This window comes from Camelina sativa, chromosome 3 (assembly GCF_000633955.1).
Source record: "Camelina sativa cultivar DH55 chromosome 3, Cs, whole genome shotgun sequence".
NCBI classification, from domain to species: Eukaryota; Viridiplantae; Streptophyta; class Magnoliopsida; order Brassicales; family Brassicaceae; genus Camelina; species Camelina sativa.
The window spans coordinates 18,557,750-18,701,720 of record NC_025687.1 but is presented as its reverse complement, the minus strand read 5'-3'; the positions used below and the strand labels follow the sequence as shown (position 1 = coordinate 18,701,720).

At 36.2% G+C, this 143,971-nt stretch overlaps 8 protein-coding genes, 3 long non-coding RNA genes, 1 other non-coding gene and 1 pseudogene across 18 annotated transcripts; 5 read left to right on the top strand and 8 right to left on the bottom strand.

Annotated features, from left to right (window-relative positions):
- LOC104777502 (protein GrpE) lies at positions 71 to 1,917 on the top strand. The gene is made up of 3 exons (XM_010501775.1): positions 71 to 348; positions 448 to 930; positions 1,506 to 1,917. The coding sequence occupies exons 1-3, from the start codon at positions 118 to 120 to the stop codon at positions 1,692 to 1,694; spliced, it is 903 nt and encodes a 300-aa protein (XP_010500077.1). The 5' UTR covers positions 71 to 117; the 3' UTR covers positions 1,695 to 1,917.
- Positions 1,920 to 2,679, bottom strand: LOC104777501. The gene is made up of 3 exons (XR_766297.2): positions 2,520 to 2,679; positions 2,257 to 2,413; positions 1,920 to 2,163 (listed from the first exon to the last, which is right to left on the bottom strand). It is a non-coding gene; the product is annotated as an uncharacterized LOC104777501 (long non-coding RNA).
- Positions 13,997 to 16,719, top strand: LOC104777500 (serine hydroxymethyltransferase 7-like). Its single transcript, XM_010501773.2, has 4 exons — positions 13,997 to 15,147; positions 15,618 to 16,023; positions 16,104 to 16,205; positions 16,303 to 16,719. The coding sequence occupies exons 1-4, from the start codon at positions 14,098 to 14,100 to the stop codon at positions 16,533 to 16,535; spliced, it is 1,791 nt and encodes a 596-aa protein (XP_010500075.1). The 5' UTR covers positions 13,997 to 14,097; the 3' UTR covers positions 16,536 to 16,719.
- TRNAR-UCU lies at positions 19,352 to 19,424 on the bottom strand. The gene has a single exon. It is a non-coding gene; the product is annotated as a tRNA-Arg (tRNA).
- LOC104777499 lies at positions 30,432 to 32,442 on the bottom strand. Of its 2 annotated transcripts, none has more exons than XR_766296.2 (3): positions 32,218 to 32,442; positions 30,989 to 31,311; positions 30,432 to 30,893 (listed from the first exon to the last, which is right to left on the bottom strand). It is a non-coding gene; the product is annotated as an uncharacterized LOC104777499 (long non-coding RNA). The 2 variants fall into 2 exon arrangements; XR_766295.2 differs by having other exon boundaries at positions 30,989 to 31,233.
- On the bottom strand, positions 37,599 to 39,825 carry LOC104777498 (uncharacterized protein At4g37920, chloroplastic). Its single transcript, XM_010501772.2, has 6 exons — positions 39,587 to 39,825; positions 38,978 to 39,315; positions 38,710 to 38,881; positions 38,363 to 38,607; positions 38,011 to 38,198; positions 37,599 to 37,918 (listed from the first exon to the last, which is right to left on the bottom strand). The coding sequence occupies exons 1-6, from the start codon at positions 39,732 to 39,734 to the stop codon at positions 37,759 to 37,761; spliced, it is 1,251 nt and encodes a 416-aa protein (XP_010500074.1). The 5' UTR covers positions 39,735 to 39,825; the 3' UTR covers positions 37,599 to 37,758.
- On the bottom strand, positions 40,588 to 42,390 carry LOC104777497 (alkylated DNA repair protein alkB homolog 8). The gene is made up of 3 exons (XM_010501771.1): positions 42,260 to 42,390; positions 40,886 to 42,052; positions 40,588 to 40,802 (listed from the first exon to the last, which is right to left on the bottom strand). Exons 2-3 carry the CDS (start codon positions 42,028 to 42,030, stop codon positions 40,703 to 40,705), a joined length of 1,245 nt encoding a protein of 414 aa, XP_010500073.1. The 5' UTR covers positions 42,031 to 42,052; positions 42,260 to 42,390; the 3' UTR covers positions 40,588 to 40,702.
- LOC104777495 (acetyl-CoA carboxylase 1-like) lies at positions 50,549 to 63,388 on the bottom strand. Its single transcript, XM_010501767.2, has 32 exons — positions 63,099 to 63,388; positions 62,481 to 62,851; positions 62,189 to 62,395; positions 61,940 to 62,101; positions 61,756 to 61,848; positions 61,562 to 61,657; positions 60,976 to 61,149; positions 59,617 to 59,710; positions 59,339 to 59,526; positions 59,201 to 59,251; positions 59,073 to 59,112; positions 58,871 to 58,995; positions 58,671 to 58,787; positions 58,521 to 58,595; positions 58,387 to 58,443; positions 58,032 to 58,136; positions 57,832 to 57,918; positions 57,537 to 57,728; positions 57,257 to 57,445; positions 57,064 to 57,174; positions 56,873 to 56,962; positions 56,601 to 56,777; positions 56,434 to 56,511; positions 56,228 to 56,350; positions 55,883 to 56,152; positions 55,460 to 55,785; positions 55,129 to 55,366; positions 54,691 to 55,049; positions 54,394 to 54,607; positions 53,177 to 53,353; positions 50,939 to 53,089; positions 50,549 to 50,830 (listed from the first exon to the last, which is right to left on the bottom strand). Exons 1-32 carry the CDS (start codon positions 63,376 to 63,378, stop codon positions 50,774 to 50,776), a joined length of 7,074 nt encoding a protein of 2,357 aa, XP_010500069.1. The 5' UTR covers positions 63,379 to 63,388; the 3' UTR covers positions 50,549 to 50,773.
- LOC104777496 (acetyl-CoA carboxylase 1) lies at positions 63,640 to 74,773 on the bottom strand. Of its 2 annotated transcripts, none has more exons than XM_010501769.2 (33): positions 74,443 to 74,773; positions 73,613 to 73,984; positions 73,235 to 73,441; positions 72,988 to 73,149; positions 72,793 to 72,885; positions 72,565 to 72,660; positions 72,220 to 72,393; positions 72,032 to 72,125; positions 71,748 to 71,935; positions 71,611 to 71,661; positions 71,496 to 71,535; positions 71,289 to 71,413; positions 71,091 to 71,207; positions 70,941 to 71,015; positions 70,808 to 70,864; positions 70,586 to 70,690; positions 70,390 to 70,476; positions 70,100 to 70,291; positions 69,829 to 70,017; positions 69,636 to 69,746; positions 69,448 to 69,537; positions 69,190 to 69,366; positions 69,022 to 69,099; positions 68,812 to 68,934; positions 68,468 to 68,737; positions 68,040 to 68,371; positions 67,708 to 67,945; positions 67,261 to 67,613; positions 66,965 to 67,178; positions 66,685 to 66,861; positions 64,957 to 66,598; positions 63,982 to 64,490; positions 63,640 to 63,894 (listed from the first exon to the last, which is right to left on the bottom strand). In XM_010501769.2, the coding sequence occupies exons 2-33, from the start codon at positions 73,952 to 73,954 to the stop codon at positions 63,838 to 63,840; spliced, it is 6,765 nt and encodes a 2,254-aa protein (XP_010500071.1). In that variant the 5' UTR covers positions 73,955 to 73,984; positions 74,443 to 74,773; the 3' UTR covers positions 63,640 to 63,837. The 2 variants fall into 2 exon arrangements, with proteins under 2 accessions (XP_010500071.1, XP_010500072.1); XM_010501770.2 differs by having other exon boundaries at positions 63,982 to 64,531; positions 64,998 to 66,598.
- Positions 95,957 to 97,414, top strand: LOC104777494. Its single transcript, XR_766294.2, has 3 exons — positions 95,957 to 96,167; positions 96,294 to 96,413; positions 97,188 to 97,414. It is a non-coding gene; the product is annotated as an uncharacterized LOC104777494 (long non-coding RNA).
- LOC104777493 (non-specific lipid-transfer protein-like protein At2g13820) lies at positions 99,522 to 100,522 on the bottom strand. Its single transcript, XM_010501766.1, has 3 exons — positions 100,081 to 100,522; positions 99,926 to 99,955; positions 99,522 to 99,823 (listed from the first exon to the last, which is right to left on the bottom strand). Exons 1-3 carry the CDS (start codon positions 100,445 to 100,447, stop codon positions 99,549 to 99,551), a joined length of 672 nt encoding a protein of 223 aa, XP_010500068.1. The 5' UTR covers positions 100,448 to 100,522; the 3' UTR covers positions 99,522 to 99,548.
- Positions 105,503 to 106,738, top strand: LOC109130629 (annotated as a pseudogene).
- LOC104777492 (uncharacterized WD repeat-containing protein C2A9.03) lies at positions 114,588 to 118,582 on the top strand. 5 transcript variants are annotated; one of them, XM_019243833.1, is made up of 11 exons: positions 114,588 to 114,760; positions 114,879 to 114,981; positions 115,064 to 115,237; positions 115,342 to 115,428; positions 116,242 to 116,276; positions 116,698 to 116,832; positions 116,932 to 117,042; positions 117,133 to 117,223; positions 117,321 to 117,427; positions 117,513 to 117,599; positions 117,935 to 118,582. In XM_019243833.1, exons 6-11 carry the CDS (start codon positions 116,743 to 116,745, stop codon positions 118,346 to 118,348), a joined length of 900 nt encoding a protein of 299 aa, XP_019099378.1. In that variant the 5' UTR covers positions 114,588 to 114,760; positions 114,879 to 114,981; positions 115,064 to 115,237; positions 115,342 to 115,428; positions 116,242 to 116,276; positions 116,698 to 116,742; the 3' UTR covers positions 118,349 to 118,582. The 5 variants fall into 5 exon arrangements, with proteins under 5 accessions (XP_019099378.1, XP_010500064.1, XP_010500067.1 ...); XM_010501762.2 differs by lacking the exon at positions 116,242 to 116,276 and having other exon boundaries at positions 114,592 to 114,760; XM_010501765.2 differs by lacking the exon at positions 116,242 to 116,276 and having other exon boundaries at positions 114,592 to 114,760; positions 117,133 to 117,224; positions 117,334 to 117,427.

Here is a 143,971-nt window from a genome sequence, read left to right as displayed (position 1 = left end):
AAAAAAAAAAAAAAAAAAAAAAAAAAAAAAAAAAAAAAAAAAAAAAAAAAAAATTGTATGAAGTGAACCTTTTGTCTTGACCGGTGTGCATAGCTCACACATATCTACAATACGATAATGGCGATTTCTTTCGTAATTGATCCTTCAATTTCTCCTTGCTTCACCTTATCTGCTTCTTCTTCTTCTTCTTCATGGCGAACACTTCCCCTACGAAACCTTCATTTCCATGGCAAACCTTCACCATCTCCATTGAATTCGAAACCCAATCGAAGATTCCCAATCTTGTATCCAAACAATCGAAGCAGCTACGTAGCATCTCTCTCTGCTCACCAAGCTTCTTCTTCGTCTGTAAGTTCTTCTTCTTCTCCATTTTAGTTCTTCTTTGGTTTTTGAAAATTCATCAGCTTTCTTCTCATTTGGGAATCTGCTTATCTTTATGATTCGTAGACTAATAATAATAATAGTGAAGAAGCGAATTCAAAGTACCCAACAGATGTGAAAACCCTAATTAGGGTTTATAAAGAAGCTCTTTTTAATGGAGACGAAACCTCAGTCGCAGAAATCGAAACCATGTTTTGTAAAATCGACAAGGAGAAGAACAAAATGGATCAGAAGGTTTTGTCATTGTCAATGAAGGTAGCTTCAGAGAAAGAGATGAAAATCCGATTAACTGCTGATTTTGAGAATACAAGGAAGAAGCTCGACAAAGATAGGCTTAGTACAGAGTCTAATGCAAAAGTTCAGATTATGAAGAGTCTGTTACCTATTATTGATAGTTTCGAGAAAGCTAAGCTACAGGTTCAAGTTGATACTGATAAGGAGAAGAAGATCGATACGAGTTATCAGGGGATTTATAGGCAGTTCGTTGAGGTTTTGAGACATCTTCGTGTTGCTGCTATTGCAACTGTTGGGAAGCCCTTTGATCCTTTGGTAAGTTGAAAGCTTTTTTTGAATATCACTAATAGTGTGCTCTTATCATCATAGAAACCTACTTGGAATTGGTAACAGGAGTCAGTCATTCTTCTTCGGTGCTAGTGAGTGATGATAAGAGGATTATTTTTTTTGTTGTATTTGGGTGGTCTTTAGTGGTTAAAATACTCTTTATTGTTGTTGTTGCACAAGGCTATATTACTCACTAGCACAGATGAATCAGTTGTGTTTTTTGAAATCATAGCAGCTCTTTGTTGCATCACTAAGAAGGCTCTTATCTACTGTAGGAGGTAGCCATAGAACCTACTGGAAATTGATAACAGAGTTAGTGATTGTGTTTGCCAAATGAAGTACAAGGCTTTGTATTAACATCTTGGCTACATGATTCTTTTGTATTAGTGAGTGATGATAATGAAGAATTTTTTTTTTTTTTTTTTACAACTCAGTTTTGTGATCTTTGTTTGCCAGTTAGTGATAAAGCGGCTGGATACTTAAAAGGGTGTTTTCAGATGAGAGTATAATGTTTGTTGTTTTGGGATTTTGAGTGACTTATCAATAACTCTTTATTGTTGTAGTTGCACGAGGCTATATCACGAGAAGAATCTGAGACTGTTAAAGCAGGGGTAATAACCGAGGAGCTGAACCGGGGATTTCTTCTGGGAGATCGTGTTCTGAGACCAGCAAAGGTTAAAGTCTCTTTAGGACCCGCCAACAACAAGAAGACTCCTTCAGCTGCTCCTGAGGAGATAACACCTTCTGCTTGAGTCTTGATGTTGGGTAAAATTTTCAATGTCAGTCCATTTATTATTCACCTATCAAAAGGGATAAGAAAATCGCAGCTTATGTCTGAATGGGAAAGTTGTTTGGCTGCTGAGATTATGATTCATAGTTTATACAACTTGGTTAGCCATGGTTTGGATTCATAGCTTTGATTTCTTTGTTCTAGTATGTGATCTATGTTGGTGAAAACATCATTTTTTCAAAGTATATCTCGCGCAACAATTTAGAAATTATATGAAGACATGTATCCAAGACATTGTACTTGAAATACTCCACACTATACAAAATGCACATTACATTGCACATATCCCATCAAAAAGAGTCAACATCAATCATCTCTTAAAATGTCTAAGAAGCTTTTTTAACTTGAATCTTCCCTGGGATTGTTGTATTGTAGGTATAGAATCCCTTACTTGGTCATTTTGTTTTAGAAGTTCCGGAAATTCACAATCTCTAAGAAAAAAAATGAGTTAAAATAAGAGGAATTCACATTTCTTGAGGATTCAATAAAAACTGAAGAGTAAAGAAGGGCTAATTTTATTTTACCATATGGGAACAGGATTCTGAGAACTGATACTTTTGTAGAATTTGGAGATTCGACCGCGAGATTCAGGTTTGGGTTTAATAGTTTTTTTCCTCAAGCCAAAGATCTCTTGAACCAAAGGAACATGGCTCAGTACAAGCTTCCATGCCAGAAACCACCCTGCAAAAAGAAAAAGAAAAAAAGTCAAATTTCAAATACTTCATCTTCTCAAAGCCCTAAAGATCAAATACTTGAAAGTTTTAAAAGAGAGAGAGAGAGAGAGTACAAAGAGCGATGAAGCAGACGACGAATGAGATGGCCAGAAGCGGACGTACGAGGAAGAAGAAGAGATTGTCAAGGAAATCCATGGATGAAGCTATCGATCACAAGTCCTTAGAATTCTTTTTAGTTACGAGAGGAAGAAGATATACCCATACGCCGATTTTTTAAAAGGACGGAGATTTGCTCTTAGATCAGGTCTTTTGGTATTGTCTAAAACGAGTATGGGCCTTTATAGCCCACTGGGCTTTTGGATGTTTCGAAGTTTTTTTTTAAATTGTTTTTTTTTTTAATTTGTTTTTTTATTTATTTTATTTATTTTTTTAACAGCTTCATCTTTATTAATTGGCAAAGTGGTGGTCCTCATGGAGGATGAGTACAATACAAGTAGGAATATAAAAATGAGTTACAAAGATTACATGATTATCAATTGGTTCTTTTGTTAATCGATCTCTGCTTGTTGTTCTTTCTTGTCCATTGGAACTGCATTTCTTGAAACTTTTACTTCCAATGATAGATTTCTATGATATAGTTATGGACTTTGAAATTTTTTGAAGTACCACTTGCTTAATATGTTTAATATATTTATATAAAATAATATTTTTAAAAATATTATAAAAAAGAATATCATGTTTAACAAAATATAAAATTTAATAGTAATATTAAAATGACAAAAGCTTTTAAATCCAAATAAAAATATAAAAACACTAAATTCCTAACGTATATATATGATCATGATCGATTGCTAATATATATTTATTGATATATCATGGTTTTTGTTGTTTTTAACCATGATATAAGGAGTCTTTTTGAGTCTTTTGATTTGTTTTCTAGGATGTTTTTGAGTTTTTGCAGGTTTTCTAGGACTTTGACACAGAAGGAGCAAAGTAGAGCAATTTGGATGAATTTGGAGCATTTTACAGAAGGAAAAGAATTTGGAGTCGGATCAGAGTAGCAGCATCGACCGACACCGAAGGAGCATCGGTCGACACCCATGTTCAGCCGATGAAGAATCACAAATTTGGAAGTTTTACAAAGTTGTCCGAAGTTTTCCATATTTGCAACACAAGTCCCTGACGTGTTTTAGGACATACATATATAGTATTTTTGGGTGTTAGAAAACTCTGAAGTTTTATTCTAGCAAGTTTTATTTTTTGCAACCCTGTGAGATTTTGAGAGCTTTTGGGAGAGAGATCTGAACTACTTTGAGAGAAGAATTCTTGAACTCCCTCTTTACTCTTTTAATTTCAATTACTTATTATTTAGAATTATGTTTTGTTCTTCATTGAATATGTCTGAGTAGTTTGCTTGTTAGGTTCAGGGTTTTTCATAGGGATTTTATGAATTATTAGATCTGTTTATTTAGGATTCATTATCTTTCTAGATCTTCATCATAGGTTGTTCTTCATATTAATCCTTGATTGACTATCTAGAATTAATAACCTAGGAAAATAAATTGATATGAGAATATAATTGATTTTCCTGATAAAACCTTTTGATGAGCAAAATTACTTTCTGCAAAGAGATTTGATTTAGTAATTTTGTCAACTTATCTAAACTTGTTTTTAAAGCTGATTTTTAACCTAGAATTTTACAAAGAGATTTGGATTTTCTGGTTTTAAATTTAGAGAATATTTGTAGTGAGAACTGATTTATTTTGCAAAAGAGTTTAGAGTTCTAGATCTGATTTTTAATTGCTTGAATCCTAATTAATTTATTGATTTAATATTTTGTAATTTCCTGAGAAATTCTCTAGATCTAGCTTTTTGATCTTCTGAATTTACAACAGTTTTATTTTATATTTTGCATTGCTTTCCTTTATAATTTAAATCATCTTGTTTAGCGTAATAACAAAACTCTAAAATTTATTGTGTTTGATCTTGAGTCTCTGTGGAATTCGACCCTTAAGTATTACAGTGACCTTTTAATTTGAGAGAGTAGCTCTAGGGTAAATTTGAGCATATCAAATTTTGGCGCCGTTGCCGGAGACTCTTTGATCTACCATTAGATTTGAGTTTTTAATTTCGTTAAATTTTTGTTTTTATTTTCTACTTACACGTTTTTGTTTTTCTTCTCTTTGGTGTTTCAGGTACATGCCTAATAAGCCTAACACAAGGAGCAACAAGAGTGATCCTACTGTGAATCTTTCAAACCAAGAGTTGGGAAAACTTGAGTGTGAGAACAGAAGAGCAGCCAAATCCTTGAAGATGGTTAACACAATCATTCTGGTTCGTGATGAGGATGGTGCTTTAAGGGATCAAGAGGGCCACTTGCGCAATGAGCAGGGCCAAAAGCTTGATGCAGAGGGCAATGTGATTATTGAGCCAGTTGTCAACCCACAAGTTGTTGTCAACCAGCAAGCTATTGCCGAAGAGGAGGTTAACCTTGGTATCGATCGACGCCAACAGGGTATCGATCGACACCCCCTTTCAGCATACGGACGTGGAGCTGCCAACCACGCTAACAACCCGGTTCGAAGACAGGATCAAAACCGAGATCTGATCAGGACTATTGTAGACTTCAATAACTGATTTGATGTATGAAAACCGCTCTACAATTTTTCCACCTCCATTCCCAAGGAATGACTTTGAGCTGAAGCTTGCATACTTCCAGCTAGTTGGACAAAGACCATTCTCTAACCTGCCAAATGAGAAAGCTTTGGACCATATTGAGCACTTTGAAGACTTGGTGACTAGTATCAAGGCCAATGGAGAGACTGAAGACTACATCTACTGCAAGCGTTTCCCATATTCACTTGCAGGAGAAGCATCTCAATTGCTAAAACAGTTGCCAGCCCGTTCTTTGACCTCTTGGCAACAAGTGAAGGTGGCTTTTCTAAACTACTTTTATGATGATGCCATGTTAGATGAGCTAAGAGTCAAGCTGTCCTCCTTCAAACAAAGACCAGATGAGGCTTTCAAGGCAGCTTGGGTAAGATTCAAGGCATATCAAAGGGACTGTCCACACCATGGCTTTTCAAGAGTGCAGCTGTTGAGTATCTTTTTCAGAGGGATTGACTGGGAATATCAGCTAACTTTGGATGCTGCAAGCCATGGAAACTTCAAGACAAGATTTCCAGAAGATGCTGAAGCTTTGATTGAGAATTTGGCTTCCAACAATAGCACTAAGAGATCAGATACTGAAAGGAAGAGATTGCATGGAGGATTTGATTCAAACCAGCTTGCTTCTGTTAATGCCAAGCTGGATTCAGTTCACAATCTTTTGGTTGGTAAGAAATCAATTCACTTTGCTGCAGAAGTTGAATCATTTGAGCCACAACCTGAGACTGGGAATGAAGAAGCAGATGTCAACTTTGTATATGGGAATCAAGGTCAGAGATTCGGTAATCAACAAAGCAACAAGCCTTACAGTGAGAACTTTTCAGGCTACACTCCTAAACCATATTACCAGAAGCAGCAACATTGGTGTTTACCGATAAAGAGGATTTTATTTTGTTTTTCAATTACTCTGGAAAATAAAAAATAAGACTGACTAACTAATTAGTGAGCGAGTGACTGGGATGATTTGAGAAGAAAGATAAAAAAAAATTTTAAAAACTGGACAGCGAAGAGAATAAGAATAGAAGAAAGTAATTGAAAATAATAATAATAATATTGTGATCAGACTGTTGTATTATCAGGATCAGACTGTTGTATCTTTTGTGATGACATTTATTAAATTTTGTTATTTGTCTAATATCTTATAGATTTGCCATTTTTTAGGCTAGAAAAACACAATCACAACATTATGTTTAGGTTTAATCAGTTTTAGGGTTTAGTATTTGTTATAAAATATATATTAGCACTAAAAAATCATAAATATAAACTTTTTAAATGTTCAAAAATGGCAAATCCATAAAATTTAGCAAAAATGACATATTTGAAAATGCCATCACTAAAAATGGCATTTTGAGCAAGAATCCCGATATTTAATTATCACATACACAATCATAAATTAGTTGTACAGTTTTTAGGTTCAATTTCTGTTACCATATACATAAACAATACTCAAATTAAGAATACTTCGTTAAAAAATTCCAATGGTTTTTTTCTCAATCAAACATTTATTAAAATAAAACTTCAAGATTGTCAACCAAAAAAAAATCCAATGGTTTTTTCAATTTATTTCTTAATTATTTAGTTTTCTGACAATTTTCATTTAAGATTTCACTACCTTCAGCATCACTTATCAAAGGTTTACTACTTGACAAGTTGATATTGCTTAAGTGTAGATTTTAAACATACGTACACAAATAAAATTATATTTTGTGTTAAATCTCATTCGTTTATGTTCTATTAATAAACAAATTTTGAGTGTGTGAGAGATGAAGTGGATGATTCTTCGAATTTATCCTGATTTGGAGGTGTAGAAAATGTGATTATCGCTTTGATGAAATTCTAAATATAATTTGATAAAGATTTGAAGTTTTTTTGTATACAAATTCTTGTTCAAATATTTCAGAATTGTATACAATAATGAAACAAATGAATTGAATGAGTAGAGGTATAAGGTGTGATCCTGGGTGTTCTAGGTGTGGTAATCATCAGAAAACTATAAATCATGCCATTTTTCTATGCCTGCCCGCTCTTCAAACATTGGCACTATCTCAGGTTCCAACGGTTCCATGAGTTTTCCCTTCGGAATCGCTTTATGCGAATATGGACTATCTTTTCAGGTGAACGCCGAAGGATGTCAATATTTCAATGTTTTCTTTGTTTATGTGGTATATCTGGAAAGCTCGGAACGAAAAGAATTTTGAGGCCCTGGATTAAGATCCAAGAGATGTTATACAACTTGCAGAGAGTGAGGAAAAGACCTGGACTATAGCTCAATTGGCGCTCCTACATGAGTCTCACCAACCCCGTGTTGATCCCGTCCAATCCACAAATTATTTGGGATACATGTGTTTAATTGACGGTTATTGGAAGGAAACTGATACTTTTGCAGGAATAGGATGGTACTGTTCCCGTTGTGAAGACCCTCGCCAACCATGGGGGCTGCAAATCTCCGTCGTAGTTTATTGGCTTTACATGTAGAGGTTGAAACACTAGTGTGAGCGATGAAGTGTATGATGGAAGCAAACAAGAGAGATGTGGTGTTCATAATTGACTGCTCAGATTTGGTGAAGTTGGTGTCTTTTTCAGCCGAGTGGCCCGCTTTTTCAATATACTTAGAAGAGATTCAGAATGATAAGTGGAGCTTCTTTGATTTTTTATGAATTTTAATTTCTCGTCAAGATAATACTAAATCAGATAATTTGGCATGTAAAGTACGGATCGTACCGCTTTTGAGTTTATTTGTAAACAATGTATTTTTGCATTAGCTGTTTTAAGCTAATAAATTAAAGCTGTTGACAAGAAAAAAAAATTGAATGAGACTAATAGAAACTAAATACAATATATGGAGAAAATGTGAAAATATTATCGATATGTTAGTATGATACAAAAAAAGACGAAATAATAGTCTACATTTATTAAGCAAAACTTTTTTTTTTTTTTTTTTTTTTTTTTTTCAACCAAACAATTAAATAAATTAAAAGGTGATTCCAGAATTGGTTGCCCAATTTGGAGGGAAAGAGTTTACAAAACAAAGTTCAGAAACTAGAGATCTAGAAGAGCGCGCCAGACAATCAGCTCTCACGTTAGACGTCCTCGGTATTTTCGTCAGAGTGAAGGTGGAGAAGGATGATCTTAGCGCTTGGAAGTCTTCCAACAAATACGAGAAGGCTGGCCAATCGTCGGGAGCCTGCACCATCGCCACCAGCTCGGAACTATCAGACTCAAAGTTGGAGCAATCTATCCCCGCCGACCGAAGAGACTCCATAGCCCAAATCAAAGCTTCAAACTCCGTATGAAGGGGAGAGGGACTACGACGCAAACTGCGGGCTCCCATAAGTACCGTCCTATCATCGTTACCAAACCACCAACCCAAGCCTTCCAAAGAATCCGTACCTTTCCAGGAACCATCAACCTGGCAACGAATCGAAGAATCCCTACCCTCCAGGGAAGGCTGGGAAACCACATAAGTCTCCGGGCCAGACTTGGCCTCCTCCCAATAAAGTTTATCGTTTAACGCCTGATTTAAAATATCAATGGGCTCTGCTTCTATTCCTTGAAACACCCTATTATTCCTATCTTTCCAAATTGTCCACAATATCCAAGGCAACCTATAGCCAATGCTAGGTCCCCCAGAATTTGAAAAAGTCTTGGAATAAAGAAAATCTAGGTTCGAATACACGGATCCAAAAGGAAAACCAGTCGAAGACAACTGGATCGGAGATAGCTCCCACACCAAAAGCGAGCGAACACACTCAAAAAGAGCGTGGTTGATAGTCTCCACCGCTAAACCGCACCGCGGACACGTATCGACGCAACGGACACCCCGGTGAGCAAGCCGTTCTTTCACGGGAAGGGACCCAGACGCCACCTGCCAGAAAAAATGTTGGACCTTTGAGGGAACATCAAGCTTCCAAGCTTGTGCCCGTAAAACTGTGCATGTCGGCCCGTAAACGAGAGGCTTATGAAATTCCCGTGCTAACCTATAACCAGATTTCACTGAATACTTGCCGGATTTAGTATAATGCCAAATCAATTTATCCGGAGTCAATGACTTACTGACCGCCAAACTCCGTACAAACTGAATGTCCGCAGGATCCAAAAACTCTTCCAGAGTAGGCAAATGCCAATCCAAAGTAAGGGGATTAATTAGGTGATTGACCATCAGATTAGGATGGAGAACTCTACCCCTGCCATTCGCCGGTCTTGGCTGATGATCCGGGATCCACGGGTCTCTCCAAACGGAAATATTATGTCCCGTCCCGACGAGCCACCTCGCCCCTCTTTCTACTAAACCCTTTGTCGAAAAAATACTCCTCCATGCAAAGGATGGGGAATAGGGTTTAGTCGCCAGTAAAGGATGTTTTCTCCTGAAATATCGACCGCGCATCACCCGCGCCATTAGAGAATTTGGGTAGTGAATCAACCTCCAAAACTGCTTAGCCAGCATTGCATCATTAAATTCTTCCAGAGCACGGAATCCCAAACCCCCATCGCATTTATCCTCACAGAGCTTATCCCAAGCTACCCAATGTAGACCTCTGGCCTTATCATTAGACTTCCACCAAAATTTTAAAATAGCACTCGTAAGTTTGGACGTTAACTCCTGTGTTAATTTATAACATGACATGACATGAGTCGGAAGAGCTAACGCAACTGATTTGATCATAATCTCTTTACCCCCTTTTGATAAAATCTTCGCCGACCAGCCATTAACTCGCTCATCTAAACGATCATTAACATAACTAAAAACTTCAGTCTTCGAGCCCTGGAGATTTTCAGGAATGCCCAAATAGGAACCCATTCCACCCTCTCTAGAAATACCAATAACATTTTTAATCCGAGATCTTACATCAGGCGGGACTTTCTTGCCGAACATAATGGACGATTTCTCCAAATTGACCTCCTGGCCCGAGGCTTTCCCATAATTACCTATAATATCCATGACCACTCTACATTCAGATTCCTCTGCCTTACAAAAGAACAGACTATCATCCGCAAACAAAAGATGTGAAATCGAGGGACAAGCCAGAGCAATAGAAATTCCCGTAAGTTTCTTTTCTCGTTCTGCCTTTTTAATATTTGCTATTAAAACCTCTGTACAAAGAATAAACAGATAGGGAGAAAGAGGATCACCCTGACGTAAACCCCGCTTTGGTAAAATAGATCCCCGAGGTTGACCATTAAGAAGAACTTGATACGAAACCGAAGAAACACACCACATAATCCAAGTAATCCACCGCCTATCAAAACCTAATTTAACCATCACCGCTTCCAAAAAATCCCATTCAACCCGGTCATACGCTTTACTCATATCCGTTTTGAATGCCAGAAACTCCGACTTACAGCGTGGGTTAGTATTTAACCCGTGAAACATTTCCTGGGCAACTAGGATATTATCAGTAATCAACCTGCCCGACACAAATGCCGATTGTGTTTCAGAAACCAGAGACGGTAAAAAACGCTTAAGCCGAAGACATAAAACTTTTGAAATAATCTTATAACTCACGTTACACAGACTTATAGGCCGAAACTCTGTCATACGTTGTGGGTGATCCACCTTAGGGATGAGACAAATATTAGTCTCATTAAAGCGAGGATCAAAGCCACCCGTCCTAAAGAAATTTTTAACCAGAGCCACCAGATCTCCTTTTAATGAAGGCCAGAACCGTTGAAAGAATAAAGCTGTCATACCGTCAGGGCCTGGAGATTTCTCTGGATGCATAGCAAATAAAGCTTTCCGAACCTCCGCCTCCGTAATTTCCCTTATTAGACTTCGATTCATATGATCTGTAATAATAGGTGAAATCTCCTGTAGTATTTCTGATATACCAGTTACATCAGACCGTTTAAACAAATCCTCAAAATATTTGGAAGCTATATTCTCCATTCCCAAAGGTGACTCATCCCAAACGTTATCCGGGCCAAATAACCCAACAATCCTATTCCGGACCCTCCTTTGCTTAGTCGAAGCATGAAAATATTTTGTATTTTTATCTCCCACCCGTAACCAGAATTTCCGGCTCTTCTGTTGCCAATACAACTCCTCATCCCGATAAGCCTCTTTTAATTTTCTCTCAATGTCTCGAATCTCATCCTGAGAAATCAAGTCATCCATCTTGGCCTCCTGTAAGGCAGCCTTCAGTGAAGAGATAAGGGACGGGCCAGAAGTCACGTTATTTTTCCGCCACCACGAAATCGAATTTCGACAGTTCCTAATTTTATCCACAAAAGCCGGTACCCGAAAATTGTTTGTGCGCGCCCATCCGGACTCTACCGCACCTAAAAGTCCGTCCTTCCCCAACCAACGTTTATCAAAACGAAACTGCCTATACCGGCGAGAGGCTGTTTTCAGACAAGTAGCCAGAATGGGACAATGATCAGATCCGACCATCTCCAAATAATCCACCCTCGAATTTGGGAAAAAACTATGCCAATCTTCATTACCTAGAGCACGATCTAAGCGACACCGAACCACCTGGTTATTACAGCGATTACCTCGCCAGGATAATTGCTCTCCATAACACGGGAATTAAAGCATACCACAGTGCCGAATCATTGTTTGAAAGGGCACAAAAGAGGAAGCAGGCCGTAAGGCCCCACCCCTTTTCTCATGATTCCCAACAAGTTCATTGAAATCTCCAATCAAAAACCAAGGATCTATCCGGAAAGAACCAATATCCATTAACTTCTCCCATACCTTTGCACGATTCTGCAGAATTGGATCCCCATAAACAAAAGACAAATAAACCAATTGTTGACCAAATGAAGCTTTAACATCAATAATTCGATTACTATCATATAAAATAGAAAGTTTTATTTCATCCATGAAAAATAAAGCTAACCCTCCACTAGAACCATGGGGATCAACAGTGTACAAATTATTATAACCAAACTTTTTTTGAAATTTTTGTAAATAAGAAAAACACTTTTTAGTTTCTGATAAAAATAAGATGTCTGGCCGATGCTGCTTCCACAAATCTCCCAAATATCCTTCTGTCAGATCCACCCCTATGCCCTGACAGTTCCAACTCAGAATCTTCACGTTCTAGCCGGCGGTTTCGGGAGAGCCCCCATCCCTTTCTTTCCTTGACGCCCCCCATCCGAAGGTTTAGTGCCCACTGTATTATTACCCAGTTTCCCCATCAGCTTCTGTTTATTCCCTTCACCTGCAGGTTTAGACAAAGCCTTAGCAAGTAAACGTTTCCCTGGAGAAGCTAAAGCCAAAGAAGGCATCCTAGAACCGCTAGCACTCTTCCTAACATAAGAATTAAAATTCTTCTTTTTATGCCCACCTGTCGCATCTAAAGTAAATGCTGCCATAGCATTATTAACAATCCCCACATCTAACTCAACCGATACATGAGAAGAGGGTGTACCTTTCGGAATACAGTCATAATCACCCTGGGAATCAGTAACCTGATCCACTTGAACCTCAGACCCTTGATCCGTATGACCCCCCNAAAACCCAGAAAAAACTGAAGATGAAAAGAAAAGCAAGAAGGAGCGAATAACAAAACCAGAGAGAGATGATGCATAAACAAACCGCAAGCCTTCGTTTATATACCTCAACACTAACCCCTTCTCCCAAGAGCAGACCGTATCGAATCATATATTCTCCCATTACTATCCAGATTATCCCCAATCGTACCATCAAAACCATCGAAAAAGCCTGGAAATTATCATAAGGAAAAATCAAAGATATCCACCTTCCAAACCAGGATAAAGAGATCTCAAACAGAATCCCCAACCAAATCAGATATGAATCCCATAAAGTAAACCACAGAGACCAATACACAAACCCATAGGAGTCGACAATCCGGATTCCCTCCCACTCCAAATCCGTCGAAATCCCGAGATTAACACCACAGAAGACAATATTTCCCTTATTGAAATCCGATACTAGCAAAGAATAACAAAACCTGCCCAAATCCAGAGAAATGAATCCCCTCCAAATACAGATATTGAGACTTGAAAGCAGAACATCCAAACCCCTGATTGTAAGCGTTGGAACCATCCACGAATCTCCATCAGATACCATCATCAAGACCACCATCTCGACATTTCCAATCCCCCTTATAAGAATATACAAACTCCACCCGGCCGAATCATAAAGATCAGAGAACCCATTAAAGTCCCCCACAATCCCAAGATCTGCAACCAGCAGAATCAAACTTTGCCCAAAAAGAATCAGACTTCCGATCTGAATCCAATCATCATTAACCAGCAGAGATCGAAGGAGATCCTCTCCTCGCCCCCCAAACCCGTCGGGATCAATCATTCAAAACTTGATCAAAACTTAAGTAAGACAAACTTAAGATCAAAAAGTTCATCTTGCATAATAAAAACATTCATCTTGAATAATTTTTTTTCATATAAAAATCCTTGTTAAGATTATTAAAAATTGCATAAAAACAAAAACAAATTAACGAATTGAATGAATAAAATAAGACTTATAAGAACATTCATACGATATATGGTAAACATAAAAAGAAAATTACAGATATGTTAGTATTGTTAGTATGTTATGAAAAAAAAACCGAAATAGTACTCTACTTTTTTTATTAAGCTAGATTTATGTAGGATACACTTCATATCAGATCAAAAGTTTCAACTTGCATAATATTATGCTTGTAGTTTTTATAACCTAAAAAACCTTTAAATCGGTCAAAATGAACCTATCTAGCTTTTGTGGCCAGATTAGGGAAACAACCTTTTTTCCCCGTCAATCTCTATTAAAATTGACACGTTCCTAATTGTACCGGTTAGCAAAATCCACCGTATAAATTAATCATACCACAAAAAGCGTCCAGATACAGAGCTCTCTTTTACCAGTACCCGGTCATCTCCCCCCGAAAACTCATTCATCTCCGCGTTCATATGACTCATTTATTTGTTCTTTCTCTCCTCTCCTCTCCTCAAATCCACCGAACCAACAAAAAAAAGAAAAACACGATTAGGTCTTTAAAGAAACCCTAAATTGGGCAAAAAAAAAAGAAAAAAAAATCAATCATCATCCTCTTCAATTGTATGGATTTGAGTCGTTCTCAATCTAATTTTTCACTAGGTTTTGGTTGTTCCCACGCATCAATGACTCCAACTCCGTCTCCAAGAGCTCCGATTGCTGACGATTCGATTAACCTACAAGTGGATCCAAGTTTCCGATCATTACCAACAACTTTTTCTCCGATTCCGTTGCAGTTACTCGAGCAAAAGGTTGAGAAGATCACCGTGGAAGAGCCGAAGAAAGATGGAGGAGATCAGAAAGAGGACGAGCATTTCAGAATCTTAGGTCACCACATGTGTCTCAAAAGGCAACGAGATTGTCCACTTTTATTAACACAATCGAAGCATCCGAAGAGGAGTTCGACTGGTGGTGGTGATACAGATCTGGAATCGAGACGTGCTGCTGTACGAGCTTGGGGTGATCAGCCTCTTCATTTGGCTGATCCTGATATACACGAGCTTATAGAGAAAGAGAAGCAACGACAAGTCAAAGGGATTGAGTTGATTGCTTCTGAGAATTTTGTGTGTAGAGCTGTTATGGAGGCTTTGGGAAGTCATTTGACGAATAAATACTCTGAAGGCATGCCTGGTGCGAGGTACTACACTGGGAATCAATATATTGATCAGATTGAGAATCTGTGTATTGAACGAGCTCTTACTGCGTTTGGTCTTGAATCTGATAAATGGGGTGTTAATGTACAGCCGTATTCTTGTACCTCTGCTAATTTTGCCGTGTATACGGGACTTTTGTTGCCCGGTGAACGGATTATGGGGCTTGATTCTCCTTCTGGAGGTCATATGAGTCATGGTTATTGTACTCCAGCTGGGAAGAAGATTTCGGCTACGTCCATCTTCTTTGAGAGCTTTCCTTATAAAGTGAATCCTCAAACTGGGTATATTGACTATGATAAGCTTGAAGATAAGGCGCTTGATTACCGCCCCAAGATTCTTATTTGTGGAGGGAGTTCATATCCTAGGGACTGGGAGTTCGCTAGGGTTAGACAAATTGCAGACAAGTGTGGAGCTGTTTTGATGTGTGATATGGCTCATATAAGCGGTCTTGTGGCGACTAAGGTTTGGAATCCATCAACTACTACCACTTCGTATTCTTGTGTTGATTCTCTCTTTATTTCTCCATGGTTTAGATTGCATGTCTAGCACTTAGGTAAAACTGACATTTAGTATTATAAATTTTCGATTAGGCTATGTATTCATTCATATTCTGTGTTTGTGTTATGGATGTTCTATTCAACCATTAGCTGGTTTTACTACTTTCTAGGCAAAAGTCCTTTTCTGTGGTGACTTTTAAATGATTAGTAGTTAGATGCTTCTTATACTTTGTGGACAGTAAGGTTTACTTTTAAGAAAATGAGAACAAATAGGCACGTTGTCACGTATATGATTACTTGATATTGGTGTGTCGGTTAATATATGTAACGAATTGCTTCTAAACTATTCTGATATGTCGACTTTTGTTATGATTCTGCTCAAGGTGTTTTTGTTTCTGAATTTGGTTTGCTACTTTTTTCTTCTTATAATCTCAGGAATGCTCCAATCCATTTGATCACTGTGACATAGTTACCTCCACTACCCACAAAGGTCTACGTGGTCCTAGAGGAGGTATCATCTTCTACAGGAGAGGCCCAAAGATAAGAAAGCAGAGCCATCACTCTAGTCATTGTGACACTTCCACGCACTATGATTTAGAGGAAAAGATCAACTTTGCTGTTTTTCCATCGCTACAAGGAGGTCCTCACAACAACCATATCGCAGCTCTTGCCATTGCCTTGAAACAAGTGGCCACTCCAGAGTATAAAGCTTACATACAACAGATGAAGAAAAACGCCCAAGCTTTAGCAGCTGCTCTGCTTAGAAGAAAATGCAGACTGGTTACTGGTGGCACTGACAATCATTTGTTGCTGTGGGATCTCACTCCTTTGGGCTTAACAGGTACTAGAATCACTCAACCTTACCACGCATCGATCCGAAGTTATTCTTTTGTCTGATTATGTTTTGTGTCTGTTTTGCAGGGAAAGTCTACGAGAAAGTGTGCGAGATGTGCCATATAACCTTGAACAAGACTGCTATATTTGGGGATAATGGTACAATATCTCCTGGAGGTGTAAGAATAGGTAAGCACAGATCGATTGGTTGGCATTTTGAAAAAAAGTTAGCGAGCTGTCTGTCTCATTATTATTCATATCGAACCTCTTTTTTTTTTGTCAATAGGGACACCTGCGATGACAACGAGAGGCTGTATAGAGTCTGATTTCGAGACAATAGCTGATTTTCTGATAAAGGCAGCTCAAATAGCGAGTGCGTTGCAGAGAGAGCATGTGAAGTCACACAAGGAGTTTGTGAAAAGTTTATGCACCAACAAAGACATATCTGAGCTTAGAAACCGAGTTGAAGCATTTGCGTTGCAGTATGAGATGCCTGCTTCTCTTGTTCGAATTGAATGAAAGAAAAAAAAAACACACAATTTTTTTTTTTTTTTTTTAAAGAAAAAAACTCCAGCCAACAGCTTTCTTTATAGTTGAATTTTCCTTCTCTCCGGGGGAAGTTTTTTTCTTTGAGTTCTATCTTGTAAATTAGAGTAAATAACTATATTTATCTTGGTTGGGATTGATTTTGCATATTTTTCCATTGTAATTCTGTACACATTTTGATAGGTGGGGATGATCTACTACAAAGTTACTTAATCTTCTTTTAAAATTAAAAGCTTTCTTCAAAGTAAAAACTTTGAATTATATACTTGTATATTTAATAATTGATTATTGATTTAGATTGAACAAATAGCTTTGGGTTATGGATAAATTAAAAAACTTAGTCTAAAGAAGAGTTAGTTAATGATAAATTAAAGACTTAGTCTAAAGAAGAGTTAGCTTTGGGTTAATGATAATATCTATATTGACACTTTTTGTGAGAGAGACAGTAACTTATACAAAAGACAGAAAAATGGCTAAAAACAATTTCAACTATTTGCCAAACGTTTTTTCATACTTAAACTTTAACATGCTGCAACCTGAACAGTGCTAAAATTCAAATTTGTTACCTGAACTATATGAAATATTGTCACTTTCAACATATGTTCCAACGATATTAAGTCGAAGTTTAACGGTGATGAGTCAGACGACCTTTAGTGTCCACAAGGCAGTGGGACTAACGAATACGACATCGTTTTTGTCATTTCGTAGCAACTATAACACACCCAGAAATAACTAAAACGACATCGTTTTAATCAATCTCATTGCCACGTAGACGCCACGACTCGGATGACTCAACATTGTTAAACTCCAACTTAACACTGTTCGAACATATGTTGAAATTGACAACAATTTCTATAGTTTAGATAGCAAATTTGAATTTTAACACAATTCAGGTCGTTATTTGCTTGATATTGAAATCTAGATATGAAAAAGCGTTTAGCAAATAGTTAGGATTCATTTTAGCCATTTTCCCTACAAAAGACTTATAACAATTTAGATACTTCCAAAACCTATGTACACATCTTGTTTGAAAGCACGTCTTCTAATTTGTTAGAGCCAAATAACTCTGATGTATTTGGGGGAGGACATGCTTTCGGTTACTAGTCACATTAAAGTCTTTGTGGCTACGATGAGGGTTGTAACCAAAAATAGAAAAATGATCGAATACACTTGGCCACCAAATTGGGATTTTGAAAGAGTGAGACAGAAAATACAATATAACTTAGCCGCGTTTATCATGAATGGTCACACATATTTAGTGGTATACTGGTATGATGGTATCTCATCTTATTATCCCTTTTCTCTTTTCGACCACCATACATTTTCCATTAGCATATCTATGTGCGTGCAACTATGTGCAAAAAACATTGGAAAGATAAGAACGACACAACTTTCCGACCATAAAAGACGAGAATTTTGGAAAAGTTTGGTAGATACATAGATTCGACTTTAGAACTTTATCTATTATGAGATTCACAAAATTAAGGTACAATTTTGCGTTCATACAAAAATGAGAAATGGAGAGGAAAAAGGAATAATACATGCTTGGTGATATTAAAAACATATATTTATATTTTTAAAACTTTCAGATATATAGATAAATATTTGTATGTACGTATAGAGGTGAGCGTTCGGGTATCCTTTTGGGTTTGGCTTGGATATTTTGGATTCTCGAGTTTTTGGGTTTAAAAAGATAGGAACCCTTCATATATATTTATATTTGGGTCGGGTTTGGGTATTTTTGAGTATACCCGAAATCTTAAAATATATTTTGAATTCAAGGCGGGTTTGGTATTTTTTATCCGAACCAAAGTAAAAAACACGAAATCAATCCAAATTAAGTAAAAAATGGTTGTAACCAAAGTACCAAACTAAACAAACAAACTGTGATCATCAATAAGAAAAAAAAATCAAAGTTATCAAACCAAATTGAATTCGTAAAAGGAGACAATCCAAACACCAAAACACTAAGTTCATAAGCCGAAAGTTTCTGAGTTTATGAAATATCAAATGGTACCAAATTTGAAGTTAAAATCATATAATCTATCTACACTAACATATGAAAATTAACATATATGAAAAAAAACCCAAATTTTGGTTTGAGTATTGGGAAAAACGGGAAGTAAAGAATCTAGGGATACAAATGAAATGAAAGACTCGAATTCCTGAAGTGTTAGGGATATATGTTTTGATGGTTTCAGGTGGAGATCGGATGTTCAGATATATTTGATCGGGTTCGGATATCCAATACAAAAACATCCATTCAAATATTTTTAATTTTGGGTTCATATTCGAGTTAGATTTTTGGGGTAGGGTGTTTTGCCCAGCATTATTAATATGTATGTATTCTCCTAATTTTCCTTGATGAAACTTAATGGCATGTGTGACTAAAAAGACGCTATCTATGTTTAATTCTGATGTTATCTTGTCCGCCTATTTCATTGCATAAACAGATAGTTTGAACTTTTAACTGCTACTTTAGAATATATCAAAGATAACATAGAAATTAACAAGTGATAAATATTTGCATTTTTTTTTCCAAATATTAACTTCTAAATAACGAAGCTAACACAAATAGTTCTCCTTTCAGTTTCATATCACAACTTTGATGTAGACCAAGAGTTTTTTCCGTATTATTATCAGGTTATAATTGTTTATGATGTCCAAATCCAAATGGTCATTTAGTTTGTTTTAATGGTCTAAGAAATAATTCAACCACTAAAGTGGGATATTTAAAGGTCCAAAAAAAACGAAGAAGAAGCTGTAAACAAGTTGGACAAAACAAAAAACACGCCCGGTGGGACTCGAACCCACAATCGTTTGATTAGAAGTCAAACGCCTTATCCATTAGGCCACGGGCGCTTTTGCTCAATTTATTCATTTATACTGTAGATAACATCGATTAATAAGGCTGCAGAGAGATGACAAACTTTTTTTTTTTTGTTCAAAAGAGAAGACAAAAAACCTAGAGAAATGCCCTAAAATATTATTCCAATGGTTTTTTCTTGAGATATCTAACTAATATGACATGTACAATGGAAAAACTTGCCAAATGTGCCATACCCGCTTTCCCCTTTAGAAATCTGCCATACCCTTGAAGGGGATGAAGAACAAGATGAAGGGGATGATGAACAAGATGAAGAAGGGGAAGGGGATGATGGAGAAGATACTATTGTGATACTATATTAATATATATGCTAAGTTTAGCCGTACTTATTTATACTATTGTGATAATCATAACTTTAAGTTTGTGCATGTTTTTTCTCAAATAAATCCTTTATTAACATCACTAGGTGAATATCTGCACTACGTGCGATTTTTATCTATTAGATTATTTTTAAATTTTATTTTATATTAAGTACTAATATCGGATCCGCGCTACAGCGCGGGAGAATATTTACAGAGATACATATACATATGATTCGTAACATAATAAAATATGTTACATAACTATAATATAATAGTTGTGTAATGATTTTAGATAAAATAGTATATAAAAAATTGAGTATATATTCGTAATAAAATAAATGTTTTTAAAGTTGTAAAGATTGCATTCATAAAAATTACACACTCACAATGCAAAAATTGCATTTGTACAAAACTACACACTCACAATATATGTTACTACTAACCCAAAGTAACCCAAAGTAAGTAGATTATATTACAGGTCTATTCTTAAATAAGTAATAATACAAAGTATGATAATGTTGAGCTAAATTATTTTACATGTTCTGACCAGTTGAAAATTACATATATATATCTTCAAAAATGCATTTGATTAATTACTCCAACAATATATCAATGATGGAGAAATGATCTATGATTTGTCATAACATAAAGAGAGAAAATAGAAAATACTATATATCAAAAGAATTAATGTAAATAAATAAATTTATATAAAAAAAATTGTGAAAAGAAATACATCTATCGCTGATTATGGGATAGCTAGGTTGAATATAATTTTTTTGCATAAAATTACTCTACAATTAGAAATAGGATTTATTTGAAATTACTCTACATATATGTCTATTCGAAATATTATTTGTGATCATGGTCTGTCCTTTCTTTAACCCCTAATTTCCTGGGGCATATTTACAAAATTTAAATATAAGAAAATATCAAAGGATAACCTGAAAAAATCAATATAAATTATTCAGTTTGATAGTTATAATCTGAATGATAATTAGGTAAAATATTGGATAAAATCATATATACCCGTATCATATAAGACCATATGAGTTTTGATATAATTACAATTTTAGATGTTCCTGCAAAATACTAAAAATCGTTAATTGATATAATAGTGGACAAAAAAAACTTATTGCAAACACATAAATGGGATGATGAAAGCTACATGAATTAAGCAAATAGCTATCAAAAATGATTGAAAAAATTACATGAAAATCATATTTAATCGATTAAAAAGTTATATTACCTTAAGAGAAGTGATTTGCTCTACACACTGAAAAAGGTTATAAGATTAAAAATATTAGCTACACCATATTACTAAACAATGAGAATAATAAATTATTTGCTTGCAAATTCAAAATAAAATAATTGCAAATGATAGATTCTCTATGATATAGATGAACAACTATGATAATAAAAATGAGAAAGAGATATAAATGATTGATTATCGATTATCAATTATCAATTTATAGGTTAAGAAGATTCGGCTAATCATTATCACAAATTAGGTTTAATAAAATCAGATCTTTTTGAAGCAAATAGTATAATGCAATGAGAATATATGTCGAATATTGTGTATTACATATTAAACATATTTAATAATTAAATTTTAAATGCTTGATTTTTAATGAAACAAATTATGGTAAAATATGTTACCAAATTAAATAGCTTGGTTTTATGGTAACAACTTTAAATGATTTCCAAAAATTTTGGATCGATATTATTTTAAAACTCTAGTATCATTAATTTTTTAATAGTTATGTCAAGTGCTATTTTTTTGGGTGATTGATTTTATTATGATTTCCTTATTATCTCTAAACAATTTTTTAAATATGGTTAGTTCTTCATAATCAGAATAATTAACATTAAAGATTTCTAGGTTTTGAATATTGTAGTTGTTATATTAGATACTAAATCTTCACCATTTAGATTTTTTGGTTACAATCACTTATGGATATTATTTAAATTCTTTCTTCTTTCAATATTTTCAAAATTAATATGCCATATTTATGGAATATTTTGTTACGATTTATTGCGGCAATTAGTGGTTTATTTTATTTAGACTTTTTTAATCTGATTTTTTTAGTTAATATTAAATTACAAAATTACCCTTATCTTCTTCCTTGAGATCCGATTAGTACAAATGATTTCTCCAAAATCACGCTAGCAATTGATTTTCTTTTTCACGATTTTGATGTGTTTTGTACAGAAATATGTTAGATCCATCCATTAACCATTGATTTATGAGTCAAAAACAAAAACCATATTATTTATCACATTTTTTTCTCAACATGGCATAATTCCGGTGAATCACCACCGGTAAGCACTTTCTCCGACGTCGTTATCTGACCAACGAAGGATCATGAGGGAGAAGAGAACTTAAATTCTTAAATTCACATGAAATATTTTTTGAAACATCATTACACATGAAATTATAAAGTTATGTTTATTGGAAAAAAATGAAAAAAAAAAAACTCACCCATTAACCCGTTTTAAAGGACGCGGATCTTTTTCATCCGGATCCAGTTATGTTGATTTGCCCGATTTCAAATTTTCTTTTAAATTACCCGACCTAAGATACTTAAAAGTCTCATTTAATCTCACTTACATTGTATTCTTTTTTGGTCGTTGGGGGCATTTTTGTCTAAAGGAGAAGTTGTACTTCTCTTTTACTAATATAGGGATAGTAAAAATTTAGTTATATTGTTGCATTTTGAAAACCAAAGAATTTTCAATTCGTTTATTCAATTTTGTAAATGATATTTTTTGCATTTTTACATAAAATAGAAAATATAACACAACATTACTATATAAAATTAAATATCTCAGCATTTTCTCAAATAGATGTTCTTGGTTGGTTAATTTTACATTACATCCATATATTATAGCTTCCAAAACATCGTGGTATGTTTTTTTTTTAACATCTTTAAAAGTTGTTTGTCCCTCTACCTTAAATTTTTAGGAACTTCTATATAGTTTAAAGATGTATTTAACTTTTTATTTCTAGATAGTCACAAGAAAGAAGGCATCTTATTTCAGCTACATTTTGTGGTACATGTTTATTAAAATGTAATGCCTGTTATATTGCTACCTCTTTTGTGGTACGTTTTGTGGTATATATCCCTACCTCTTTTTCTTAATCAAAAAAACTTTCATATGAGTGGCGGCGATTTTAGGGTTTCGACGAGTCCTAATGAAGTGGTGATGATGGATACGGGTGAGAGGGTTAGATCTCCGGGGGATCCACCGGATATGTCCCAGTCCTGGTTGTAGAAGGTAGTAGGGAGTATGAGTGGTGGAATCCAGGCTCCGGAGGAGGTGTTGTCTGATGAGTTTGTGACGGAAAGGGTTTCGCTGGCCTTTCCAGATGGGGAGGATGGAGAGCCGGTGATAACTATTGCGGATGATGTCTTGAAAGCTATGCATGGGCTGTGGAAGCAGTGTATGATTGTGAAAGTTCTTGGGTGGAACGTTTCACTTCCTGCTATGATCCGCAAACTGAAGGAGATCTGGAAACCGAATGGTGTGATGAATGTAATGGACTTGCCGAGACAGTTCTTTATGATTCGCTTTGAGAAAGAGGAGGAGTACTTGGCTGCCTTGACTGGGGGACTGTGGAGAGTGTTTGGTAGTGTTTTGACGGCGCAGGCTTGGTCGTCGAATTTTGATCCTCTTGTTGATGATATTGTCACAACACCAGTGTGGATTCGGTTAAGCAATTTACCCTTTGATTTTTTATCATAAGTCAATCCTGATGTGTATTGCTAAGGGGCTGGGGAGGCTGTTAAAGGTTGATAGTACGACACTCAATCTGGCGAGAGGCAGGTTTGCTAGGGTTTGTGTTGAGGTGAATCTGCGGAGGCCTTTGAAAGGATCTGTGGTGGTGAAAGGGGAGAGACTATGTAGCATATGAGGGGTTGTCTACTATATGTTCTGCGTGTGGTATGTATGGTCATGTGGTACACCATTGTCCGCAAAGGGTGGAGAGTTTGAGTGGTGAGGTGATAAAAGAGACGACTGCAAAGGTGGGGGATTCAGAACCTGTGAATTCGGGAGCTCAGGTGGAGGCGGGTTTTATACCGGTTCAACTGTGATCGACGGGTTGATTCGGGGACATCTAATACGTCTCAAGTTGCAGTAGGGAGAAACATGAGCGGCACACGTCGAAGTACCGGGGTCGTGGCTGAGAATGCAGTTATTGCTGTCTCGAATAGTTTTGGTGAATTGGAGGTGGATATGGTGGAGAAGGAGTCAAGAACTGATACGGATATGTTAGAAGAGAATAAGGAGAACGAGAATAGGGAAAATGTAATGGTTCGAACGGAGACAGGGACAACCGGAAAAGAAATGGTGTTTAGGGTGTCGGGTAATACGGGTCGGAGTGGGACGCGGGAAGGTGTGGTGGAGAAGAAAACGGGTTCGAAGAAAAATTTGGGAGTTATTGGGCCACGACCCAACTTGAAAAAACCTTTGCATCCTACGATGGGTCTGATTTACGGTCCAGCGAATGGGGAGACTGACTTTTCATCGTCGGGAAAGCGATTGAGAGTGGAAGGTGAGGTGATTGGGAGACCCGGTGGTTTGTTCACGGCGGACACCGGTGATGGGGTAAAGGAAGGTCGTTTGGGCAAGCTTGTTGTGAATGGAGTGAGTGATAGTTCTTCACCATCGGGTGTGTTGCCTTTGACAGGGGATAAGGGGGATCATGGTGGTACTCTGCCTAAAGAGACGGAGGAGAATAAGGGGGATCCCGGTAATTTCTTTGTTTGTCGTGTATCAATGATAAACTGCATTATGTGGAATTGCCGGAGGGCAAATAAACCTAGTTTTAGAAGATCGATTCGATATCTTTTGAAGAAGTTTGTGACGGATATGATTGCTATTTTTGAAACTCATGTGGCGGGGGATAGAGACGGTAGGCTTTGTAGAGGTTTGGGTTTTGATGGGTCTCATCGTGTGGATGCATCTGGACAGAGTGGGGGAATCTGGCTGTTATGGCGAACTGGGATAGGAGAGGTTGAGATAGTTCAGGCTACTGATCAATTTATCCATGCTAAGGTTGTGAATGGCACAAATACGTTGCATTGTATAGTTGTCTATGCTGCTCCATCGGCTAGTAGAAGGAGTGGTTTGTGGAATAGTCTCAAAGATGTGGTACGAAGTGTGGATGGTCTGGTGATAGTTGGGGGAGACTTTAATACTATTGTCAGGATTGATGAACGGTCTGGTGGGAATGGTCGTTTGTCTTCGGATTCTTTGGAGTTTGGGGAATGGATAGATGATCTCCCGCTGATTGATATGGGTTTTCAGGGGAATCAATTTACTTGGAGGCGAGGAAGAACAGAGAGGTTCTTTGTGGCTAAGCGGTTGGACCGGGTTTTATGTTGTGCTCATGCGAGCTTGAAGTGGCAGGAGGCAACAGTGACTCACCTGCCTTTTTTGGCATCAGATCATGCACCGTTGTATGTGCAGCTGTCGCCGGAAAGGAGGAGTGATCCAAAGAGGAGACCATTTCGCTTTGAAGCAGCTTGGTTGACTCATCCCAGTTTTAAGGAGTTGTTGTTTAATTCTTGGGATGGTAGTAAAACAACACCGGAGGCACTTAAGGGTTTGCAGCGGACTTTAAAAAAGTGGAATAGGGAAGTTTTTGGAGATGTACAGAGGAAGAAATAGGGGTTAATGAGGGAGCTTACGGAGATACAGTCCGAACTTGATATCCGACAGACAGATGCTTCTTTAGTCCGTGAGGCAGAACTCTTACAGGAGTTTGATGTGGTGTTGGAACAAGAGGAGCTTATCTGGTATCAGAAGTCTCGCGAGAAGGGGTTTGCTCTTGGTGATCGCAATACTAAGTTTTTCCACACTTCAACAATCATCCGCAAGAGAAGGAATCAGATTGATATGTTGAAAAATAATGCAGGACAGTGGATCTCGAATGCAGTGGAGTTGGAGGATCTGGCTATTAACTATTATAAGCGTCTGTATTCATTTGAGGATGTAGATCCTGTGGTGGAGAGATTGTCTGACGTAGGCTTTCTAAGGGTGTCTCACGCGGATAAAGAGGCGTTAAATAAGCCTTTCTCGGAGATGGAGATAGAAACGGCTATCCGCAGTATGGGTCAGTATAAGGCCCCTGGACCTGATGGTTTTCAGCCAGTGTTTTATCAACATAATTGGGAGGTAGTCAAGCAGTCGGTGACACAGTTTGTTCTGGAGTTCTTTAGGACCGGTTGTCTACCACTAGGGACAAATGATGCACTTCTGGTACTTATAGCGAAGGTGTTAAAGCCAGAAACTATTGTACAGTTCCGTCCTATAAGTCTATGTAATGTGCTCTTTAAGACTATTACCAAGACTCTAGTGGGACGTCTAAAGGGAATGATGACGAGGGTGGTTGGGCCTACTCAAACAAGCTTCATCCCAGGGAGGTTGGGGACGGACAATATTATTACTGTTCAGGAGGCGGTCCACTCCATGAGGAGGAAGAAGGGGAGGAAAGGATGGATGCTTTTGAAACTTGATCTGGAGAAAGCTTATGATAGAGTCCGGTGGGAGTTCTTGGAAGAGATGTTACAGGCAGTCGGGTTGCCTGAGGAATGGGTTCATTGGATTATGCAGTGTGTTACAGGTCCCTCAATGAGTTTGTTATGGAATGGGGAAAGAATAGAACCGTTTAAGCCATCAAGAGGGTTGCGTCAGGGCGATCCGTTATCGCCATACCTTTTTGTTTTGTGTATTGAACGCTTGTGTCATATGATTGAAGCGTCAGTTGTGCAGAAGAAAAGGAAACATATCAAGTTATCAGGTTCGGGACCTCATTTATCGCATATATGCTTTGCGGATGATTTGATTCTGTTTGCTGAGGCATCAGTGGCACAGATAAGAGTGATACGGGGTGTGTTTGAGAGATTTTGCAATGCTTCAGGCCAAAAAGTTAGTATGCAGAAGTCGAAGATCTTTTTCTCTGAGAATGTGTCTAGGGAGTTGGGGGAGATGATTAGTGCAGAGAGTGGGATTCAATCAACAAAGGATTTGGGGAAGTATCTTGGTATGCCGATTCTACATAAGAGGATAAATAAAGAGACGTTTGGGGAGGTGCTGGCGAAGGTTACATCGAGGTTGGGAGGTTGGAAAGGGCGTATGTTGAGTTTTGCGGGTCGGGTAACGTTGACTAAATCAGTGCTCTCATCGATACCTGTGCATACTATGAGTACGATCAAACTTCCTCAATATACTTTGGAGAGGTTAGATAGAGCTTCTAGAGACTTTCTCTGGGGTAGTACTGCAGAAAAAAAAAACAACATTTGGTTGCTTGGAAACTTGTGTGTCGTCCGAAGGATGAGGGGGGTCTGGGGATTCGAGTAGCGAAGGAGATGAATAAGGCTTTACTAGCTAAGGTGGGGTGGAGAGTCTTGCATGATCACACTAGTTTATGGGCACAGGTGGTGAGGAGAAAGTATAAAGTCGGGAGTGTGCAGGACCCTAATTGGATGACCACTAAGAGTAATTGGTCGTCTACGTGGCGAAGTGTGGGGTTAGGACTGAGGGAGGTTGTTAGCAAAGGTTTGTGTTGGGTCGTGGGAGATGGGCGTACAGTCAGGTTCTGGAAGGATAAGTGGTTGTTAGGGGAGTCACTTATTACGGATGTAGTGGGTGTGATACCATCGGGTCTTGAAGATTTGAAAGCTCGGGATCTGTGGAATGATAGCAGGGGATGGGATGTTGCGTGTATAGCGCCTTTTGTGTCTGACAATACTAAGCTTGAGCTGGTGACTGTCGTCTTGGATAGCTTCTCGGGTGTTACTGATAGAATATCATGGGGTGAGACCGCTGATGGTTGTTTTACTGTAAGTTCTGTGTATGCTTTCTTAACAAAGGAGGAGAGATTGGGGCAGAACATGGGCTGTTTTTACAAACGGATTTGGCAAGTTGTGGTGCCGGAAAGAGTAAAGCTTTTTTTGTGGTTGGTAGCACATCAGGCTATAATGACTAATACGGAGAGACTGCGTCGTCACCTCAGTGAATCTGATGTTTGTACGGTGTGCAGGGGTGGGATAGAGACGAGTATGCATGTGTTGCGTGATTGTCCTGACATGTCTGGCTTATGGAGGAGAATCATACCACGAAGTAAGCGACGAGAGTTTTTTGCAATGACTCTACTGGAGTGGATGTACCATAACCTGGATAAGGGGACAAGTACTTGTGACGGGGATTGGGCAAAAATGTTTGCACTGGCTGTTTGGAGGGGATGGAAATGGCGTTGCTGTGATGTTTTTGGGGAGAAATTGGTCTGCAGGGATCGGGTCTCCTTTGTAAAGAAGCTTACAATGGATGTGACAAAGGCACAATCGATTACTGCGAATCACTCCGGGACAACAACACAGGTGGTCCGAGAAATTGGCTGGGTGGTTCCTGATCAAGGTTGGTTTAAGCTTAATACTGACGGAGCGTCAAGGGGTAATCCAGGTATGGCATCCGCAGGAGGGGTGTTGAGGAATAGTGTGGGTGAATGGTGTGGTGGCTTTGCAGTACGTATTGGACGTTGCTCGGCGCAGTTGGCTGAACTTTGGGGCGTCTACTACGGGTTGAGTTTTGCTTGGGAGGCAAAGGTTACGCGGTTGGAGGTGGAGGTGGACTCGAAACTGGTGGTTGGTTACCTTACGACAGGGATAGGAGACTCCCATCCTCTGTCCTTCCTGGTACGTCTGTGCCATGGCTTCATTACGAGGGACTGGATAGTCCGTTTTCGTCACGTGTATAGGGAAGCTAATCATCTTGCTGATGGGTTAGCTACTTATGCGTTTTCTCTTCCTTTAGGCTTTCATGTTTTTAACACGGTCCCAGAGTCTGTTGATGGGCTGCTACGTGCGGATGCTGCTGGTCATTTGTGCCCGAGACATATTCGTGTGTAATTGTTCTTTGTTCTTTTAATAAAATCTGGGGTAATACCCCGGTCGTTTACCAAAAAAAAATTTGTTTTAAAAGGTGTANATCCCTACCTCTTTTAAATCTGCTGCTATTTCCAAGATTTTTTACATTGTTTTTTTTTTTTTTTTCAGAACAAATTTTATTAATGGGTCTTCCCAAAAAATTGGCAAGGCCTTGGTAGTTTACATTTGGACATGTACAAAAAGAGATAACAAAAAATCGGTCCACTAACGAAAACAAGATCGGCTCCTGCTGAATTTAGCTTGACCTGAAGCAGCGGTCGGAACAGTTATTCCAGCTAAAGCGAGATCCACTCCTTTGCGGCATAGACGATGAAGTAAACCTTTACCAGAAGCTTTCGAAAACTGAAGCTGGTTCACACTCCATCGTCTCACCTGACCCGGAACAAATCTCCCAGCATGTTCTAACCGCCAACCGCAGGCTCTGCGGTGTCTGTCCCTTGCCTAGCAACTCAACACACTCAGAGCTAACCCTCGTTTCCAGAAGTGGTGACCTTCGTTATCTAAGAGCAAGGACCAAGCACTCGGTCCGGAGTGAAATAAAAACGCGGCAACCTCTAACCTACTGATTGTTCAAGCCAAAAACTAAAGATCAAAATCCGCAACCGCCTACTAAGATCCAATGAATCTAGAACTTACCTCCAAGACTAGCAGCGAGACCCACCAAACCTCCACCGACTTCCGCCACAAACTGTAGCGGTCAATTGAATGTTGAGCACGTCCCAGAAGCTACTCACCTCACGAGAACCGTAACCCAAAGAAACAAGCAATCGAACCGACTGGATATGGGGAGATCTGCAGATCCAAAGTCAAGACCACCGGATATCGATCCCTAAGATGCACCTAAAAGGAGATCCCAGCTCCCAACGCTCATCAAAGCCAAAACCAACCGGAGCTACCGACGCTAGACGAGACATTTAACCCAGATCCGCCGAAGTGAACACTTAGATCGGAGCTGTCCTCACACTCGTGAAACCCGATGAAACTCCGGCGAACAACCACAAACCTCTCCTCGTAGCATGCGCCAGATCTGCTCTGGAAACCACCTACCTTGAGCCCAGAAACGGACGGAGGACAGCCGCAAACTCAGGGGAAAGGAAACGTCGGCGAGAAGCTACTACTAACCAAAGGAAGAGAATCCCTCTCCGGCGTCGGAAGGGCAAGCCGGAGAGGCAAAGCGGCGATTAGATCTAGGTTTTTCTGTTTAGAGAGAAGGGAGAGAGAAAGGAAGAGAGACAGTTTTTACATTGCTATATCTTATAAAGTTGCTGCTACTTGCAATAATTTTCTTTTTCCACTTCACATGTACCTCATAATGTAGCATAATTAAATTTCGTGGATTTCTGAACCAAAAATCGTAAAACTACTCACCATGTTGTAGAAAGGCCCGGCGATGGAGTGGTGCAAGAGGTGCTTTTGCACCATGTCAAATTATTTTTGAATAAAAATTACAAGGTTTTTAGGCACTCAATATTTGATATTTTTGACAAAAAAAGCATCCCAAATTTCTGAAAACTACGAAAAAGACCTCCAGAATGAAAAGATAAAAAAAAATTGCACAAAGTCCAAGGAAAACCTGAGCTGGCCCTAGTTGTAGATAAAAAGACTACAAATAAAGTTTTTCTCAGTACTTTGTTGTCAGATCCAAGATTCACCCATACCCGATACTTAAACCAAGATGATTTAATCATCTAAGATTCTACGTTAAAATATTCGTTAATAAACAGACATATGAAAGAGAATAAGAAACCTTTGACATATTAATCCAAACAGATCCTCGGTATATACAGTTGCGTCTCTGTCCCATTTGACCAAAGTCACAACAAATACAGTCCAGTGAGACAAAGTAAACATCTTTGAGCGTATCATTTCAAAGCTATGAATCCCCGTCTTTGTTAAAAATTATTAATCGACTACAGCCTTTTCGGTTGTAGAAGACTATGAGACATCATCTTGATTTCGGATCGTGATACCTGAGGCTACAAAACTACAAGAGATAATTAGAAGAGCGAGTATCAACCTCCTGCAATTCACACCTCCTCCTTTATATCTGTTTGCACCCTGCGCTAATTATAATCACATCAGTAATTTAAAGAACACATTAATGGAAAACATGACACATATTATGTTTTGATTTAGCTCAATGTCTTAAAGAATTTGATTCCATACTCCTCAGCTAAAGCTTGGCCCTTCGCTGTTAGGACAGCATGAAGAAGAAGATCATGCATCAATATACTACAAACTAAACATCAAGAAAGTAAGCATTCAACATTTCAACTGCATACATACCCTTTTTGTTTCGTCCATGTCAGCCTTGTTTCCAACCAATATTTTGTTATTGTGTCTGAGCCTGAGGGGCGTTGCTCGCTATTCTTCATCTAGTTCCTCATGTCTATTTAAACGATCGTGTTCAGTTGCCACAAGTCGACACAATCCACTTTTCTTACGGTCATTGCAAAATTGACTTTATAAGAGGAAATGATAACAAAACACATAGAAGATCAGACAAAGACATACTGTTGATGATGATTCACCTGTTACAGACAAGGAGTATATCCATTGCTCAATGTAATACATTGGAAGAAGATAAATGGTTTTAAACGCTTTAAAAACTGCAAGAACAAATGAATTTTTGTTTTACTTATTGAATGTTTGGTGTCATAAGTTGTAGCATAAGTAAGATATAAGAATCTACATTCCTTTTAAATATCGTTCACTTGCAAGCAAAAACGTTAAATCCATATTATTACCCGTTATATATAATTTAAATACATAAAGCGAACAAATAATTAAACACAAAAGGAACTAATACTAGAACGAGTTCCAAAAATGCTCTTCTTTTTACTCATTTACACAAAAATTTATATCTGTTAGTAGGCATATATAGAGGGAAATAAAATGCAGAATGATGGCGAGGGAATTTCCTAACATTTGCAAGTAAAAAATGGAGTTTCAGTTTTGAGATCTGAAAGCCTAAAATAGTGGTGTTCCTTGAACTACTTGCTAATTGCTTGTTAATTTGTCATCAGGAATAAATGGAAGACAAAGAACAGCTTCCGCATGACAAACCATGAAAACTGAAATAAGGAACTGACACATACCTAATCTCTTAACTAAAAAAAATCTTTAAACTGACAAGACATAAAACCTTGAACATCAAAATCTTAGTTCACATGGTGCCAAGGAAGTACAGTAACAGATCAGAATCATAAACCTTAGAAAATTGTTAAAGCCCCTAAAAATCAAAACACCAAAAGTAATTGTCGACCTGAAAGCATCTTGGACCATTTGACTTCAGTCTAGGGTTCGTCTTAAACGAGGAAATCCACTATATATATCATCATGTAGAAGCGACTTTCTTAAGGAAAAATGGAGTTATGTCCTAAACAACCAAAGTGGGAATTTTTATATAAAAAAGCCCGATAGTGATCCACTCAAGAGGCACGACGGGAAAAGGATATGAGACTAAAAACCCTAGAAACCATATGTAACAATTGAAATTAGCACTTAATATCTACCTTTTTAAATGCAAGAGTCAAGGCCAATTTCCGTTGCTACTCCATCACGCATTCTCTCAGAAAAATTAAGAAAATGGATATGAAGTCTTCACTTCAGTGGACGAATAAAGATAATTTGGATGATATTTGTGCCAACGAATATTGAAGTTTGAGATAATCGGGTTGGAGAAAAGAGAGCGATGAAATCAGTTATATCATCTTCAAAGATTAGGTGATGGGTCTTAATCGAATGTTTAACTTCCCCAGCTAGTAAAACGTAGAAGAAGAGGCAAGAAGCGCAAGAGATTTTGTAAGGACACGTGGCACACTCTAGGATGCTGAGGTGGCAATGTTGAGGGAGATAGTTAGCCAACTATTATAGGATAGATTTGTAATAAAATTTTAGAACATTAGAGACTAAAATAATTAAGGACAATTGTCATGGATACTATCATTTTTAGTTTTTGGGTCAAAAATACCACAAGCCCAATAGTTTCATTTCTCAAACCCTTGTTTGCATCTCCTCTCTCTTCAGACGAAAAGATCTTATCATCGGACTCTCGTCGCTTCACTGGTCTAAATCGCTGGCCTATCTCGTCGGATTCTTGTCGCCAGGTTCTCATTGCCGGATTCTAATCGCTTTGTCTCGCCGTTTCGGGAATACGTCGACTCGCCGTTTCGGGAATACCTTGATCGAGATCAACTTAGCCACCAAAAATCCTCTATATTCAGATCGAGATCAAGCCTTGTTTTTCCTCGCCGTGTTTTTGTTGAATCTCGTATCCGCGGATATTCTTATTTGATCAATCTTCCCCACGCGACACTTTATCATTGGTTTATCGCCATTTAAGTAAGCTTCAGATCCATTTTAACGTACGGTTATCGTTCTGGTGTAAATATTGAAAGGATTATAAAATCCATGATTGTGTGATTTAGGGTTTGATTTTGTGAACTTTAAAATGATTGTGTGTGTGTGATATTTGAAACGATTGTGTGTGAAACATAAACCTAAACAATTTTGGGTGAAAATTTCAGTAGATTCTTATGATTTGGGTGTAATTTGAAATGATTGTGTGTGATATTTGAATTGATTGTGTGTAAAACTAAAACCAAAACAATTTGGGTGAAATGATTGTGGGTTGTTTTCATCATGTAACGATTAGGTCATAGACATGGCCAAGAGCGGATTGATGTAACAATGGGGATGATAGTTTTGTTGAGTACAATGGAGATGCTAGAGTCTGATTGATGTTAGTTTTTTTAAATTCATGAAAGCATCTATATAATTTAGGATGACACGATCTGTGTTTTTTGTCTTTATTTTATTTGTTGCAGGACATGGGTGATTCTTTCCCAGCATAAATCAAACTTCCTCAACTTTGTTTCAACATTGGAGAGGAGCCTAGATCAGACGTGAAAATAAACCAGTTTTCAAACTATGATTGCATCACGGAAGTGAAAAGCATCCTCTCGGTTACAGAGTATGAGATGATCAAGAATTCCTTTCTAGGACCTATTTTGAAGGTTATCAAAAGATGATTGATGATGTCAGGGAAGATGGTGCACTGTTTTCTGAGCAGAAGCTTAAAAGTATCAAAGGAAAATGAACTTTGGCTGCATTTTGGAGGACAACCTATCAGATTCTCAATAAGTAATTCCATATGGTCACTGGATTGAAATGCTCTGCATGGGAGGGTGATGAAGATGAACGAAAGAATCTTTTGACTGAGCTAACTCTGAAAATTCTCACACAATTGAAGATCTTTGTGATATTCTACGAGAAACTGATTCAGAGGAAGCAGATGAGAGGTTCTGTCTGGCGATGGTGATATTGATTGAATGCATCTTTTTCAGAGGTACAAAAGGAATAAGTTTCCAGCAAAAAACCTTAAGAGAGCTTAGCATCTGGGTATCTCAGCTAAATCCTTGGGGGAAAGATGCATATAATCTTTTGATTACATCGATTAAGAAGAATGTCCCATTAAATCTGACGAAGAATAAGTATGACTTGAATGGATATCCGTTGGCATTAAACTTGGGGATTCTTGAGTTTGTTCCAATGTTACAGTCATCTTTCAGTATATTGAGTGTAATTGAGCAACCAACAACATATCTGTGTGAAAAATACATGCACACAGTTAATCCATCAATTGCTCAAGTGGAGAATATTGAAGCATCAAATAATGTAAGTTGTGTTAATAAGAATTTTCTCTTAATTTTAAAGGACTAATAGTAACTTGGGAATGTCTTACTAAACAGAAAATGTTTTTGTGCAGATAAAGGTTATTCACATATTGCCTTCAATACCTAATGATGCGGAAGATGAAGTCTTCTTGGAAGACACTAATGACCAAGATTTGAATTTGTTGGTAGAAGTATTGAACATGGGCTACAAACTGACATTTGAAGATTGACAAAGAAAAGCATTAGATTTTGGGGCTGTGATGGAAGACATTGCTATCAGATCATACCAATTTCATAACAAGCAGACGCTAAAGCCACCCTCTTCAGCCACCCTCTTCTGGAGAGTCACTAATGGAGAAACTAAACAAACTGTACAACATTGTTACAAATGGATTCAAAGATGTCAAATCTCGGTTATCAAAAATAGAAGAGATTCTGGGAAGATATAAACCTACTAATACAGACGATCAAGTAAAACATATATATTTTTTTAATCAACTTCCAGCTTCCTCTTTAAGAAATTTTTTTCATGCATCTAACTGCTATCCTTTTTCATTTTGTGTTGTAGGAGCTATACCAAGATAGTGGAATGCCTCCATTTCCCAGTTCTCCAATTACAAACCCTCCATTCCCCAATTCTCCAATTACAAATTTGTACAAAGATGATGGGATCCGTCCATCTACCAGTTCTCCCGCTGAACAAAATATAGAGCATGTGACACAAGTTTCTAACTCTCAGATTCCTAAATCATGTACTTGTAAAATGAATTAGTTTCTTACTTATAAATTGACAGGTTCCTAAAGAATTAGTTTCTTACTTGTAAATTAAATTTTAGAAAAAGTAGTCTTAATCATGTACTAAAGCTTCCTAAAACCGGTTTCTACTTGCAGTGTGGTGGTGGGATCCGTCAATCTGACAGTTCTCCAATTGAACAAAATACAGTGCGTGAGGGTTTCTGAGACTCAGATTTCTAAGGAGGTAATAATTTGTTTCTTACTTGTATTTTGAATGTTAGGGAAAGCATTCTTAATCATGTACTAAAAGCTTCTAATATATTTTCAGCAATTATGTGGACATGACACAGTTTCTTACCAATCACCAACACCTTCATTGTCTCAGTGTGTACATCTGCTGCAAGAAGTTGAAGTTATGTATGAGAACAAATGGAGAAAAGGAAGAGTGCGAGCAATTCTTGAAGAGTTAACCGAAAAGTTCAATTTAACAAATAAGGTAAAAAAAGATTCATAAACCTTAAAACAATTTTAAACACATAGATGGAGATAAAAATGTGATTGTCATATTAGGAGAGTTACTGTTTTGGCTTGAGTCCAGCCTTCTTTTCTGCAAAATGACTGCACATAAAAAGAACCAAGCAGTTTGGCAGTGGTTTGCCTATGGTTCGCATTCCTGTACGTTGTATCACAATTGTGCTCGCCCATATACTTAATCACTACAAAGAAATCAGATGACTTCAGCTTCATTGCACGCATCTTCCAGTTGCAACTAGGATCAACACATCCCAATATCAATCGTTCTGTCTAACCACAAAGATCTGAACTCAAACTTGAACTCAAGTGCAAACGGCCGAATCTTCATCATCAACTCTGCTTTGTTTTGAGATATTTCCCCTCATGTATATAATCAGTCGCTTGAGTGTGATATGAAAAACCTATAGGAATACCATCATAAATCACTTTTTCAGCAGTTGAATAGGTATCAGTATGTGATTCAGAAACTATGGCGCCACTTCCACTTGGTTCATGAAACTCCTACAAACATAAGTACATATAAAATATAACAATTAGGGAATGCCTTCATATCTAATAAAGACTTTAGGATGACTTTTCTGACATACAAATATCAGAGTAGTTTACCTTGGTTAGATCACGAACTGATGCAACAGATATATCACTATCCGAAAACTGCAAATCTTGAATGCATCGGTTGTTCTCTAAAGTAGCTGACTGAATATTACTTTCAACATCACCAAAATCAGTAGGCAGCTACATAAAAAAAATGAAACATCAAATATGGGAAAGATATACTAATGCAGTAAGAAAAATACAATGTATTCACTCACTGTTACACATAAACGATTCAACTCAGGATCATCTTGAAACTTCCTGATAAACATTTGTACTTGACGATCATTCCGCAAATACATTGGTGGAGAATCTTCTACCATCAAATTCATCCTTGAAGAAAGCCTATAGCTAAGTTTGATATCAAATTCATCCTTGAAGAAAGCCTATTCCCATACTCCTCTATCGTTTTGTTTCCACTCCCACAAACTGAGTATAACTCAATCATAGTCACGACCTAATCCAAATCTCTAAGATTTGATAATTGAGCTTTCGATCGACCACTACCAAATTGAGCTTGCGAATCGAGAGTAACCACTACCAAATTGGACAGGATCGGTTCACTAAACTAACTTTAGAGCTAGACAAAGTTGACAAATATCGCCGAAAATGATGGAACACAACGACGGAGCCTCAACAAAGCAACATTTCTTCACAAAATTTAGCAGAATCAATTGACTGAAATGTGAGAAAAACAATTATAGAATTCAAAGAGAGTTTGGAATTGAAGAAGTCAGAGGACGAGAGAGACGGAGACGACGACAGCGGAGCTAATTGTAACCGGAAGATCTCGTCGGAAAATTTTGTACCGTCATATCTCGTCGGTAAACTAATTTGAGTATATAAAAGAGAAATACAATTTGAGTTTATAAAATGCAAGGGTAAAGGAGTAATTATGTTTATTAATGAATGGTATTAGTGGAAAATAAGAAATATCTCACATTAAAAGTTGGAATTTTACTTATTCACTCCGAAGTCCTGTGCTTTTTGATAGCCAGGAAGAGTATAAAATGCTCGAGAACCCATAATTTCAAATTTTCAACTGTAATTAAGTGGAGCCTACACAACTTTCGACTATTATTTCAAAAGGCCAAAAGTTTAAAAGAGTTTACTTGTAAAGACTCTTTGGCAAAGTTTAAAATTCGCCGGTTCGAGGAACGGCGCTTGGAAAGAGACCTTATAAAATGTTCTGGTATATGACATACGGGGATGTACAAGCCTAGGCCAAAATACCACAACTCTCCCTAAGGAATAGCTTTCATACACAAAATTAACATGTATATGAACAGTAAGCATGTGTTATATTCAAGAAGAATCAAACTACGTACTCCGGGAAGTATATATCTTGTGCACGATGTTTAAGTGTCTCACATATTCTATTCATAGAAATGCAAGATTCTACAGTTTAGTCTTATGGTGGTATCAAAACTGTGTGAAACCTGAAGAATGTCATACACCATATACAACAAATACATAGTAACAAAAAGAGAAATTATGATCAGTAAAATCATTGAATCATAAATACTTCTTTTCAACAAGCTTCTTGAGTACTTCCATTTTGACAATGAGCTCAGGATGCATAAGGTCTTTGGCTTCCTTCACTAGACTCCCTTCTCTGCTGAAATGATACGCCTCCAACACCGTCTTTATTAAACTCTGCAAATGCTCCGGCGTCCTACACAGTTTCCATTTTTTACTCAGCCTGAGGTTACATAACTACGTAAATATGTATATAAAGCTAAACCGATCTAGTTTTCTCGTCCTTACGTGTATAAGTAGTCTACATCAGTCCCTTCAAGCTCCTCCCCAGGGGTAAAAGCGTCTTGTAGAGCGCTCAATTGTTCCTGAGGATCCTCTATGGATAGTAGATACTTTAGTATTCTCACCTCTTTGGGCATAAGCCTCTGCAGATTCCCTCTTGCTGTTACGTACAAATGATACAGTATGTCTTTTACCTGTCAAGAACCAACACCAAATGGGTGACAGAAATAATGATGTGGGTTCTACGACTTGTATGATTTCAATGTGATGATGCAAAGAAAATATGCTCATCCAAGAAAAACGCCATATGGTTACTAATTCCAATTCTCTGCTACTATTGAATGTAGGAGTTTAGTACCTCCTCTTTCATCATGTTAGATTCCTTAGCAGCAGACCATGCTTTTGTGATCATAAGAACCAACGCAGAATCAAGCTGATTCTTCTCAGCCAAAGTATCAATCTTTCTGCAAGCAGCATCAAGAGAAGGGGAGTTGATTATGTCCTGGAGCTTCAATTCCGCAGCGTTTAGTGCGTCAATGCTTTCTGTTGAAGTGTCATAGGCTTGTACAGCCGCAATAGACAACTTCCCCAGCGAGGCAAGAGCTTACCAAAAAAAGTTACCATTGAACAAATATCAGTATATTGTTTTGTTCCATTGGGGTTAGGCAAACGGTTTCAATTAATTCACAAGAGGCACAAAATTACCATCTTGCTCATCCGGATTGTCATAGTAGGATTCAGCAACAGTATGCAAATGATCAAAAAACTCGTTTGTGAAATCCTTACGTCGTCTTGCAACAAGTTCACCAATTTCAGCTGGTGGTGTCCTCTTAATAACATTCAGAAGCTCATCATGCCTTTGAATATCTTCATCAACCTGATTAAGAGCACCAATGTCACAATTAAACACCGAATTTGAAAATAATTCCAAAGGGAAGGGAAACATAGTTCCAATAGCTTCAAAGTTTTTCACCTCCTTGAGCTTTCTTGCAAGCCGATGAACCTTATGCTTCATCTCAGGGTTATCCTCGGAATCCGCTCTTTCCTGACACCGTTTGTAGAAATGTGGCCGGATACTATCCCATTCTTTGCTAAACGCTAACAGTCTTCTCCAGTCAGATGGTGTAGGCTTATCAACCATGAAAACCTCAATGAGCTTATCACAAACTTTGGTCATTCTCTGGTTATCTACAACCTTTTCGGAACCACCACCTTCTTTCTTCTCCTCTTTAGCTACAACACTTTTATCATCCACAACCGCTGAGACAACAAATCTCTGAGGTCTTTCACCCTTCAAGTTCAGTAAACATCCTGAGATTTCACAACTTATAACTAACAATCACAGACCAGTCATATCTAAAGGTACCTTTTATACTGCAATAAGATATAGTTTGGTCTGTAAGCACGTTTAGAAACTGAGATCAATGTTTCGATTTGTAAGCAATTAAAGATTAATCCTTTATAATCAAGAACAGCATATGGGCCATGTAGAAGCAAGTAAGACAACAAAGTTTCGAAATTTCTAAGGCTTTAACACAAATAAATTACTAAGATTTGAATTTTTTTTGTGAAAAGCCTTTACCTTGTCCGATTCGAAGACCACCGCCGGAAGTGACTTGTACATGAGTTCCGGCGAAATAGAGAGGAGAAACGAGACGAGCTCCGAATTTTACAGAGGGAAAGCCAGAAAGTGAACAAGAACAAGAAGATTGGAATAAAACGGATACCATTTTCTCGGAAAGAAGACAGCGTTCACATAGATTGGTTGAAGAAAGGGGGTTTTAGCCGGAGAAAAGAGATGATTCTGAGGAAGACGATGATGAACTAATGGTACTCTTGTAATATTTTTCAAGTTTGAGGGGCTTTTCTAAAATACAAGTCATAACACTCGGCCCGTTAATACGGCCCAACTTTCTTAAGATGAACCTTTTTTTTTCCTTCTTCTCCAAACATACTCTTTTTACACACTAAAAACTGAACAATATACATTGGCTTTGAATCGATGTTATGGTTAGAGTGAATTATTGTCTGCGGTTCAATGCACTCTATTTTCGGACCGGACAAAAACCACTGCATTATGGACTATCATTATAATATGAAAGCGGTCCGGTTCATAGACGGATTTGTCAGCTCATTCAAACCCATAGTGTTTCTTCTCTTCTTCAACTTATAGACTTGGTCATTGAAGACCCTGAAACTTGAAGGATGGCTTTAGGCTTCTTCTTTGTGTTCCAAGTATCTCACTAGTCTCGGATATAAGTGTAGGTGTCTTCGAATCTTGGAATCACTCTCAAAACGGACATCTTCAATTCCTAGGTTGTCAAGACAAGACATGACACATACCATGGCAATGGCAAAAATGCTTCAGCACCATGACAGCCTCTAATAAGGAACTTTACTTTTCAATTGGGTATCAGTCATTTTAAGTAGTGTATGAAATCACTAATAACATTTGTATTGTACAAATCAAATTTCTTACATTTTGTTTATCATGTAGAGAATTTTTTTTCTTTCATTTGTGTTACACATAATACAAAACCCCATAAAGCCAACAAATTGCAGGGAAAATGAGCTGCCACAGAATCTCAACTACAACCATGAAAAATGCAATGATAATTTCGATTACATATGCAATGGAATTCCAGTTTCAGAAAGATTTGGAAAAGTGTATCTGAGTTTGAAACCAGACACTAGATGATCAATCTTGGTTTAAAACTGCTTTCTGAAGAACAATACACCAATTGGACTTATCGTAAAATCTATCAACTATCATTGCATTCCCTACTCCAGATGCCAACCTGTGTGAAAAGATTATTACCACATGTTAACAATATTAACAAACACGACTAACGATAACCGATAGAGAGCAAAAGTCACACACCTTTCAAGTTCGCCTTCACTGAAGACGTGGTAGTATCTGTTGTACACAACAGCTCCTTTTCTGTCGTCTTTCTTTGCAAGCCCACTTGCAAGTGCAGGTGCAGATGCACCACTGACTTCAGCACGGTGGTACGGTAGATGCCATGGAACAAAGTACTCTTGTTGACTCTTCTTCAGAGCCTCCAATGACTCTTCAACACAGTTCTCATCCTTTTGCTCTACTATACTGGCTTTGGTTTCTGGGATAATGCTCTCACCTTTTTGCTCTCTCGTGCCCTCCTCACTCTCTGGAATACTCTCAAGACCAATGAACGGGCTGTTCTCAGCCTTTTGCTCCTTCGTACTCACCTCAGTCTCTGGAATGCTCTCAAGACTAAAGAACGGGTTGTTCCTCACACGAGGGCTATTCATTGGACTACCTGGGCCGACCCATTCCTCAACATACTTTGCAGACAAGGGTGTCCATTTGGTGAGCAACGACGTGTCTTCCTGTTCTGCAGCCCAAACCGTAATGAGAACGAATCCACCTGGCTTAACCACCCGAACCAGCTCTTCAATAGCTTTCTTCCTCCTACTCTCTGTACTTAAGTGATGCAAAACCGCTATAGAGATGGCTGCATCACCAAACTCCTCTCTATAAGGAAGATTAACAGCATCAGCAACCAGAACCTCTTGCCCTTTATCCGAACAGATTTTAATCAACGGATGACTTATGTCACATCCTATGAAGAAACAGCTCGGGTTCAACCCCAAATACTTGCCGTTCCCGCAACCCGCATCAAGAATCACGGATCCACAAGGCAGCGATTCAAGAAAGGCAGCAACTTTAGGCCACTTAGCAAACCTCGTAGAGCTGAAATGTGGAGCAATCGCGTCGTAAACCCGATGAACGTACTTTTTCTCAATCTCAGGCGTGGATTTAACACTCAAGGACGACGAAGATATCTCCTTTTCTCTAATCTGAGCTGCTGCTTCTTCTTCTTCATCAGATGATGTTAGCAGCTCCCTTGAGTCAGATTTGACTTTGATATCTCGCATTTTACTTGTACTAACCGAATAAAAACCACAACTTGGAAGAACAATACGAGCTCTAGTAGAAGAAGAAGAAGAAGAAGTTCTAAGAGTTCTTAAAACATCCAAAATCATGAGCTAAACCACCACCATGAATCTGCAGAAACAAAGTACAGCCCAGGTAACCAAACTTCATTATTAACTCAATTCATCATCAAAATTTAAGATTCAAAACAGCAACTTTTACTAAGTCCACAGATTCAAGATCCCAGTAAGTAAACATGTACAATCGTAAGCTGGAAAACGAATAAAAATTGAAACTTTATATAAGAAAGTGAGATTAGAATTGAGGAAATAAGCTTACAAAATCAAGAAGAAGAAACGTTGGAGAGCAGAGACAATGGATTTGGAAGTGTTGGTTCGTGTGATCTGAAACGGAAGGTGGAGTTTAGGGTTTTGGGAAGAGGAATTGACTGATATTATAGATTCCGTACTCCATATTTAAATTTGTTTATGATATTGAACCCATTATTTACTCTTTTATCAATAAAACCCCCTTCTTTACTCGATGTTTTTAGGGAGATTGGCACTCTAGGACACTTTTGTAAAAAAATTGTGCAAATGGCACACTTCTTGGGGCACTTTTGGTCTGTGATAAAACAGACATAGACTCTCAAATCGTAACTAGAACGTAAAGCGACATCGTTTTGTTGTGAAGGAGATAATTTTTTTCATCGTTTTTTTAACTGAAAAATTATTGGGTTCAATAAAACTTTTTGACCACGAAGTAAAAATTCTTTTATCATCTTTCGTCACTTTGGAAACCTAGATCCGCCGCCGTCGATCTCTGGGGAAATCCATTCGACGTAGTCTGCAATAATATCTACCGTTTTTTCCCGTTTACCGTTTCGTCAGTGGTCGTGCATCTATTCCGATGATAAGTAATCGCCGTATAACTAGTGTTCAAACCTCCATCAATTGAAAAACCTTCGTCACCAACCAAAATTATTGTAGAAACGACGGAGAAGAGTAATTCAGAGTGGGATATTCGGCTTCCCCCACGTTTATTTGCCACTGACCGCTACCCAGATGTGAGGCTAAACATCTACTCAAAGCCCGACATTCTCAATGTAATACGCGATCTGCTGAAAGGGACACCTGAAATGGATCGGATTTTGGATTCACCATTGGGATCCTTGTTTAGTTTACCGGTTGTCGAGTGTCCAATATCTTGCAAGTTACTTCACGCTCTACTATACAGACAGGTAATATCCAAACAGAAGTATGAATTGTGGACAGTGTTTGGTGGACAGCCACTTAGGTTTTCATTGGTTGAGTTTGGTGATATGACTGGTTTGGATTGCCGTGAGTTCCCTGAAGAATACGACCTAGATTACGACCATGTTCCTGAACCTGAGGAGAAAAGTTTATGGGATGAGTTGATTGGAAAAGATCGGAAGAAGACATTGGTGGATGTTAGTAAAGTCTTCGAAGACCCATTAGTGAAAGATGGGAACAAGAAACTTCGGCTTGCTCTGCTTCTAATTGTTGATGGTGTCCTAATAGCCAAAACCCAGACACATCGTCCGACTTTCAAGTATGTGAAGATGCTTGAAGACGTAGATACATTCCTCGCTTTTCCTTGGGGGCAAGAATTTTTCTTGAAGACAATAGTGTCGATGAGGCCAGAGAGTAGGTTGCTAATGAGAGGCCAGGATAAATCTAAGGATGTGGTTGCTACATTCACCGAGAAATTGCAGCAGAAGACTATCCGTTTGTCCGGTTTTGCCTTGGCACTACAGTTACTTGCGTATAGCAACATATCTGGGCTGCTGGAGAAGATTCCAGGGGCTAATGACAGGAGGACCATATTGGAATGGGATTCACTAGTGTTTGCCAAAAACAACCTTAATTTGAGAGACATTCATGTCACGGAAAGAGCTGACAAAGTAAGTGTTTTGATTTGTCTAGTATTTTTGGAACCGTCATTTGTTAAATTTCTTTAGTTGACCACGTGGATAGTATAATTACTAACATATCGGTGTCCACAGTTGGTTGTTAATCCGTATCGTGTTGTTGATCCACCGGAAGAGGACTGGGGAGAGTGGGATGATGAAGTTAAAGACAGAAAGATAATGTATATGGTGGCGCATATAGTTAGAGGACACGTTTTCTCGAAGAATGAGTGGCCAGGAGGGGATATGTCATTGCCTTTAATTACTATTAAAGACAATAAAGAGAAGATTGTACACAGAAAGCACATTGTCTGCCGCCAAGGAGCTAAGTCGCAAACACTTTCCGTTAGACAAGGGAGTTTTAAAAAAAGAAACTTCCTACAATGGGGGACGTTGTTGAAGGTAATGAGTTGTCTGAACTCAAGTGTTGGTTCGGGAAGCAGTTAGTTGATCTTAGGTCCGAATATGAAGTGCAAGTTCAAAAGGTTAGAGGGGCATTACAAGAAAATGCAAGGGAGGTTAAAAGGGCTTAAAAAGAGAAGAGTGTTGGGCAGAAAATTTCGTTAAGTTTCCCGGAACAATAAGAAAAGTGTTAGTCACTCCAATCAAAAGCAAAGTGAAAGTATTTCTGCTAGCGAAGATATCTCGTTGAAGGGGGACCCACATGATGACATTGGTGTTGATAATGTGGCTGATTCAATGTTGAACGCCAAAGATGAGACAGAGGATGTTATCACGTCTGAGGTCGACCCAATTGGTGAGGAAATTCTGGACGGTGGTCACAATTGGCATCAATATGTTGTTGATTATCCGGCAGGGGTTAGTAACAATTTCCCAGAGTATGTATTATCTGATTTGATTTGCTCCTATACTTATTGTTTATTTATTTTTGTTAGAATGGATTTGAGGAAAAGTTGGCGTAGAAGTTTGTCCTAAATTAACGGTCAAGGGCATTGAGGTGTGTCAATAGTTATCCCATTTGTTTTAGGTTTGGTTTAGACGAACTGGAGTGTGCCTTACACAATGTAGTGTCAAAGCAGACGGGAAGTCATTTGCAAAAATGTTCGGGATCGAAGGTGGATGTGAATGATGAGAGTGATTTGCGAGCTATTGAAAATGGGGTTAGAGACATACTTTTATTTTTTAAATTCTTATTTGTTTTGTTATGTAGAAATAAACTATGGTGTTAGTTGACATAGATATGTAATAGCAGGTTGTTAGCGATTATAACTTTACAAAGGCTAGCAACTGTGGTGGAGACAGTGGTGTAAAATACAGAGACGGTGAGACGAAAGAAGAGTTTCAGGTGGGTGACATGTGATTTTGTTACAGGGAGACAATGTTACAAGATTTTAAATTGTTACATTGCTTAAATTACTCATTGACCGAACATGGAGACAATGTTCCTGTTGAATAAGGACTCCTTCGCCAGAAAGGGTAAGTGGGTTGTGGAAATTTCAAACTTTATTAAATTTCAATGTATGTATATTGATCCATCTTATTGAAAAACTTACATACAGGTAGTGTCAAGTAGCATGGAGAGGTTAAGTTCGATTGACATTCCAATATATGACACAGAAAGCAAACCTATAATCATTGTAAGCAGAGAAAACCTTAGAGATAAATTTGTGTTCCTTTTGAAACGCAAAAATGTGGTACTCATTATATTATATGTCGCAGGACTCTCATGGAGTCTCCTATTTATCTGATGTAAAGTCTATCTATGATACAGAGATGAAAGACATCGGTGATGAAGATGAGGTAAAACAAGTATCACAATGATTCAATTTCCTAATTAAGAGATGTTTGTTAGGAAGCGAAATGTTAATAATTTGGAGGTTGTTTATTGTAGAAGAAAGCAAAGGAGGATGGATCTGCTGCACAATCTACATTGGAAGATGGGCGTAGAAAAATGAATACCATCCTGAGCTCATTATTTGATCCTAACAATGACACACAACAACCTGAGAACATTCAACGTGACATGGTCAGTGAGTCGTCACCGAGTGTGTATAGTGAGGTAAATTTGTTGAACCAGCAAGACTTGTAGTAAGAATTATAATTGTAGTTTTGTTTCAATGTCACTGAACACATGGATACGATTGGGTGGTTAGGGAAAAAGTAGAACAATTGCTGATCGAGAAACATCCGAAGAGAAGGTGATAAAGAGTTTTTCCTTAACGTTTCTCTTATTTGATAAAGAATGATATGGTCATACAAGTATTTTTGTTTCTACATGGAGAAGAGAATAATATCGCAAGTGCTATTAATATTTGTAGATTAGATCTCATGAAATTGAACACATAGATACTGATTTGTTGACGGTCAGGGGTTACCAGTCGGTGATAAAGATTTTGGTGAAGATAAAGAGGCAAGTAGTTTGTAAACAAGTGTTGTTTTTTTTTTGAGTAATCATTATGTGGTCATATAATTATGTTTGGAAACATGGATCTGAGAAAAAGATGACATGTTGTATCATTGATTTCATTTTACTGAACCTATGGATATAAATTTTTGGATAGGTACAAGGGTCACTTCAGGTTGAAACTGGGCACGAGAAGGTGAATAGTAGGCTTTGAACCACATATTTAATTGTTTAGTTATCGTTATTGATGTCCACATGGATATGAGAAAAAGATGACAAGTTATAGCATCGCTTAATGTTACTGAACATATGGGTACCAATTTGTTGGCAGATAAATGGTGTAGCAGCCGTTGAAGCAGTGGTCCAGAAAAGGTGATTTGTAGTCATATTGTCTTTTTAATTTCTTGTGTTAGTTTTATGGGTTCACTTAAATATGTTTGTATTCATGGACAAGGGACTAAGATGGAAATTTAAAGCATGAAACAAACCTAAACCCCTAAAAGTTTTTTCTCCTTCACCTTGCAAAATTTGCAATCGTCGTTGTCCTGTTCAGCTCTTCTCAGATTCTCTTCAGACTGCCAGATTCATCTCTCTCTCTCTCTTCTTTAGTTCCTTTCGCTTTGCTCTGCTTGTATTTTGGCGGAGTGGCCTTGAGTTTTAAATCAATTCAGGTTTGTTTTGTCAATACTCAATTGAAAATTAATAAATTGCTAGTTACGTTAGACACTTAGACAAAACAACTTTTTCTATCTCTTTCTTGTGGTAAAAGTCATATACTTATATGAACCAATAAGTTATTGATTCGTTCAATTCTTTGTAATGATGTTATTTATTCAATTAGTGGTTTGGTTGCAGGAGGATGACTTCCAATCGAATTATAAAAGAGCCAGGAGGGGCATCAAAAATAAGGAAAAAGAAGAGACAAGACGCATTAACAAAATCAATGGCTAATTCGATGTTGAGGTATGTAAAAAGATTTGAAACTTCTAAAACTGATGATCCCTTAGAAAAAGAAGTCAATATGAGTGGTGAAGAAACTGTTTTTCCAGAAAATAAGAATGGGAATGGGAATGAGAATGAGAATGAGAATGAGAATGGGATTGATATGGAGGTTGAAACTGAGATTGAGAAGGAGAATGGAAATGAGAAAGAGAATGAAGAGGAGAAAACATATGATTTTAGAGAATATCATATAGATGGGGATATCAATGATCCTCGAAATTGGAGAACAATTGATAATAGAATGAGAGATTTTCTTGTTGATAAGGGTCCAATGGCAAGACCTCAGGTTGATTTTCATTTTCCAAGAGATGCTATTGGCAGATGTTTTTTTCATTCGTCTTATACAAGAGAAATAGTGAATGGAGAGAAGCAAGACAGACAATGGCTAGTTTACTTAAAAGGAAAAGACAAAATCTTTTGTTTTTGCTGTAAATTATTCACACAAGGCAAAAATACTAGTCAGTTGGCAACTAGTGGGTACAATGACTGGAGAAATGTTTCAAGAATGCTAAGAGAACATGAAAAAGGTCATCATCATATTAGATGTGTGACTCATTGGATGGAGCTAGAAGTGAGGCTAAAAAGAAGCAAACAATTGATAAGCATATGCAGGCAAAGATTAACAAAGAAAAAAAATACTGGAGAGATGTGTTGTTGAGGATAATTGCTTTGGTAAAGGGTCTTGCTTAAAAGAATACAGCATTTCGTGGAAGCAGTGATAAGATTCATGAGGATGATAATGGGAATTTTTTGGCATGATTGAGGTGTTTGGAGATTTTGATCCTGTGATGCAAGAACACATAAGACGAATTGAAAAACATGAAACGAATCATCATTATTTGAGTCATATTATTCAAAATGAGTTGATAATGATGATTGGTAATGAGATCCAACAGATGATCTTGAAGAAGATTCGGTGTGCGAAGTATTTTTCAGTTATTCTTGATACTACTCCTGATATTAGTCATCGAGAACAAATGTCATTAGTTATCCGTTGTGTGGATATTTCTGAGATGTCACCAAAGATTGAAGAATTTTTTTTGACATTTTTGGAAGTCAAAGACAAAACTGGAGAAGGGCTTTTTGACACTTTGCAAGCTGTATTGCTTGATCTTAGCTTGAGTATTGATGACATTAGAGGGCAAGGTTATGACAATGGATCAAACATGAAAGGAAAAAATAAAGGAGTGCAATCAAGATTGCTTGAAGTTAATCCAAGGGCAGTTTATACACCATGTGTTTGTCATAGTTTAAATCTTGCACTATCAGATATTGCTTCTTCGTCGCCGCTAGCAGTATCATTTTTTGGAATTGTTCAGATTGTTTGTTTGCATCCTCTACAAATAATTGTGAAGTTTTCAGAGAGATTGTGAATAGTATTACAGTCAAGCCATTGTCACAAACTCATTTGGAGAGCCACGTTAAAAGTGTTAAAGCAATACGATTTCAAGCTCCTCATATACGAGAAGTTTTGTTTTACTTGGCAGAAAATAGTGATAATCCGAAAACAAAAAGTGAAGTCGAGTCTCTTGCAATGAGTGAAGTCCATGCAATTGGGAGTTTTGAATTTTTGTTCGGAATGGTAATTTGGTATGAACTTTTGTTTGTTGTCAACAAAGTAAGTAAGATCTTGCAGGCAAAAGATATGGACATTGATATTGATATTGCTCAACTAAAAGGACTTGTTTCTTTTTTTAGAAACTATAGAGAAACAGGCTTTCAAGCAGCAAAAGAAGAAGCTGAGTGGATTGCTATTAGTATGGATATTGATCATGTATTCTCTATGAAAGCAAAACGCATATGTAAAAGAAAACGATATCACGATGAAGAAGCTGAAAAAGCTGGCGAAGACGTGATACTATCAGCGGAAGAAAACTTTAGGGTCAACTACTTCATCAAAATTGTGGATCAAGGTTTCTCTAGAGACAAGATTTGATCAATTTCAAAGCTATGAAAAGACTTTTGGATTTTTATTTGACTTGACGAAACTACAATTAGCAAACGATGAAGACTTGATGGCTTCATGTACCAACCTTGAAGTTTGTTTGAAGCACGATATGCATTCTGATCTGGATGCTAATGATTTGTTTTTAGAGCTAAAGCTTTTCAAAGAGGTTTTACCAAAAGAGATGAAGAAGCCTCTCGAGGTGCTGGATTTTCTGAAAAAGATGGAAAGTTTTTATCCGAATACATGGACTGCATACCGCATAATGATGACGATTCCAGTTTCAGTTGCCTCTGCAGAAATAAACTTTTCAAAGTTGAGACTCATAAAATCTTATCTACGGTCGACTATGGCGCAAAAGAGACTGAATGGATTGTCGATAAAATCGATCGAAAGGTGTATGGCTGAAAAACTTGATTATAAAAGCTTGATGAATGAGTTTGCAGGAAGAAATGCAAGGAGAATTGTTAGATTTGAAGACTAATTTGCTTCTCTTTTGTTTTTTTCAATATTTACAACAATTTTTTTTTATGGTCAAAACAAAACAGCCTTTTTTTTGCTTCGATTGTAGCCTTTAAAATCATAGAGCCGGCTCTGCACATGGATATGGAAACATGTACAGGTGAAACATGTATCAGACGTTGAAGGGGAGTTTGGTGAAGATAAGGTGAATAATAGTTTTTCAAAAACTTTTCTTCTGTAGATTAATTTTAATGTTTCAATATTATATTTTTTAGTAAGTAACTATGATGGGTGTTAATGGCAAAAACATCAAAACAATTAGGTTAGGGTAGCCTCGAAGACTATATTGAGCCTAGCGTCAGAAAAGCTAGACGATCAAGTACATTATGTATGTTTATCGCTGTACATGTGGATGTGTATGTGGATTAACTAATGTTGTTTGATATTGTTTTTTTAGGGAGGCAATATAGAGGAAGTTCCATTGACAAATCTTGAGGCAGTTGAAGGCTCGTCCAGCGATGAAGCGGAGGTAGAATTAGTGGGCATATATCTCTGAATGCTTAGTGTGAGGGGATTATGTATACTAATATATGATATAAAATCTGACAAGAGAGTGAAGCACCTAACACGTAATTCATGGTTTTCATATAAATTTGTCAGATTTTACAAATAAACAGTGTAAAAGCAAGGTAAAAAGTGCCTTGCGAACAACAAGTGTGTTAGGATGCAATAAAATGTACGAAAAATGTGCTAGAATGCAATAATTCCACGATTATATTATCTACGTACAGTATTTGGGTGGTTCATTGGACTTCACAATTTATTGACAAGTAACGCTTTTTGCATAGTATTGTGACACTTATCTTATCTTTGAGAAGGACTGAGGTAGTAGAGCTCGACAGTGGGAGGATGAAGCCTCTGTTGTTCTGCAAGTTATCGAGTTTATAAAATACTTATTTTCTCCCTTGAGGTAAAAACTTTGAATACATCGTATTAATCATGTGCCAATTTCGCAACAGTGAAGTGTTGAATGAATTATTGCGCAGATAAATTATGTAGGCTAACAAATGTGAGGAAGATCGTTCAATCACCCTAGGACACGAGCAAACTCCAAAACACCATCTTTAGCTAAACCTTTTCTTGATATCATCAACCCAACACCTTTCGTATCGCATCCACCAGTTTTTCCCTTCTTGAATGCTCCACCTGCATCACACATATTCACTCTCACTCAGGGGGCCTTAAAAACAATAAGTCATACAAAAACCAAAAGCCTTAGGTTTCTCAGTTGTTCTCTAGTGTTCCATTTGATACCTTGTTTAGAAGATTAGCAAGTCCTTGAGGTAGAGCCTGCAAATCCAACGAATTCCCAATCTCTGCAAGTTGATTCAGCAGTTTCTGTGCTCTCAACTCACACAGCTTATGCTCGTAGTTACTAACATTGTCCTTCCATGTAAAGAACAGTTGGTCGTCCGTCCAAGCTTTGTCTTTCCCCTTTGCAATCTCGGATTTGCAGAACCATTCCTGAATCAAACCCATTGCAGATTTATATGATAAGTTGTCTCCAGACGCTTTTCTTATGTTCTTCACAAGAGAGCTCTCTGCGATTCTCCGATATAGCTTTTTATAGAAGAAGCTTCGCGAGCCGCTCCATTCCACAACACTTTTGATCACTCCCTTTGCAGCCATTCTCATGGAAGTGTCATGAAGTTCTGCAAATTTGGTGGCGATTTGGATATAAACAGGTAAAAGCTGCTTCTCTCGGGTTTTAATCTGTTGCTGGAGAAGCTTGATGTTCGCATAAGCCTCGTTTTGCTTGGCATCTTGGATATTTGCTTTCAGATTGATTAGCTTCTGGTCCAACCTTCCCATGCACTCTAACAGCTCTTTCGTTCTTAATTTGATCTCTATCATTCCTTCAGGCTCAAGCACATTTCCACGAGCGGTTTCATCAGCATACATTTCAACATAATCTGAATTTATCTGGCTATCAACAACCACCCACGCTCCACCTCGCAGTTCTCCCATCATTGGGATGTACACAAACACTGGCTGTCCATATGTTCTCAGATTTTCTACTACAGTTGAACCCGCTTGAAGTATTCCTTCAAAAAGATCTCTCTGCCCACCTGAAAAACCTCTCCAGTTTGCTAGGATAAACAATGGAAGCTGTTCCCGGTTGAAATCCATGAGCGCTTGAGATGTCTTGGCTGCTGAATCAGGAAACCAGACTTGCCCTGCTTGTGGAACCACTCTCTCATGAGACTCTAGCTGCCCTGGATCTGCCGGGATGATCTGCATTACAGTTTGTGTCTCGACAGCAACCACTCCCACGGGTATACCCCCCAGCTTTGCTCTCCCAGTCACTACTGTCCTTGCCCAGCCTTCAAGAGTCTCAAAAAAGCTATTTTTATCAAAGATACCACCAAGCCATTTACCAGTACTGTCGTTGATCCCAGCTATAGCAGCTCGTGGATCACAAGAATTTTCTGGGATATACTCAACAGTTCTTTCCGGTGGATCTAAAGGAGCAAGAACAGGAAGAGGGCCACCAATGTAAGCAGGAATGTAGCTAAGCCAGTTGAGAATAGCTTCTACACCTTCAAGATCATCTGAGACTGTACGATGAACAACACCATTTGTCCCCATGATTTTAGGGCCACCAAGTTGCATGTGAGAGCTATAGACCTCACGCCCAAGCAACTTGTTGAGCGTAGAAAAGCCGGTCAAGATGATCGGCTGGTCTACTCTCTGTATGCACCTCATACCCAGGCGGGCAAGGTAAGCACCGATTCCGACCGATCTTCCACTAACAAAGGTTAGCGTAAAAGTTTCGTTGTACGCCCTTGAGTACGCACCTGCTATTGCCCCACTGCCTGTTAAATTTTCAACTCCGATACCATCTTCTTTACCAACAATCGTATCAATCACCCACCTTGTTTCGCCACTAGGGAGCTTCATTTCATGCGCAATGACAGATGATCCAATCCTTGAATGGTCTTCAGAGCTCAGGTATATATACTGAAAACCATTCTCGGGGCAAACTTCATCCGACCACCCAACTTTGAAGCAGGCTTTAACTTCTTCAGCTACACCGAGTCGGGCGCCAGAATTTGCTGCCAAGTAAATCAATGGAAGCTTCTGGGAACAAGCCAGTTCAGTCACAGCAAGGAAAAATGCGTCCTCTCTAGGGCCAAAAGAACCAGCTTTGAATGTGACATCATTGGCTACTACGAGAAGTTTCCGTCCCATAGGAAATTCAGGAGTAGAAATCTCTAAGCTCCAGGCCACCATTCCAAAGTCGTTAAGACCCGCTGGTCTTTCAACCGGAATAAGAGATGTATCCGAAGAACCTTCTGGATTGGAGAATACAAGCTCTTTGACGTTGATGAGAGTATTCTTGCATGGTTTCCTGACTCCCGGGTGTTGTGATGCCCACAACATCTCCAATGCTGTCTCAAATGACTAAAGATACAAAAAAAGTTACGTAAGGTGGGTAGAAAACAGCAAAGAGTAAACCTATGTGAGAATCTTCTGAGTTCGGTTACTAACCAAGGGGAAGTCATAGCAATACGTAGTGTTACTCCTCCTTGCGGATAGACGTTTCCTGTCCAGATGATTCAGTGGTTTATATTGACCGTTGATTGGGGTTCCATGCAAAGGTCCCTTCTTACTTATTGAGTGGTAGATTAAACTGTTACTCCCAGTAGCTTGCACTTCTCGGTATATCTGAAACGTTAAATCACATATTGTCAAGTTCTGGAGATGTGTACTCTCTGTATGGTTTGCACAGCAGAAAAAATTATAATCTGAAATTACATTGATAGTGCATGTACGGCATGTCACATTTGCAACCACGACCCTCCAAGCGCCATTTGCTAGTCCCGAGGACCCCAGCCACAGTCGCACTTCCCACTCGCAAACACCCAACCTGTGCATTTTTACTCCAACAGACCTATGTATCTCTCGTGTTGCTTCTTCTAAGATCATCTCAACTGTTGTTTCTTCATCTTCCGCATTTACTTCAATTCTCCTGTGACAAAAAATTGATAATTGTTACTATAAAAGTTCTGACATATCATAATTTTAACTTCTAAGAGACACAGCCATGTCAACCTGGGGTAAGGCACAAGATCATCTATCTGCTGCTCACTTAGTATGCATAAGAACATATGTGCGTGGTCTGGTTTCATGGCACTGACAGCATTATGTGCATTCAGTTCCAGTTCCTCCATGGCATTCATTAAAGACCTCAGAATGCATTTCGACGTAAACGCCATGGAGAGCAGTGTGTGGCTAAGTTGGTAGTCCTGCCCTTGCTGTGACATAAACCCATCGTTCATTGTAGCTTCTCGAACCAGAGACCTAAGGAACATCCTTTTGATTGGCACTGGCTTGTCTGTAACAGTATACATATGCCACTGACGGTCTCTTGAAGGTGTATACTGTAAATTTGAGTACCCTTTTAGCTTATCCTGCATTAGAAAAACAATAAACAATCATTTAAATAAATGCAAGATGCTATAAATGTACATTTCATCATCATGGACATACCAACTCAAGGTATATGGATAGAGGAGGTTCAAGATGTCGCAGCAACGGTTCTTCTACATAATACTGTTTATCCATTGACCAATGGAAAGAATATCTCATGGGTGGTCGTCCTTCATCTCGCTGAATTATACAGCTGATTGCANTATTGTCAAGTTCTGGAGATGTGTACTCTCTGTATGGTTTGCACAGCAGAAAAAATTATAATCTGAAATTACATTGATAGTGCATGTACGGCATGTCACATTTGCAACCACGACCCTCCAAGCGCCATTTGCTAGTCCCGAGGACCCCAGCCACAGTCGCACTTCCCACTCGCAAACACCCAACCTGTGCATTTTTACTCCAACAGACCTATGTATCTCTCGTGTTGCTTCTTCTAAGATCATCTCAACTGTTGTTTCTTCATCTTCCGCATTTACTTCAATTCTCCTGTGACAAAAAATTGATAATTGTTACTATAAAAGTTCTGACATATCATAATTTTAACTTCTAAGAGACACAGCCATGTCAACCTGGGGTAAGGCACAAGATCATCTATCTGCTGCTCACTTAGTATGCATAAGAACATATGTGCGTGGTCTGGTTTCATGGCACTGACAGCATTATGTGCATTCAGTTCCAGTTCCTCCATGGCATTCATTAAAGACCTCAGAATGCATTTCGACGTAAACGCCATGGAGAGCAGTGTGTGGCTAAGTTGGTAGTCCTGCCCTTGCTGTGACATAAACCCATCGTTCATTGTAGCTTCTCGAACCAGAGACCTAAGGAACATCCTTTTGATTGGCACTGGCTTGTCTGTAACAGTATACATATGCCACTGACGGTCTCTTGAAGGTGTATACTGTAAATTTGAGTACCCTTTTAGCTTATCCTGCATTAGAAAAACAATAAACAATCATTTAAATAAATGCAAGATGCTATAAATGTACATTTCATCATCATGGACATACCAACTCAAGGTATATGGATAGAGGAGGTTCAAGATGTCGCAGCAACGGTTCTTCTACATAATACTGTTTATCCATTGACCAATGGAAAGAATGTCTCATGGGTGGTCGTCCTTCATCTCGCTGAATTATACAGCTGATTGCATCAACACCAGCAGAACAGAGGCTCAAACTCACTTCCTCGTCATTAAGAATTTTGGCCAACTTGTTTACTCTTTCCTGAGCTTGGTCCTCGTCCCTACTGAGACAAACAAACCAAAAATGAAACCATATTAGGTAGACATTACGGCACCTAAGCTGGTTTAAGCAATCATGCTGAGGCGACTTTCAATACCTGTCCTGAAGCAGACTCATCTGATTGTTAATGCCCACAATAGCAATGTGCATCATATTGCCAGAGAAAGGAGCTCCGGCAGTTTCATAGTCGTTGTGGTTTATTTCTCTCAATGCTGCACTTATTATACTTGGCAGAAACTGCAGCGATTTGATTATAACCATAGCCCCCCATTTTTTCTTACGACGTTTCTCAAGAAACACTTCTTCAGATGTCTCGTCTAAGCCAATGTTTTTTATATCCATATGCTCCTCTAGGAACTCCCAGGAAGCAATAAGACCAGAACGGTGCCACTGCATCCTCACGCTTTCTTTAACGACATAGGGCTGATGGAAAAAGTCGAGTTAAAATGACGTCAAGATTGTCTATCTGTTATAAGTTGCAGTCTTTGGATAATAATGGTGCGAAAGAATGAACTATAACCTGGTATAATCTGCGAATATAAGTCTCAACAACCCGTCTTTGGAGTGTGTGATTGCTGTGGTCAAATAGTCCCACGAGAGCATCTTCAACCGCTAAAGATGCGCTCGCAAGATCCTCCATCCTTTCACTAATGGTACTTTTTCTCTTGGGGGTATCCATATTTTCTCCATCCTCAGTAAACATTTCTAACTCTGACAGGCTTCTAGCAATGTTTGAACGAAGTTCACTTAGTTTTGTCTGTTCAAGCAATTGACTCGCCTTGAGTGCCAACTACACACGCAAATTGATCATCAGCTGGAAAATGTCAACAGCAATAGCATAAAACATAAAGGAAACCACATGTACCTCAGAGTAATTAGTATGGTTAAGTGTTGAGAATCGGAGAAGTTTATCTCTGTATGCTGTAGGATTAGGGAAAACAAGCTGCTCCATGAGTTGAAGAACAAGTTTGTTTTTGCTTTTTATTCCCTGACAAAAGAAAATGAGTATGCCAGTTCAATAATATAGTAATGCGACAAGAGAAACCTGGTGTGTGAAAGATAAGTACCAACCTGGTGTGAAAGTACGATATCGACAATCTTTGATAGATCTTTCTTGTTTAGTTGACGCATGCTTTCTATAACATCAGCCTTTTTAAGAAAAGAAAATGCTTATCAAGACTCCTCATACATAAATGGTAACCACGAAGCCGTTTGACAACAATTGAACCATATATTACCAGCATGTGTTCCTTGAATAATTCTTCAACTGATAGATATTCTTCAAAGAGGGAATGAACAATCACACGGGCATGACTTTCTCTACCACCTTCATAAGACTTCACCAGGCTCATCAATGGTTCAATGAGCCGTTCAAGGGAACCTCTCTCTTTCTCATCACAAGATAATAAATGAGCCTGTTGCAAAAAGTGGACCGAAAATAAAACATTTCAGAGAATAAATTACAAAACAGTAGGTCACAAATGTAAGAAACAGAACAGTAGGTACCCACCTCAAGAATGTCTTTTAAGATTTTCGCAGGGAAATCTCTGGTCAGGGGGTTTTTGGAGACAATCTCAAATTCCTTGTACTTTGATTCCAGCTGATAAAGAATTATATAAGAAAAGCAGTAAGAGACTTGAAACTCAAAACAAGATCACAGGAAACTAAAACGAATTATGAATAGTTTACACAATTGTATACCATGTTCCTGAGATCTTTAGGTAGTCGTGTTTCTAGAACAGCAAAGCACTCTTGCCACTGAAGAAACGACAGTTCAGGGCTGTCAAGGCAATTAAGTAAGTCTTGAACAACCTGAAAAAGATATGAGCAATCTCAGAGTCAAATGATCTAATAGGAAAGTTGGATTCAAATAGGAAAAACAAATAGCATTTACCTCATCTACTTTATGGCCATATCCAGCAAGAATCATGCGAGCAGCATGTAAAGTTGCAGCACATCTCTGATGAACTTTGCCAGAAACTGCAGTTGGAAACCCTAATTTTGGGAAACTTCCATGGAAGGGTTCAGCCTTTCTTACAGAAGAAGGATCATCAAGATCAAGTGTGGCTATAAGTTCACCAGGCTGTGAAGAAAATAATGGATGGGTTAATCAATGTCGACAAAACTGTAGGAAAACAATACAGTATTTGTATAGCAATGGATAGTTTTTTCACCTGCATGGCTTGTCCTTCAGACATTTTGAAATGGATAACTCCTGAAGCAGGTGAAAGAAGTGGCATGCACATCTTCATGACCTCAACTTCGGCATAAGGCGTATCAGCGTCAATATTGCTGTCGTCTGAAACCAAATACCTCAGCAACTTACACGGTGTTTCAGCCATCAACTTCGAAGGATCGTGATCATTCTGAATAAGCCAAAATTGACAGACAACTTTAAGCTAAAAATGACTTCAGGCAAACGTTAAGTATACATAGTAAAACAAAAAAAAAAACAAATTCAGTGCAAACCTGTAGTAAACAAGTTCTTCCGTCAATGAGAAGACGAGTTCCTGCAGCTTCTTCCTCTGCATATATCACATGGCTTTTACCATCCAACTGTGATGACAGTGAAAACCAGAAAAGGAAGTGAGATTCTCAAAAGGCAGGTTACTATGTGTGAAATATGTATGTCACTGTCTTGTAGTATCGAACAAAGGCAGAAAACTTGCCTGCATCAACAGACCTCCATCACGTAGAGTGTGTATTTCTGATACAACTTCTGAGTTATTCATTCTTAGCCTGTAGGATCCTGATCCACCCCTAACCACATCAATCTACAAACAGTTACCTTCAGGTTGGTTAGATTCGGTAACAACATCTTTAGCGCAAAAGTAATATGGAAACTCTGTAACAATTTGAATGTTTTGCTCTGTTTTTATTCTCTTAGATTTTCAGAACGAATTAGACCGGTTGTAAAGAGAACGTTATTTTTCTTGAATTAATTTAACATTATATTCAAAAAAAAAATATGGCAGATGAAAAGAAGAAAAGAAGAAAAGTAAAATTTTAATAACAGGCACATACCGTATATTTAGTCCCTTCAATATTCAGTGACACTTGAGAGTGCACAAGAGATATGTGCTGCAAGTTAAGAGAGATAAAAGTAAACAACTAGATCATTACGGGAAAGACAGAAGAGAGCACTGATATTGGAATACCTTTGGGGGAATTTGCCCCTTTTCTAGATAACCAACGTAATCTGAAACCACAGCAGCACTGGTCGTTGATGCTTTCTGGAAAAATAGTGAAATGCTTCACTGGATAGAAAATTTTCAAGACATATAGATCTCTGAGAAAGAGGGTCTTACGTGGAGAGCTCCGCCGACAACAGAGAGATACCACGGAGGCCTCTCTGATCTAACCCGCATAGCAATCCTACTGTCCAACCAACCAGTGTGTATTTTGTTCTCCCGGTAATCAGAAGCCTGATTAAGGATCGAAATGGTCTTATCATGGTACATTACAAACACAGAGTGTAACTCTTGTGTGTAGGAAGAAGGAAGCATACATGTAGAAGGTCGATCGTGTAGTCAACGTTAGTCCTAATTTCTCCACGAATTTGAATTTCTTTCAGCCCAAGAACCATATTTGCTATTGCCATGGCTCTGGATTCCCCAAATGCAAAAACATGTCCTGAATAGAAGGTTAAAGGTTCGTAAAAATCAAGAAAAGAACTGTCCCAGCAGCCCAAATATTGCAGTTTAACTTACCAAACTGGGAATCTGAGAACTCGTGGATGCCTCCACCAGACTGTTAAAAACAAAACAAAAAAAGTCGTAAAATTTAAGGCATAGCGAAACATGTATTATTAGCAGAGCAGCTATAGGGTTACAACTACCTTGACAGAAAAGTACGCCCACACATTTGGCTTGCTCTTAAAACTCAATTCCTGTTGCAAGTTCAAGTATTATCCCTAGACAGTTGTCAGAGAATAGACTTCAAAATTTGCACTCACAGTCACAGCTATGAATACTACCTGTATTTTACCGCTGGTGGGCTTGAACCCGTCATCAGGATCCTCGCTTGTCACGCGTACAGCAACACAATGACCTTTTGGCCTTATAGAGTCAGCTTCATCAAAATCAAAAGGGAAGGCTGAAACAGATGTTTGACTCCAAGAATCATAGCCTCCACCATGTTTTATACCATAGAACCGTCTTATCTCTAACAAAAATCAAAAGACAGTACAGTACCATAATTACAATAGACAGACTAGAATTAAGAAACCGTTGCCTGGGGATAAACAGGTCATACCAGGGATTTGCCAAAGAGGAATTCCCATCCCGACAGCAACTTGTGCAGCAGGAAGATTTATCTCAGCAATCCACTCAGTTACTGGATGCTCAACCTGACATGGAACATCAAAAGCCTTTCACTTTTCAAGACCAAACCCTTCCAATAGAATGATTAGAAACAAAGTGTAGCTTCTGTAGTAGTAAGTATGAAAGCAACCTGTAAACGAGGGTTAAGCTCTAAGAAGTAGTACTCCCCAGTGTCCATACTATAGAGATACTCAACAGTAGCAGCTCCAACATAGTTAACACTCTTAGCCAACCTTCTAGCTGCTTGCTCAAGTTTCTTGACTGTTTCTTGGGGAGCCACGGTGATTGGACCTTCCTCTATGATCTAATGATACAACAAAAACCATATACTGTAAGGTTAATTAATATTATTAAGATAAACTCATTGGATTATTAAGAAACAAAATATATAACAAGTTATACTTGTTTTCGCAAGAATTAGTGATTTAAGTTCAGACATGGTCAATTAGCAGATTCTACCTACACAAAAGAGTATGTGGACAAGGGTCAAGAAGGAAAGCAACATTTTGTACATGAGCTTCAGGACAGGCTTTAATATCATAAGAAGGAGATGAGATTAGATCAAGGGTCTTTGAGCATTTGTTACTGTTGGGAAGCCTTTGGCTTTTAGGGAGAGAGTTTAGAGACTACTCTACATATATAGCAAACTTTAAATTTTACTTGTTCTTGTTCTTGATTGTTGAGTAATAAAAGATAGATAATGATCAATAACAAACCTTTTGGTGTCTTCTCTGGACGCTGCAATCACGACTATGCAAAGCTGAAACGTTTTCATATTGGTCACACAGCAGCTGGACCTCTAAATGCCGACTCTATACACAAAATATGAACAGACATGCTTATTTTGCTGTGTGTAATTAGTTAGTCGTCTGCTATATTTAGATCAAGGGATATTGTTAAGTAGCCGTACCTCTGAAGCAACCTTCATTATAAATATCGGCGAGCCAGGGACCTCACCTTGAACTTGTTTGAATAGTGCCCTAACCTCATCATCATTATGAACCTAAGAAATAAAATAAAAAAACATACTTATATAGTATGATCGGCTTAATTAGTCAACAATCAAAACGCATATATCTACTACACAAGCTGACCTTCCTAATGCCTTTACCGCCACCACCCCACGACGCTTTGATCATTGCCGGGTAACCAACAACTTGACAACTAGCAATTGCTTCTTCAGNAACCTGACATGGAACATCAAAAGCCTTTCACTTTTCAAGACCAAACCCTTCCAATAGAATGATTAGAAACAAAGTGTAGCTTCTGTAGTAGTAAGTATGAAAGCAACCTGTAAACGAGGGTTAAGCTCTAAGAAGTAGTACTCCCCAGTGTCCATACTATAGAGATACTCAACAGTAGCAGCTCCAACATAGTTAACACTCTTAGCCAACCTTCTAGCTGCTTGCTCAAGTTTCTTGACTGTTTCTTGGGGAGCCACGGTGATTGGACCTTCCTCTATGATCTAATGATACAACAAAAACCATATACTGTAAGGTTAATTAATATTATTAAGATAAACTCATTGGATTATTAAGAAACAAAATATATAACAAGTTATACTTGTTTTCGCAAGAATTAGTGATTTAAGTTCAGACATGGTCAATTAGCAGATTCTACCTACACAAAAGAGTATGTGGACAAGGGTCAAGAAGGAAAGCAACATTTTGTACATGAGCTTCAGGACAGGCTTTAATATCATAAGAAGGAGATGAGATTAGATCAAGGGTCTTTGAGCATTTGTTACTGTTGGGAAGCCTTTGGCTTTTAGGGAGAGAGTTTAGAGACTACTCTACATATATAGCAAACTTTAAATTTTACTTGTTCTTGTTCTTGATTGTTGAGTAATAAAAGATAGATAATGATCAATAACAAACCTTTTGGTGTCTTCTCTGGACGCTGCAATCACGACTATGCAAAGCTGAAACGTTTTCATATTGGTCACACAGCAGCTGGACCTCTAAATGCCGACTCTATACACAAAATATGAACAGACATGCTTATTTTGCTGTGTGTAATTAGTTAGTCGTCTGCTATATTTAGATCAAGGGATATTGTTAAGTAGCCGTACCTCTGAAGCAACCTTCATTATAAATATCGGCGAGCCAGGGACCTCACCTTGAACTTGTTTGAATAGTGCCCTAACCTCATCATCATTATGAACCTAAGAAATAAAATAAAAAAACATACTTATATAGTATGATCGGCTTAATTAGTCAACAATCAAAACGCATATATCTACTACACAAGCTGACCTTCCTAATGCCTTTACCGCCACCACCCCACGACGCTTTGATCATTGCCGGGTAACCAACAACTTGACAACTAGCAATTGCTTCTTCAGTTGTGTAGACACAAGCTTTCTTGTAGATTTCCTCTGGGATCGTTACCAAGCTGCTCCCTGGAGGTATTTTAACCTGAACACATATAAGAATTCATTCATTTTGTCAACAACTCTCTGGTAAATATGTTAAGCTTCAAAGGAATATTTGATTTTTACTTACATGGGAACCACTCCATGGCAGAGTGGGTACATCAGCAGCTTGTGCAATCAACGACGAACCAATCTTATCTCCTAATGCCACCATTGATGTAGCAGGAGGGCCAAGAAATATGATTCCTTTTGCCTTCAAGGCATCAGGTAATTCAGGGTTTTCAGATGCATGACCCCAACCAGGCCAAACTGCATCCACACGCGTTGCCTCGGCCATCTGCACTTGGTATTTTAGACAAAGATGAATCACCAAAGACACACAGCTGAGCATTAATTAGTAGTTTGCAAAAGTTGCATTTCACCTCTACAATAAGCTGAACATTAGCATAATTGTTATTGTTAGTTCCTCCTGGAACCTCAACAAACTGATCAGCGATTCTGATATGCTCAGCATTGATCCGCATGTCCTCAGGAGTTGCCATGGCCACCAACGATATGGCTTTTTCCGAGCCAAATGTTTGGTAAGCCCATGTTCTGATACTGCGTATGAACTTCACAGATGCCATTCCATTGGTAGCAACCAAAATACTATGGATTGGCCTTTTCCCTCCAAGAGCTTTACAGAACTCATCCACTTCAGACACCGTCACATCATTTCTACCTGGTTCTACAGCACTTTTATCCCCGTTAATAGATTCAGCCGGTAAAACTGTCCTTTGAACTTCAGATATATCTGGAAAACATCCATAAGCACAGACATACATGAATCAACTTTACAAAGAATTGTAATGAGAACCAGAAACAGGATCATGAACAACAAAATAAAACCCATTGGTGCTATCATCTGAGCTGATGATCAACTAACAAGATTACTTAGAAAGAGCATTTTCGTAGAGATGACCGCCAAACTCATAGGGAATATATAGGGAAAAAGAGCAAAAACGCAATCGTAACTTCTTAAGAAAAGAAAGAAAGCAAACCATTCTCCCAGAACGAGGTCGGATCAGTGCTGTTCGCATTGTTTCTTGCTAAGCATACCAGAGGAAACTGTTGTTTGGTCCGAGACAAAACTGTTGTTGTGCTTACTCCTTTGAAGGCTCTCATACTACTTCCCAGCTTCACAGTCAATGGAAACTCTCTGTCCATGGTACTTGCACCACCACCAACTGTTGTGATCCATGGAGAACCATTCGTGAGGCTGATCGGATCAGAACCTCCATTACCGGTAGAATACGAAGAAACCAAAGCTCTCATCTCCATTTTCACAAAACTTGGTGACCAAGCCAAACAGTGCCAAGATCAGTAAAAAGTACTAAGAAACTGTCCCCGTTATTACTGGACTTTATTATTAAATTTGGGCTTTAAATTGGTCAACACTTATAAATTATCGTCATAAAAGGAAGATCTTAAAAAAAAGAATCTATATTTTAAGAATGAAATTTTGATTGCTGTCATAGTTCAGTTTTATTTGGACTATATCTTAGGGTTCAGTGTATGAAGCAGGTGTTAAACTGGCTTTGGTTCAGTGACAGATTTCTGATTCTTAACAATATAAATATTTATGGAACAATAGTGACATGTTGAATGAATTATTGCGTAATTCGCTTATACGGGAATGACAAAAGCTACAACAACATTTACAGCAAATATAATAACTTCAACGGCAACTCTAAATGTCCATCTTTCTTGGAACAGAAGCTAAACCTCTTTGATTAATCATTAACCCAACACTTTTCGTAGCGCATCCACCAGCTCTTCTCTTTTTGAAGGATCCACCTGCATCACACACATTCACTTAGGCCACCAAAAACAGAGCCATACAGAAAAGAAACCAAATTTTTTCTCTAAGTTTTCATTTCATACCTTGTTTAGAAGATTAGCAAGACCCTGAGGTAGAGCTTGCAGATCCGACGAATTCCCAATCTCTGCAAGTTGATTCAGCAGTTTCTGCGCTCTCAACTCGCTCAGTTTCAATTCGTAGTTACTAACATTGGCCTTCCATGTAAAGAACGCTTGGTCGTCTGTCCAAGCATCTTCTTTCCCTTTGGCAATATCTGAATTGCAGAACCAATCCTGAATTAAACCCATTGCAGATTTATATGGTAAGTTGTCTCCAGACGCTTCCCGTACGTTTTTCACAAGAGAGCTCTCAGCAATTCTCCTATTGAGCTTTTTATAGAAGAAGGACCGCGAGCCGCTCCATTCAACAACACTTTTGATCACTCCTTTCGCAGCCATTCTCATGGAAGTGTCATGAAGTTCCGCAAATTTGGTGGCAATTTGGATATAAACTGGTAAAAGCTGTTTCTCTCGGCCTTTAATCTGTTGCTGGAGAAGCTCGATGTTCGCATAAACCTCGCTTTGCTTGGCATCTTGCAGTTTTTCTTTGAGACTGATTAGCTTCTGGTCCAACCTTCCCATGCACTCTAACAGNTTTCAATTCGTAGTTACTAACATTGGCCTTCCATGTAAAGAACGCTTGGTCGTCTGTCCAAGCATCTTCTTTCCCTTTGGCAATATCTGAATTGCAGAACCAATCCTGAATTAAACCCATTGCAGATTTATATGGTAAGTTGTCTCCAGACGCTTCCCGTACGTTTTTCACAAGAGAGCTCTCAGCAATTCTCCTATTGAGCTTTTTATAGAAGAAGGACCGCGAGCCGCTCCATTCAACAACACTTTTGATCACTCCTTTCGCAGCCATTCTCATGGAAGTGTCATGAAGTTCCGCAAATTTGGTGGCAATTTGGATATAAACTGGTAAAAGCTGTTTCTCTCGGCCTTTAATCTGTTGCTGGAGAAGCTCGATGTTCGCATAAACCTCGCTTTGCTTGGCATCTTGCAGTTTTTCTTTGAGACTGATTAGCTTCTGGTCCAACCTTCCCATGCACTCTAACAGCTCTTTCGTTCTAAATTTTATCTCTATCGTCCCTTCTGGCTCAAGCACATTTCCACGAGCAGTTTCATCAGCATACATTTCAACATAATCCGAATTTATTTGGCTGTCAACAACAACCCACGCTCCACCACGCAGCTCTCCCATCATTGGGATGTACACAAACACTGGCTGCCGATATGTTCTCAGATTTTCTACTATAGTTGAACCAGCCTGAAGTATTCCTTCGAAAAGATCTCTCTGCCCACCTGAAAATCCTCTCCAGTTCGCAAGGATAAACAAGGGAAGCTCTTCCCGGTTGAAATCCATGAGCGCTTGAGCTGTCTTGGCTGCAGAATCAGGAAACCAGACCTGCCCTGCTTGCGGAACCACTCTTTCATGAGAGTCAAGCTGTCCAGGATCTGCTGGGATGATCTGCATTACAGTCTGTGTCTCAACTGCAACAACTCCAACGGGTATTCCCCCGAGCTTAGCTCTACCAGTCACTACCGTCCTTGCCCAGCCTTCAAGAGTCTCAATAAAGCTATTTTTATCAAAGATACCGCCAAGCCATTTACCGGTATTGTCGTTAATCCCAGCTATAGCGGCTCGTGGGTCACAAGAATTCTCTGGGACGTACTCCACAGTTCTCTCTGGTGAATCTACAGGGGCAAGAACAGGAAGAGGACCACCCACGTAAGCAGGAATGTAGCTCAGCCAGTTGAGAATTGCTGATACGCCTTCAAGATCATCTGAGACTGTAAGATGAACAACACCATTAGTGCCCATAATTTTAGGGCCACCAAGTTGCATGTGAGAGCTATAGACCTCACGCCCAAGCAACTTGTTGAGCGTAGAAAAGCCGGTCAAGATGATCGGCTGGTCAAGTCTCTGTATGCATCGCATACCCAGGCGGGCAAGATAAGCACCAATTCCAACCGTTCTTCCACTAACAAAGGTCAAAGTAAAAGTTTCATTGTACGCCCTTGAGTAAGCACCCGCTATTGCCCCACTTCCTGTTAAGTTCTCTACACCAATACCATCTTCTTTACCAACGATCGTATCAATTACCCACCTTGTTTCCCCACTGGTGAGCTTCATTTCGTGGGCAATGACAGATGATCCAATCCGTTCGTAGTCTTCAGGGCTTAGGTATATATACTGAAAACCATTCTCAGGGGAAATTTCATCTGACCATCCAACTTTGAAGCAGGCTTTGACTTCTTCAGCAACCCCAAGTCGCGCACCAGAATTTGCTGCCAAGTAAATCAAGGGAAGCTTCTTGGCACAAGCGAGTTCAGTAACAGCAAGGAAAAATGCATCCTCTCTAGGACCAAACGAACCAGCTTTGAAGGTGACATCATTTGCGATTACCAGAAGTTTTCGTCCCATAGGAAACTCGGGAGTCGACATATCTAGGCACCACGCCACCATTCCAAAGTCATTGAGACCCGGTGGTCTTTCAACCTGATTAAGAGATGTACCCGAAGAACCTTCTGGGTTTGAGAATACAAGCTCTTTAACATTGATCAGAGTATCCTTATATGGTTTCTTAACTCCTGGGTATTGTGATGCCCACAATAGTTCCAAGGCTGTCCCAAATGCCTGAAAAGGAAAGATATAACGTAAGGGGATTGGAAGTAGCCAGAAGAGTAAACGTATGTGTGAATCTTCTGAGTTCAGTAACAAACCAACGGGAAGTCATAGCAATAAGTAGTGTTACTCCTCCTTGCCGCTAGACGTTGTCTGTCGAGATATCCCAGTGGCTTATATTGATCATTGATTGGGGTTCCATGCAGAGGTCCCTTCTTGGTTATTGAGTGGTACACTAAACTGTTTCTCCCAGTAGTTTCAACTTCTCGGTATATCTGAAAACTCGAATTACAGCAGGTTAAGTCATTGAGATGTGTACTCTTACAGTCTTACTCTTTGCGTTATTTGTCCAACCAAATACTTGTAAACTGAACTTACATGTACAGTGCATGTACGGCCTGACACGTTTGCAACCACAACCCTCCAAGCACCACTTACCAGTCCAGAGGACACCAACCACAACCGCACTTCCCATTCGCACACGCCCAACCTATACATTCTCACCCCAATAGATCTATGTATATCTCGTGCTGCTTCTTCTAAGATCATCTCGACTGTAGTTTCTTCATCTTCCGCATTCACTTCAACTCTCCTGTGAGAAACACATTGATTATAATTACCATAAGGTCTGACATATTACAAACGGTAACATGTCAAGGAATAGCCATAGCTACCTGGGGTAAGGCACAAGATCATCTATCTGCTGCTCACGTAGTATGCAAAGGAACATATGTGCGTGGTCTGGTTTCATGGAAGCATTATGGGCATTCAGTTCCAGTTCCTCCATGGCATCCATCAAAGACCTCAAAACACATTTAGAGGTATATGGCATGGAGAATAGTGTTTGGCTAAGTTGCTTATCCTGCCCTTGCTGCAACATAAAGCCGTCATTCATTGTAGCCTGTCGAACAAGAGATCTCAGGAACATCCTCTTAATTGGCACTGGCTTGTCTGTAACAGCATACAGATGCCACTGACGATCTCGTGAAGGCGTATATTGTATATCTGAGTATCCTTTCAGCTTATCCTGATACAGACAAAAAGTAAACAATCATTAAAAAAAATTGTAAGAAGCTCTAAAACTCGAATTTACATTTCATCGTCACGAATCATGATCATACCAACTCAAGATATATGGACAGAGGAGGTTCAAGATGACGCAGCAATGGCTCTTCTACATAATACTGTTTATCCATTGACCAATGGAAAGAATGTCTCATGGGTGTTCGGCCTTCATCTCGCTGAATTATACAGCTGATTACACCAACACCGGCAGAACAGAGGCTCGAACTCACTTCTTCCTCTTTAAGAATTTTGGCCAGCTTGTTTACTCTTTCCTGAGCTTGGTCCTCGTCCCCACTGAGACAAACAAACCAAAAATGAAACAATATTAGGTACACATTACGGCACCTAAGCTGCTTTAAACAATCATGCAGTGGCGACTTTCAATTACCTGTCCTGAAGAAGACTCATCTGATTGTTGATGCCCACAATAGCAATGTGCATCATATTGCCAGATAAAGGAGCTCCGGCAGTTTCATAGTCGTTGTGGTTTGTTTCTCTCAATGCTGCACTTATTATACTTGGCAGAAACTGTAGCGATTTGATTATAACCATAGCCCCCCATTTTCTCTTACTACGTTTCTCAAGAATTCCTTTTTCGGATGTCTCTTGATCGTCTAAGCCAAAGTTTTTTCTTTCCATATGCTCCTCTAGGAACTCCCAGGAAGCAATAAGACCAGAACGGTGCCACTGCATCCTCACGCTTTCTTTAACGACATAGGGCTGATGGAAAGAGTAGAGTTAAAATGACGTCAAAATTGTCTTACAAATGAAGCCGAAAAAGAAGAATAATAATGGTACGAAAGAATGGACTATAACCTGATATAATCTGCGAATATAAGTCTCAACAACTCGTCTTTGAAGTGTGTGATCGCTGTGGTCAAATAGTCCCACGAGAGCATCTTCAACAGCTAAAGATGCGCTCACAAGATCTTCCATCCTCTCATTAATGGCACTTTTCCTCTTGGGAGTATCCATATTTTCTCCATCCTCAGTAAACATTTCTAACTCTGACAGGCTTCTCGCAATGTTTGAACGAAGTTCACTTAGCTTGGTCTGTTCAAGCAATTGACTCGCCTTGAGTGCCAGCTACACACACAAACTGATCATCAGTTGACGAATGTAAACATAAATATTATAAAACATAAAGGAAGCAAACGGACCTCAGAGTAGTTAGTATGGTTAAGTGTTGAGAATCGGATAAGTTTATCTCTATACGCAGCAGGATTAGGGTAAACAAGTTGCTCCATGAGCCGAAGAACGAGTTTGTTTTTGTTTTTTATGCCCTGAAAAGAAGAATAGATGAGCATTCCAATTCAGTGACATAGTGATGAAGAAATGAGAACCCTGGTCTGAGAAGGATGATCACAGACCTGGTGTGAGAGCACTATATCAACAATCTTCAACAGATCTTTCTTATATTGCTGACGCATGCGTTCTATAACATCAGCCTATTCAAGAAAAATAAAATGATTATTAAGACACGTCAGAGGTAGCTAGTAACCAAAAATCCGTTTCTTAGTTATTGAACCATATATTACCAGCATGTTGTCATTGAATAATTCTTCAACTGATAGATATTCTTCAAAGAGGGAATGAACAATAACACGGGCATGACTTTCTCTTCCACCTTCATAAGATTTTGCAAGGCTCATCAATGGTTCAATGAGCCTCTCTAGGGCACCTCTCTCTTTATCATCACAAGAACATAAATGTGCCTGTTGCAAGAAGTAAACCAAAAATTTCAGAGATTAAAAAACAGGATAGTGTTGGGAATGATAGAAAGAATAGGCAATCACCTCAAGAATGCCTTTTAAAGGTTTGGCAGGGAAATCGGCAGTCAGGGAATTTCTGGAGATACTCTCAAATTCCCTATACTTTGATTCTAGCTGATAAAGAATTATAAAAGAAAGTATTAAAAGATTTGAAACTCAAAACAAGATCATAGAAAACGAACACAGATTATGAATAGTTTACAAGTGGTTACCATGTTCCTGAGATCTTTAGGTAGTCGTGTCGCCAGAACTGCAAAGCACTCTTGCCACTGAAGAAATGGCAGTTCAGGGCTATCAAGGCAATTAAGTAAATCTTGAACAACCTGCAACATATGATCAATCAGAGACTCAAATAATCTAATTAAAAAGTTAATCAAATAAGAAATTAAAAAAAATAGTGATTACCTCATCTACTTTATGCTCATAGCCAGCAAGAATCATGCGAGCAGCATTTAAAGTTGCAGCACATCTCTGATGAACTTTGCCAGAAATTGCGGTTGGAAGCCCTAATCTTGGAAAACTTCCATGGAAGGGTTCAGCCTTTCTTACAGCAGAAGGATCATCGAGATCAAGCTTTGCTATAAGTTCACCAGCCTGTGAAGATAATGGAAGTGTTAAACAATGTGAACAAAACTGTAGGAAACCAATATTTGTTTAGCAATGGAGTGGTTTTCACCTGCATGGCTTGTCCTTCAGACATTTTGAAATGGATAACTCCTGAAGCAGGTGAAAGAAGTGGCATGCACATCTTCATGACCTCAACTTCGGCATAAGGCGTATCAGCGTCAATATTGCTGTTGTCTGAAACCAAATACCTCAGCAACTTGCATGGTGTCTCAGCCATCAACTTCGAAGGATCGTGATCATTCTGATAAGCCAAAATTGACAGACAACTTAAAGATAAAAATGACTTCAGACAAACGTGAAGTAATATGGAAAACTAAAAATAAAAAATTCAGTAGAAACCTGTAGTAAACAAGTTCTTCCGTCAATAAGTAGACGAGTTCCTGCAGCTTCCTCCTCTGCATATATCACATGGCTTTTACCATCCAACTGCAATGACAATGAAAACCAGAATAAGATGTGAGATTCTCAACCAGTTTTGATGCGTGACACATGTATGTCCCTGTCTTGTAGTATACAACAAAGGCCAAATACTTGCCTGCATCAACAGACCTCCATCACGTAGAGTGTGTATTTCTGCTACAACTTCTGAGTTGTTCATTCTTAGCCTGTAGGTTCCAGATCCACCCCGGACTACATCAATCTGGAAACAGTTATGTTCAGGTTAGTAAGCCTCAGTTACAACATCTTCCGTGCAAAAGTAATATGCACGAGCAGAAAAAGAGAGCAGAGACGTAAAATTTTGACAGTAGAAGCATACCGTATATTTACTTCCTTCAATATTCAGAGACACTTGAGAATGCACAAGAGATATATGCTGCAGGTTAAAAGAGAAAAAGTAAGCTACAAGAACATAACGAGATAGATAAAAGAAAGCGCTGATATTGGAGTACCTTTGGAGGAATTTGCCCCTTCTCCAGATAGCCAACGTAATCAGAAACCACAGCAGCACTGGTCGCTGATGCTTTCTGGACAAATAAAACATCTCGTCACCAGATAGAAACTTTACAAGAGAAATAAATCTCTGAGAAAGAGGTTCTTACATAGAGAGCCCCGCCAACAACAGAGAGATACCATGGAGGCCTTTCAGCTCTGACCCGCATAGCAATCCTACTGTCCAACCAACCAGTGTGAATTTTGTTTTCCCGGTAATCAGCAGCCTGGTTAACAATTGAAATGATCTTGTCAGGATATTGCAAACACAGAGTGTAAGCTTGGTATGCAAGAAGAAGGAAAGGTACATGTAAAAGGTCGATGGTGTAGTCAACGTTAGTCCTAATTTCTCCACGGATTTGAATTTCTTTTAGCCCAAGAACCATATTCGCTATTGCCAGAGCTCTGGATTCCCCAAATGCGAAAACATGTCCTGAATAGAAGATTAAAGGAAGTTTCAATTTGTAAAACTCAAGAAAAGAACTGACCTAGCAGCCCAAATTCATTCAACTTACCAAACTGAGAATCTGAGAACTCGTGGATGCCTCCACCGGACTGTAAAAAGTAGTTGTTAAAATTTAAAGCATAGCTAAACATGTTATACAGCCAAGCATCTATAGATATACCTACCTTTACAGAGAAGTACGCCCATACATTTGGCTTGCTCTTAAAACTCAATTCCTGTTGCAAGTTCATACAAGTGTCAAGTGTTAACACAGTTCTCAATGAATGAAGATCAACTTTGAATTCCAGAGATATCCCATTACCTGTACTCTACCGCTGGTTGGTTTGAACCCGTCATCAGGATCCTCGCTTGTCACACGTACAGCCACACAATGACCTTTTGGCCTTATAGATTCAGCTTTATCAAAATCAAAAGGGGAGGCTACGACAGATGTTTTTCTCCAAGAATCATAACCTCCACCATGTTCTATACCGTAGAACCGTCTTATCTCTAAGAAATCAAAGCGAAATAGACAATACATTACACATGTGCATGGAGTAAAAGAGAAACATCTGCCTCTGGAAAATAAGGATGCAGACTATATACCAGGGATTTGCCAGAGAGGAATTCCCATCCCCACAGCAACTTGGGCAGCAGGAAGATTTATCTCAGCAATCCACTCAGTTACAGGGTGCTCAACCTGAGCTCAAACATCAAGTCAAAGAAGTTATTCAATTTTCAAGCCCGAACCTATCAATAGATTCCAACACAAAATACTGTAGTGCGTAAGCAACCTGTAAGCGAGGGTTAAGCTCTAAGAAGTAGTACTCCCCAGTGTCCATACTGTAGAGATACTCAACAGTAGCAGCTCCAACATAGTTAACACTCTTAGCCAACCTTCTAGCTGCCTGCTCAAGTTTTTTGACAGTTTCTGGAGGAGCCACAGTAATTGGACCCTCCTCGATGATCTATAATACAAACGGTAAAGTAAGAGCACATGCAATAATTTGCCATTGCCAAAAAGGGACTCTTACTCAATTGGAGAATAAAAATTGATGTATATAACTATGAATAAATTAGACAGAAGGATCTTCTATATAACCAGACAATCAAAAATCCAGAATCAACCACTAACAAACCTTTTGATGTCTTCTCTGGACACTACAATCGCGGCTATGCAGAGCTGAAACATTTCCATACTTGTCACAGAGCAGCTGGACCTCTAAATGCCGGCTCTATACAAAAAAAGATTAGAAAAATGACATGTAAAGAAATGCAACGCATTACAGAGTCAAATTCTCTAGTAAAGTAACAATATAAGAACTCAGCTATGCCTAGCTCAAGAGATATAGTTAAGTAGCAAATACCTGTGACGCAACCTTCATTATAAATATTGGTGACCCCGGGACCTCACCCTGAACTTGCTTGAACAGAGCCCTAACTTCATCAGCATTATGAACCTAAGAAAACAAACCAGAATAAGAAAACTAATATAGGAATCGGTTTAGTTTACAATGAAAAGAGGAGACTGACAGCCCAAATGCATATCTACACAAGCTGACCTTCCTAATGCCTTTTCCGCCACCACCCCATGAAGCTTTGATCATCGCTGGGTAACCGACAACTTGACAGCTAGCAATCGCTTCTTCAGTTGTGTAGACACATGCTTGCCGATAGATCTCCTCGGGGATGGTTACCAAGTTGCTATTAGGAGGTATTTTAACCTGAAAACATAAGAATTCAGTGTTTAGAAAATAACAACATAACTCCGATAAACAAGCTAAGCTTAACAGGAGTAAATTTACTAACATGGGAACCACTCCATGGCAGAGTGGGTACATCAGCAGCTTGTGCAATTAACGAAGAACCAATCTTATCTCCTAGCGCTCCCATTGAAGCTGCTGGGGGACCAAGAAATATAATTCCCTTGGCATCTAGGGCATCAGGTAATTCAGGGTTCTCAGATGCATGACCCCAACCAGGCCAAACTGCATCCACGCGTGTTACTTCAGCCATCTGCACACAGGTTTTAGAACAAAGATGAATGAAAAAAAAATAAAAAAAATACCACACAACTCTCTTGCTCGAGTTGAGCTTCTCATGAGAAATCGAAATCGATAATTCATGTGTTCTATACAGTGCAACAGGATAATTCAGATATTAGTAGTTCCCAAAAGTTGATATTACCTCTACAATAAGCTGAACGTTAGCATAATTGTTATTGTTGGTTCCTCCCGGAACCTCCACAAACTGATCAGCAATTCTGATATGCTCTGCGTTGATCCGCATGTCTTCAGGGGTTGCCATCCCCACCAATAATATGGCTTTTTCAGTGCCAAATGTTTCGTAAGCCCATGTTCTGACACTACGTATAAACTTCACAGCTGCCATCCCATTGTTAGCGATCAAAATACTATGGATCGGCCTTTTCCCTCCAAGTGCTTTACAGAACTCATCCACTTGAGACACCGACTCATAATTAATACCAGGTCCTACAGCACTCTGGTACCCGTTAACCGAGCCAGCCATTGTTACTGTCCTTCAAAGCTTCTGATATATCTACAAAAACAGCCATAAACACATACTAAATCACCTCAGAATTGTACTTCCAAAGTAACAAAAAGATGCTATCTACCAAAATTGACTTGAATAAACATATCAGGACTATGAAAAACAAGTATATTTCGGAGTACAAATGAAGATGCAAAGGTGGAATTAAGCTGGATAAAGAATATGACAGCAATGCGTATTCATATGAAGAAAAAGTAAAAGAAAAGCAAAAACACAATCATAAGCAAAAGATCATGCAAGTAAGAAAGCGAGATCATTATCCAATAATGAGTCCCTTTTAGAAATCTGAGAGATCTAAGAGGAGATTAAGTAATGATTAAAACCCCACAATTGAAGTCGAAGCTCAACAAACCCAACTCCAATAAGAAGTTGAAATCACAATAAAAAAAATCAAAACTTTAAAAGACCCAGATAACGAAATCAGCAAAAGAAGAAAACTTTCAAACCTTGTAGGGGTAGAGAGGAGTCAAAAGACCATCTCAGACAGAACGCCACAATTTTGGGGCCTTTACCTAAACAATAACAAAGAGAGAGAGAGAGAGAGAGAGAGAGAGAATGAGAGAGAGAGAGAGAGAGAATGAGAGAGAAGGGTTTAAAGAGAAGGAGGGAAGAGAATGGGAGAGAGGGTAGGTTGGAGTTAGAAGAGGAGAAGGAAGGTGGGGTCAAGAGAGTTAATAATGGCAGATGAAGAGAGGAAGATGAAAACGAAGAAGAAGAAGAAGAGAAGAGAGTGCACGTGGTCTCTGCCTCCGCCACACTCCACACCTTCTCCATTGTTTTTTTTGGTTTCGATCCCTTTTTGTTAGGAGGCGCCGTAGTTGTTGTTCCTCAGCTACCCTCTCTTCTCTTTTTTTTTTTCCCTCTTCCACTCTTGTTTTTTCCGCTCATGCTTCTCATTTTTATTTTTTTTATCCAACAAAAGTTTTATTTGAACTTTTCGAATAAAGAAAATAAGAAAATAAAGAAGTCAATTTTATAAAATTATATATAAAAAAAAAACTAAGAATCAAAATTTCTTGAGTTGAACTCATTTTAAAGAATGTAAAGACCATCCTTTGTTTAGACCATTTTCTTGAATCTAACTAGCTTTTGAATTGCCAAAACTAGTGCATAGATTTTTTGTGTGTTTTTTTTACAGCATCTATTGTATAGTTTTATTAGATTATAATTAAATTAATGTACCATTCTTATTTGTGTTTTATGTAAGATACATTTAATTCAGTTGGAAACTGTATGATATATTCGCGAGGCCAAATCATGAGATATTATTCTTTATTGTCTATAGTATTATATTCTCTTTAACTAACTTTAGTTTAAGATCATATTTTACTTTTGTGGATACATCTTTAAGACTATTGAAAAGTATATTTTTAAAATGTTAATTGAGCTTATTTCATATTTTGTTATGTAAAAGTTTACTACATAGTTAACAAAAAAAAAAGAAGGTTTACTACATTTGTATCCGAACAAAGCAACGGATGATACCACCTCTCTATGATTGCAGTACTTATTATTTGATGGAGACATCTATTTTAATAATAGCAAAACATGGATATAAATTTGTTGAGCAATGAAATATATCTATTTTAAAAATGGGGATTGTATTAGGTAAGCTACGAAGATGACAGTAAATTTCTACCGTCCGTGATAAATGAACTTCAAATACGTCACATGAGGCCATGGCAAATGGATTGCACATTGCATGACATTTATTATTTCATACATTTGGTCGGTCTATTCTCGTTTTTAAAGAAAAATAATTTATTGTTGTCTTAGGAATGTGCAATAGCTAGCTTAAAGCCAAGAGGAACTGTATTTGTGTTGAGTCGTTGACGCAGGGGTTGGGTGGTTTAGGCGACCAACCTTTCATGTTGCTCTTGATTTGGAGTTACTTGTTTCAAATGTTTTTTTTTTTCTTTCTATTTTCGGGTTTCCCATTAATTAGAACGTATTTTGGACCAATATCTAGACTACTGTTGTAACAAAAAAAGATCAAGTTACTAAGTTAGGATCATGTAAATATTTTTATAGCTTTTTTACCAATCCTCCTTCATCTACCTACCTCATACAGTCATACTCATGAGACCATCTCTTAATATTTTTCATGGCCATATTGTTAAGCCAAGAATAATAACATTTACCACATCGCATCGCATCCAGACTATATAGTCTAGTTCAATTAATGTCTCAAAATGATTCTACTTTGTTTTTTACGAACATAATTCAAGAAGCATTGTGTTACAAACATGCATCTTTAGAAAATCGTTTATTTCACCAAGACATCATCACTACTCCCTGTCTTGATGCTATAAATCTTTAAACTGTAGTTTACATTATGTTTTAATAATCTACTGATGAAAAGTGTTTGAAATATCAATAAAATCCAATAATTACACTGTTTGTTTATGTAAACAAAAACTGAAACCGCCAGATTAGAAAAAAAAAAAAACTGTTTCTTCGTTTTGTTTGATTTTTTTTTTTTTTAATGATTAGTAATGGCTCGTTGACAACTGAAGAATAGTAATGCATGGCTTAATATGAAAGAATGGGGGTTGAGATATAGTTGAGAGTTAGGTATGGGTTGTATTGTATGGCAACCTTATCATCACCTTTCGCAATCTTTCCTCATATTTGCTAACTTTGAATAAACCACTCATTTCAATTTTTTTTTTTTTTACTTTGTTTGAAACTTTTAAAACAAACTTTATTACTTCGTACCTACAAAATACTCTTATATATATCTATACTATTAATTGGGGAGTACAAAGGAGGGATTTTCGGAAAAAAAAATAAATTCCATATCATGCCCCTAAGGACAAAAGCAAGGAAGAAGAAAGAAAAAAAAATTAAGGACAAATAGGTAATCTGAAGTGTAAAAGGACGCGGATCCCAACTGTTTGCCTACTACTCTACTCGGATCTTGTACATATTGCAAATGTATCCAAACAGCTTCTACATCAACCTGTGAGTAAAAATACAATGAAAAATAAGGGATCATGTATTACATATATTAACTACCTACCTAATTCATACTACCTACCATATCAACTCTCTTCGACATTTAAACCCCAAGATAAACAGAAATTTGGAAAATACCGTTTACATGATGAACTAATCAATCTAATAATGATTACAATAAAATCCCAAATCAAGAATATAAATAACCTGAAACTTACTCCGTTCCAAAACTAACAAAATTGTTCTCTATCATCTCCATAATTTCTGATTCACCATTTAAAACGTTTTAAAAAGATTGCAATGATATCCCTAAACATCCTCTATAATAACATATCAAACCGAAATAAAATCATTTTCTTTTCAAAGCAAAGAAAATCTTACCAAAACGAGAAAACATCAACTGAAAATCGAAACAGATTACATATAATATTCTAGGATGTTTCAATTAACAACTAAGAAGATTGTGTTGTTTCTATCATCGCAACGAATCACCTCCACTACTACTATAAAAACCATCCAAAACGTCATACACGACCAAACACATCAAACCTAATAACAACTCTGAAAGTTTACCTTGATAGTATAGATGGCCGCCAATGATGGAATCACTCTTCTGTCCGATATTAAGCCCTTCAAAACAGCATGGAAGATCAAAGTTAAAATCGTCCACACGTCGAAGCAATATACAACTTACATTATAGAGACAATTGAGATGATATTACTGCGGTAAGTTTAACTATCTTCCTCTTATCGGTTTTGACTCTGACATTAATAGTGAAACTTTTTCCTGCTAGGGTTCTCTGATTCATGCCTATAGATATCAGCTCCATTCTTAAGGTAAGTTTGTAAGATATACCTGAGTTTACAAGAATTTTACAAGCATATCAGGGAAGATCTCCAAAAGTGAGGAAACTGCAAAACCAACAATCGACACATTCATTCAACGCTTCCCCGGTGGGGTAAAGTGGTAAGGATCTTTTTTTACTCTTTATGTAAGACATTTTAAATCATGTTTATATGTTTATAATAAATCTCTTTTTTAATTTTAGAACAGTAGATCTCATTGAAATTGTTGAAAACTTTGATTCACTTATCTTAAACGTGAAGATTTTCATAACCTGCTGATACATCCAAACCAAGCTTCTCCATTTCGAGAAGCCATATATTGCAAAATTTGGACAGAGCAGAAACGATTTGAAAACATAATTGTAAGTATCAAACTTTTAAAGTAATACTCAGATCTTAGTTTATACGTAGCAAAATTCTTATTCTAATTTGTGTGATTGGTTTGTAGGCTGAAAAACTATGATTCAGTGAAAATAACATGCACAGTTTTGAGAGATCGCATGGCGATTGGAAAGTTCTCGAGAAATTCATGCAAGTGAATATATGAAGGCAGCACCACAGGCCTACAAGATGAGCTTTCTGAACATGACTTCTATAACTTGATGTCCATCTATTGATCTATATTGAAAAAAGAATGCACTCAATAAATCTCTCATGAGAAGACTAAATATGAAAAGACTAACGAGTGGAGACCATACCATTTTAAAAACTCTCTTACGTGTGTATTTTATATTCTAACACAATCAAATATGATATCTTTATTGGTTTATCTTCCTGTTTTTATATTATCATTTTCATTAACAGAAAATAAGCAACTCTTATGTTTAATAAAACTGTTTTCTTTTCCAGTTCAACTAAAGGAACAAAGCTAAGCTATGATTATGGTTCTAAAGGAACAAAGCTAAGTTATGGTTCTCGGCATAATGAAGAATTCTTGGAGATGGTTTATGGTTATATACCTTATATATTTCATATAATCTATTATTGTTTAGGCATTTAAATAATTTACTACTTACCTATATTATTTCTCAAATTTTCGAGAAAGTCATTTTCTCCTTCAATCCCTTGGATGTATTTATAGCCAAGTGTTTACTTCTTGAATCTGCAAAATGCAAAAGTACAGTAGCAATAATTATTGTTGTGAAGACGAAGTTTAAGAGTGAGTTTTTTTAGGTAATTCTCATTAAAAAAAATTCAAACAACTATATGTCATACCAAGTTAATCAACACACAAAATATAAATTTCTTAATTTTAATAGCTTTAAAGAAATTATAGGATAGAAAGAGAAAATAATAGCCATTTGATTAGTCTGTTTCAGCTTTCACCATCTGTTTAACCTCCAATTGTTATTAATCAATATCCATAAGTGTTTACCATTCATTGCGAGATTGGCGATTGCACCAGCGGCGCCTCTGCAGACAGTTTCATCTTCGTAGCTTCTGAGAATCATTAACAACGTTGTAAGCCCACCTTAACTTGATTTGCCTCTGCTTATCGAATCAAAAGAAAAATAGGGGAACAATGAGAACTTATAGAAACAAAACATCTCAAGAGATGATCATATATGTATGTGAGTGAGCAAAAGTTACCTTTGGCTGCAAGATTCGCCAAACATTCAGGATAGAAAGTTTTAAGAACCACAAAGGCAGTTTTACACACACTGACTTAAACATTTTAGAAGAAATTGCTATTACCTTGCTCACATAGTGTAGCAAACAGTGCCTTCTGTCCGTTCACAGATTCTCTTTTGCTTGGAAATGCCTTGAGGGTAGCAAACGTTTGGTCCCTTTGTCCGAGCATTGTCTCATCTAGAAGAATAAGACTCAACTGTGAACTACCAAATTTATGAAACTCAAGGTCGGACCAAAATCACTACGAAGATACATTTGTTATCAAGTGCAAAAAGCAGGTTATTAGGTGGTTGTAAAAATGTGACCTCTTCTTCAAGTTTCTTTTTCTGAATAGCCTCATCCAGTATAAATTTCAAAAAATTCAGCCATCGGCCTAAATATTATATTTCGGTCAATATACTTCAACATTCATATACTAGATGGAATCTAATAAATCAATAAACAGAAATCGAAATCTATAATATTAAAATCGTCTCAGATCAATTAACTAGAATTTGAAGCATCGAAATAAAATCTGAAAACGAAACTAAAAATCGATTCTAAAACTTGATCCAAACATGAAAAAGTAACACATGTTAATAGAGATAACTTGAAGAATCTTACCCAAGATCTATTGATCCATGAAAGTTTAATAAGAATAATAATCAAATCATACAACTGGGAATAAAAAAGTATAAGACACATACAAATTCTTACTCACCTCTTCAAACTATACGTTATTTGATCCGGTCTTAGCTTAAAATCGTAGAAGGATTTGATGATGATCACATTTGATTGGAAGATTTTTGCTACAAATCGTCACTTTTGATCAATCGTCTCTGTAAAAGTAAAGTTTTTCATCTTCTGGAAAAGTCTTTGTGTTATTGTTTTCCTCCCTCTTTTTCACATGGTCGAAACAAAAAAAAAAAAAAAAAANAAAAAAAAAAAAAAAAAAAAAAAAAAAAAAAAAAAAAAAAAAAAAAAAAAAAAACTGAAAGGAGTCAATATGAGGCCCATCAAAATGTGATTAAGCAAAATACGGCCCCAAAATATGTTGTTAGTTGTAAATATTATATCCCTAAATTTTACTCTTACCTTTTACATATTTCATTATTTTCCCACTCTTATTATATTATATTTTTTCCACTCTTATTTTTCAATTAGGAATATGTGAGATCAAATATGTTTTGCCCTTTTTGTTATATTTTTTTACTTAACCGTGTATTTTTTTGGTCAATTATAATTGTAGTATTTGAAATTGTTTATTTTGTTTTAACAAACACATCTAATTTGATGGAACTATTATCGAGTTAACCATTGACTTTGGTGGTGCCAATTTCCTCCAGTGAACATACCAATTGTTTTTTGCTGTTTCATTTCTTTCTTTCTTTTGTTTTTTTTTTCTTTTAATGAGAACTTCAACCGATACAAAGATGAGGCTTATATAATTTTCAACACAAGATCCATCTAAAAATATAATGGATTTCTATAATTATGGCCCCTAAAGACTTTGGGTTGAATTAAATTAGACAATTTTATATTTTTGTCCAAATTTAATATTATAGGTCTCTCACTATTTTTAATAAAATACAAACAAGTATATAAAAAAAAAAACCTCCATAGGTTTAGTTTACAAAAATTAACACCAAATAATATAAATCTGCATGTGCGTAAAATAGTCTAAACCTAATTGCAAACTTAGTTTTTTAAAAAACTTAACTCCGCATGTATGTGCGAGTCCAATCCCTAGTTCTTAATCATTCTAGTAGTAGTAACAATTATTCTGGCGGCTTAGTTTACGGATCCTTTGTGATTTCCTGGTTCAGAATAATTATTTGACTTTCTTTATATGAAAATAAGAAGAAAAAAATTACTGAAAGGTTATCCAAAAGTTGGTTTATTCCTCATATCTAACAATTTCTTTAAAATTGCTCAAATGTTTATTGCATTGGGTGTAATTACAGTTTACCCTTTGGGATTAGTTTTTCGATTTTGGTCAAAAAAAAAATAAATACACATCAGCAAATTAAAATACACATCATTTTTGTTTTACCACGTCACTAAGCAGTTTTTCTCAGAATCAATCGACAATTCTTGTTTATATCAAAGAGAGGGAAAGTGAACAGTTTCACTGTTCACAAACCGCAAAAAAAAAACTCTTCTTCGCCGTCAATCTCTCGCCGTCATCTCTCGCCTTCATCTCTCGCCGTCTTTGCTCGCTCTCTCTCTCTCTCCTCGACGTCGCACTATCTTTCTTCATCGTCGCTCTCTCTCGCCGTCTTTGCTCGCTCTCTCTCTATCTTCGTCGTCGTGTTCGTCTTCGTTTAAACGTTCTGGTATGTGTCGAGTGTTTAGTTTCGAGTTTTCTGGCTGAATGTGGGTTTTTATCGATGATTTACGGCTGATTGTCGCCGTCGTTAATGACGGCTGATTTGTTAGATCTATTCGATTCGATGGCTGATTTACTTTTTGTTTTATGTTGCGGCTCAGTTATTTTAGGGTTTACGGCTGATTTGTTAGATCTATTCGATTCGATGGCTGATTTGTTTTATTTTGCGGCTAAGTTTTGTATTGGTGACTGAGTTTTCTTATGCTTTAGATTTGAGTTATGTATTTGTGACTGAGTTATGTTATGCTTTGTGTATGAGTTTGTTTTATATTATGGCTGATTTATTTTATGATTTACTTATGAATTATATTATTTATCAGATGTCGATGGCGATTATTTCTGAAGAACAAGCAAGGGATTACCCCCCAAGACTATACGCTGAAGGAAACTCTAATCTAGAGTTTAGAGATATTAATACCAATATCAGGATGGGAGAATTCCCTGCGATTAGGGAATCAATAGGACAAGATGCTTGGGATTAAACAAAAGATGTACCTATTGGAATAATCTCTAAGCTAGTTGATAGCCAATTCGTCTGGTCTGGTAAGATAGTACATTTCCTGCTATGTAACCAGTTATGGGTACATAAGAAGGAGCTTTGGTTTGTCGTCGGTGGTTAACCTATCAGGTTTGGGTTGAATGAGTTTGCTCATGTGATGGGGTTAAACATAGACCCAATGCCAACAGAGCGGTTTGAACTTGAAAAGAAACACAAAGAGTTCTTCAGACTTTTGAAAGTGCCTGGTGGGGAAGGTCCATCATTAAATGAACTCAGGGAAGGACTGAAAGTGTGCCGAGTTATTATTTAGTATAGTAATTGCTGAGTTATGGTTTAGTGATTGTTGAGTTATGGTTTAGTGATGGCTGAGTTATGGTTCTTTGATGGCTGATTTATGTTCTATGATGGCTGAGTTATGGTTCTTCTATGACTGAGTTATGGTTTAGTGATGGCTGAGTTAAAACTTACTGATGGGTTTCATAATCTCTTATGTTACAGCTGTGTGTCTGTAAAATGGTTATGAAGGAAAATGGTTGCGATCTATTTCATACGTGGCCAGATCAAGAAGACGACCTAGCTGTTGATTGCATGATCGAAGACATACATATGGATACGCTTGTTAAAGGTTTTTGGGAGGCTAAGGGGGGGGGGAGTGATAAGAAGAAGAAGAAAAAGAAAGCTAAAGCAGCTTTTGAGCCTGAATCTCCTCCTACAAAGAAGCGGAAAATCCAGAAGGATGAAACTTCCACCATTTAGGGTGGTGAATCTGGTGAAGGAGTAGGAGCTGCACATGAGAGGAAGAAGAAAGGAAAAAAGGTAAGTTATTTGGTGTATAGTGAGTTTATATTTTATGTAACATTTTGTTAGCTTGTTTACGACAGTTTGTGTATTTGTTTCAGTTGGCTAGTGAGGAGGAAGATGCGGGGGAAGTTGTGTCGGTTAGAACTCTTGTTAACTTGGTGTCTAGGTTAAACTCAAGGTTTGACACCCTTGATACAAACATTGCCAATATGCCTTCTGATTTGGAGAAGAAGATTAGAGGTAGTTTGGAAAAGAAGATGAATGAAAGGATGGAAACCAGGTTTGGATCTTTTGAGCGTGATCTCAAACAGATGAAAGATCACATGCTTTCCATGGGTGTTGGGCAAACTGGCCAAAACACGGGACCTGCGAAAAACACGGCATCTGCAATTTCAAATTTCAAAATAAAGGACCTGGTATCACCGGACATTCAGGCAAAACTAACGACACCAAAAGCGACACCAGTTATTCCAAGAAAAATGCAACAAAACTACTCTGTCAACAATCCTCCGGTAATGTCTGATTTATGTTAATTTTATGGCTGATTTTCCACAATGTTTAGGTTGAGTTATCATTATCGTTAATTGTCTTCGCTATGCTATACAGGAAAAGAAATCTGTTGATAGCAGTGGTCTGGATGGGATCTGTAAGAATCTGATGGATGATTTTGATAATCCTCTTGATTTCCTTCAGAAGTCTCCAGCTACTAAGCCGTCTCCAGCTGCTAAGAAGTCTCCAGCTATTAAGAAACCAGCTGATACGAAAACACGACATTCCACGAGGAGAAATGCCAAAGAGTTAGAGACGGCAGAGAAAGCCAAAGAGTTAGAGGCGGCAAAAAAGGCCAAAGAAGTAGCTGCGACAAAGAAGGTGAAAGAAGTAGCTGCGGCAAAGAAGGCAAAAGAAGTAGCTGCAGCTGCGGCAAAGAAGGCCAAAGAATTAGCGGCTGGAGACATTCAGCCAAAGAAAAGAGGGAGAAAGCCTAAAAATCCTACTGCTGTTAGGCTGTTGTCTCCTGTAAAACCTGGAGGCTTGAATAAGGGAGAAGCTGGGGCTGAAGCTGATGAAAGCAGTGTATGTGAAATTACAGACCAGTTTATTGCTGAAGCCAATGCACTTGAACCTGAATCTAAGGAAGATACAGAGGAACATATTAGGCTTGATAGAATTCAAGCTTTAAGGCTGGATAGTGTTAAGCTGTCCCTGGATGGGAGTGCATTGAATACACAACAAGCTCATCCAAACAGGATTTTCCCTTATATTGGAGACAACAGACTGGAGTGCATGAGGAAGAACTGTTCACCTGGACCTGGAATATATGATCCTCTGGCACCTGTTGATCCGGTCAAGTTGCAGAAACTTTTGGATTTTCTAAAGAAAGCCGAGTATGAACCCTTTAGACCCTTTTTTTAACAAGTTAATCACAACTTGTTAAAATTATATAAACTTGTGTTTATTTGTTTGTTAGGAATACTCCGTTAGGCAAGGGACCAGTCGAAGTTGAATTCTATAGGGAGCTAATCACCGAGCGAAAGGACTGGCTAGTGAGGCCAGAACAATATGGTACCTATGGGTGGCTTTCTGATACAGTAAGTTAAATCGAAGTCGTGATGAATCAGTTTATCTTAATGTCTTCGTTATTGTTGTCGTTGTCTGAGTTGTTGTTCTTTACTCAGTCACATTTTTTACATCACATGGGCGCGTTTATGAGACTCCTTAGGATAAGGTACAACTGAGATCCCTTCCCATATCACAACAAACGCATTGCGTTTATATATCGTGGTTCACCAGTAAGATGATTCGTGATCATCTTCAGTTCGAGATCAAACCCAAGCTGTTTAAACTCACTGGCAATAGTTATGAATATTTAGTTAAAGGTTTGATACCTTCAGATCAACCTACTAATTTGAAGTGAATTAAAGATGTGATCACCTGTATATTGCTCCATAAACTGGAGGCGATCACTGGGTGGCGCTGCACGTGGATATGGTTAGGGGGCATATTGATTGCTATGATAGCATCGTCGGACAAGTAACCAAAGAAAGTGAGGATAAAATGCTGACTGTTTGTAGGGCGTTTACGCGGATGATTCCAACAATGATGAACGAGAACGTTCCTCACGAATATCTTACACCTACTTTCAAACAGTTTACCTTCAGGAGAGGAGTAAAGCCAAGGTCCCGCAAAACGTACAGGTTGGCGACTGTGGCGTGTACGCTTTAAAGTTTATTGAATGTCTAGCGCTTGGTGTGTCTTTCGATGGAATCTGTGATCAAAATATCAAGGCTATACGTGTTAAAATGGTAGCAAAAATATACGATGAGGCACTTGAATTTACGAATCAGTTTAACTAAAAAATATTTGTATTTCTTTTTGGTAGGACTTGTACTTGGATATGTAAAAACATTTGGATTTCTTTGTTTAGTATCTTTTCAATGTTACAGCTGAGTTATGTACTTCACACGGCTGAGTTATAAGTAAATATTAAATAATATGTTATGGATGAGTTATGTACTTCGTACAGCTGAGTTATGTACTTTGTATGGCTGAGTTATGTACTTGGTACGACTTCATTTGGTTTTTTCGTGTCGTGCCTCAATATTACAAAAAGTGTTGTTGGGGAAACCGAAACAATAATTCTATGTCTGCTCAGATCCACACGCGTAATAAATTCATAAAGTTAGCTTTTTCACAATATATTATACAAAATAATTAAAAAATTGAACTCAAAATTCGAATAAAAAATAAAAAAATTCCGACAAAGTGACATGGCTGAGTTATTGACAGACACGACTGACTTGTGAAATATTTGTAAATTTATATTATTATAACTCAAAAATTAAATTTAGAATTGAAATATGAATATAACAATTATTATAACCAATAAAAATAATAATTATAGAGAAAGATTGATTTTTACACATTCTGTGTAAAACATACAACACATGACGTTTAGGGGTTAGGGTTAGAGTTGGGAATTAGGGTTTAGGATGTAGGGTTTAGATGAGTAACATTATTTGTTTTTTGGTTTTGGTTCTAATGTGTTTTACTGTGTTTGGTTTAAGGTGGTAATATGGATATATTAATATGATTACCATTTGAATATTTTTTTAAAAAATTTTAAATTTTTTTGGTTATCTCCGATTATGGATCGGTTAGATTAATATATAACCATAAATAACCCAAAATATATTGTAATTAAGTAGATTAGCCTAATATAACCGAAAGTAAGCCGAATATAACCGAAATTAACCAAACATACCAATACAAAAATACCAAATTGGAAAAAAATATATTTTCGGTTCGGTTCGGTTTTGTCAGTTGTTTAGTCATTCTAATTTGAGGGTTGGCTGAGATATCGTTTATGACAACTGTGTTATTATTAATCATGACTGAGTTATTAAAATAGATTGATAAAACACCACAACAAAGAAAGTTCATATCAATTCCAAATAAAAAATAAAACACCACAACAGAGCTTGACTAATCTCACAGATACTTGTTCAAGCTCTCAAACTTCTTCTCCAGCACGTCATATTTCTTTTCTATATTCAAGAACATTTCTTCTTGAATCTCGATGCGCTTCTTGGCTGCATCCAAGTCCTGCTTGATCTCATTCTTCTCCTCCTTAATATTGGCAAACTCTTCACGCAATGCAGCAGTCCACCACTTCCTGTAACCGCAGCCTTGACCGGGACCCTTACAAATAGTACATAATTCATATTACACTAAAAAAAAATCAGAAGCAGAAACTCAAAAATAAGAGTACAAAAATCTTTACATCTGTGATGTCATACGGACAACTGAAATAACTTTTTCCTGTCGTGCTAGGATCATTAGAAGTGGCAACGAGAAGCACCGCACCGCAATTACACCTGATTAGAACGCCCTTGTCACGCCTCCGGATTTCGCCGTACCTCATTTTCATATTTATTTCATTACGATTCAGCTCCTACAGTTATACAAACACAATATTAAGATAACGCTTTGAGATTTCAGATAGTCCAAAGATCTACCTCAGCTAGTGCTTCAGAAGCAGTTTTCTCATCAGCCCTAGAGTTGCCGCCGTAGATATCTTTATTTACCATCATCTTGACTCGATCTCGATTACTAACTAAAGCAATACATCACAACAAATCCCATAATTTATACTTAAACAATATATCGAACGACGGAGTTTCACAATAATATACTTGAAGGCTGAGTTGTGTTCTTTACACGATTGACTTAGGATAGTCGGTTAAATTAACAATGATGTTACGGTTGAGTTATGCAACAACCATATCAATGGTGTTACGGCTGAGTTATTCAATGGCCATATTAATTTATTATATACCCGCTCGGGAATACAAAAAGTGTTGTTGGGGAGATGCAAACAATAATTATGTTTCTTGTTATCATCCACACGCGTAATAAATATATTTTAAACGATTTATTATTAAAAAGGAATTCAAAAGTTTGAATGGATGAGTTACTAACTTACACCGATGTGAGTAATGGATGAGTTACTAACTTACACCGATGACTTATGAGATAATTGTAAAATAAGATTATTATAACTCAAAAATTGAATTTTTGAATGGATAAATGAATATTACTATTATTATAACCAATAAAAAATAATAATTATAGATAAAGAGTGATTTATAAACATTCTGATCAAAATGTGTCAAACATACCAGAACAAGACGTTTAGGGGTTAAGGTTAGGGTTAGGGTTTAGGGTTTGAGATGTAGATGAGTAACATTATTTATTTTTAATTTAATAGTTTCGTTTTGGTTCTAATGTGTTTTGTTTAAGGTGGTAATATGGATATACTAATATGATTACCATTTGAATAATTTTTTTTGTTATTTCCGGTTATGGGTCGGTTAGATTAATAAATAACCATAAATAACCGTTAATATATTGTAATTAAGTATATTAGTCTGATATAACCGAAAGTAAGCCGAATATAACCGAAATTAACCAATCAAACCAATACAAAAATACCAAATTGGGAAAAATTATTTTTTCGGTTCGGTTCGGCTTGGTCGGTTATTTATTCATTCTAATTTAAGGGTTGGCTGAGATACCGTTTATGATGGCTGAGTTATTGTTTACGGTTCTCAATAATATGAAAACATATTCTTATTTCTTTCCTTGGTTTTTCGTTCTGTCAGATATTACAAAAAGTGTTGTTGGGGAAACCCGAACAATAATTATGTGTATGCTCAGCTTTTTCACTATAATACAAAATAATTAAAATTTTGAACTCAAAATTCGAATAAAAAATAAAAACATTCCGACTAATTGATGGCTGAGTTATTAACTTAGACGGCTGCCTTATGAAATATATGTAAATTTTAAAACAATATAACTCAAAATTTAAATTTAGAATTGAAAAAAAGAATATTACAGTCATTATAACCAATAAAAGTAATAATTATAGACAAATAGTGACTTTTACACATTCTGATCAAAATGTGTAAAACATTTAAAACATGACATTTAGGGATTAGGGGTTAGGGTTATGGTTAGGGTTTGGGGTGTAGGGTTCTTATTTCCAACATTATTGGTTTTAATAAAACAGTTTGGTTTTGCTTATATTGTGTTTGGTTTAAGGTGGTAATTTGGTTTAAGGTGGTAATTTAAAAAAAAAATTCGTAATTATTTTTCGGTTATTTCCGGTTATGAGCCGATTAGATTAATATATAGCCATAAATAACTCAAATGTTATCCAAATTAGATAGATTAACTTACACTTAACGATTGCAATCCGAATATAACTGTAATTAATTGAAAAGGGGAAAAATTAGTTTTTCGGTTCGGTTCGGTTTGGTTGGTTATTTAGTCTTATAATTGGATTGATGGCTGAGTTAAAGTTTATGACGGCTGAGTTATCGTTTAGGGTCTTCTCATTAATATGAAAAACGTATTCTTCTTTCTTTCCTAGATCTTTTGTTCTCCGAGACTCTTTATAAATATTAAAACGTCTTTCGATGTCACAAAAAGTGTTGTTAGGAAAACGCGAAAAATCACTAATTATGTGCCTGCTCAAATTCACATGCACAATATATTATTTAAAATAATTAAATAATTATTATTCGAATTTCGAATTTTATTTTTGTAAAAGTATTTCTCCAACAATTGAATATTAAAATTATTATAACTCAAAATTTAAATTTAGAAAGAAAATATGAATATTACTATCATTAAAACCAATAAAAGGTATATTTATAGACTTAGATTGATTTTTACACATTCTAATTTGAGGGTTAGCTGAATTATCGTTATTTACGACTGATTTATCGAACTGGATGGCTCAGTTATCATTTCGTAATGGCTGAGATGTCGAAATGACGACTGAATTATATTAATATGAAGGTACAACATAAACAAAAAAAACACTCAATCGTAGTTCATAGTTCATATTTCATATAGAAGACGACACGGAAGTGCAATGGAAATCACTTTCTGAAACCGACGTCATCTGGACCAAATTCTTCAAACATATTGACCAAATCATTCCAAACTATGCTACTTAGCATCTGGGGTTTATTTCCACCTTTCGCCCATATCCTCTTGAGCGGACACAATTGGGCTCTGAATAATGTTCTAGCCACCAAATTAAACTGCGTCCAGACCCTTAAAGTATGCTTTGGATCCCACGTGTATTTACGCTACAATCAAAGGAAAGAAACGATAAGAGTATAGAATAATATGAATATGGTAGTTTGTCCAGATATCTTACCGCGAGGAGGATAAACCATCGTCTCTTAATGTGGGAGGGAATCACGCGGTACGTCGGCCACGCATGGCGCCAATTGTGTTGAAGTATTCCTCCAATCGCGATAGAGAGAACGTGAAGGAACTTGAACCACGTAACAGTGGTTGTGTCAACCCAGGAACCCGCACCAGGGTTTAGAACCAGAAAATTCTCCCGATCAGTGGCGCAAATGATCGCTTCGACATCTCTAAAAAATTGTCCATCGATATGAGGAACAACTTCCATGTCGATAGGAAGATGTAACAAATAGAAAGATCTGTGATTTAGGAGAATATAAAGAGAAACAATAGAAATGAAGAATGAGATGAAAGAGAGTCAGACATATGAATGAGGTGAATATAAAGGAAAAACAATAGGAAAACGACAGGTCGCGTCTATTATTAGGTTAACTTATGGTTTCTCGCCACAATATTGCTTAACGGTTGAGTTATAGTTTTACGGGAAAACGAAAGGTCTCATCGATTCATGTGATGGCTGAGTTTAGTAAGTAATGGCTGAGTTATCACTAGTAATAATCTGGAAGTAGATGGCTGATTTATATGACTTCACGGCTGAGTCATGGTATTTAAGGGAAAACGTGAGGTCTCGTCGATTCATGTGATGGTTGAGTTATAGTAAAGTTATGGCTTTCTTGTATTCTGCCCAACCAAATAATATACTTTTATGCTATCTCTGTATATATGCAAGTTTTTCCGTTTCTTTAGTCTATTACCTCTCAACTACAAACTAGAATAAAATTATTGTTTACAACACTATGTCCGCTCCAACACCCAAGATACCGGATCTCCCCGACGATGTTTTCATAAAAATCGTTTCCCTTGCTGCAGAAGATCAATGGTGGTCACTTGGTTCTATTTTAAGGGCAGGTCGTAGGGGAAAATGCAGTATACAGTAAAGAAGTTCTAAAGACAGCTGCTATATATTGCCTTTGTACTGATCCAGCATAAATCAACACATCCAATGCCCCTGATGGTGGCCTCCAAATTGAAGGGCGGTACAAGCCTTTCTTCGTCAAATTCTCTAACGTCGGCAACCCCATTGCCATTTACTACGAAGGGCTAAGGGTTGTGGCTGAGGATAGAGATATCCAGCGTGGGATTTATATTCTCAGTCGTAATGTGCCGGTCGATGTTGATGCCACCTTAGCATGTGGAATACTAAGTATTTGTCAAGCGAATGAGGTTATGGCCGTCCATTACCTCCAGCTGTTTGATGCACATCATTATCCTCTAATGTCTTCGGGTTATAATTTTCTGTTTGAGTTATCTCGTTATAAGACTGCCCGAAAAAACTCATACACAGCCTCCCATCTCTATCCTGACAGCCCGTTACTCCCTTCACCCGCGTGTGCTGTGATGTGTGCTTTGGATAACGGTCCCTATTGTCTCCTTTTTGGAGACTATGAAATCATGTGCAAAAACTGTTACCTTTGGTGGTTGTCCCTCAATGTCTCTGAGTTCCTTTAAAGGTCCCTTTTTGTGTTTAATTATATATGTTCTATGTATTGTAAGCTTGTTTCCACATGTATGATAGAGACTTTGGTTTTTGGTTTAGTTATCACAAGAAACAATCTGAAAATAAATGGTTGAGTTATCACTAGAAACAATCTGAAAATAAATGGCTGATTTGTATGACTTCACGGCTGAGTTATAATATTAATAGGAAAACGAAAGGTCTTGTCGATTCATGTGACGGCTGAGTTATTGTAAGTTATGGCTATGTTATCACAAAGAAACAATCTGAAAATAAATGGTTGATTTATATGACTTCACGGCTGAGTTATAATATTAATAACAAAACGAAAGGTCTCGTCGATTCATGTGACGGCTGAGTTATAGTGATTTATAATTCCGTGATGGCTGAGATATTGTAATACCGGCTAAATTAAATTAATATTAAACATTACAAAAAGAAATAAAAAAAAAGTTCAGAATTCATAAAGAAGACGAGACGACAGTACAATGGAATTCACTTTTTAAAACCGATTAAGAGGAGGAGGAACCACAAACTTTTACTTTGTCCCAATCAAGAGGAGGATGAACCACACACTATTCGACATCGGCCTCCGCAATCTCTCTCATAACCTCTAACCTCTTGTGCTCTGAGATACGAAAACTATTATGGCTGAGTTATCAACATTGACGACTGACTTATGTAAACTTACCTGTAACAGTTTTTCAACACCTCGAGTGAGCGTTGTTAGCTGCGATTGCGCATCTTCTCTCCGATCAAAAAACCCTCTGGTCATCATATTCCGTATCGATTCTAGCAGTCGAACTATGGGAAGACTTCTAGCATTTGACAGTGCTTTGTTCATTGATTCGACAATATTCGTTGTCATTAAATTGGACCTTTCACCCGGGAAATGAGCACGCGCCCACATTCGGACACCAACTCTTTAGAGGTATGGATATAGTTCGGGATGAACTGCTTCAATCTCATTGAAAGCCTCAATAAAATCAGACAGCCTAAAACACCTTGCCGCTTTTTTCACCAGAGGGAACAAATGTTTTCCTTTGAACTTCACCAAAATATTCTTATACAAATGGTAAGTGCAAATTCCACGGGAAGCCAACGGTTACACTTTGCCAATCGCTTTCCCTATTGACTTATGTCTGTCTGAGATTATCGCAAGATCCTTTTCGTCAGGAATAGCATTTTTGAGTTGTGTAAAAAACCAACGCCAAGACTCTTCATTTTCAGTGTCAACAATAGCGAAAGCTATTGGGAAAATTTGAAAGTTACCATCCTGAGCAAGGGCTGTTAGAAGGGTTCCTTTGTAACTACCATGGAGAAACGTACCGTTGACAACAATAACTTTGCACATGAAAGCAAACCCATCAACACTCGCACCAAAAGCAATAAAAACATATTTGAATCTTTCTTCATCATCTATTTGGAGACGCGTGGTTGTACCTGGATTTTCCCTTCTTACCATGTATAGGTAAGAAGGCAATTCGCTAAAACTATCCTCAGGAGTTCCCTGATCGATCTCCATTGCAAACCACAGCAACCGATATGCCTTCCAATAACCCATCTGTTGACACCAACAAATTAATAAATCAGCCATAAAATATAAATAACTCAATCAATACATTCATATAAGTCAGCCGTAGAGAATAAAAAAACCACCCATAATAAGTAAATAACTCAGTCAAGACATTCATATCAATCAACCTTATAAAATCATTAAGTCAGCCGGTATTAATTAATAATCCAGCCATAAAGTAGTGATATGTCAGCCATTATGTCAATAAGTCAGCCGAGACAGAGTAATTACCTTCATGCTAAATTGCTTGTTGAAAATGACTCTGACACTTTTAGGTTTAACTTCTGGACCAAGATCACCAATATAGTCCCTGTAAAGACCTGCCAATACACCAGTTGTTGCTTGACGAGATCGATTAGAACGTTCCGTCACAGAACATGAGTGTTCCGAATCGTATAAACGAACATGAAAATCCGGCTCATCCCCTTGTCTAGATGCACAAACTCTACAAAGGCATCCTTCAACCCAACACCGCGCAACCACCATTCTTGGATTTGATAATGGTAAATTAAAATCAAATCATCCCTAACCGAAATAAGTTTCACGCGATTCCTGAACTCCGCTTTGTTCATGTATCGTTGTCCTACAACAATTTTTAGCATTGACAACTTCAACCTAAAAGCCTCTGGGTTTATAGTCGATCCGACATTATCGTCGTTATGAGCTCTCTTCTTAGGAGGCAGACTCGGTGAATCTTCTTCTTTATTCGGAGGCAGAGTCAGATTATCCGATTCGTCTTTATTCGGAGGCTCGCCCAAGACAGAGAAGTTATCATCATCAGATGGCGCACCATCGGAGTCGTCGAAAACATCAAATCGGGTTGAAAATTTATCGTCTTCTTCTTCGTCAGCTGCTTCTTCGACAACTTCTTCTTCTTCTTCGTTTTCTTCGATCTTACTATAATCATAACAAGTGCCTTCAAATCCTCCACCGTCCACTTCGTATGTAGATTCTACTTTTGAGTCAGAATTGCTTGGCCGTATCATACTTCCTCTAGCTCCACTAGTTTCTGTAGACTCTTTAGCCAAAAACTCCGCACAGAGACGTAGCTGATCAGTTTTCCATAGCCCCAAAAAACATTGCAATTGTCGATCATTTGAGAGATAAACTAGTGGAGTATCATGCGCCATTAGTTTCAGTGCCTTGTTTGAGAACATGTAGCTCAACTTTTTAGCTCATGGCTAAACGCGTCCAATCCGTAGTCTTCAAGAACAAGCTCCACAAGCTTGTCGTGTGTTGTGCCTCCATCGACATGCATAACTATTCACCCTCTATTGTCGGTGTTAAATACATATCTTTGTTTCTTTACCCAATTACCGGAAACAACTAGTACCGAAACTGGATCCATGAAATAAAATGAAGAACAAGGTGAAGAAGAAGTAGAAAGAACTAGGTGAAGATGAAAGTGAAGAAGAAGTATAAGAAAATGTGAAGTAGAAAGTGAAGAAGAAGTAGAAGAACAAGGATATATAAGGTAAATAGTTCACTTAATAACCAGTTGAAGAATCGAAGGAACGACGTTTCGTATTTCCAGAGAAGAAACATGATGACATGGAATTCTGACATGAATGATGTGTCCGACGTGGTAAGTCAGCCATTAAAGAAATAATTACTCAGCCTTAATATAACTCATCCATGAAATAAATTATGACTCAGTCACAACATGAATAACATTACAGTAATTAAAAAACAGAAAAATGGCTGCCAATTCAGCCGCTTCGTCAACTGAAAATATGTAACTCAGTCGTATCGTTTAATAAGTCAGCCGTAACTGAATAACATTCTAGTTAGCAGAGGAAGGTTAATTACTAGAATAAATACTAGAATGTATATTAAACATGTTTTAATATTAACAGATTTTAGATTTGCTGTGCAAAATCCTAATATATAAATACTAAAATTTGTACCCACGCATGCGCGGGATTTTAGTTTAAGATATTTTTTATCAATAGAAATTGTTGAGCTCAAATATAATCATTTCAATTTTTTAGTATAAATCAATATAAATACTAAAGTTACTTTACTCAGTGATATACAACATATACATTTTTAAAGATAATATTTTTTTGTTATATCTATTTGCAATTTTACGTGGAATTTTAGTTAAAATTTTTATCAATAAGAATCATTGAATATGAATATACTTTGAAGATTAAAATATAAATCTATATAAATGTCATACTTATTTTACTAATCTATATATAGCATATATTTTCTAGTGTCGCAATAATATTCTCGACAATCTTTTGACTTTTTATCTTGAAAAGAGTTCATTCCATATTCGTAATTTTAAAAACTCTAACGTCAATGTCGATCGTTGACCTAATTATAGAGACCACTAGATATTCACTAGTGGTACACCGCGGGGCTATAATTTTGTTTAGGGATGCATAATATAATTTATTTTTAAATGTTTTATTTAAATATGTAACTAATATATTTTATATTTTTGAAATGTACTATAGTTTTACAGACTAATATATTTTATTGTGTTCAAAGTTTTGATTGTTATTGGAATACCATTATTCTATAATTCATATTGACCTCTGTTTATTGCATTATTATATTGTTAAAAATTTATAATATCATTTGATTTGTCTTATAATTTACTATTGTCAACAATTATACAGTTCTTGTTATATTGTATTTTTATTAACAATGTATGGAATATTTATTTTTAATACGATTATTTATTATAATTATATGAGTATAATATAATATGATAAACATAATGTAGGTTGTTGCCTCTATATATCAATTTAACACTTTTTATTTATAGTTGTGCAATTCGATTAAAATGGTTTACTGTTTTATAATTGGATATTTTGTACAGCTCCATTTGATACTTGTGAGTGTGCATCAAATGTCTTTATAATAATAATGTATTAGGTATTAGAAAGCACTTCTTTGAAGAAGGTAGCAAACAATAATAAGTTGTGTTAGTTGGGGGGCTTCTTGGCAATTATATTATTTCTTGTCTTTAAGAATTTTGATTAAAAAAAAATTTTGTTTTGTTTGTCTCCACCGACTAAATCTATTTGTCTCCAGAAAAAAAAAACGTTTCTTGGTTGTCTTATCATCTTCTCGAATCTGGCTTTTCAAAATCATGGAAATCAGAAGTCAATTGCTATGATTCTTCTTTGTTTTAATCAGAAATGATAGATTAAAAGATTTTACATTCAGAGGGAAGCTGCGATCTCCAAAATTCCATATCGTGGGTGAACTATTCTGAAATCGATTCAGTTCCTGGTAATTTAATATGTTCTTTCTACAGTTGTTTTTTAAAAATTTCTGATGATTTTGATGTTGAGTTTCCCATTCCATATCATGTTTCCACTCGAATATGGTAATATAAGGGTTTGTTATAACTTGTAGATCAGCGAATTTGGAAACATATCCGGGGAGATTTGAGGCTAAAAATAAAGTCAGCGATTGATTACATACTATCAGATATGGACAGCCATCGAGGATTTGAGCTAATATGATGTGTTCCAGGTAAATTAATATGATATTTGTGTTGTAATTTTTTTAATTGTTTCTGATATTGATGTTGGGTTTCACATGTCATAACCTCAAGCAACTTACAGATGGTAATAGATTGATTGTTAATAACATTGCCAATCATTGACCATTGTTCCATTGATGAATGACATCTTGTAAAGATGCGTAGTTGGTCTGAATTGACCTGTTGCATAGCTAAGAGCAAATGTTTCAATGAAAACCCAGTTACCAATAGGAAGCCTATTGACATACTTGCAAACCAAGTCCTTCTTCACTGATGCATGAATCTTTTTACTCTGAAATAATGAAACAAAAAGATGCATTAGTAATATCAAGTCTTTTATGGCGTAAACGTAAGGATTTAGTTTTACCAATGAATCCGACAAAACCAACTCTAGCGTTTCACCAGTGTTTTGGGTATATTGACGCCATGAATGGATAAGGACCCTCCATGCGGTTTTGTAGGGTCGAATATCTTTCAAGAAGGCAAAAGTAGCAGGCATAGAGAATTATAATAGAGAGAATGTGTAAGAGTTAGTTTGATTGCTTATGCACAGTCAAGTTTTAGGTTAGTATTATTTATAGGGATATGATTAGGTCGAGCAACACGTTTGTTACGATACCAAAAAGATCCGATTTTATACCAAAAAGATCCGATTTTAGGGAGTAATTAAAGAGATCATAACGATCTTTGTTTTTTTTTATGGTATGTTTATGTGATAAAAAATATTATGATATTTTATTCTGTTTTGCTTGATTGATTTATAGGATACGTAATCAGTGGAAGAAAATATTTGGAAATCAAGAAGTTGGAACACAAATCTCGCATAGGATCACAGTGGAAGGCAATGAAATATCTTTTTATTGTGTATTAGATTTTTGAATAGAAACAATTGGCGGTGAAAATAATTGTGGGGTGGGTTAGGAATAGGTAGAACTGAAATGGGCTTGGATCTTGATATGTTAATGTTTATTTTCGAACCCAAACAAATAAATCGAAGCCAAATGTTTTGTTTTTTAATTGTTTTAACACAATGGTATTCCTGTAAATAAGTTAGAATTTCAGGATTTTTTTCATAATTGTCTCCAAAAATATATATATATAGATTTGAACAGTTTTAGTGTTATGTCGCTACAATGAGGTTGTCCAAATGCATCATCTGCCATAATAGAATTTCTGACTAAGTCAAGAATGCTTAAATGATGAAACGTTTAAACCCACAATGAATATATATTCACTAATCCAAGTTACATATTTTTCGAAAATCTCATATGTTATTTGCAGATGTTAATTTTGGGATGCAACCTCAGTTTTACTTCTCAAAAAAAAACCATATTGTACTTTAAATATGTTGTTTTTGTCAATGTTTTGGGTTGAAAGTATTTGATAATATATATATATATATATATGTGTGTTATATATGTTTTATATCATGTTATAAAATTGTAGTCCAGTTGATAATATACCTTACACAAATCACATGCCACTTTTGTAACGACCTACATATCATTTTTTCTATATTTCCTAACTATTAATTTTGTTTTTTAGATAGATTATTTTTTCAAAAAAAAATTCATAGTTTTCCCAAAAAAAAAGTGTGCTCCTTACAATGTCTTTGTTTTTAGATCAAAACTTTTAAGTTAAATTAAGTAATTAATCTATTTTTATAAGTAAAATTTAATAACAAATATTTATTAGTATATGTTTCTCAGAAACTAATGTTTCACTTCAATTTTATTTTCATGTTTTGATTTTTATAAATACAATTACATAACTTGTTTTTTACTCCACCATGCATTAAAATCTTAACTACATTCTAAAACTCATTAACCCATTCTAAATTTTGGAATATAATCATTTTTTGGTTATAATTTTAATAATAACATTATTACTAAAACAAATTTGTAGTATTATTTTTACTATTTTATTATTTTCATTTATTTTACTTAATTCATTTTTAGATAGTTATTATTTTCTTATTTACTAAAAATTATATTATTGTTTATACTATTTTTAAATTTAATTAATTTTAGTTAATTTGTTTTTTATTTATTTTTACTATTATTAATTATAAGTAATAAATATGCAATGAATAAATATTAAAATTAATATTTTTTATGAAAAAAAATTGATTGGCTAGATGTTGATGTGGAGAAATGAGAAGTGAGTAAAGTTAACTTTATATAGATATTTTTTTGACACAGCCCTCGTAATATTCAAAATTATATGATTTCTTTAACTTACTTGAGCACTGGACAAAACTTGTTTGAATTTTAAATTAAGAGAATCATTTTGTTTTAGTGTTCGACAAAAGTAAATTATAACTTAGATAATATTTTCTGTTGGGATCTTCTGTCCTTTCTTTATTTGATTCCGGTTGTTAAAACTTCATCAAGAATAATCAAATACTTGAATAAAGATATTCTAGTTAGGATTAGTTGCTACAATAATAATTGAGAAAATAATGCAAAAATAATTGATAAAACTTTAACAGATTTATTTTTAGATCGAAGAAGTTAAAGTTTGCTGAAAACTAGATAGATATTTTCATATCCAATGAAACAAAATTATTGATTATGCTCGATCGGCCTGAAAACAGTGGTATGATGTAAAAACAAAGAGACAACTCATTTTCTGTTTTAATTTTAAATGCTTACAAAAGACTTTTCAAAAAGAAAAAGAAAAACAGAATTGTGTAGTTTTTTATACATATAGAACTCAACAATTTGTTATTAGTATAAACTTGAAATTTGATTTTCAGGGTTTCGACTTTATTATTTTCAAAAATTTGATTCAGTAAAAATCATTATGGATCTATATCTTCCCCAATTTTTTTTTTTTTTTTAGCAGTTGACTACAAATGGAAGAGTCCAATGGAAGTGACTTTTTATGGATCTATATGAAATGGGATCGACCCAAAATAAACGAAACCAACAAATATGAACATTTCATTAGATATCTAGAAACTTAACTCGACCAAATTATAACAACAAATAATTAATCTTCATTGCTCTTTAATCAAATCCATAACAATCATCACAAATTATTTGTCCAGAATCCATAATAAAAATTAAATAATTAAAAGAAGTTGATTAAAATTATTTAAATAAATAAAGCAAAAACATTATCTAAGCTAAGATAAAACCAAAAGAAGAAACAAGAACAACAGCTAGGACTAGTTTGGATACTGATAAAATCCCGGTACTAGATATTGATGGTGAAGGTGATGGTGAAGTTGCTGCAGGCGATGAAGCGGTCATTGTCGATGATGAGACTGTCCGTGCCGGTGATGAGTGGCTAACCGGCGGTGATGAGTTTCTAACAGGCGGTGGTGAACGGATTATGGCCGGCGACTTTGTGGAAGACGGTGGTGAAGTCGTAGGCGGCTCTACCGGTGGAGAAACTGAACAAAACATCGGATACGTTAGCAAAATATATAACATTTCAAGAGTATAAAACTTAGGTACAAAAACATTGTATATATATGATGAGACTTGAAACTTACTTGGTGGTGATGCAGAGAGAGTAGATACATCTACAAAATTAATATAGCAAAAACGACTATTAAAAATTTTCAGTTATTCACATCAATTTAAGTTAAAATAATAATAATAATAATTATGCTGCTACGAAAAAAAAAAAAAGAAAAAAGAAATATACCACAATGAGGATCAATGGGGACGTTGCAAATTTTTGGCAGGGCAAGAGCTTTGTTATCATTTAGTACGAATCCCATGTCACGACTACTCTCTAACGCAGAGCAAAGACACTTAGGACTATATTCAAGAACCGTTTTGATCCCACCACAACACGTTTGGGTAGGGCTTGGATCAGTTGATCCAACGGTTAAGAATGAGAGACAATCCACCATGCTGTATATGACGCTGGAACAGTCGATGGTTTTTGATGGTTCTGGTGTTGGAGACATCAACGGTGACTGTGACGGCGATCCAAAGTCGGCCGCATCCGATAGTGATGATGATAGTAAAAATAAGGCAATAGATAGGAGAACAAACGATGGCTTCATTTTTTCTCTTTTGTTATTCTTTTGGCTAGTGTTTATCTTGTTTTCTATTAGGGTTTCTTTAGGAGCATGAAATGTCCTTAGGGCTTATATATATATATATATATATAAAAGGTGAAAGTGTGTTCACTCATGATCGATTATAATTTATTTATTGTGGTTTTTTTTGAGTTTTAGTTTGGTAAATTGAAAGATTGTTATTGATTTGGTTTTATCTAGTAGTTACATTAGATTTTGTTCTATCTTTTATTTGGTTTGAAATTGTATAGATTTTGAAAAAATCTTTGGTGGATTTCAAAATTTGAAAGTTAATCTAATATATCAAGAAATAAAGATTAGGATCGAGAATAATAAACAAAAGAATTTGATAAAAAATAATAATATATAAAAATTTTAATAAGACATTAGTGGTATTAACATATACTCTTTTCGTTCCATTACCAAAGTAAAAATCATAAACAGGAAAACTAAAGTGAATAGATGCTAGTTTCTTGGCTACAGAAAACTTCATGATCTCAAACATTTATAAAAATATGTTCCAAAACATTTATTATTAGTGTTTTCTTTACAAAACAAAATAATCACTATATATTAAAGAGATAGGTATTAATTTGTTCTGTAAAGAAAACACTAATAATATATGTTTTGGAACATCTATACACAACAGCCATGGTTTTTTTTGGGACATATGGGACTTCTATCTTTATGTAGTGGTTAACTTTCTTAAAACTAATTTCAGGTTTTGCCTAAAAGACTAGTTTGAGATCATAAGGCATTGTTCAAAAAACAAATATACAAAACTTCATATATTTAAGAGCCATTTACCAATATCAAAAATAATATATCTATATATCTATACATACATTTTTGGAGACATTTAGCAAATAAATCATGTAGTTGGAATCTATTTACAATCATGCCATTGACATTAATTACTTTTAATTTATAATATTAAATAAAAATTATTAAAAATATATTTTGCACAACCGAGATTTCCTAAAATTAAGAAACTTTGAAGATATTAATACTCTCTTTGAAATCTCTAACCCCGCCATTTTTAGAAACAACTTCCTTCTAACTAAAAGATTTATAGAAACAAACTAACGACAAAACCAATATTTAATTTCAACAATAAAGATATGTGCAAATCACAAACTAACATTTAATTCAGTAAATGTATTCGTCCAATTTTTTTGCAAAAAAAATGGAAAAACAAATATTAGTTATCATATTTCTCTCCGGTCATCTCTCACTTTCGTCCAATTTTTTTTTTACATTTTTTTTTTTGCTTTCTTTTAGCTTTTTGTTACTAATATGTGTTGTGTATATGTGTAGGAAATAAAACATGAATTGAATACTGAACCAAAAGCACCAAATGAGTTTTCGGAATGTATTCAACTTGACATTTTAAGTGATTTGTGTAAAAGTTACAAATCCTATGTTATTCAATCATGGATTTTAAAAAGTCTCATGAAATCCACTGTTATTCAACTGATGATTTAAAAATCTACTTTGAAATCCACTGTTATTCAAAACAGTTTGTGAATTTGGATTTTAATAAGTTTTAGGGATTCTGGAGGATTTGTTTAGTTAAAAATACAGAAATACAAATCTCATGGTTTTAGGTGGGATTTGAAAGAATTTTACCATAAATCATATCAACTCCTCTAAAATCTATCAAAATTCCAAATTTTATAAATCCCATCAAATCCTCCAAAATCATTGTTTCAATACACCCCTTTCATCTTGATCTATTCTTCTTATTTTCTATTTTTTTTACTTCATAAATTTTTGAATTTCTAAATTTTTAATTAAATAATTGATCTTATTGTGAGATGTTTCTGTTTTGTTTAGTCTGCGTCACTAATATATTGGCTATTGTTTTGATTGACAGTTTAAATATAAGAGATCATTCATACCAGGTTATCCCTCACTTTCGTCCATCTTTGTTTTTTTTTAATGTGTTTTTTTAACTTACGATGTATGCTATTTGTGTATGATGAAAGAAAGTATTAATCAAATAAAATAGCACCAAGTGAGTTTTAACCTAAATTATTTCTTATTACATTTAAGTTTTATTTTCTATTTATTTCATACATTTTGAACTTTAAAATTTGTAACTGAATAGTTTTCGATGTTTTGAAGCGTTTATTTATTATAATATGAACTTGCTATTTTTTTTTTGACAGTTCAATTGTAAGCGACCAGTCATAGCAATTAAAAGATTGATACATCACAAAGTATATTTTTTTAATATACTTCAATGTTAAATTGGGTTTTAGATACATTATTAATGAATAATCTATACTGCCAAGATCACATATATTTAAGAGGAGAGACTACCTATTGCCCACTATTTTGTCTAAAGGGAAAGACATCTTTGGAGCATAAGATATTATTGAGTGTTTTTTAATATATAAAAAAATTATTACTCAGTGGAAAGAGAGTGTTTCTTTTTTGTGAATCTTTTGAAACTTCAGTTTTCAATTTTTGTTTTATGATGTGTATAAGATTAATTAGTGGAAGTTGAGAGCAACATAATAATTTCATATAAATCTTTAATTTTTATATAATTTTATTATTTTTGTCATGAATTTATATAGAAATATAAATTATTACTCTGTAATAAGATTTATAGAACATCAAATTAATCTATATAAAATTATTATTTTTATGTAAAATATTCAAAGTTATTTCTTATATAAATTAACATCGTTTAAAATTTTGAGAAAATAGTAATTTTTAATCTCTAAATAGAAAATGAAAAGCTTCCTACTCCTGGCAGAAGGTTCAAAGCATCTACAAAACACGTTAGTTACAATAGTTATGTTGATCATCTACATGGTCAAGATTATGATGATGATTTTGAAAAGTATCTTATAGATTGTTTAACTCACTCACCCATTACTACAAGGATCCTTGTGGTTGAAGAGGCTTATAATGCTCTTAAATCAAAGGATGTCTATCTGCCACGAGAATTAGATAAAGAAATCTATAGACATTTCCTGTTAATCAGAGGTTTTGGAACTGATTCGAATGTGGTTAAATTTTTGGGAGGCACAAGATAGTATGGGGAGTGATCATGGAGATGGAGGCTATATAAGAATTGCCCGGCGAGAAAATTTGGTGACTGATTTTCTCGATATGTTAAATGTGACAGCTTTATACTAGCTTTTTTGAGAGTCTTAAGCCATTTGAAGATCTTTTAGACTCAGGATCTACCACCGGTGTTTGAAGATTTTTCTAGCTGTCTTTTGAATTACATGATTCAAATTTGAAGACTATTATGGAAACTTTTACATGATTCAAATTTGAAGACTATTATGGAAACTTTTTCTCTTTCCCCTCTTCACTACTAGACGTTTTAAATCTATCATTTTTCGCTATCTTTGCTTCGATTGGTTTGATTAGTTGTTTCTTACATATGGATCTGGATCCTGATATTCATTTTTTTAGAATTTTACAACTTTTGTTCAAAAACAATTATTAATAACAAATTTTTTTGTTTTAGAATATTTTTTTACATTAATTTTAAAATAAAATATTCCTTTTATCTTATTAGAAGTTTCCAAAAACAATTATTAATAAAAAATTTAAGATAATTTCTTTATTTATTATTATATACAATAATTTAAATTTAATAACTTTTATATTGTAAACTAAAAATAACAAAACATTATATTTCTAGACTATATACATTAAAATAAACGGTTTGATATCGTTCTTATATTATAAAAAAAAAGTAAACATAAAATACAGTTATCTATATATTTCTAGACTATATAAGGGTAGTATATTTGAAATTATTAATAACTTACATATATAGTTAATCTATTTTACTAATTACCATTTGTTTTTTTTAATATAGTTCTGTGGTGTACCGCGGGTAAATATCTAGTTTTATAAATAAAATTAAAATTAAATTCATAGTTGTAGGTGCTAAAAACCACAATTTAATTAACTCGGTTAATTAGGAAAGATCTGGGAGCAGATTTTCGGTAGAAGTCGATATGAACAATGAAGGAACGACAAACTGAATTTGTATTAATATTTTTATCGGATGAGTTACAATGTCTCACTACGTATTGTCTAAAGATATTTAAATCATAACGCTACAACGAGGATCCCTGGATTTACTTCAACGATATCTCTCCGTTCATCTGCGATTTCCTCCGACTCTCCAAGATTCCCTCAATCGTTTGACTCGGCGCTATTCTTCAACCTACTGATAGCTTCTGGGCCGTTTACAATCCACCCAAAAGCCCACATAGCCCACTAATTAATGGGCTTTACACACGGGCCCTAGATCATTGAAAGCCAACGACAACAATAACAATAGTTGTGGAATAACATGAAATTTATATTTTAACACAAAATATAATGTATTTCAATTGTTTGATTTTGTAACAATCATCAATACAATAAAAGTCTTTGGTTTCTCTCCAGAGCTTGACACATCAGCATTGAGAACAATTCTGGAGATAACACATCAGTTAAAACATCTGACCAATTAAATTAAGACAATTAAAACAACTCAGCCCATTTTTTTCTTACCTGGCAACATTCTGAAATATTCACTATTTTATATTAAAAAATAACTTTGTCGAGCTCTTCTTCTGCATCGGTTTGGACGAGCGATCCGCTCGCAGAGAACAACAGCAAGCTCACCTTCGATCTGACTTCCCTCATCCACCAGGTTAGTTCTCAATTTCATTAAGTTGATCCAGTTTCTTATTCCTTGCCTATTTAGTTTTTCTCCTTTTGATTCTCTTTTACACAAATCACCAAACGAATCAAGAATGGGTTCGTTTTCTTGTCTCTATTTCTGTTTAATTCCATTTTGATGATTGATTTTTTTTCTGGATTCGTCTTTGTTGATTAGTTTCCAGAACTGGGTTTTGTTCAATTTTAGGCCTTTTTTTTATCTTTGCATTGTTTTTAATCTTTCTAGGGTTTAGTCTTTGTTTTTATTTCCCTTTTGAAAGGGGTCTTCGTTTTGATTGAACCAATTGTGTTTTTGGTTCGTGTTAATATCAGTTTTTTTTTTCCAGATTTTGATTGAGATATTCATATAATATGGATGATGAGATTGCAAAGTTCACTAAAAGAGTGAATCCACCAAGGTAAATTGACTTTGTTTTTTTCTTCTTAACTAAGTTATGATCTATCTTTTCGATTTTAGGTTGAGTTTTTCATTTGATTTTCATTTTAGGGTTGTGATCGATAACGAGGTATGCAAGGATGTCACTGTCATTAAGGTAAACAAAATTTTCACCGGGTTAGGTTTGGTTTGAGGAGAATGGAAGAAATGAGTATAAACATTTTGTGTTTTGTTATAGGTGGATAGTATAAATAAACATTGAATACTTCTAGAGGTTGTTCAAGTTCTAACTGAGCTTAAACTCACCATTAAGAAAGCTTATATCTCATTTGATGGTGGCTGGTTCATGGATGTTTTCAGTGTTACTGATCATGAACAAAGTCACCAATCATATCGTTCTTGAATATATATGTACATTAAATAATAGCGATCATTTTCTTGGTTTATATACAATTTTGGTTAATTTTGATAATACGGTTATCAACTCTTTTTTTGGTGTGTGATTGTTGCAGTCTCTTTGTCCTGATGAATCTTCTTACTTCAGTCCATCAATGAGATCATCTATTGGTGTCAAACAATATGTCGACTTCTCTATGATTGAGCTTACAAGAACTGACAGACCTGGTTAGTTTTCTGAGCTTTCGCTATTCTGACGGATCTGCAATCTAATGTAGTAAATGTTGAGATATGGACGCATAAAGCAAAAGCAGCAGCGGTTTTGCAAGTAACAGAAGAAGAAACCTGTTGTACAATCACTGATCCAAATAGGTTATCTAAAATCAGGAAACTTCTTCGTTATGTGCTTACAAGTTGACGCAGTGGCAGAAGGTTATGTGAACCGAAAACCATGGTGTCTTCTGCTCTCAATGAAACTCACACGGACCGTAAGCTTCATCAATTGATGTTTGTTTATAGAAATTACGATGAATGGGAGAATAATGTTGATGCTGAGGAATTGAGGATAAATGTGGGAGAGTAGTTCCAAATGTGGATGTCTCCAATTTGCATGATTTAGATTACTCAATTGTGATGATAAAATGTAAAGACATATCAAAGCTTCTTTTCGATACCGTCTCTTTTCTTTGACAGAAATGAAATATGTAGTACCAAGTACTAAGTACCATGTAAGAAATACTATATCTTTGTTACTAAGTACTAAAGTAAGAAGTTCAATGTATTTAGCAACTACCTAGTTATTTATATCTACGTTATTGCATAAACCGTTGTAAAATAAATTACTGAATTATTTTCCATAAATTAAATATGGAAGTACAATAAGAACAAATGAGTTTATGCAAACTGGTATTTTTACCAGGAAAATAAAAACAAAAAGAGAAACAGTATGAAATCAATTAATTCAAAAAATAGTTAACAAATTTTACAAAATTTTCCAACGGATTATGATGATAGTCATTCAAGACGTTCAAATTATCATGAGCTTACGTGAATCATCAATCATGTGTTTTTATTTTAATGATTACAAGGTACCACCAACAAGACACATGTATACGGATAACTCTATGTTGCATTATCAAAAATGTCATTTACAAAGAGATATTCAACAATTTCTACAACAAAGACACATGTATTTCCAAACAAAACAAACATAATAGTAATACTTTACCCATTAAATATCTCCAATAAAACCATATGAAACAAATATATAATGCAGGTGAAGATAACCAAGAAAGAAGAAAATTAAGTCGGAAAAAATAACATTTCATATTTTCCAAACAACTATTCTCGATTATAAAACTCATTTCATAATCTACGGTTTTATCTAAAAAAACAATGGCAATTCTTATAAATACCACTAAAATAGGTATTTTTTTTCAAAAAATACCACACTTTAGTTTTTTTTTCCAAAAAATAACACTACAATGTATTTTTTCCAAAAATACCAAAAATTTAAAATAAAGTTTTAATACTAAAAATTAATTCCTAAATTCTAAATACTAAACCCTACCCCCTAAAAAGTATATCCTAAGACTAAACTTATCACCCAAACCTAAATAAATAAACACCCTTCAAAATCAATTTTTTTTTGTGTTTGTGGTATTTTGGAAAAAAAAAATTTGTGATGTTTTGAAGAAAAAAAACTAAATTATGGTATTTTTGGAAAAAATATTTTTAGTGTTCTTTTGAGGAATTTCTCAAAAAGCAAACAATTATTTTAAATCCAAGTAGGTATTTTACGTTACATAAACAATGCGATTTAGCTATTCTACCAATAATATAAAGCATACACAAAAAATCCAACAGAGTAGATACCACTAAATAAAAATTAACATCCAAAATTAATTAAAACAAAACAAAACAACTAACGGTACTAATGGTCCTCCAATACATCCTAATACAAGAAAAAACAAAACTGATTATATTTTTCAAATCCATAACAATAACAAAAAAAAAAACCAGCTAAAAATTATAACAAAAACCAAGACAACATAAAAAATAACCAATGAACATTTTGTCAAAAACTATATTAATAATAATTTTTAATTACAAACAACACCATACAAAATAATCTAAAAAATAATATAAAAACAAAAAATAATCCCGCGGCGTAGTGCGGTAACATCCTAATATATATAATAACAGAGTTTTCTCTCATCTAAGAGCATCCACCTCAGCATCATAAATTAACAAAATCGTTGGACTTAATATATTGTTTTCAAAAGAACAGCCAATGAAAATTCGATAAATGGCTGAACACAATTGTTAAGAGCCGTTTGTTCTTTTTTTTCTAACATTATCATGGTTGATTAAATATAAGCCCATATATAGTTTATTTTGTCCAACTAATATAAGTCCATATATGTAAAAAAAAAGTAACCATTTCACTCGACGTGTGTTTCTTTTCCTGTTTTTCGTCGGTTGAGAATCCCAAATAAGGAGATGAATCATCAATCGTCATCAACAGTTATTCACAAGTAAAATTGTGTAATTCATGTATTCATTTCTTATTTAAACTTCACTACTAACCCTCATATCGTGATTATAATTTTAATTCACTACAAGAAAACATGGTTTTTACGATTACAGTTGGTGACTACATATATAGTCGTTATTTTTGACGTCTATCTAATGACTATTGGATGATTATTGTACGACCATAAATATTTAGTCGTACATTAGTCGCCTTTTTATGACTACATATAGTACTCGGTATGTTGGTCGTAATTTAGCGACTATGTTATGACTATATCGCATACCGGAACAAGTAGTCGCATATCAGTCGCTGTTTAGAAAAATTTTAAAAATTAAAATTTAGCCTCAAACCCTTAACCAAACTCCAAATCTTATATCATAAACTCTACATTTTTAATTTTCAGTTTTTAATCTTAGAAATTAATTCATAAACCATACAACCAAAACATAAACACTATTTATATACATAAACCAAACTTTAGAACTTATAAGAAAATCTATCCCAAATCTTAAATCTTAACCCTAAACCCTATACACCCCAAACCATTAACCAAACTTCAAACACTTTAGTAAACTCTAAAACTTATATTATAAACTCTAAAACTTATATTATAAACTCTAAATCTTGAACTTTCAATTCTTAATTTTTGTAAATTAATTCATAAACCATAAAATCAAAACTTAACCATTATTATATATATACATAAAACCAAGGTTTAATACTTACATAAGAAAGTCTAATTGATATAGTATATCCAAAAACTGAGATCTAAGGCTGAAAAAGCAATGTGTAACCATATGCATAGTATATTTAATTATGTTTAACATATTATGTACTATTATTATTTTTAAAATTTGTTGTTTTATGTTTAAATAAAATGTTTATATGGATGGATATATGTTTTTATGTAATAACATATATTTTTTGAATTACAACAACATTTTATGGACTAACAACATTAAAATTGAATTGAGTTAGGCCCAATCCAATTACACTCTTTTAACCCATCTTCTTCCTATACTCTTTACGACAAAACCTACTTCTTCTTACTCTCTTCGACAAAACCCTAAGCCGCCTAACTCATCTTCTTCTTCTTCCAATCTCTCTTCTGAATCTTCAATCTCTCTTATCTCTCTTATCTTTCTTATCAATCTCTTTTATCAATCTCTTTTATCAATCTCTTTTATCAATCTCTCTTATCAATCTCTCTTATCAATCTCTCTTATCAAACCCTGAGATGCCTAATCGAGGAAGAAAGAGAAAACTTGTTCGTATCAGAGGGTAACATCCGCAAACCGAAATCCTGGTTTAGGGGATGCAATTATTTATTCTTTTTTAAAGAAACGGGTCAGGTCATTTCACAGAGTCCCGGAGGGTCAAGACTACGGCCTACCAATCTACCCAATTAGTACGACTTCACGCCGGCAGTCCAAGCTCCTCATCCGCAGCAGACACCTGAAGAAGAAGTCCCCATTTTGCCACGACATTCAACGCAATCCCAGATCCGAGACTATCCTCTGCCTCAACAACTATTTCAGGGCTCCTTTACTCGCCAACCTCAACCTCAAGTACGCCGGTCTCCTTCAGAAGAAGTTAACTACAATCCAGCGAATCATGCAACTCTTCAAGATGACCCTCCGCCTTCTCCAACTCAACGCTCTCAGACTCGTAGTCATCAGACTCGCAGTCATCCATCACATCTATCGTCCCAAGGCAACAACTTTGAAGACGAAACTGCTGTGGTGTTGCCGGAGCTCCAGGAGGACGTGGTTCGGGCTCTAAATGCCCTGCTTCTGGTGCCAAACAGGGATAAGTTCACCACGGTCCTCTCTCCCACACCCATACCGAACACCCAATGGTATGATTTTTCTCTCTTCTCATGTATTGTAAGGGTGTTTTGTGAATGTTAGAAGAGAAATCTGTAGGTCAATGCTCGATAACGAGAGTAATTTTATTATGATTTCATTTGGTTTATTATGTTTTTAGGATTGTGTTTGATGATCCAAGTATAGTTAGTATAGGTTTTGCTCTGTTTTTGGAAAGATCTATTGCTTGTGTATTGATTTTCGTGTTTATGTTTACTGATTCAAGTATAGATTGTGTTCATTTATCAAACCGTAAAAACTTTTTCTAGAGATTCATGTTGATGTATTTTTTAAGTATAGGTTTTGTCTATAGACCCATCTTTACAAAATGATCTTTGTTTTCTCTTAGATTCTCATGATCATGTGGTTCTATGTTCCATGAGTCAAGATAGTTTTTTTTTGTCTTTGTGAGTCAATGTTTTGTGAATGTGCGTATGCGTATTGTTTCTTTTGACTCATTAATTGATGGCTCTTGTATTGTTTCTTTTGTTTCATGTGTATGGAGCTTTTAAGTAACCTACTGACGAAGGCTTATTTTTTCATGTGTATGGAGGTTTACTCGTGACAAAGGATCGAAACTTGTTCGGAAGATTACTAAAATTCTTCTAAACAAATTCGAAGGTCCCTTCTACGACTGGACATGTGTGCCACGGGACAAACAAGAGAGATACTTCCTTGAGTTCGCGGTAAGGATGTCACATTACATGTCTTCTTTTCACTCACAATAAGCCTTATGTCACATAGCTTTACATGTCTTATTTTCACTAACAATAGCTCCTTTTTTTTTTCTAGAAAACCCACAACTGGGATCCTTTGATAACCGGAATTGTTCAAGCTTATTTTGAGGAAATCTGTCAAAAGTGAATCAAAGAAATGGTTAGCAATGTGAGGACTAGTCGAGTTCAACCAAACTGGATTGGAAACACTCTCTGGAGAACGATGGAGGATTACCGGGACACTGAAGAAGCACAACAAAAGAGTAAAACCTACTCTGATGCTCGTATGTCTGACCGTAACGGCCTAGGTCCTCACGTCCACCTCTCAGGGCCAAAGTCGTATCAACAGCTTCAAGACGAAATGGTTAAGTAGCTATTATTTTCGCCACTTTCAAATCTTACATAACTGTTTTTTTTAGTTAATCTCTTCTAACTTTGCAGGTTGAGGAATTGGGAAGAGAAGTCCGACTTGGTGAGGTTTTCATCAAGGCACATACAAAGCCTGATGGTACATATGTTGATCGGAAGGCAGAGAAGATTGCAGAAACATATGAGAAGACTGTTCAAGAGAGGTTGTCTCAGCTCGAGGCAGAGTCTTTTGCTGTGTGAGATGGAGAATCACGGCCACGGGACCTCACAACATAAGAATATACCGAAAATTTCCTGGAGGTAACTTTTTTTTAAAACCAATACACATTTATAGTCTTGGAGTTTAATTTGTCATCCTCTAATCTTAACTTTTCTCTTATTTTCAAGTCCACTGAGAAGGATTCAAGAGGAACACCTTATGGAGTTGGAAGCCTCAAGGACTTCCTTGTCAATGGAACGCATAAGCAAGCATGTGGCTCTTCTACCTTTGTGGCTCTCGAAGAACAGTTGAAGAAAGCTCAACGCATGATAGAATAACATGCTGCTCAACTGCAGCGGCGTGATGCCGAAATTTCTGCTCGTGAAGCTGAGCAATCCAAAGTTATTGCTGCCTAGAAGGACAAGAATGAACAATTCTCCATTGTGGAGGAGTTTCCGAGGGAATGTGATCCGCGGTTTCAGAATTTCGTTGCAAGCCATTCAGCTAAAGAGACAACCACAGAGCCTCTTCCCCAAAATGATCAAACTCCAACTCCATCAACTGGATAAGGTACTCTTCACTTCTAGATCATCTTATACAATCAGCTGGATACTTTACAAGTATTTTTGCAATAGGTTTCAAATGGAACCGTTTCTTCTTTTTTTTTTTTCAATAGTGAGCTAAATTTTTCTTTGTACCTTCATCTTTTTTTAAACTTGGCAGAACCTTAAGGTATCGTGGATTGCAAGGATCAGTTCCTGATTTAAGAAGGATACAAGCACAAGAAGCCTCACTTGGGAAAAGATTGGAAGAAGTCTTTCATGTTGTTTTCTTGATCAGTGTTTTTTCTTTTTGTTATCTTTTGAACTTGGGGTTGTAATGAATATGATGTTACTTAAGATGTGTTTTGTTAATGTAATATTAATTGTACTAATTTTTATAATTGTTCAAATATAAGAATTAGATCTAAATCCAATTAATTAGAATTTATAAAACAAAATTCAAATATAAAATTTTATATAAATCAAAATAAATATTTATATAGCTAAATTATTGTGTTATAACATGAAATATTTATATATAATATTTTTTAAATAGATAATCGTAAATTAGTCGTCAATTAGTTACTAAATTTGGTGACTACTTTACGACTAAATTTACGACTATACAAGATAGTCTTAACGTAGTCGTAGCATAATTTAGTGACTACTTTACTACTAAATTTACGACTATATCAAATAGTCGTAATGTAGTCGCCATTTGGCGACTAATTTTACGACTATTTATTTTAGCGACTCTCGATTAACAGCTACTGGTTTTAGTTGCTGTTTAGTCCTAGTGACTAATAGTGTAGTCGCTATTTCCCTGTTTTTTTGTAGTGATTCTCCACTATTAAAACAGAAATTTAAATAAATCAGTCCACTGTCTGTTGATTAGCCTTTCTATAAATTAATATAAATCACCTTACACCACACATCAACACAAATTTATCCTTCCACCTTAAGTAAAAACACAAAAACTTCACTTTTTAAAAATGTTTGAACTTGATGTTATTACGATTCCTGCTGAAGCAAACTATGTAAGCTTTGATGGCTTACGTCTTGGTCGTTCTTCTCATCAAGTTGTTGGTCGACTACTTAGTTTTTGGGATAGTAATCGTTTGGTATCATCACTCCAGCAGCATGTACACCATCGTCACTTTTTTGGTAGTGATTTTCGGAATCTATTGTTTCGTTGTATGGATTAATGGTCTGAAATTAATACTTTTATTTCGTTGTATGGGTTCATGATCTGAAATTTTAATTTCAGTTCGTGGGATGTTTTGTTTACTTCTTAGATTTCAGATTAGTGATTTGGTAATGTTTTCTATACTAAAATCTCATGTGTTTTATACTTGTGTATTGAGGGAAGGAAGATGATGTAGCTTCAAGCACCAGTTGTTTGCTCGGCGATTCGTCCAAGACAAGTTGGTGCATGTGCTTCACTTGCCAACTACACTGGTCTCAAACCTAGAAGCCAATTCTGGGGTAATCATCGGAACAAAGGTGTCAAGTCTCATGTTACCACAACAATCACTCTTATATTCTACAACAGGAGTACTATTAAGTGTGTTTTCAGCACTCATTAGGATGGTACTGGAAGCACCGCTGAGAATTTAACGAACACAATGAAAATTATGTCAAATGAATTAAATCTTAGAACCAGCCAAAGAATATGCTTCATTGTATGATCTCCCATTACTTTACTTTCAAGACCAATATGATCTTCAAATCATATCCATGAATTACTTTCTATGCATTTTAATTGAAAGAATTTTATTACAACAATAAAATAAATTACTATAGTACTCAAAACATGCAAGCACTGTGATCAAATGCTGGTGTTTTATCGTAAAATACGTCCAAACGCAAATAGTACGTAGTCAAGAGACACAATACAAGATTTACGCACAACGCAAATATTACGTAGTCAAGAGACACAATACAAGATTTACGCACAAAAGAGATACAATACGTACAAAATAATTTAGAATGAGAACATAAGAATACACACATTGATCCATTGAGGAAGTCATATGCTTTGATTTTCTCCACACATTATGTAAATGATCAAACATATTTTGTCCTTTTAGCAGAAGGGGATATGAGTTTAAAGTCCTTTTAAAATTCTGTTTTTCGATACTTAGAATTTAAGAAATTTTATTTCAAGCACGATAAATTCAACTAATTAGATAGATAGATAAATTGAAATAGTAAATTGAACATAATATAATAAAACCCCGCGGGTCTCATCCCTAATTTCTAAAAAGTTGAGAGTAGATTGGACAATACAAGCAAGATGGTTGGCCAAAACCGTAAGCCCAACCAGCTTTTTGTTTTCTTTGCTAGTTTATACATTTGCAAATAGGGGCCTAAATTGATTGCCTTGTTACTTTCCTTACCACACTTATCAAAAAGATCTCCCAGGTCCTTCTCTGCTTCTTCTCGACCTTTCTTTACCAAAATCAGTTGCTCTCTCTCTCTCTCTCTCTCTCTCTCTCTCTCTCTCTCTCTCTCTCACAGCTTCTAAAGTCTTCATCTTATCTGAGAATGATCTAAATAAGATCTTTCTTCATCGCCGATCCACCTTCTGATGTAAGAATTTCTCGTTATCCTTGCTCCTTACTTCTCTTCTTGTGTTCTCAAGTTTTGGGCATGGTTGATTTAAGCGTTATCTGAATGATAGAGAACTAGTGTTTATACTTGTAGATAGGTTAATGGAACAATTCAACAGTGATGACAAGTCCATAGGAAAAACAACAAGGGTTGTTGATTCTGAGTTGTCTGATTCTGATTTTGAGGATGATTTTGAAACGGTAAGCACTTCTTTTGTGATGTATAATTATTGATTTCTGTGGTAGAGAAAGTGAAAAAGCTTAAGACTTTCTTATGTGACAGACTAAGACAGAGACAGATACATCAGCTCAAGAGGCAAGAAATGGGAAAGACGTTCAAGGGATTCAGTGGGGAGGGTTTAAGTACACTAGAGACGAGTTTCGTGAGACTAGGTTGAAAGAGTATGAGAACTTTGTCAATATCTTAACCCCGCGTTCTCGGGAAAAGCTCGATAAGGTTAGTGTAACAACACATAGAACTGACTTTTACTTCATGTGATTTCTTCATTAGTGAATAGAATACATCAAGTTTATTCTGTGTGAAAATGTTACCATTGACAGGAACATCGGCAAGTTGAGAAAGGAAAGAAATTTTACGATTTCCAATTCAATACAAGGCTTGTCGCATCTACTATTGTGCATTTTCAGGTAGAGATTTTTGTATCTTCTGATTCATAACCAGCATTTTGTTGTCCCTCTATGTATAAAAGGGTTCATATGCATATCATTTGCATCATTATTGGATTAACCTTTTGTTCAGTTTTCGTTTAGATAATTAAGGCATAGGTTTTTTGCGTCTCGTTTGTACATCTTTAAGTTGCAAAATGGTTTTCTTAAGTTGTAGCATGGTTTCTCTGAGTTATAATAATCTATGGGCAGATAAATTTTGTCTAAGAATGTGCTTCAGGTTGACTAAATTGGTGTCTGAGTACAGTTCATGACTATCAGCATCCGTGGTGATACTATCCTCTTTTCATTTTTTCTTTGAATTTTTTTAACTTTACTGTTTAGAAATGTAAGGCTTGCACTCAGGTTTTCTATTCACTTTAATCCTTTTTTTGTGCAGAGGTCTCGGCGGATGCTTGTATAGTTTTTTATTTCTATTTTTTCTATACTAAAAAGTTTTTTAAAGTTAAGTTTTATCATATTAGAGCTGCATCAGGGTGACTTTATTAGCCAATATAGAACAAAAACTACACAGTGAAACTAGAGCCGGGTTCATATGGTGGACTTTAAAGTTTTAATGCATGTTCTCATGCTTAAATTTTCGTAATATACAAGTATGAATAAAGTTAGGTTTGGAACAATCATATACTCGATCATTGTTGCGCTGTACTTTACACACCTTGTGTTGCAGATCTGCAGTGTGTTTGTTTTAATCTGAATATGGTTTATAAACATATTGCTCAATAATTTGTGGCATTTAGGGCTATTTTCCTCTAATTTCAATTTCTGATGCAGTTGGGAGTAATGTCTGAGCAGCCGGCAGCATAACGGTATGGGTATGATAAGAGAATGTTTGCGCATTTAAGAAATCCCTGTAACCATGTGTCCAGATAGATTTTTGTTTCTTAACCACATCATACGACTTTCCATGAATATGATTTGTTAAACTTAAGGAGTTTTTTGGGTGCTTTACTCATTCATTCACTAATTTTACTCTTCCTGCATGCCGCATTTCATAAAAATGCATATCATGTAGATGGCTTGACGTTTGACTCAATCTGGTTATACATGTATTCATTTTGTGTAAAACAACATTGTTCATTTTAGTTTCTAACTCGAGCCCATTAAAAAGAAAGTCAGAAAGTCAATTTGTAATCAAGGCTGGTTCCTTACCTCATATTCATATACAAGGAAGCCTTGTTTTCTGCTTATATGGCACGTGATTGATCTTTCTTATTCTTCCTTTTACAGCTTCGGAATTTGGTATGGGCAACATCAAAGCATGATGTATATCTTATGCAAAATTATTCACTCATGCACTGGTCATCTCTACTCCAGAGAGGGAAAGAAGTAGTTAATGTCGCCAGATCAGTTACCCCCACTCAGGTGAGAGCTATGAAATCTAGGATAATAGCAAAAATAGTTTTTCAGATTGATCTTAGTTTCTGGTTTGATTTTTTAAGTTTTTAATTTTATTCTTTATAGAAACTACCTGGACTGTTTTCTGAGCCACTCTCCAGAGTGCAAGTTAGCAGCATGGCAGTCAAGGAAAATATGATCCTGTTAGGAGGGTTTGATGGGGAGCTTCTCTGCAAGGTTCACATTTTCTTCGAATAGTCATTGCTTTTCTCTGAGTAGAGAATAAATCCATATCCTTTATCTTGCATTGCTCTTCTCTTTCTGCAGTGTGTAAATCAGCCTGGGGTGGCTTTTTGCACAAGATTATCAACGGAAGAGAATGCCATCACAAACACAGTCGATATATACCGAAGTCCGAGGTATGAAAGGGCCAGAGAGTTATTAGCGATTTTCTACACGTTTTATTTATTATCCTGAACTCGACCTGAAGTTTCTTCTCTTCTCTTCTTATTGCCGTGGCTCCCTAAGGCTTATAACCGCAAATAATGACTGTACAATTCGGGTGTTTGATGCTCAGGGCTTTACACGTGTCAGTGAATTTGCTTTCGATTGGTCTGTCAATGTGAGTTCCAGGCTATTCTCCACCAACAGCTAAATTTTCTAGCTTCCAAATTTCTATAACTAGAAACACTCTACTATTCTTGCAGAATACCTCAGCTAGCCCAGATGGAAAGCTACTCGCTGTACTCGGGGACAGTACAGAATGTTTGATCTCTGATTCCCATTCTGGAAAAGTAAGTATCCTACGGCTTTATGATTAGAACAAAAAGCTCAAACAAAATATTTTTGTTATTCGGTTCACCAAACCAGGGAGTTTGGTTGATGTACGAGTCTCAACTCTGAACCATATGCCCCAACCAAAACCTAGAAAATCCACACCCAAAACATTCTGCTAACTGCTCTCTAATTAGCTGCTACATTCAGTCCTAGGCTAGACACACAGTATAGACCTATAGCTAAGAGTTGAGCTGTTGAACTTCGTTAAAGCTTATCAGTTTTGTCTTTTTTTTTTCTTTTTTTTTCTCATCTACATTCAAGTGTTGTAACTGGACTTGAGGACATGGTGCAGGTTATTTCAAGTCTCAAAGGCCACAAAGACTACTCGTTTGCATCTGCCTGGCACCCGAGTGGTCTAATCTTGGCAACTGGAAACCAAGACACGACATGCCGTCTCTGGGACATTCGGTATCCATCAGACTCATTCGCTGTCCTGAAAGGAAACATGGGAGCCATCAGAGGACTGAAGTTCACACCAGGAGGGCGGTTTCTTGCCATGGCCGAGCCTGCAGACTTTGTTCACATCTTTGACATGGAGTCCGGGTTTCTACAGTCCCAAGAGATTGATCTGTTTGGAGAAATAGCAGGGATTTCGTTCAGCCCCGACACAGAGGCATTATATGTTGGGGTCGCTGACCGCACTTATGGAAGCTTGATGGAGTATAAGAGGAGAAAGGATAATCACTATACGGACTCTTTTTTCTGAGAACGGGTGTAGCCGTGTAGGGCACATCTAAAATGTGGTAACAATCTGCCTTTAAGTTTATATGTGGAAAAACAAAACATAATTATCTGAGTATCGAGATGGGTCCTTTTCTTGTAATATATGTTATGTAAGTGAATAAATCAATCAGTGTATGTATGTAATCCTTCTAGTTTACCATTGTTTTTTCCGCCAAACTCTTAAACAGATATTTTGTTTAAAGACCCTTTCCGTGAAGTTTGCTTGTGTACCAATTAATAACGAGAAAATTGCATTTACACCTACTTTCCAAACATCTAATAACAAACACACTCATTTTCTACTACTACTATACTTTAGGGAATTTGGTTAAGAATGCTATTTTACAGAAAATAATTCTTAGAAATGCCAGTTTAGTTTAGGGCTTGTTCAAAATGCCAGTTTCCATGTTTAGATATAGAGGAAATGACAAAAATACCCCTGCATTAAAAGAAGAGAATATAAGCGAATGTATGTCTTCTCATTTAATGTGATAGTTTGCAAAAAAAACATGTCCTCGCATTTAACATGTTCAGTTCCGAAAGAATGATGTTTGTGGGTAGGGGGCGAAAAAATTAGAATTGCATTAATTGGAGTTAAAAATGTTTTCCATGTGGCTGGAAAATGTCCACCGGTTGTAAGACCATCCCTCGTGCGGGCGTCTTCAGCAGACCTACAAAGTATGAGAATGTCTTCGGTTACAAATGGACCAAACAAGTCACATAATAATTGATCAACCAAATGCATACTTGTAGGAGTTGGAGGTGGACAAGAACCTTGAATTTGGGTTTTGGTCTAGCATGAGAAAACCTGCAGGGTGGACAACTTTGCATTCTTAGAACCCGAAAGCAAGACAAAAAGTGATAAGAGATGTAAACAAGACGAACAAGATTCTGGGTTCTAGGATCTGGTCCATCGGGCAACCACTTGATTTGATAGAAATGGTTATAGCAAGAACGTAAAACGTATTTTAGGTGGACAAGTATGTGGGTTTTGATATGTGGTCCATCTACTGAGATGACAACATAGAGTGGACAAACAAGAATGAAATATAAAGTATGGGTGGACATACATTGACTGTTGTAAATGGTCCAACAGAGGTGGGACAATTGCAATGATTACATTTCCGTCAGACCTGTAATAGGAAAAACATGTTTATGGTGGAAAACTACTGTGCCTGTTAAATTGCGTCTACTAAAACGATCTAGTGACATAATCAGGGTGGACATACCGTGGTTGTTGGAAAATGTCCACCGGCTGTAAACCATCCCTAGTGTGGGCGTCGTCAGCAAGCCTGAAATGTATGAGAATGTCATCGGTTACAAATGGACCAAACAAGTCACATAATAATGAATTTGATCAACCAAATGCATACCTGCAGGAGTTGGAGGTGGACAAGAACCTTGAATTTGGGTTGTGGTCCATCATGTGAGAAGACCTGCAGGGTGGACAATGTTGCATTCTTAGAACCCGACAACAAGACAGAAAATTGATAAGAGATGTAAACATGGCAGACAAGATTATGGGATTTAGGATCTGGTCCATCGGGCAACCACTTGATTTGATAGAAATGGTTATAAAGCAAGGACGTAAAATGTAGTTTAGGTGGACAAGTACGTGGGTTTTGGTATGTGGTCCATCTGCTTAGATGACCACATAGAGTGGACAAACAAGAACGAAAGATAAAGTATGGGTGGACATACATTGACTGTTGTAAGTTGTGTAACAGAGGTAGGACAGTTGCAGTGACTGCATCGTCGTCAAATCTGCAACATGACAAACATGTTTATGGTGGAAGGTGATAGAGAAGTAGGCGTCTCTTCAATCGGATTGTCGATGATAGAGATTAGAGAAGAAGAAGCGATAGAGAAGAAGATGAAAAGAAGATAGAGAAGAATAAGCAAAGAATTCTGCGGAGAGAGAGGAGAGAGAGTTTGCAGTTTACGAAACCATAGATTGGTTTCTTTTTTTTCAATAATCTTTTAAAAAAAAAACAGTAAGATGAATGAAGGGTATTTTTGTCTTCTTGCAATTGCTTTGTGGCAGGCGAGAGAAGAAAATATCAACAATGGCATTCTTTAAAATGTTTGCCACTGTTCATGGCATAATCAGCAAAATTCTCTATACTTTACCCCTATGAAATTACATCTTGCCCTTTCCAATTTCTTCGCTCACTTTTAACTCTTTTTTTAACTCACAATTTTTACCCATTAATATTTTATTATTTTCAAGGTTGAAAGTTAAAAAAAAAAAAAAAATTGGTCTCTTCCTTTTCCCAGTTACAATTTCGTTGATCCCCTTTTCTCAAACCCTAATTCTCCCACATCAACGACTTCGAATTCTTCCCGTTGACGGAATCACTTGCAGATGCCCAGAGGAATATCCCCCACCATCTTCTTCTTGGATTGAAGTTCGTCAATCTCACCGGAGAGTATTAAAATTACGTTGGTCTCCTCCTTTTCCCAAATTCAATTTCCTCGATCCCCTTATTTCGAACCCTAATTCTACCACATCAACGACTTTGAATCCTTCCGGTTGACGGAATCACTTGCATCTGAAGGCCACTCTAGCTGATGTGCACAAGATTTTCGAAGACCCTACTGTAAATGATCCAGATAGAAAGCTCCGCCTAGCGCTTCTTCTCATTGTTGATGGTGTACTCATAGCCTCAAGCCAAACACATAGACCAACCTTCAAGTATGTTGAGATGCATCAAGATACTGATTCGTTCCTAGCTTTTCCTTGGGGCAGGGAATCCTTCTTGAAGACAATATCAACCATGAGACCTGACATCAACCCCCCATCAAAACCAGTTGCTAAGAGACCTCGGCTTCAGGACAAGGTAGCTAAGGTCACTAATGCCTTAGATACATTCAAAACACAGTTGCAACAAAAATCCTTCCGTTTGCATGGTTTTCCTCTATCCCTTCAATTGCTTGCATATAGGAACATCTATGGGTTACTTGACAAGATTCCATGCTCTGCTGATACTCGCACATTCTTGGAATGGTATTCAGTTAGCCTACCTAAGAAAAATCTCCCTCTTATCGATGTCCATTGTGTTGAGCATTTATCCGATGTAAGTTTTTTCTTTATCATATACCATATCCACGTGGATAGTAATATTCTCCGTAACACCATCATTATCCATATCCATAATTTGTCATAATTCTTCCAGCATATCCACGTCTATAGTAATAATTTTGTAAAACCATTAGTATCCACAACACTAATGTTTCATCATTCTTCCAGCTTTGTGTTGCTCCTTATTTCGAATTTGGTTCACAGCAAGTGGGCTGGGGGGAGTGGGATGATGAAGTCAAGGACATAAAGATTTCTTACTTGGTTTCACAGATTGAGAATGGTCGTATTTTCAATAAAAAGATGTGGCCTGGTGGTGATGCTTCTTTGCCTATCATATCTGTTCCGGATAAGAAAGACAATAATATTTGCAAGAAGCACATTATCCCAAGGCGAATGGAGGTGTTGTAATGCCCCGACTGCCACCTCTAAATGGACCCATGTCCAATCCCAGTCCATGGGTCCACTTTCCTCAGGATGGGTGACCTTCCAGGAAGTGATTGTCGGAACTGTGCGAATAAGGACAAAACACAGGGAAATATCATGTGGTGATTTGTAGGGATGGTAACAAGTCTTTAAAGCCTCCCGGACGTAGCAAATCGGCTGTCGGATATTGATGGGCTGACAGGCCTTGTGAGAGGACGTGAGGCCCATTAAGGAAGGTGGGCCAATAGACTAGGATTGGTCATGGGGTCCACCTAGAGGTGGCGGTCGGGCGTTACAAGTGGTATCAGAGCTGAACCCAGATGAGTGTGGTGTCGAGTGGGCTCACACCATCGGGAATGACGGTCTTGGTGCGCAACGAGGACCTTGCGATCTATTAGTAGGGGTGAATTGTGACACCCCCGTTTCAGAGACTTGAAGAGAGGTTTAAAAGAATTGATTTGGCCACCTATGTAACCAAAGTGCACTTATTTTTCGGTCAATGGTCCTGAGAGAACTCCACAGTTATGCGTGCTTATGCTAGAGTAGTCTCAGGATGGGGGACCTTCCGGGAAGTGACTGTCGGAACTGTGCGAGTGAGGACAAAACACATGGAAAGATCATGTAGTGATTTGTAGGGACGGTAACAAGTCTTTAAAGCCTCTCAGATGTAGCAAATCGACCGTCGGATCTAACGGGCCTAGTGAGAAGACGTGAGGCCCATTAAGGAAGGTGGACCCATTGACTGGGATTGGACATGCGGCCCACTAAAAGGTGGCGGTCGGGGCGTTATAGGTGTCTGCCAAACTTGGCGTAAAACAAACTCCATCCAAACCAATTCGATCTTGTTCTACCCGTCTTCGTCAAAGATTCACCAACTCTGATGATATCTCTTTCTCATATTTCAAAGTTGTTGTGGAGGCAGAGTTTATATCAATTAGGAAAGAGACATAATCTATGTTTATGCAGTTAGAAGATGAGAACAATAAGCTTCGAGCAACGATTAGAGCACTCCGTATGCAAAGGTTTTTCAAACATCCGTTTCGCAAGTCCCTCCGGTTACGCAAAAAACCTATAGAGAATCTTTCATCACACACCCAGGCAATTGAAGATGATCAGGGTACATCCGTCCGGACACCACCATCAACTCCTTACAGATATCCAACCAAAGCAGTTATCTCTCCTGATGATATACTTTTAAATGGTCACAGTTGTAATCAATATGCCCAGCCGTTTGGCAAGACTGTAAGTATAAATTTCTGGAAATTCCATATGCCTATACTAATCTTCTCCCTAACAAATTTCCTTTTTTCAGGATGACTCATTAATAATGGAGTCGGACAGAGGTCTCAAACCTATTTATGATATTGAGTCCAAGTTTTGACACCCTTATACTTTGTCCCCTTATTATTTTTTTTTTTTCCAAATATACACTTCTTGACATTTGTAGCAGCTATCCAACAAATTTTTATATGATTGATGATAGTTAAAAAATATTATTTTATAAAAACTTGAAATTACTATAAAGACAAATTATTTATTTCAAACATACAATTTTTTAAAAAAAATATAAAATCGATATGTTATACTTAAACGTTCTACTCTTTTAAAAATTCAAATCTGATAAAAAAATCATGAATTTATACTTAAAGTTTATACTATTTTTCTTTCTCTTATTCGTCAGCTTTCTCACATTCTTTCACTGAATAATTATTCAAAATCTCTCTTTTAGACTACAACACAACTTGTTAACCAATTAAACTCCACGACCAAAATTATTGCCTCTTTTCTCATTAAATTTGTGCAATTCATGAAAAGCAACATAGTCACCACATGCACTCAGTTATTGATACTTTCATCGTATACTTACTCCGTTTTAGATTCACACTTATTGAAACTTGTCAAATCAAAATCCTTAATACTACACAATTGAAAATTCTCAAACCAAAATCTTTAATACCACAAAATTATAAATTACTTGGAAAGAAAGTACTATGAACAAATGTATAACTAATCAAACATGTGTGCTTGTCATCGATCCTTCTTCTTTAAACCCCAAAACTGGACTCAAAAACATCAAATCTAGGTCTTGTTACGTCAATTTTTTTTTCTTAGACCTAGAAATACTGAAAGAATATCAACTCATCTATAAAGTCATACACAAAAACATGTATTAAAGCTCATAAGATATAAAAAGCACAAACGGAGATAAATAATATATTTTCAAGATATTTGAAAGTTAAATATATAATATTTAATAATACTTCAACTTTGAAAATTTTAATAGAGTTTAAAATATTATAATTATTAATAATTAAAATTTAGATGTATTTTAAATATTTATAACATTTTTATTTTTTTAGAGTTAAATATTAATGATACTTAAAATTTTGATAATATTTTCAACTTTCTATGGAAGTATGTATAGTACTTTTTAAAATTTTATTAAGTTTAAATATTTATAACATTTGAATCTTTTAAAAGTTTCAATAATTATAATATTTTATTCTTTTCAACTGCATCTAAAGTTTCAATATTTTTAATAAATTTTTAAATATTATAATATTTTGAAACTTTGTAAAGTTTTAATTTGCTATAATAAACCAAATAAAATTTTTAAATTTGGACGCCTGATAAATCAAACTTCATTTTTATTTGTTGTTGAAAGGATATTAGTCTTATTTATAATAGTTTCCAGTCTAAACTTTTCTAACCGATGTGGGACATTGTATATACATTTATTTATAAGTATTATAATATAGAAACTTTCCATAATTTCAAAAATGTTAAATATTGAGGTGGTTAATCCCGATTGGTCTTTTAAAAAATCTTAATATAGGCAATTCTGAAAATGTTAAAAAATGTTAATCAGTGAGTTGTCAAATTTCTATTGGTTATTTTAAATCATGGTGGACAGCTTTACGAGCTTATAGGTCTTACTTTTATTTACTATAGACCGTCGATATCTCATTCAATGTTCGTTCAACGTTCGAAATAGTTTAAACTTATGACAAGCCAATGAAACGGAAGCGGCACATACAGCTTTTAATTTCTTCCCTCCATCTAAGCTACCGCTATCATACAATTTATACAAAATATCGCAAGCCGTGAAGTTCTTCCCTCCATCTAAGCTACCGCTACCATACAATTTCGTTGTAGGCTTGCGTGGTGAGACCGCCTGAGTTGAGAAGAAGGTTGGTTAGAGAGTGTAGGTCGGTCTTGAAGTCAACAAGAGTGAAAGTGGCTCTATTGCACTCTAAGGACATTTAACAAATTTTGTTACTCAAAGGACATTTAACAAATTAGGTGGTTCAGTGTGGGCATTTTGTACACTTCCTATTTTTTATTTTTAATCATTTTAATGCAAACATTTCTCAAGATTTTTTTAAATGTATTTTAAGTTTTTTTAAAAACATGTATTCTTTTGTGAAATCACATGAAATTAAAATGTATTTAAAAAAAAATTTGCAAAGTAATTTTAACAAAAACTTAGAGATAATATTTTATTTAAAATATATATAACTTACAAGTATTCTTACTGATTTAAAAATTAAACAAATATATTTTTGATTTAAAAATAACAATGTGTGTTGTATCTGAGCCTTTGTACACTTTTAAATGTTAAGATTCAATAGGAAAAATAGATAATTTTCAGATCCAATAAATAAATTTATGGAATAACACTAAATTTTAACTAATATTTGTAAAACATTAAAGCAATAGTAAAAGATTTTGACAGAAAATTTAGATACAAATGGTTTATTAAAATGATTACACGAGATTTTTAAATTAAATTAAATTTACTAATTAATAAACTTCCAGAACTTACAAACTAATTAATTAAATAAAGTTATAAAGACCGGATTCGCTTGTGCAATGATTACAACGGTATTTGTGTCACCGTTAATGAAATTCACCCAAAAACAGAATGGAGATAAATAAGATATTTTCAAGATATTTGAAAATTGAATATATAATATTTAGTAATACTCTAACTTTTAATTTTTTGATAGAGTTTAAATATTTATAACATTTATATTTTTTTAGAGTTAAATATATGATACTTAAACTTTTTTATGATATTTTAAACTTTCTATGGAAGTATTTTTAGTATTTTTAAACATTCTATTAAGTTTATATATTTATAATATTTGAATCTTTTAAAAGTTTGAATAATTATAATATTTTAAACTTTTCAACTACATCTAAAGTTTCAAAATTGTTAATACTTTAAATTTTTTAAAATATTATAATATTTTGAAACTTTTTAGAAGTTTTAATTTTCTATAATAAACCAAATAAAACTTTTAAATTTGGGCACATGATAAATCAAGTTTCTTGTTCATTCGTAATTGGAAGGATATTAGTCTTATTTATAAGTATTATAATATAGAAATTTTACATAATTTCAAAAATGTTAAATATTGAGATGGCTGATCTAGATTGGTTATTTAAAAAATCTTAATATTGGTAATTCTGAAATTTTTTAAAATGTGAATCAGTGATATGGCTTATCAGTATTGGCTGTTTTAAATCTTATTTGGACATAGTCTTATAGCTTCTCTTTTTATTTAGAATAGATGTATATGGACTCTTTTTCTAGTAAAATCTAACAAAATTATTACACGTACTCAAAGCAAAATGAAGGTAATCCATACGATGTCATTTATTTGGTAGACTGATTATAACTCACTTTTTTTTTTGTTATCTTATATTTTTTGGTAGGGTTTGTTATCTTATATTTTTAATAGGGTTTTTTTTGTTATCTTATATTATCCACACTGAATCGTTTCAAAACGTAACCTCTTTATATCAAAGAAAGTCAAATTAATGTCACGACAGCTCCAAGCCTCCAACCAACTCACGAACGAGAAACAAAAACGTATATAATCTCATGAGTATATTAAGTGTATATTAAGAATTAAAGAACGCAAATCTTTTATATTTATAATAGACGCAAAAAATCAAATCAAATGATAGGGAGACATTAGAATCAATGTAATTAAGTGAGAATAAGAAAGTCAACCCATCCCACGTGTAGTGCAGGTTGACATAAAGGCGGAGGCTACATATTTGAGTCGTTCATGTACCGAAATCTATGAAGGTCATAAACGAAATCCCTATAGGACCCTAAGATTAACCTCCGCATACGACGACATGACGTTACAAAGAGCCAAATAAAAAAACTAACGACACACAATGCATACAAAAATCTCTCTCACGGCATCGTAGAAAAAGTCTAAAGCCCCATATGGCATAGTAGTTAGGTGCCCTGTTTTAAAAATCACCCCCTACCTCCAATTCCTATAACATCTTTAGGCACAATCTTTCCGTTTCATTTAATGACTAATCACCGCCTAACATCGATTATTTCTGTCTAATTTGATTATAACCGTATAATCTGATTACAACCTACTTAATTTTGTGTATACTGATTGTTTTTGGTTTCAAATATAAATCAAATATATATATATATATTGTTATTTAGATATTTAAATTAAGAGTTTATGATATTTTACAATAACTAATGTACAAAGTTAAAGAAAAATAACAAATTTTTCTTTTAAAATTATGTTTTTATGTGTTTACCATAATTTTAAAAACAATACTATAGTTTTCTATTTTATTTGATATTTTTTCTTTTAACAGAAACAGAACTATACATATTATATAGTACTATATTTTTATATTATTATCAATTTAATAAAATAACTCTAAAACTAATCTCCAATTAATTTTCAATTCTCATATAATCTCTGATTTTTTCGCTAGGTGCTAGAACCACCCCGACCTCCCGACTAGGCCCTAGCGATTTCTAAAATATGAATTAGGTGTATACGGCGGAGCCAGAACCAAAATTTAGGGGTTAGAATAATTTTTAAAAATGAGATAAAAATATAAAATTTAAGAAGATTAAAATAAATATTTTTTTAATGGGGTAAAAATGCAAAATTTTGTAGGGATTAAAATGAATTTTATTTTTAATAGGGCTAAAATGCAAAATTCCTTTGGTCAAAATTTTTTTTTAGATTTAAAAGAGTTAAATGTAAAATTTAGGAGAATCATTTTGTTATTCTAACTAAAAATATACATTTTTGCATATTTTAGTGGGGTCAGCTGACCTTCTCATCCTTTCCTACATTCCCCAATAAAGTGTAGTGATTTCTTGAATTCTTGCATTTAATTTGTTTGGGAATAACATCGCATGCCCAGTAGAAAGCAGCAGATCAGGTTAAAATCAAATGTGTTTCTGGTTAATTGTATTGTCTATTTTACAGAACTTGTTGAATTAGATTCTTTCAATTCGGTGCTAGACTCAGGTCAAAACTTTGAAGAATAAGTTTTCTCTGTTGAACCACCTCACTCTAGGGATTAGACCGATTAGGCGGCAAACGGTTGAAGTATAATGTGGTTTCTAGTCATTAATTTAAGCTTGGTACTAATTAACTCAAAATCACCAATAATTATATAGTTAACAATTAATATATATATATATATATATATTAGCATTGTAATCTCATTAATATTTTTCTTATAATCTCATGACTTAATTTGAAAACGAGCATATGAAAATGTATCCATTCAAAATTTTGATTAGGATTTTCCGAAATTTTAATTTCTATAGTATATTAGCAAAATTCAGAAAAATTATTGTGAATATGTGCTACATACAAATCGGAAGAGTCCAATATTATATATGTAAAATTTAAAACTAGAGTAGGTAAAAATGTGGTTAAGTGCAGAACTTTTTAGTGGCCATTGTATATTGATATTCACTTTCTTTAATAGATTTTATGTTTTTTCTTCTAGGACGATAAAGTTTATTACGTCCAAAAGATTTTAAAGACTTGTTTATCATCACTATAAATCATCAAATGATATTTTTTTGTGTTTTGTTCTCACTCGCACAGTTCCAACAATCACTTTCTGGTAGGTCACTGAAACATATATTTTTCTATCTTAATCTATGAATGAATGGATGATAACAAACAAAAAGAAATAGGCTAAGATGATCATAATGGATGCAAGGTGTTTCAATACCCTTATGTAGTTGTAGCATAAAGGATGTCAATCCATAAAAAGTGTGATATGTAAACAGTCAGCACATGATCAATGCATTCAAGTTAATGCAACTATCAAGTTGTTTGTTTCTAACAACCTAATGACAGAAATGAAATGCAATGAACTAAGGAAACTTAAGACAATACTAATGCATAATTAAACTATATAACAAGTGCAATAAACTATGCTAAGCAAGAACACTACTAACAAATGCAATTAAGAGAAACCTAGAATGAAACAGAACATAAACAAGGATGTAAACTGATGATCGAGTATCCACTCGATCGAGTGCATGGTCGAGCATGTGGTCGAGTGATGCATAACAGAAGAACAAAAGCTATTCCAAACAACTTAAACAACCCATAAAGCAATAAAACAACACAAGAAGAAATTAATAGCGATTGAACAGACAAACAATATGCAAAACAGGTCCTAGAGATGGGATTCATGGGCTGGTATTAAGCTACAATTACCTAGACTGTTCAACAAAACTCAATCAACAAGAGATATTCCTAGAAAATGATCTTCTAATCATTGCTAATCCATTCTCATGAGAATAGCAATCAGGTTTAAACACTCCTAGACCTAGTTCGCACTAGCTAAGAGATGAATAAACATATTAAGATTCAGATCATTATTTGTCAAAAACCACCCTATACAACCAATCTCTTAGGCTAGACACAATAATCTCCAGTATTAGTCTATTCTAGCATCCTAAACATCTTTTGAATGATAAGAAACCTAAGATCAATCTTTAACTTCTCACAACAAAGATAGCATAGAGATCTCCTGATCTAGAAGGGATTTATAAACAAACAAGTTTGAAGAGTCTAGATAATCATATCTCTTAATAAACCTGTCCCATCTCTAAGATCCTAGTTCACTACTCAGATCTACAAATCATGATGAAGAACACAAACCCAAAAAAAATGATAAAACAAGCATGATCATATAGACAAGAGAGAGATGAACAATTTAATACAAAGAATGAAAGCTAATTATCAACAGATTCAAAGTTATGAAGATTACAAATCTATGAAAATCCTAGAAAAGATAAGAGATCATACAATAAAGTAAAAGCAGCTAAAAATAACAAAAACTAGGTTATGAGGTGTATGTCTGCTGCCACAGGTGTGAGGCCCATTTAGAGAAAAGGAGGGAAGCCCTAGTTGGCTATAGGAAAAAAAAAGAGTCAGTGGCTTTGACTTGACCATGTGCTCGACAGTATGTCGACCGAGTGCATGGTCGAGTGGTTGGTTGAGTAGCTCCAGTCTTCGATCTAGGGTGATATCTATTCAATAAAACAGCGATAACTCCTAAACCTCACCTCGGATTCACCTGAAACCACCGGCATTCGAAAGATAACCCGATGTACTACAAATGTGATGAAGGATTCTGAAGCTAAATCGCAATGGAAAGTCTTCATTGGAATCAATCTTTGAGGAGCTTGTTATGAATCCGACTGAGTACTCGATTGTGTGCACGTCAATTGGTGACAGCTTGTCCTGTGGGAAAGTTTTTAAAGGGTGGGGACCAGGGTTCAAGGAACGCCTAGCGCACCAATAACCTACTGGTGGATTTGGGGTCCACGGGATGGGTTGTCAAATAAAAATTGTCAATTGGTGACAGCCTGTCCTGTGGGAAGGTTGTTAAAGGGTGGGGACCAGGGTTCGAGGAACGCCTGACGCACCAATAACCTACTAGTGGATTTGGATATCCACAGTGAGGGGTTAGGATCGATGCCCTGCAGAGCCAGCTGGGGGCCTATGGAGGTAAGCTAGCGGGGGGCTAGTGGGGTCCACGGGACGGGTTGTCACATCTATATACTATCATATCCTCTTTGCTTATCTGTATTTTGTTAGCTGAGGTTATTGAAACAGATAAAGCTTCATAGAATTCTTGAAATGCAAAATCCTTCTCCTTTGCCAAATTTTTCCAAAATCAGCAGTGAATTGCCGATCTGGATTGCTTAGTTATTGTTCAGAAGTTTTCGGAATGTCCTTTATCCATCATTCTATATCAATTTCTTAAAAGGCTTATTTTTCATACATACGTAATGCAATTTCATATCTAACAGGCTGCCTAAGTTATTTCAAGTTCCGATCTTTTTGCGACGGAAAGATTATGAAAAGTTGGAAAGTTGGAAAAGATTAACACTTGAGATTTATAGTGGAAATTTGGAAAAGATTATGAAAACAACAATCATATAGTAATGCAAAGAAATTCTATTCAGAGGCAGAAGTGAGGAAAGTAGTGAAATGAAGGCAAGTTCTTTAGAAAAAGCAATTGGAAAATTTAAATATAAGAAAGTATGCTATTTGCATTTATGTTTCTTCTGCTTTTTGCTCCTAGCTGCTGAAGTTGAACTTTCTACTGGAAACTCTCCAGAACCAAGGATTTTTTCTTCTGTTGTTTTATCTACTGCAGAGGTGGTGCTTGTCTGTTGTAGCCGACTTGGAGATGTTGTAGCTTCTTTAGCACCTAAATCCACCATTTTTCCAGCTATTGCTTGCGTATGCAATAGTTTACAAAACAATGACTAATATCCTACAAAGAGTCATATGGATGTGGTGTTAAGATTACCTCAACGAAGGTTGGACCAGGAAGGACCTGAGTACTTTCATAAATACGTGAGACAGTAATTGACTGATGGTGAGGAGTGAAATTGAAGTTAGTTAGCTTAAGGTGGAATGTAAATTTCTTCCCAACAATGTCAGAGACTATTTTTGGTATTGGAGCAGCAAAGTCTACTTCACCGTCAGCCTAGAGAATGTGTAACGCCCCGACCGCCACCTCTTAGTGGGCCCCATGTCCAATCCCAGTCCATGGGTCCACCTTCCTTAATGGGCCTCACGTTCTCTCAATAGGCCTGTGAGCCCACCCATATCTGACGGTCAGTATGCTACGTTCGAGAGGCTTTAAAGACTTGTTACCATCCCTACAAATCACCACATGATCTTTCCCTGTGTTTTATCCTCACTCGCACAGTTCCGACAGTCACTTCCCGGAAGGTCACCCATCCTGAGACTACTCCAGCATAAGCACTCTTAACTGTGGACTTATCTCAGGATCTTTGATCGAAAAGATAAGTGCACTTTGGTGAAATAGGTGGCCATATCAATTCTTTTAAACCTCTCCGCAAGTCTCTGAAACCGGAGTGTCATAGAATGCGAGAAGATATAAGACAGAGATAAGTAGTGGGCTTTTGAAATTAAAAGTTTTAAAGTAATAAACAAATAGAAAAGGTTTCGTAGAGTAATCATATACCATCTGAGAAGAGAATGTTGATGCATGTATGATGGTCAACTTCACCATGTCCTTAACAAAGGCTACAAAAACACCGGTGGTCATTTCGACCAGTTCCACACTGTATCTTCCAAGTTATGTCATGTTTAGAGTATAGATCATTAATTAAGCTTGGAAATTTTAACGTGTCGTATAAATAGTTTGAATTAATAAACTTATTTCACATCTTCAACAGCAGTAGTTGACCCTAATTTGAAGTTATTGCAAGTTAAGGATGCCATCTTCTTGGCCATCTTTGTCCCACATGCAGCACAAGATATGAAGCTCCAACCACACTGAGTTTGTATGTCTTTCACTGTTGCGGTGCATAAGAATTCAACCTCCTAAAATATATGAGAAACAAAACCAATTAAATGTAGTTAATGCATCGGTGGTTTGATAGAAAGGTAAATGAAGATAAATTAATTTAAGATAACATTAATGGTTATATATGTCTGATGAAATAAGCTTTTGAATTTCTTAAACTGACCTCTGGATTACCGGTAGCAACAAACTGGTTAAGATCATCAATAGAAACATGTTCAATATTTGATACTCCATGGAATGGTGCAATAGAGTTGGTGTATTTTGTTTTCTTTGCCCTTTAGCCTGGTTGGTCATGTAGGAAAATATGGGTAAGGGACATGACGAAATCAGTGTGAATGAGTATTAAAAAATTATGTGGACAAACCCTATCACTACCTATCAGCAAACTCTGTCGTCGTTGTTACGTCTCCGTGGAATAAAATTTGGTCCCAGACGTGACATTCAGGTAGAGTTCACCTGGAGAGAAACATTTGGTTAGTTGTCATGGAAGTTTAAGATGGCATAAAGGAAGGAGCCTGAATGAATGGGGGAAACAAATTGACTTACCTCCAAATAAATTTTGGTTTATATTAGAAGCCAACAATATGTAAGCCCACTCTCTTTGTCGCTAAAAAGCTTCTCCAGTGAAGTTGCGTGATCGTCAAAAGCACTTAGTCGCACTTTCTCCCCGCTTTCATAAAAGAATACATGTGTTAAAGCAATAAAGAGGGTTAATGTACGAACCATATTGAGCACTAAAGAAAAGAGTTGTAAGTCGGTGAGGGTCAAACCTTTCAAGACATAGCAGTACTAACATCCTCTCCAAGGTTTGTGTCATTCCATTTCGATATGCTTTGGTTGAATATACTTCGCCCATGACATCTATTGTGGGACGAAACAACATAAATGAAGACGAAGCCATGAGGGTAGAAAGTTAAATTTGATTAAAATAACAACACCCTAAATTAAGATCTGAAAGAAAGATAGAAGACTCACACCCTTATTATTATGTAGAACAAATGTACGTTTATTTTTTTGTGAGAGGAGCCAACTCAAGACCGATCGAATATAGGAGTAAACTTTAAGCAATCGAATATGCTAATGATTGTTGGACTCCTTTTTTGACGTTGCGGGCATGCCAATGCCGAAGCATCCTCCTAACGATATGTTGGTGTAGCCGACCGGATTTCAGATTTGCAAATGAGACAACAGTGGAATCCATATTAGTAAAAATAAATTTGAGCGTGGAAAGGAATTGTAAGAAGAATGGAATTGGAGAAGAAGGCATTATATAGGAATTCAAGTAACAGCAATTGAAGGGAAAGTAGTGGGACTTCAACCGAAAGAGAGAGCATTCAAAAACTGGAATTACGGTTTGAGAGGAAAACGTAACGATAGCGATGGAACTCAGGAACGCTGAAGAGGCGGGGCCGTTGAGATCGCACAACGGCAGACAGTGGAGTTGACCTTTGTGGAGAAGGGTTTTCTTTCGAGAACATATTAGACAGGGAATAATAATAGATTGGGCCCTGAAATAAATCATATACTGGGCTTTCAAAGACATAAGAAACAAATCGATACAAATATGAGCTGTGTTGAACATTTAGCTTTTTTAAACAGAGGGAATAGCTGATGTGGCAGCACCAGGAGTGAGTAAACTTAACTTTATATATATAGATACAATTGACACATATGATTTTGAAAAACTTTATATAATAAAATATACTTTTTAAAAATAATTATAAGATGGTCTCAAAAGCCACTAGAACTGACGATTTTAGACTTTTGTTAAAAATCTTTACGAGTTGAGCTTTTGACTCTCGGTAGTCACTAGTTTTATTGCTTAATACTCGTCTGATGAAAAAAAGTCCACAAACTCCACTTAAAATTTTAACTTCTGAGTTTTACGAAAAAGAACATACATTACCTCCGGCGACCACTGCTGGTCATCACCTCCGGCGACCACCGCCAGCCACCACCTCTGGAAACCATCGCCGGCCACCATTGCTAGAAACAACCACCAGCCACCATCGCCAGAAACAACCTCCGGCCACCACCGCCAGGAACCACCTCCGGCTACCACTGCCGGAAAACATCTCCGGAAAACACCTCCAACAATATCTACCGAAAACCACCTCCGGCCACCACCGGCGAACCTCCAGCCAACACCGTCGGGAACCACCTCCGGCCACTGCCTCCGGCCAACTCCAGCGGCCACCACCTCCGACCACCTCCGGCAGCCACCCTCCACCACTACCTTTCGCGGCCACCTTCCACCACCATCTCCAAACCATCAACACCCTCTCCCATTTATCATTTTTCCTACCCTTATATCATATACTTAATTTATTGAACTAATGTGTTATATTCTTAAATATATTATCAATTTTAGTTATTACACTAATTCAGCCTTAAAATAAAGAAATTAACAAAAAAAGAAACGAATAAATCCATATAATGATTGATTTGGGCAACGTGGGATTTTAAGTAATGGGAATCTTGTTTTATTATACACCAAATTGTCATGTGACCATCACACTCACTTAATTTTGTTTACCTAATAGTTTTATCTTCTCTACATGTATTCTCGAGAAAGTTAGCTTTGAAGTATTTTGAATATATCAGTAGTAGTTTATGTAGCAATGATAACGTTGACGCAAATAAATAATGTATTGTAATGTTTAAATAATTCCTCGACTAAACATCTCCTGCTGTCATGCCTTTTCTAACGTAGGAATCTGTGCAGTTTGTATAAGGTTCAACGTACCAAACTTATTCTTACAAACTCGACTCGAATTTCATAAATGCCAACCCACCAAATTCATTATTATTATTTTTTACTGTTATTTTCTAAGAGAATCTATAGATTTAAAAAATTTAACCAAAATATAAAATAAATGTCAACAAAACCAATAAAATAAAAATAAATTAATAAAAACAAAGTTGATGAAGTAAAAATATATTACGATCATATTTTTATATAGTAGATTTTGTAGGAGAATAATTATTCAGTTAACGTCTTTTCCATACTATATATACTATTTTCCATAGTATATATACTCTCTGTTTCACACAAAAATAGACTAATTAAGTGTTTTTTGTTTTACAAAAAGTTTTATGTTATTTTCATAATTTACGTTTAACCCTGACTTGTTTTTACTAAATTTAAATCATTAATTATTAATTAAATAGGGATATACATGTATAATTTAAAAAAATTTAATACGTGTGAAACATATCAAAATGTATTTATGCAAAATAGAGGGAGTTTAAATAAACATGAAATATTCCTAGTTCATTGAGCTGACTTATAATTTGTTATATTTCTTCTAAAAGAAAGAGTTATTATTACTAGGGAAAAATTCGGGTTACGCCCGGTATATGTAATTGATTAGTTAGTTAAATTTTTATTTATTTATTTGATTACTATACATGCTAAAATGATATACTCTCTGTTCCAAATCATAAGAATTTTTAGTTTTTTTGTTTTTGTTCCATTTTATAAGATTTTTTTCTATATTTCTATGCATCATTTATGTTTATTTAGGCCCTTATGAGCATTTGTATTCTTCAGTCTTTTATTATATTGGTTATTTTTCTGAATAAATGTTTAATAATATATGTTATATAAAAATAATGGAATATTCATGGTTTAACATTTGGCAACTTCCATGGGATACCCTCAAGATCAAAATTTGTTAGCCATCAAAATATTATCTGTTTTTACTATCCTTTTTTACATCCTCTCTTTTGTAAAAATTAATTATTTTTTTCTTGCAGTGTATTAACCATTCATGTTAATCTAAACATGTAATTAGTCGTTAAGCAGGGAAATAAGATGAACAAAGAATTTGTTTTTTGTTTAATATCAATGTTTTGGTAACATATTCTTTAACAAAAAAAAAGTTTTGGTACATATAATACCTCAGGGAAAGCCCTCACTTACACCACTCCAGAGAAGCTAATTCATCTTTCTTTGTCTTCAAATTCTCTTGCTTCTGTTGTTCCACCAAATGATTTCAGATTTAGAGATAAACTTGCAGTGATGATTCGATTACAATGACGTTGATGATGAACATAGAGTGATATAGGGGAAGTGGAACGATTTGTGGAATATGGGAGCTAACACGTATATTAAGAGGATGAAGTGAAAGAAGTTGAGCCGATTCGAGTTTCACTATTACAAGAGGTGCAATTCAATCGTCGTTGTAAAATGAAAACCCTTCTTTTATGGACTTATGAGGCCCATACTCATAGAAATAAAGGTAAACGTGTATGACCTTTAAAAATGAATGAGACTGTACACTAACATTATTAATATTAACTAACATCTCCGTTAATACATAGATGCTTTAATCTTACAAAGATGTGCTGAGGTGGCAAAATTATAGAATACCCTCTATAGCTGATGTGGAGACTCTTAGAGGACTCAAATTGTCCTTTTTATTAGTAGTAATTTTTCCTGTTTCCTATTTTAAAATTTAATTTTGGATACAAACTGTAATAACTCAACTAATATTGTAAAAAAAAAAAAATTACCAATAAAACTTTTAAAGAAAATGATGAAGTACACTCATGATGGATGTTCGCTAGACGGTGAACGAGTATCGGCACCTCCTAACATATGGTTAAAAGTTAAAACTTAGACCAACACAATTTTTAATTTTAGAAAAACTCGAGTATTATGTTAATAAGCTCTTAAGTGGGCAAGTAAGAAAAATAGTTTAAAATATAAGTAATTCTAAATGATAATAAAACCTCAAAATTAACACAATAAGCTCATTACAAACTGCCCAAAAAGCACAAGCAGAAATAAATAATTGGATCAAGATTACCATAAAGATATCTACAAGACAACCAACACAATCACAACCGATTAAAGATTCCTGGTCAACTCCACAAGCTCCTTTTTTTAAATGTAACTTTGATGCAGGCTTACATACTCCAAGTCTACAATCAACAGGTGGGTGGATATTAAGGGACCACTACGGCCAAGCACTAACTTGGAGTTCAGCTCGTTTAGGCTTTGCATTAACACCCCGAGAAGCTGAAACAAAATGTCTTTTATGCCTAATCCACAATCCTGGATCTGCGGATACACAAATGTTTGTTTTGAAGGAGATTGTCAAACTCATATCAACATCATAATGGATTGACTTCTAATGCCGCCTTATCAAACCTTATATAGGATATCCACTTTTGGTCTTCAAAATTTAATTCTGTGATGTACTCATTTACAAAACGAACTTGTAATCAAGGTGCTCACTACTTAGCAAAATATGGTTGCACTTCTTCTATTCTTTTTATTCTGATTCTATATCACAGCCTCTGTGGCTAAAGAACCAACTTTGTAGTAATTCCATAAATTAATAAAATCTTATTTCGACGAATAAAAATATACAACTACTAAAACCCGACCTCAAATCCGATCCAAAGTAAGTAGTTTGGTTCAAATATGGATGGTATATAATATCCAAATAGGTTTAGTTCTCTTGATGATCGGATATCCGATTGGGTTCAGGTATTACCCGATATCCGATCACACCCGAACTAATTCGAACATATCTACACATGTATGTATACATGTATTTGTAAATGTCTAATTATACAATTAAACAACCTTACTCATTAATCGTGATAAAGGCGTAAAATCCTCAATCGTTCAAGTTGGAAACTCACACTCGTGATATAGCATCATCTCCTCCGTCTGCTTCACGGAGGCGATCACATGTACATCTTCTTCATCTTTTTACTTGTCCTCTTGAAAATTTAGGATTAGGGTTTAATAGTTGAAACTTAAGAGTCTTAGATGAAAGAGTATAGTCATATAGAGATATATATAGTCAATTTCAGATGTTTGAGTGTTTGTATATTTTTTTAGATATCTTTGTTTTTGTGATTTTGGTAACTCTTTAGTGCTTGTAACCTTTAAAAATGTCAGAATCAGTATCTCCTTGTTGATTTTATGTTTATACAGTTCTACTTATCATTGATCTTGAGAAGTTTGGTAAACTGTAAACTTATGTCATTTTTTTTATTTACAGATGGATTCATCATCTCCAACTCATGATAGCAGAGACATAGAGAGATATAAACACGAAGAAGAAGAAGAAGAATATTTGACATCAGAGTCTTATTTAAGGGACATAAGAAAACAAAGTCATGGTCATGGAAGTTAATCTGTTGGTGGAGAAACTGCTTATGAGCACAATAAGAGCCCAAAAATACTTCCCCCAAGATCCGGTGTATGGTGCCATTTCCCAAGAGAACATGGAAGCCGTGACAGATGTACCTACAACTATTGTGGAAAGGGGTTAGGATGTTGTTGAATCAAGAATTCACACAATGAATTTGTTTGAGTGGGGAAAAAATTCACTTAAGATCTCTCTCTAAAAAAACTGGCTTAAAGCTAGAAAATAATGAGGGGTTATGATCTCTTGAAGAAGAAGTTAGAATTTCTCTCAAGAACAATGAGAACTATAGTTTTTGTATTAATTGCTTGATGATATACAAGGAGAGGGTACCCCTTTATTTATATGAATCCAATGATTATAAGATAAGTCTATTTTCCTTAATCTTGGATTGAAGATATGGTAAGTTTCCTTTTCGGATGATCAGGTCGGGCTTAGTGGGCAGTCTCGGAGGTCGGTCGAGTGACTTTGTCGGGCTTCTGCTTATAAGCCCATTTAGCTGGCCCAAAGGGGGTTCTCCGGTTTAGTTGATGTGCAAAGTTACTCGGTTTACCCCCAATTTAGGTCGGTATGTAGTGGGTGCTAAATCTCGCACCAAAAATTAGTCCCCCACCATTTCGGTAGATTCAATTATCCATTCGGGTTTCCGAACTATAGGAAAAATCTTTAATCTAAACTTATGGAAAACCGAGTTCCAAGCACGCGCACCGTTGCAGTCGCCAATCCAAGTTGAGACATGACGTAGATCATGATGAACTTTTGTAAGTTGGTTGCTTCTTCATTCCATAAATACACGAGTTCATTCTTCATTGCTGAGCAGCTTGTTCCAATTCCAGAATGGAATCTCGGAGGTTGGAAGAGGAAGCTCAATCTTCACGAACTGAAAGAAGATTAATATCAAGATGATGATAGAAACTGGATGACATGTGAAGCGAAGGCCCTATCTTTAATCCCTTTTTGCCTCTGCATGATCTCTCTAAGGACGAACTGGGAATGATGAAGAGATCAAATCGAGGATTTTGCCTCAAGGTGTCATTGTCGAAAATATTACTCTTTCATGCAATGATTTCAGTTCAAATTTCTGATAATTATTGTATTCGGAATTTTACAAGCTGTGAGACGTCTCTCGGCTTACATCAAGTAGTCCTAGGTTTAGTAATACTTTGGAGATAATTTCGGGCTCCGTAGGTGGGTGGTTTTGTCCCAACCAGTGTGTGCTTTTGCGGGGAGTGAGATATTGGGCTCGGCTTATCCCTTTCATTTAGTTCGGAGACGGATTGCAAAAATAACTCTAGGTTCGGCTTATGCTTCCATCCAAACTAGAGCTCGGGTGCAAAATAAAAACTATGGGTTCGACTTATCCCTCGATTAAGAGTTTGAGGGTTGCGAGATACTGGGCTAAGCTTATTCCCCTTTTGTAGAGCTCGGGTGCGAAATAAAAACTATGGGTTCGGCTTATCCCTCAATTAAGAGTTTGAGGGGAGTGAGATACTAGGCTCGGCTTATCCCCCTTTTGTGATTTGACGCAAGTCGAGCATCTGGTCAGGATGTCGAAAGATTCAGTATGAATCATAAAGATTCAGTTATAACAAAACTGAAGCCATTTGAAGATGAACTTAAATCGAATCAGTCTGCAAACAAGCTGAAACTAAAGCTATCTGATGACGAGTTGAAAATGAAGTTGTGTGAAAACGGACTGAAACAGAAGTTGACCGAAGACGAACTAAAACTGAAGCTGACCGAAGACGAACTAAAAACTGAAGCTGTCTGAACACGAACTGAAAACTGAATCTGTCTAAACATGAACTGAAACTGACTTATCTGAAGACGAACTGAAACTGAGGTGTTTGAGGACGAACTGAAACTGAGGTTGTCTAAAACGACCTGAAACTGAGGTTGTCTGAGGACAAACCGAAACTGAGTATTCTGAAGACGGCCTGGAACTTAAGTGTCTGAGGACGAACTGAAACTGAGTATTCTGAAGAAGACCTGAAACTAAGATGTTTGAGGACGAACTGAAACTGAGTATTCTAAAGAAGACTTGGCTTTCGTAATCGTTTAGTTGCGAGTTTCTAACTCGGCTTTTAGATTTTAGGATCGAGTTACGGAGCTTCTCCTTAATTTTTGAGCAGGGATTCCGGTTTCAGATTCCCAAACTGGTTTTTTATTTTTAAATAAAGAACTGACGAGTAAAAATTCCCGAACTGGTTTTTTATAGGAAATTTGGGAAAAGTAACCAACAAAAAAAAGATTATTTAAGTGAGTAACCTTTCTAACCTATGTATCTATGATATACTATATATTATCTATAATAATACCAAACATGTTCTTGTTGTCATTGTTCTCTTTCCCTTACGTGTACATTGTTGATATACTATGTAACTAAAAGAACAATTTTTTTTTGTAATATATAACATAACAACATTCTATTTCATTTAAAAAATATATAATTCTCAAGTTTCAGATTATTACTATTACATGCTTTCAATTATAATTAGAAATATGTTATAATTCATATGTTGTATTGTTTTGTTCCCAACATTTAATTCAGGTTTTTAAGTTGTCTATATTATATTTCTTATGGTATAAAGTGTTTTTCTTTGATGTGTGTTTATCGTGGTTGTTTCGGTTGCCAATATTGTATCATTAGGATATAGAATTTTTTAATTAGATATGTGGTTAAGTTTGGTTGTTTATATTGTCAGTGTTATAACATCTTAGGTGTTACCAAAATAACACCACATAACACCACTGTTACCTCCATTCACTATCGCCACAATTATTATTAAAAAAGTTAGATCTATACTATTTGTTTTCATTCTATACTATTTCTGTGTATGTAATCAAATACTATTCACTATTTTATATAATCCATATCTGATTGAAAAAAAAAAAATACCCTAAATTAACACTAAAAGGATGTGTCAGTTTAAAAATATGGTAATAACTTTTGACAGACACTTCAGATTGAGTTTAGGGTTGGCGTTTCTGGAAAAGTGACTCCAAGGGCTACCCGTAGATAGGTTATGCATAATCTGATTCATAGTAATTTGTCGGTAAATCGATCTAGAAGCTGAATGCTGCGATAAAGACGGATCTCTATTTCATCAGATTGGGTATGCTGCAGAGAGACGACGATATCTCTCGGATGACAGGTCCGATCAACATGAAACCAGATTATATAAAAATCTGATTCTTGGGGCGATCTATGACTAGTTTATTCATAACCTAGTTCATCATACTCAGCTAGGAAATTGGTCCTGAAAAATATTTGTCTAAAATAGACGGATTTGTGTTTGAAGGATAGGGTATGCTGCAGAAAAATTGCGATATCTCTCTCGAGAGAGCTCTGATTGAAACGAAAATGAGTTCTACGGAAAGCTGATTTCTGGGGCAATCCGTAGATGGTTGGGTTACTCGTATTCGAGTTTGTCGGGAGCTGCCGTGAAATCGCCTTGCAAGTTTGCGGTTTGGATGGGTGAACTTTTGTTGATCTTCTGGTTTGTCTTAGCTTTGGGAGAGAGGAATAAACGTCGAACTCTTGTGTAAGGGTCTCCACAGACTACACCAATTGTTGAATCAAAGATTACACAATGAATTTGTTTGATTGGAAAACAAATTCACTTAAGATCTCTCTCTAAAAAAACTGGATTAAAGCTATAAAATATTGAGGGGTTATGATTTCTTGAAGAAGAAGTTAGGGTTTTTCTCAAAAACAACGAAAAGCTAGGGTTTTTGTATTAATTGCTTGATGATATACAAGGAGAGGGTACCCATTTATTTATATGAATGCATTAATTACAAGATAAGTCTATTTTCCTTAAATCTCATATTGAAGATATGGTAAATTTCTTTTTTCTAATGATCAGGTCGGGCTTAGGGGGCGGTCTCGGAGGTCAGTCGAGCGACTTCGTCGGGCTTCTGCTTATAGGCCCGTTTAGCTGGCTTAAAGGGGGTTCTCTGTTTTAGTTGATGTGCAAAGTTACTCAGTTTACCCTCGGTTTAGGTCGATATGTCATGGGTGCTAGATCCCGCACCAACAGATGTGCAACAAAGTTAGTGCGGACGAGTTTAAGTTAAACGCTGCGTTTTGGGTAAAGGAAAACCCTTAAGTTCGTGTTTTTGTCTCATTAGGCGAGTTTAGCCGCTTTTGAGAGAAACGAAAGAGAGAGAGATAAGAGTTCTTGGTGTTCTTGAGCGTTCTTGGGAGATTCTTGGAGTTGGAAGCTGTTCCTATAGAGATCTGTAGCTGGGATCGTTGTGGGAGCTTCTTGGAAGTGTTTTCTTGCCTGTTTAAGGTTCAGAATCGTCTTGGCAAAGGTAAGTGCATGACCATGGCTTATCTAAGATGGAGATCTCTCTGATCTGCTTGTTTATGTGTTGTTTGGCTTGTTATAATGTTATTTGGGGCATTGGGAAGCTTTCTTGTGGCTTGGGATCGAGTTTTGTGGTTGTAGGAACGAAGATCCGGTGAGAAGCTTCGGGGGAAAACGATGTTTGGCATGTGCATCGGTCGATGCACTTTGTGCGTTGGTCGATGCAAGTGCGAGGACGGCACATAAAACTTTAGGGTTTTCGTGCTATGTCGAGCATGCGTCGATCGATGCAATGGGAGTATCGGTCGATGCATATCATGCGTCGGTCGACGCAACCCCAACTGGTGTCGGTCGATGCTTGCTTGGTGTCGGTCGATGCAGAGTCCTGGTTTGTTATTGTTGATTGTTGATTGTTGGTTGATGGTTAGAGATGTCTCTATTGCTTGTGTGTATAGCCCAGTAGATGGGAGGATTGCCTTACTGAGTGTTTATAAAAAGCTCATGCATTGCAATTTGTGTTTGTGGTGCAGGTAAATGCAAAGTGTGTTCGTGGAATCAAGGCAACGAAGAGGAGGATGTTCTAGGGACTCGATTGGTTGTTTTCTGGCATTACTAGGTTGCTAGAGTTGGGTCATTAGAAACATTGCTAGGTTGCTGGTTCTATGATTCATGTTGGTTGATTTTTGGATATTGTTTATGTTATAATTATTGGATTATTAATGGATATTAATTGGATATTGGTATTAGTTATTTTCCGCGGTTGATTGTGATTGTGGTTAGGTGGCTAGTGGGTATTGGACCACTAGTTGTAGTCTATTTATTATTTATTATTTTTAGAAAAATGGGTCAGTTCGTTTCAGTTAGGGACAAAAAACTTGTGAAAGCATAAAGATATATAAGGCATTTAAGGCGTGGAAAGATGGTCAAGATGCTACGCAAGATAA

Bases quoted from the DNA above. Each gene is read 5' to 3' on its own strand.
- LOC104777492 (XM_010501762.2), top strand. The intron at 116,833-116,931 runs GTGAGAGCTATG...TATTCTTTATAG, and splicing joins GATCAGTTACCCCCACTCAG to AAACTACCTGGACTGTTTTC. The intron at 117,224-117,320 runs GGTATGAAAGGG...CTTCTTATTGCC, and splicing joins CGATATATACCGAAGTCCGA to GTGGCTCCCTAAGGCTTATA.
- LOC104777498 (XM_010501772.2), bottom strand. From the start codon at position 39,734: ATGGTATCCGTTTTATTCCAATCTTCTTGTTCTTGTTCACTTTCTGGC. The intron at 39,316-39,586 runs GTAAAGGCTTTT...GTGAAATCTCAG, and splicing joins TGGTCTTCGAATCGGACAAG to GATGTTTACTGAACTTGAAG. The intron at 38,199-38,362 runs GTACTAAACTCC...GGTTCTTGACAG, and splicing joins CTAACATGATGAAAGAGGAG to GTAAAAGACATACTGTATCA.
- LOC104777497 (XM_010501771.1), bottom strand. From the start codon at position 42,030: ATGATTTTGGATGTTTTAAGAACTCTTAGAACTTCTTCTTCTTCTTCT. The intron at 40,803-40,885 runs GTGTGTGACTTT...CTTTTCACACAG, and splicing joins AGTGAAGGCGAACTTGAAAG to GTTGGCATCTGGAGTAGGGA.
- LOC104777493 (XM_010501766.1), bottom strand. From the start codon at position 100,447: ATGAAGCCATCGTTTGTTCTCCTATCTATTGCCTTATTTTTACTATCA. The intron at 99,956-100,080 runs GTATATTTCTTT...TTAATTTTGTAG, and splicing joins CCCCATTGATCCTCATTGTG to ATGTATCTACTCTCTCTGCA. The intron at 99,824-99,925 runs GTAAGTTTCAAG...TGTTTTGTTCAG, and splicing joins TCTCTCTGCATCACCACCAA to TTTCTCCACCGGTAGAGCCG.
- LOC104777495 (XM_010501767.2), bottom strand. From the start codon at position 63,378: ATGGAGATGAGAGCTTTGGTTTCTTCGTATTCTACCGGTAATGGAGGT. The intron at 61,658-61,755 runs GTACGGCTACTT...TTTTGTGTATAG, and splicing joins TAATGAAGGTTGCTTCAGAG to AGTCGGCATTTAGAGGTCCA. The intron at 57,919-58,031 runs GCAAGTTTTCTG...CTGTCATCACAG, and splicing joins ATGGAGGTCTGTTGATGCAG to TTGGATGGTAAAAGCCATGT.
- LOC104777496 (XM_010501769.2), bottom strand. From the start codon at position 73,954: ATGGCTGGCTCGGTTAACGGGTACCAGAGTGCTGTAGGACCTGGTATT. The intron at 72,661-72,792 runs GTATTTGCTACT...TTTTTTGTATAG, and splicing joins TAATGAAGGTTGCGTCACAG to AGCCGGCATTTAGAGGTCCA. The intron at 67,179-67,260 runs GTAGCTATGGCT...TGTTTCTCACAG, and splicing joins GATCTTGTGCCTTACCCCAG to GAGAGTTGAAGTGAATGCGG.
- LOC104777500 (XM_010501773.2), top strand. From the start codon at position 14,098: ATGGATTTGAGTCGTTCTCAATCTAATTTTTCACTAGGTTTTGGTTGT. The intron at 15,148-15,617 runs GTTTGGAATCCA...TTATAATCTCAG, and splicing joins GCGGTCTTGTGGCGACTAAG to GAATGCTCCAATCCATTTGA. The intron at 16,024-16,103 runs GTACTAGAATCA...TCTGTTTTGCAG, and splicing joins CACTCCTTTGGGCTTAACAG to GGAAAGTCTACGAGAAAGTG.
- LOC104777502 (XM_010501775.1), top strand. From the start codon at position 118: ATGGCGATTTCTTTCGTAATTGATCCTTCAATTTCTCCTTGCTTCACC. The intron at 349-447 runs GTAAGTTCTTCT...TATGATTCGTAG, and splicing joins ACCAAGCTTCTTCTTCGTCT to ACTAATAATAATAATAGTGA. The intron at 931-1,505 runs GTAAGTTGAAAG...TTATTGTTGTAG, and splicing joins GGAAGCCCTTTGATCCTTTG to TTGCACGAGGCTATATCACG.